The sequence below is a fragment of the Melanotaenia boesemani genome, chromosome 20 (assembly GCF_017639745.1).
Source record: "Melanotaenia boesemani isolate fMelBoe1 chromosome 20, fMelBoe1.pri, whole genome shotgun sequence".
In the NCBI taxonomy this organism is placed as follows: domain Eukaryota; kingdom Metazoa; phylum Chordata; class Actinopteri; order Atheriniformes; family Melanotaeniidae; genus Melanotaenia; species Melanotaenia boesemani.
In genome coordinates, this window is record NC_055701.1 from 25,655,697 (window position 1) to 25,777,592 (window position 121,896).

The 121,896-nt window shown below is 41.5% G+C and overlaps 6 protein-coding genes and 1 non-coding gene across 8 annotated transcripts; 1 reads left to right on the top strand and 6 right to left on the bottom strand.

Annotated features, from left to right (window-relative positions):
- Positions 1-3,261: 3,261 nt before the first annotated feature.
- On the bottom strand, positions 3,262-8,395 carry psma3 (proteasome 20S subunit alpha 3). The gene is made up of 11 exons (XM_041972873.1): positions 8,295-8,395; positions 7,091-7,173; positions 6,851-6,974; positions 6,124-6,225; positions 5,971-6,044; positions 5,720-5,792; positions 5,582-5,647; positions 3,845-3,891; positions 3,707-3,774; positions 3,522-3,586; positions 3,262-3,405 (listed from the first exon to the last, which is right to left on the bottom strand). Exons 1-11 carry the CDS (start codon positions 8,313-8,315, stop codon positions 3,361-3,363), a joined length of 768 nt encoding a protein of 255 aa, XP_041828807.1. The 5' UTR covers positions 8,316-8,395; the 3' UTR covers positions 3,262-3,360.
- Positions 8,396-27,949: 19,554 nt separating this feature from the next.
- On the bottom strand, positions 27,950-38,413 carry snx6 (sorting nexin 6). Of its 2 annotated transcripts, none has more exons than XM_041971218.1 (14): positions 38,349-38,413; positions 38,144-38,194; positions 36,999-37,103; positions 36,807-36,917; positions 36,390-36,511; positions 36,186-36,309; positions 34,426-34,521; positions 34,240-34,345; positions 32,404-32,479; positions 31,856-31,895; positions 31,670-31,756; positions 31,426-31,585; positions 30,019-30,104; positions 27,950-29,298 (listed from the first exon to the last, which is right to left on the bottom strand). In XM_041971218.1, exons 1-14 carry the CDS (start codon positions 38,352-38,354, stop codon positions 29,245-29,247), a joined length of 1,224 nt encoding a protein of 407 aa, XP_041827152.1. In that variant the 5' UTR covers positions 38,355-38,413; the 3' UTR covers positions 27,950-29,244. The 2 variants fall into 2 exon arrangements, with proteins under 2 accessions (XP_041827152.1, XP_041827153.1); XM_041971219.1 differs by having other exon boundaries at positions 38,144-38,191; positions 38,349-38,382.
- Positions 38,414-47,896: 9,483 nt separating this feature from the next.
- cfl2 (cofilin 2 (muscle)) lies at positions 47,897-65,189 on the bottom strand. Its single transcript, XM_041971220.1, has 4 exons — positions 65,053-65,189; positions 57,355-57,662; positions 55,725-55,801; positions 47,897-48,934 (listed from the first exon to the last, which is right to left on the bottom strand). The coding sequence occupies exons 1-4, from the start codon at positions 65,053-65,055 to the stop codon at positions 48,822-48,824; spliced, it is 501 nt and encodes a 166-aa protein (XP_041827154.1). The 5' UTR covers positions 65,056-65,189; the 3' UTR covers positions 47,897-48,821.
- LOC121631897 lies at positions 53,381-53,466 on the bottom strand. The gene has a single exon (XR_006008829.1). It is a non-coding gene; the product is annotated as a small nucleolar RNA SNORD53/SNORD92 (small nucleolar RNA).
- Positions 65,190-75,139: 9,950 nt separating the features above from the next.
- Positions 75,140-102,700, bottom strand: baz1a (bromodomain adjacent to zinc finger domain, 1A). The gene is made up of 30 exons (XM_041971889.1): positions 102,550-102,700; positions 102,120-102,252; positions 100,535-100,813; positions 100,211-100,372; positions 99,015-99,113; positions 93,175-93,262; positions 92,979-93,101; positions 92,664-92,897; positions 92,488-92,583; positions 88,389-88,527; positions 87,408-87,539; positions 86,943-87,263; positions 86,594-86,759; positions 86,186-86,293; positions 85,936-86,006; positions 85,626-85,732; positions 85,235-85,473; positions 84,935-85,155; positions 84,658-84,788; positions 84,436-84,578; positions 84,199-84,341; positions 83,584-83,655; positions 83,353-83,438; positions 83,092-83,256; positions 80,076-80,260; positions 79,903-80,001; positions 79,656-79,828; positions 77,268-77,446; positions 77,049-77,136; positions 75,140-76,906 (listed from the first exon to the last, which is right to left on the bottom strand). Exons 2-30 carry the CDS (start codon positions 102,230-102,232, stop codon positions 76,731-76,733), a joined length of 4,338 nt encoding a protein of 1,445 aa, XP_041827823.1. The 5' UTR covers positions 102,233-102,252; positions 102,550-102,700; the 3' UTR covers positions 75,140-76,730.
- Positions 102,701-103,717: 1,017 nt separating this feature from the next.
- Positions 103,718-110,638, bottom strand: zgc:109986 (uncharacterized protein LOC553566 homolog). Its single transcript, XM_041972746.1, has 8 exons — positions 110,464-110,638; positions 109,660-109,781; positions 109,386-109,524; positions 106,473-106,594; positions 106,158-106,268; positions 105,960-106,066; positions 105,796-105,886; positions 103,718-105,446 (listed from the first exon to the last, which is right to left on the bottom strand). Exons 1-8 carry the CDS (start codon positions 110,558-110,560, stop codon positions 105,333-105,335), a joined length of 903 nt encoding a protein of 300 aa, XP_041828680.1. The 5' UTR covers positions 110,561-110,638; the 3' UTR covers positions 103,718-105,332.
- A 7,362-nt stretch (positions 110,639-118,000) lies between these two features.
- Positions 118,001-119,639, top strand: LOC121631662 (ADP-ribosylation factor-like protein 1). Its single transcript, XM_041972661.1, has one exon. The coding sequence runs from the start codon at positions 118,067-118,069 to the stop codon at positions 118,610-118,612; it is 546 nt and encodes a 181-aa protein (XP_041828595.1). The 5' UTR covers positions 118,001-118,066; the 3' UTR covers positions 118,613-119,639.
- Positions 119,640-121,896: the final 2,257 nt, after the last annotated feature.

Sequence of the window (121,896 nt, forward strand, 5' to 3'; positions counted from 1 at the left end):
ATTAATATAAATTTTCTATAAAAACACCTGGATCATTTTCTTGTTCTGTTTATCACTGAGGCAAACTTGGTAATTACAATGTGTGTATATATACTATATCAAATGTATTTATTCTTTATATGTGGCAGAGTATTGGTGACTCACTAATGTGATTGCTAATGTATGATCCATACCCACGCATACATTTAAAAACAACCTTTAAATATGTGTCCTCTGTAGTGGACACCATTCTTTAAAGGGTTAATAACATTTTTATATAGAAAAAGGACAGAGTCTGAACAGTCTGCACTGGAGCTGGCCAGTTTGCCAGATGTTTCCTTATAGATGTACAGTCATACTCAAGTTTATTGGCACCCTCTCATTAAAGAAAAGGCAAAGTTTACAACAGTCACTCAAATAATTAGAAACAGAAAAAAGTAAGAATAAATTCAGATTTGTTGAATCATAATTTAGTGAAAAGAGACACTGCTTTTGAACTGTGGTTGAAAAGAATAATTTAAAAAAATAAAACTGTCCCAGACAATGTGGAGCTCTTTGCTGATGAGCAGTGGGCCAGAATACCTGCCTAGAAGTGCAGAAGTCTGATGGAGTTACAGAAAACACCTGATTGCTTTGTTTTACTCAAAGGTTTGTTCAATAAAATATTGCATGTGCATCATTGTGCTAAGTGATCATACAAATGTCCATTTTGTTTGGGGATTTAACATAAATTAACAACTAAAGATAAGTTTAAGTATTTGTTTGTTTTGCTTTTGTTCATGTTTTATTTCTCACTAAAATGCCATGTTCAAAGTTGTCCATAATATTCTTCAGTAATGAATAACAATCCCTTCTGCTTTTTGCACGTCTTTACCTGAATTTTAAACCTCTTTGGCAACTGTATCCTTGTCTTTGAGGTTGGAAAGTGTTCATGTGATGTGAATAAAGAAAATATAGAATCCTGGAAATGTCTCTTTTTGTATAATGGGGAGGGGGAAATGGGACATTTTTGGTCAGATACATAAATGAAAGCAGATGTTTAATTTTGACCATGTTAGTCTGACTACACATGTAAACCTGAGTTTCTTTTGCAAGCTGTGATCTGAGGAGCTAAATTTATAAGCAGATGAATGTTTTGTTTTGTCATGTGGATTCATGTGATCACAGCTGTTAAAATCTACAGTTGAATGAAAGCCTCATTCTAGCTGATGGAAGATGAATAAGAAGTCCCAGACCGAATTTCTGCTAAATACTGACGCTTCATGTTTCACACCATCTAATGGAGAAAGTTCACATAGTGACACCTGCTGGCCATTTTCTGTAACTACACCTGCTGCCTGAAGACATTTGATTTCTGTTTACACACAGTACATACTAAAGTAAAACAAGATGTTTTCCTTGTATGAAATATGTGTCTGCTTACTTTTATGCACATAGACAGACGATACAGTCAATGCACATTTACAATCTGTACACTGTACAATTTGTACACTGCCTTATTAAGTATTTTTTTCTTCCACAATCTGGCATTTCTGTGTGTATGTGTGTAGTATGTGTGTGATAAAGAAAGAGAAAAAAGAAAAGTTGGGTCTGAATTCATTTGCATTAACAAGAGACAGAGATCAATTGAACAAAACGCCACCCAAAAACAGAGGGACCTGCTGTAAAAGTCAAGCATTTCTGTTCTCAGTAAATCATTTGTCCTTACAGGTAAACTTTAGGTTTTCATTTATCATTTTCCAATAAAAAGTATGACGTTATAACTTGATAAATTTCATGTTTTTGCAATAAAAATATTACATTTTAATGTGATGTGGTCCATTTTCTTTTCCTTGGGTGGCAGCTCTACGCTTCTGTAGTTAAGGTTTGTATTTGAATCAGATGTAGAGATTTAGACACACACGTTGTAGCCTCACAACCATCTTTACAACTTTATTAATAAACTGGCCCACCAGGTATTGATGGAAAGACGACCACGCCTATGAATGAAAAACATCTTTCTTATGAGACTGCTTCTGCACTGCCTTGTTGATTTATATGTACTTGTCTCATAAACTTAAACCAACACCATCCCATTATTCTATACAATACGTAGCAGAAACCTGGAGATATGTAGATGATTAAAATTTTCATTTTAGGAGCACTGCTTAAAGTGAAACTAATAATAATAATAATAATAATAATGATAATAATAATAATGTAGAAAATTTGCCAAACCTGCGTGCACAGGCTTTTATAAATCTGAAAGTGGAAGTGCGCCGCAGACGCCACCTGAAGTTTGCTTTGCTCTGCAGTTTGATGAATGAGGCTCCAGGTCTGTGGACCAGCCTGCCATCTTAGAGCCCGTTAATGTTTTTAAAAACAGGCACAAAACCTTTTTAACTTAGTATTAAACTGAATTATTTGATCTTCTTTAGTCTACTTCATTTTATTCATTATTTTAATCATATACTTATTTTAAAACCGCATGTTTATAACTCAATTCTATTTTTATGGATTTCTTTTACTGAAGCATTGTTTTTACGAGTTCCTTTCCCTAAACTTTCATACTTCTCGCTCTTATTTGTTCTTGGTTTGTTTGATTTTCCACTTTTAACTCCAGCGTTTTCCTCGTGGCGATCCTCCACACCGGGACCTTTGCCTACTTGGTCTGCAGAATTGCCGCCATGTCTTGTCAGGGTGGATGAGGGCCCTGCACTGCAGCCCTAATGGCTGTTGGGTCCCCGGCCTGCCTGAATCTGGGCTGGGCAATGGCTCTTTCCTATAGTAGCTATTTATCAAAAATTATAAGTTGTTTTTTTTTTTTTAACAGGACTTGGAACATCTGCAGCTCTAAAGGAGTTTTATTTAGCTGGCTGAGGGAAAAATGGCTCTTTGGATTGGAAAGGTTGCAGATTCCTGCACTAAACACATAAACAGGTTTAGCAGCAGGTTTCTCTTTAAACAGCCATTTAAAATATTTTTAATATATATATAAAATCACATATTATAACAAAGAAGGGTGACATTTTCAGGATTTACTAACTAAAAGGTAAAAAGTCAGCAGGATGGATTTAAAGCTGTGAAGCTGCTTCCTTCCAAACACAGAAGGAACAATATGTGATGAATATCAGCATCAGGTCACTCCCACAGCAGAACCTGTTAATTATTTCTGATTACAGAAAACCAACTAATACAACATTACAACTTCCCTCTGGGAATAAATACAGCATTTTTTATTTCATTTGCTTCACGGGAGGAATTACAACTGCCTGATCAGCACATGAAGAGTGAAGAAGTCAGAACTTTTCTCAGATTTTATTTTCAAAGCCAGAAATCAAACATGAACAATATAAAAAGAACCAGGGGAATTTTGGAGATGTGAAGGGGTCAGCACTGAGTTTACATGTTGTCTTCATCAGAGTCATCCTCCTCCTCCAGAGAATCCTGAAACAAAAACCAGGATCATGTGATCACATTCAGAGATTTAATTTTTTTTTTTGTTGTTTTCAAGTTCATGAAAAGATTCTGTCTTTTCTACAACGGTCTGGTGTCCAGCTCACCTTGGCGTACTTCTCTGCTTCCTCTCTGATGTCTTTGGGAACTAACTCGTGTCGTCCATTTGTGACTGAAGGAGAGGAAACAAGATAATCACCATGGCAACCACAATAGTAGTTCTGCTGTTATCATATGATGAGATCAGGTGTACTCTCAGAGCAGGCAAGTGATGAAGAGGAATGGTTCTTACTTTCTCCGACCCAACTGAGCTCCAGCTCGAAGGCTTTGTCCTTCACCTCATCATGAACGATGTAGATTCTGATGAAGAATACGGTCAGTTATCTGGGGTTGTACACACAGCTGCTTAGTTTTAATGTTCAATACTCACATTTTGGCCACTTCTTTGACCAACTCTCTGCAGGTCATCTCCTTCATCTGAGCAGAAAACAACAGAGATGATCCTGTGCATCTAATCTGATTAAAATTAGCTCATTTCCTCACACGTGTGGAAGAAATTTTACTTATTATGCTCTATTTATATTATAGTCACAACTATAATTACTTCCTTTACTATATTAATTTATAAATTGTATTTACACTGATTGTTACTATATTACACTTTTTACATTGTACATTTTTACTCGTCATGCTTTTATTCACTTTTAAGGTTTCTTCTCGTCATATACATGCTCTGTTAAAAGTTCCCTACGAGGGTAAGATGACCTTTATCTGGTCCCTCCCCAGACCCTTAGTCAGACTGGTTCTGGTGGAGACAACTATGTGAAGTTGTTTTGATGCCAGCTCTTGGAGTTGTGTGTCCACCCAAGGTCTTCAGGAAGGAGGATTCTTTCCACAGAAATGTATATCTATTGTTTTTCCTCTCGCCTCCCCAGAGTCTCTCTCGACTTAACGCAAGTCGGGACGACCACTCTCATTACTTGCAAGTAATTCTGTATTCAATACTTCTCCTGTAATAAACTTTTTTTATACTTTTACTCATTCCAGACTTGGTAATTTTCCTACAACACATATAGAAACACATCTTCACTCTTTCAACCAGCAGTTCTCTGCTTTCTGCTCAGAACAAAAATGGAAAACACCTTCACTTCGTTTTACATCTGAAAGGTCACATGACCCAGATATCTGCTCTGTGTTGAGTACACGTCTGAGTCAGACCATCGTGATAAATCATCCAGAATGAAATATTCCACGTCTACATTAAGGGAAAAAACTGATGTGATGTGTTAAAGCCGTTGTTCTGCTTCCTCTACCGGTACGATTAAGAATTTTCTAAAATCTACCAATTTACAGATTAAGCTCAGAGTAATCTGTAATTTACAAAAACGTTTCTATTTTATTAAAAAAAAAAAAAAAACATTAGAACAGAGACATTGTCCTTCAGGGGTCTGTGATCTCATGATATAAAATGTCCATGTGACATTTAACGGAAAAACCTGGACCTGAAGCTGCTGTTGGCTTACTGAGAAGTTCAGATGTGAAACTCTAACAGTTTCTATTTGACATTGATGGAAAACCAGAGAAACGATGGTTTTCATTTGATATTATAAAAATATTTGTCTGTGATGGACATTTTTGTTACATCTCATTTCACTAAATAGACTCAGGATTTTACTATTTTCATGTATTTTTGGTCCTAGTATGTTAATAAAGCAGGTTAAAGTGAAAAACATAGATGAAGTTGTGCTGAAGAAAAAAGTATTCAAACAGCTAAAATATTGTCAGAGCCTGAGGATTATCAGGGCTTTACTGAGTTTAAATGTCAGTTCTTGTGATTAACTTATTTCACAATAAATAATATTTTATCTGGAAGAGATCTGCTGAAATCTCATGGAAAAGTTTGGGTCTCTGCAACTGGACTGTAATTTCATCCTGAAGGTGGGACTTGGACGTGATCTACAGAGCTGCTCCGTGATGGGAAATGCTGTGTTAGAGGACGTTTTTAGTTTCCACCTGTATCCATGGTCTGACAGTTCCCTTCATCTATGGACGCTCACCACTCTTTAACATGAGATGAGCTAACGGTTTAACTCCTACATGTTGTGTGTGTGTGTGTGTGTGTGTGTGTGTGTGTGTGAGTTCAACAGTGGATTTTAAGCCGACTCACCTGCAGTTTTTCTATCTCTGTCTTGGCGGCTTGTTTTGCTTTTCCGATGGCACATCCCCAGTAACCCTGAACACACACACAGTTTATTTACTTCTGACCTCAACCTGAGGTCACAGATCTGAGTTCAGACACACTCACGTAAGAGATGCCAGACGGGTCGACCATGTAGAGCTGAGGACCGTCGTCTTTGTCGTACGAGCCCAGGATGAAGCTGAGTCAGATAAACAACACAGATGCAGACATTTGTTACTTGATCTCCTTACTTCCTGTGGTGTTCTTGAACACATCACTGATGTCCACATTAACCTCTCAAAGCAAAGGAGAACAGAAGTAGCTTCACGAGGACCCTGAATGTTCCACAACACCCCATGTTATGGGGTGAGACCCACCTGCAGCCAAACGGCCTCACAGCGCTGTACAGTGTGTAGGCGTGGACATACATGGCCACTCTCTCCGACAGGTGCTGCAACAGGAAATACTGGATATGAGCATCAATCCATGCTAATTAATCACAAACCAGAGTTGTGATGGGGGTCAGTTACCTTCAGAGGAATGTCATGTCCGTAGTTCGATCTGAAGTTTGAGGCCTCTTCCCTGGCAACTTCAGAGAGGGATCGAGCATCAGCTAGTAGACCCGCTACTGCCTGGGGGGGGAGACTCACTAACATTAACTCTTAAAACTTCAGCTGGTGTTTGCCATTTCCAATTATTTATGCTACTATTCACCTACTATCCTCACAAAACCAACTCAGCTACTTTGTGGTGCCACCGTGCATCAGAAAAATCTTATTTCAGCCACAAAGAAGCATAATCCCCCCCCCACACAGATTCCTTCTTTTTTCCTTTTAAACAAACTCTTACATTTAAAAGGAAAGAGCTACACAGTACCGTTCCTGAGAAACTGCTGAAAAAAGTGATGGCACACAGGGTGCGTTTCAACAGTTAATCCATCAATGGAGCCATTAAACTACCAAATCTAAACTTTTTCTGTTTGTCAGGGACATGAACCAGAACCGAGGAGAGCCACTGATCCGGGTTTAGCTATCAGCCGCAGATGGAATTAAACTAAATTTCACAGTTTAAATGATTTTACACAGATAACACAATCACACATGATCTAACCATCTAATCAGGTTTTAAAACTTAACCCATTGCTGTAACCCATTTCCCCAGCAGTTTGCTCCAAATGTCAACATCAGTTTTTGTTTACTGACTCATGTGAACCACAAGTCAAATCAACATAATGCCATAATACCATAACATAATTACCATGCCAACATGTCTGTCGATATTGAAGATGCGTTTGTTGGAGCCCTCCTCATACAGTTTGGACAGCACCAGCTTCTCCACCCCGAACACAACCCCATCCCTACAGCGGATCCCGATGGCTGTGCTGAACACAAACACACACATAAACTAAAGAAACTCTGACAATTACATCACACTGTGTTTGTTTAGTAAACAGTTGGTATTACATAAATATGAGTGGAAACAAACTGAGGGACTGACCTGCTGTTCTCTACAGCCTTCATGGCATACTCCACCTGGAACACCCGTCCATCAGGAGAGAAGGTGGAGGCTGAAAGGTCGTACTGCAAAACACACATGCACACACACACAAACACAATGGTTTAAATCAGCAGCTTCACACTGAAAAAATTACACATATTTTAAGAGGATCTCAACTCACATTTATTACAATTTTATTATTTCACAAACTTTATTTGTGAGCAGATGTTTGGTAAATACAGATTCAAAACAAAGTAAAAAAAAGACATAATAAATGAGTGAATGTAAAAAGAGAGAGGAGAAACATGAAAAGAAGGAAATATCTAAGACTTTTTGTTTGTCTGAGTTTTGCTGCTCATCTTGAAGATATTTCTTTATTCTTGAAACGTTCATGATGGTCGGGTATTTCTTAGAAAACCACATGTATGGACGAGATTCACTGTAACCAACTCCAGATGAGACCTCACTGGCCTTAGCTTTAGACAAACAAATGTCGTTTTCTACTGTAAAATGTGAAGTTTTATTTCTATAGTGACAAGAAAATGCAAATATTAAACTAATTGTTTTAAGTTTTAAGTAATGATTTGCCACATGGGTACAGACATTAACTTAGCTGAAGGTTTTTTCTGGACATCATGACAGCAGTACTTCATCTTAAGGCTCGAAAAGATGGGATTTCTTACTGTAACGTCTATGATTAATATGTAAAGCCCTGATTACATAAAAATAGCATATACAGGTATAAGTATAAAAAGTGCTATTTACTGTGCAATATTTGTTAGGCACACACGGCAAATTAAATTACACATCTGCTTAATGAGCGTTTGGCAGAAGCCAGAGCTAACTGTGAGCAACCTGGGTAAGACAAATCGACTAATTTAAACTGAATGAATCAATTTAAATTAAAGTGTACCACGGTGACTTTTTTATTATTATATTGCTTTTCGTATTGTTGCCTCAACAAACTGCAATACATAAATATGCATGAAACACAGAATCGTTCTACTTTCACTTTAGCTTTTGCTAGCAAGCCTATCTGTGACTCAGCAGGCTAACACGGTGGGAGCTAAACTGCACGCAAATCTTGGTAAGCCTCTCAGTTAAAACTAGATTATTTTATTCTAAACTAGATTGAACTCCATAAGAAAAAAATAAGCTTAATTCACCAAGTTTCAGGTAAAAAAAGAAACACTTTGATACTCACTCCGGTCCCAATGGAACTCATTTTCACATAAACTGACCCTGAACAGAATAACGTTTTACTTCCGGAGACAATAATTAACTTCCGGTTGGTGACGTAACAACAAACCGATTTTTTATTTTCATTCCTTTCCTTTCTGTTTTGAAAAAGAGTTTGCTACTCAGTATATATATATATATATATATATATATATATATATATATATATATATATTCACGCTTTAGTTTTTTCTTCAGTTATTTTTTCAGTCTTCAGTTTTTTTATTAACCTTTATTGAAAATCAAAAAGACAATACACATGTGGAGAAACACTTCTAGGAACTGAGTAGCAAATTCTTTTTCAAAACAGAAAGGATAGGAATGAAAACGAAAACCCAAAAAAGGGAAAAGGATTAGGAGCACACACAAATAAATGTAAACCTACTCAATACATTATCAGTAATAAGAAGTCATCTTGAGAAATAGTAAATAAAGAGTAGAAGCAGCGTTGACTGCCAGGAACTTATGGGCAGATAGGTGGGCGAAGGACTGGTAAACGAAACAGGATTTTGGTTTGGCAGTTAACTATGGTAAAAGGAAAGTAAGCAGTATCACTCATAGATATATGCCATAGATATATACACGTAGGTGTCGCGTCCGGGCTTGTCAGGCACGTCAACACGGCTGCCATCTTGGGCCGGGCTTTCTGACACGGTCAGATCAGTCAGACTGTGACAGACGTGTGTGAAACCAAAATGCCAGATTTTTCCGATTGTAGCAGTTGGCCTCTAGAAGGCTGCAGCGGCCGGAAGGGGTTCATGGACCTGGGTAGCAATCAGGAGGGACTGATTGATGGCAGGTGTGACTGAAGGGTGCAACTACTTAAACCCACACTCTCAGAACAGATGTGTTAAAAATAACACATTGTGTTAATTTTTAACACATCAATATGTCTAGTTAAGGACAACACATTTTGTGTTGCATTTAACACAATCAGTGTGTAAGCACATTTAACACACACTGTGTGTTAAATATGTTAACACAAAGATGTGTTAAAAATAACACAAAGATGCGTTGTTTATACAAAATTCTATATTATTTTCTTATAAAGAACTTATGCTTAAAACCCACTAGAACACTCACATTTGCATTAAATTCAAGTGACCTTTATTCAAAATAATTCAGTCACGTCGTGGAATAACAATTCATGGCAAACATTCAAATTAAAAACTGTCCAACTGTCACAATCAAACATCTGCACACACTGCAATGAAAACACACCTGACAACTATCTCCATGCCTTGTGGTCCTGCACACCTGTCCTCAGGTTCTGGCTGCAGGTATGTGTGGACATGTCAACATGGTTTAAATGTAATATTCCTACAATCCCCGCACTATGTCTCCTAGGTGACTTGGGTGACATTATGCATTGCAAAGAAAACTATCCTTGTGAACTGGAAAAACAAAAATAATCTGTGTATTCAGCAGTTTAGGAATCTCTTAGTTGACCACATCTGTAGTGAGACAATGTCTGCCTCCTCAAAGAACTATTTAGCTGAATCTCATTCCCTCTGGTCCCCTGTGCTTAGTTCCATCACTTAGTGTAGGTGGAGGATTGTGACCTCGTTGTTATGGGGGTTTGGGAAATGGCCGGGAGTGACTTGTGGTTGCGGGTTCTTTGTGGTTGCCCGTGGTGCGGGACCGGGCTGCTCTGCGGTGGGGGTGGCTCTGGGTCTGGCCTCGTCAGGGGCTGTGGGGGCCAGCGGTTGGAGTCACCTCGTGGCGGGGGGTGAGGCCACTGGTAGCGCCTTGGTTGGTGGGCATCAGTCTTGGGCCGGGCAACCAGGCTATTCAGGGGCGGACTCGGTGGGGGTTCTGGGCTCTGGTGCCCGGGGGTGGTCCTCCTCCCTCCGGGGTGGTGGGGTCCGTGTGTGCCGGGGGTCTGGGCCTGCCCGGATGTGCTGCCGTGGTGTGGGTTGGTGCATGCCCTGGTGTCTGGTTGATGCCCTGGGACCCAGGGTATGGCCCGGGGGCAGGGGGGGGTGCAGGGGTTTGAAGGAGGGCTGAGTGGGATTTGGGGGATTATAGGGGGAGGTGCTGGGGTGTGAGACAGGGATGCCTGTATGTTGTGTGTGTGTGTGTGTACTTTGGATAATGTTTGTGTGGATGTGGGGGTATGTTTGTGTGCGTGTGTATGCATGTGTTAGGATGAGTTGGGGTGTGTCTGGGGAGTGGGAGTGGGAGGGTTTGATGCTGTGTGAGTGTTTATATTGTGTGGGTGGGGCTGAGAGGGCATATATGAGTTAGGATGAGCGGGAATGTGCAAGGAAACAGGTGTGTGCATGTGTTTCTGTGTGTGGTTGGGGCGGGGTTAAGTGCACTTGTGGGGGGGGGCTGGGGGGGGGGGGGGCTGGGTCTGCCGCTGTCCCCATCCTCTCATTCCGAGTTAGGGGCGTGGGAGGGTGGGAACTTTCTAGGGTTGGTGACGGCTCACTGGCTGTGGTCCCTGAGTGGCCCGGTCGTGAGGGGCGGCCTCTCCTGGCCTGTCTTGCCCTGGTGGGCCTCCTGGGGAGCGGGGGTGCCTAATGCCACTAGAGGCTCATCATCCAGAGGGAAGTTTTGCTTCCCGTACATCCCCGGACCCCTCTTACTTCCCGCTCTCTCTGTCTCACACACACACACGTAGGGAGTTGGGAGGCATGGAGCCATGCGGGGTGGAATGGAGGAGACCATTCAGTGGTCTCCTTGGATGCACCCCATGGCGACTCGCCTCTCAGTTTTAATTGCACCAAGACACCAAAACACAAGAAACACAACCCACAAACAACACCTGGGGGGCATGGCATGCGGTGCATGTTGGGCGGTGGCCCGGCTCCCGGCTCATTGCGGTCACTGCCCCTCAATTTTAAATGCACACAACACACACTACCTAAACAGTCAGGAGCGGGGAGGGAGAGGGTATTGGGGACCTCTCACACCCCTGTTCCCCCTGTGTGTGGCCGGGGACGGGCGGGGGGAGGTGGTTGCCCCGGGGCCGGGTCCCGGGGTGGCTGCGCTGGTGGGCTGCTGGCTCTGTGGGTCAAGGGGGGATGCTTGGGGCTCGCTGTCCTCTGGTCCGCCTGGGGTGTCCCCCACAGGGCATGGTGGGTGGGTTGTGTGTGGCGTGACTGTGTGGTGGTGAGTGATTCTGGGTGCGGCATGGGGGAGGGTGTGAGTGTGGGGTTATATAGGGTGCAGGTGGGGAGTGGGGGGAGGGGGCCGATAGCACCCTGGTTCCTGCGGTGTGCGGCTGGAACATCGGGGTGTGTGCTGGCCTGCACCGGGTGGCTGTCTGGGGGGGCCTGGTCCTCCTAGGTATGTTGCGGGCCCTCTGCCTTTGGGGGGTGGGGCGGCTGCCTCTGGGCTCCTGGGGCCCTGGGCCCTTCGCTTGGGCTGCCCTGGGTAGCCGGTCCCTGGCGGGGCCGGCGGCTGCTGATCTTGGCCCACTGTGACCTGTGTCCTCGGGACCGTGGGGGGCTCTTGCTGGGGCTCTCTTCTGCCGCCCTTCGGGTGGGGCAGGAGTCATCTTCGTGGTGGGGTGGCTTGGGTTGGTGCTCCGGGTCTGCTGCTGGGGGCCCAGGCCTCTGGCCCTGGTCTGCCTCTGGCCTCCGTGGAGGCGTGGTCGCATTTGCATGATCTCACTCATCACTCTTCATCACTGATCACTCCTTGTTTCTCATGCTCTGCATGCTGACACAGTCACAGAGTTGTCCAGCGGGTTTTAATACTAAGTGATAATTTTTTTTTTTTTTCCTGTGAGTTAGTATCTGGTCTCTGTTATGTCTTTTTGATTTGGTTATTATTTAAAAACTCTTAATGACTATTTTTTTTCTGTGTGTATGTTTCTGCTTTTGTAAAAGTTGTAGGAAATTTTCTGGTGTTCATGTACAGGTGTAACAGTTTGTTGTCTGGTGATGGTGTGGATTGAAGGTTCGTTGCCATCTGTCTGTGATCTTTTTGTCTCCTTTCTTCTTTCCCTTTTGCTCTTTTTGCTATTTTCCATCTTTTTCTGTCCCCTCCGGTCAGGTCCAGCAAGATTACATAGATTCCGTGATTCAAAGTAAATAAATAAATTAATTAATCACATTATCAAGAGGAGCCTTACCCATAGGCCTCCCCTTGGCAGAGCAAATTTGTTCAGCACGATACAGCAACCAGATTATCATTTTGCTGCTATGATGCTGGACAGGACAAGTTAAAAAAAAAAAAAAACTGTCCAACATTAAACAACAATGGGATAACCTGTAAATGATCAATGCAGGGGATATCAGGTCACACCGTCATGCACTGCAAGACCATAAAACAGGCAGAACCATTAACTATCCTTTCCCAAATTTACCGGTAGCTACTGGTAAAGCAGTTAAAAGTAATACAAATTTATACAATCACTTTGTATCTTGGATTTATATATAGTGCATTTCCACTGAAAGATGACAGCAAGTCTAGTGGTCTGATGTCCGCTACATCTTTTACATTTATCACTTCATACTCATCAGTCCTCTCCACCACATATGAAAATAGATGATCATCAAAATATTTCACAGTTAAAATTTTGAGAAAAATTAGCACCTCTTCCTTTTCACAATTGGGAACCATGTGTATAATCTCTCCAAACTGATGTTCCCCTCCTACATCACGGTTTAAAGCAAGAACACAACCAGTTTTATATGTCTGACCAAGCCAACAGACAGAGTGAGCCACATGAATTGTGTTGTAGGTGCCAATATCATACCCAAGTTCCTTCAGATTTTCAATTAACAGATTACTTTTTTCCAAAGATCCAACCATCACTGGAAAGGTGTTTGGTTCAGTCATTTTTTTCTTCAGTGGATCACTAAATTTCCAATTATACATACTTTGAACTTGATTCTTGTAAGCAAAAGTCTTAGAAATATTTATGAAATTACACACAACATGAGCATGTCTTTTCAGGGGACCATGCTTACTCTCAAATGTCTTACACCATAACTTCAAAAGTGGGCCAAACTTTATCATCATGTGCCAATAGTGAGTCATAAAATGATGTTTCGGGGTGAGTGGTCTGTCTGGATAAAGAATCTTGAACAAATTATGATGATCTATAACCAACTGCTTTAAAAAGACAGCGAGTCCAATGCTGACAACTGGAGCAAATACTATGCTACAGATTTCTCTGAGGAGAAGGAACAATTTCCAATGTTGATTATGTTCATTTACAAAATCTCCAATTAGGAAGAGTAAAAAGAGCAAAAGGCACCACATCTGGCTGGCTGTTTGTCTTATGGGATTATCTGATGTTCTCAAATTAAGAATTAAACTTTTTTTGTTTTTTCATTTGTAAAACCATAACCAAAGCTTACCAATCTGTCATTAAACTCTAATGTGAAAAACTTTTCATTCTAGATGAAATGTTTTAACATCAGTTTTACTTCAACCAAGGCAACACCTTCTAAAATGTCGTGCATAATGTCAACACAAGAATTTTCAGTCACGTGAAAGTAATTCAGTGAGTTTAAACAGGAATCCTCTTTTATGCCTGTTGAAGTTGGATTGTTATGCGCAACATGTTCTTTATAGTTTACTTTGTTTCGAAATTCCTGGTGATCATCATCAAATACACACTGGGACGCTTGTTTATCAGTAAGACAAAAATGGCATGTGACACCTGACTCTGTTAATCCCAATTGACCTTAAATGTGATTGAACTTATACTTCACCAGGGAAGCGATTGGTTAGAAGAGGAGCCGTTTTTTCCCCCCCTAGTTTTTCAGAGTGTTAGTTTCAGAGTTTCAAACCAAAGCAGCGAGAAAACACTGCCAAAAATCACCCCATCGCAACTTGCAGCGGTGTAGACGAAACTCAGAAAAGCGGATGTTGCAAAGTTACGTGTGCAAAAGTCCATCCACCCAGGTTTCAAAGTAAAATTTTATCCTTACAAAATGATGTTTGGATAAGATTTTAACATTTCAAAACTCGGGTTTCAAGGCTTCAAAAGTTTTTTGCAAACTAATGTGGTGGGAAAACGATGCCATATTTGAAACTCTGAAAATGTTTACTTGAAAACAGCAAGGTTGCAACAAGAGGTTTGAATCTCTGAAAATGTGAGGCTGAAACTCTGTAATGTGCATGTTGAACTTATGAAAAATAAAAATTCAACTACAAAATTATGCTTGCAGGGATTTAAACTTTTTTTTCAGACTTTCAAAATACTTTTCAAGGTTTCAAAACTTATTTTCAGACTTCAAAATTTTATGGCAGTGTTCTCATCCCATACAGTTGTTGCAGGAGAAAAACGATTCAGTCAGCACCAGTTTTAAATTCGGACAAGCTCAACCGCAGTCAGTCATTGCTACAGGTGTTAAATGAAAATGATTTTCAGGTTCTAAAGTAAAACTAAACTTGACGAAGTACATAGGAGACACTAGGTAACTGAAAAGCTACCAACTTTACATCTAGCCTATCAAATGTGTCAGAGTTTCATTTAAGGTGGATGGTTCTTCAGCAAAACTAAAAGAAAAGAGAAAAACAAAAGCAACTTGCCAGAAGAACGTAGCATGAAATGAAACGATGCAAATGCAGCCTCTGCCGTCTTTCTATTTTTCCCTCCTGCTGTAACAGGCTTGTCCTTGACTCCAAGTAGTCTCTGGGCAAAATAACCCTGTCCCCAACTTTTTAAGTACACTTATTGAATAAATGAGTCTCACTAACTTGTTTTTTTCCCTTGTTGGAAGGAGGTAAATTTGTTATATTCAAAATGTGTAAATTTTCAAGTTGGTACAATTTATCTTTATTTCTATTTCTATAACCCTACTAAATTAAGTTAACAACTTATTAGTGTGTGTACATGCAACAAACAGTCTTTCGTGTTTATAATATTTATTATTTTTAAGCTTTACATACTAACCCCATGAATCCCCCTTAGAGTGTATGGAGGGTTTCGTCTCAACAAATGGGTTAGAAGCCGGAGGAAAGTGCTTGACTCCATCCCTAAATCAGAACTGGCAAAGGAGATGAAAACCTTTGATCTTGACCAGGATGAGCTTCCAATGGAGAGAACCCTTGGCCTCAATTGGTGTGTGGAGTCTGACACATTTAAGTTTAAAATCATCATCAGAGACCAGCCATTCACAAGAAGGGGAATTCTCACTGTCGTTGGGTCAGTATATGCTCCATAAGGCATTTTGCCGCCTGTGGTTTTGCCAGCAAAGATTATGCTGCAAGATTTATGTAGACTGAAGCTCGGATGGGAGGATGATTTACCTGAGCACATCACAGACAGGTGATTTGACTGGTTGGCCAGCATTCCTGCTTTAGAGCATTTCTGTTTGCCCAGATGTCTGAAGCCTGAAGGATTTGGAGATTATGCATTTGCACAATTGCATCACTTTGCTGATGCTAGTGAGTATGCTTTTGGATCAGTCAGTTACCTTCTCATGCGGAGCACAAATAGCAACCTGCACTGTGCATGATGAACAAGTCGAGAGTGGCGTGCCTCAGTTCACTCACTATTCCTCGGATGGAGCTGACCGCTGCTAAATTAGCAGTGAAAATGGACAGTGTCCTGAGAAGAGAACTGCAAAAGGACCTCACACAGTCAATACATAGTACTGATAGTACAGTAGTACTAAAGTTGTACTACTAAAGTAGTACTAAAGTACTAGAAAAATGAGACAACACGTTGCCGAATGTTTGTGGCAAATAGAGTGTCATTCATTCTGAAATGATCTGATGAGGAACATGGGAGACATGTTGGTACTGACAAGAACCCAGCTGACTGTGCCTCTAGAGGGCAAAGAGTGAGTGACTTCATAAAGACTGTAAGTTGGGTGTCAGGACCAGAATTCTTATGCAGTCCAGTTGAGTGCTGGCCAAAGACCCCACTGAGCAATGCAGAAACAGCTTTGGACGATCCTGAGATCAAAAGAGTTACAGTGAGCTCCATAGACGTGAAAGAAAGTGTAACTCCATTACAAAAACTCAGCTACTTCTTGTTTCGGATGAAGTTAAAACGGACAGTGGCATGGTTCCTGAAGCTTAAAGCTTTGCTTTGGAGTCTCTGCCAAAAACGAAAGGAGCTGTGTGCAGCCAGACAGGAATCCAGCCTTGACAATAGTCAACAACCTACCCAAAGTCAGATGGACAAGTTTAAAGGAAACTACAAGAGCACACAAGTTTCAGTGGATGACCTTGAGGCGGCAGCTTTGAACCTTATCAGATTCTGTCAGAAGGAAAAGTTCTGTGAAGAAATTGCAGCTCTGAGCAAAGGACATAATGTGAAGCGCAGCAGTCCCTTATACAAGCTGAATCCCACGCATCAGGATGGAGTGCTGCGAGTGGATGGAAGGCTCAGTCAGGCAGTTATGCCAGAGAACCACAAGCAGCCTATCATCTTGTCCAGAGACCTTCACATTGCAGATTTGGTTCTGCAGGAGATTCACAAAAAACTGGACATGGAGGACGTAAACATATGCTCTCCGAATTACATCAGAAGTTTTGGATTACAAACAGCAACACAGCTATCAGAAAAATCTGTGGAAAGTGTGTTACACATTAGCGCTGATATGGGAAAGTTGGAAAACAATTAGCTGATCTGCCACAAGAACGGGTGGTACCAGATGATCCACCATTCACGAGAGTTGGTGTAGACTATTTCAGACCATCTGAAGTGCGCCGTGGGAGGAGCCTGGTAAAAAGGTATAGAGTCATATTCACCTGTCTGGCTGTGCAAACAGTGCATATTGAACTTGCATCATCATTGGACACGGATTCGGGTATAAATGCCCTCCGCCATTTCTTAGCAAGACAGGGACAAGTGAAAGAGATTCATTCAGATAATGGAACAAATTTCATTGGAGCCAGTCAAGAGCTAAGCAGCCATTGCCGATTGGAACAGTTTCAGCACCTGTTTCAACAACACAAAATCAGGTGGATATTTAACCCCCCTGCCGTTTCGCATCACGGTGGAGCTTGGGAGCGGCTGATCAGGTCGATAAGGAAGGTGCTGAACTCCACTGTGAAAGAACAAGTCATGGATGAAGAGAGCCTTCGCACAGCTTTGTGTGAGGCAGAGTCGATTATTAACAGCCGCTCACAAAGGCGCTCAGTGACCCGAACAACTTGGAGGCACTGATGCCTAATCATCTGCTTCTTTTAAAAAAGAAACCAAGCTTACCACCAGGTTTGTTCAACAAGGATGACCTCTATACCTGGTGTAGATGGAAGCAGGTGCAGTATATATCTGACTTATTCTGGAAAAGATGGATCCAGGAATATCTGCCTCAGCTCCAGGAGCACCAGTGGTGCGCTACAGCCTCCAGGAATTTTGCAGATGGAGATGTGGTTCTTCTTGTGGATGACTGCGCGCCAATGAATTCATGGATTATGGGCAAGATCATAAAGACAAAAAACTAACATACTGGACAGACCGATAACAAAGATCTGCCTGCTTGTGGAGTCTGAGTAGGCCAGTGGTAAAAACTGAGCCTCAACGAGGAGCTAAGTGCTAGTAACCTCTGGCTCTTTCTTTCTATCACTTTACTCATTTTCTATCTTTCTATCTTTTTTTACCTCCACCTTTATGAAGATGAGCCATCAGTGGACAATGTAACCTTGTTTGAGGTTAATCGATAATTTTTATACTAGTTAAAGATACTTGTTTTATGCCACTTAATGCCATGCGTCACTGATAGTTAAGAGAAATGTGGTAATTGTTTTAAGGTATTGTCCTATTTGAACAATTAGGGGCCAGTTATGTAGGTGCCACTTGCATCACCTATGTGCTTTGCTGTAATTTCAGTTAACATATGTGTTTGAATTAATCCTAGTTTCAATATGTGGTTACATTTAAGAATAACTCAGTAATAGTTGTTGCTGAGATTTTATTTGCACTATCGTTTAACTTTGGTTCAGATATTTGGTTGAGTCAGATAAGTGTTGGAAGAAGAGGAAGATAATGGGAGCCTGTACCTTTAAGGTTTACAGTCGCTTACGACAAGTCAGCGTAAAGTGTTATTAGTTTGGGCTGGAAAACATGATGGGTAGGAGAGCTCACGGTTTTTCTGACCGTGTTAATATGTGTTAAGTTGTGGTAAAATACTGAAGTTCTGTGCATGTTAATGCTTTGCTTAATAAACAACAAAAAAGACCGTTTTTGTGGAAGACACATTTTTTATGGAACACTCAACAACCATATATACACACACACACACGCGGGGTACTGTTATCTACTGTTATCTTCATCTGCCTCCATGAACTGGTCTTGGATGCCTGGTTATCAAGTTCCCCTGGAATGTTATGCAATCTGATGCTCCGCCCCCCACCCCCCCTTCAGACGCAGTGTAGAGATGCCTGTGACAAAGTGTGTGAGTTCACACCATTTGCCACTGTTTCACGTAATTTCAACCATACCTGTTTGATTTTATCAATGTTAGTTTTATCATTGCTCAGTGGTCAGCAGACACCAACTATTTCGGGTTTGGTTGTGTTTTGTTTTCTATTTAAGTTCAGTTAACATACATAAACATCTGTTAAAGCAAGACTCAGACCAGTGGTAATATCTTCAGTTCTGTTTATTTGGTTACAACTGTTTTGTTTGTTAAATATTTAATTTGAATGTGTTACTCACCATACTTACCATGTGTTCCAGAAGCAAAAGGAGGAAAAAAGCACATCACCTCTTGTATTTATAGGGTTTGCCCTGATTTAATGATGTCACTGGAAGGGTTCAAGTATGGGGGGAGATTGATTATGTTTGTGTTACAGGAAATGTTTGATTTTCTAATGCCTAGTTCTGTGGGTGGTATCAGGATTCATTTGTTACCAATTGTGTTGGTGTTTATTTAAGCTGACTAGGAATGAGTAACTTAAATTGTATGTTGAATTTATGCTGAAAGGATAGCTTTACCTGTTAAGTGGAAGGAGCCTAGGGAAGCCATTTTGTTGATGGAACTCAAGCATATATACGGCTGGCCTTTTGTCTGTGTTGGGGGCCATGATGATGTAGCAGGGTGCATGTGTAAGTTAAGTTTGGAAATCAGTAGGAATCAACTGAAAGAGGAGAAGAAAGAGTTGGAGAAAAATGAACTCCTAGAGGAGAAAAAACATCTGGAGCAGGAAAAAAAACAACTGGAAGAAGAGAGAAAAGCGATGCAGCTGGAAAAACAGGTTGAAGAAGAGAGAGAAGTGATTGAGCAGGAAAAACTGGAAGCAGAGAAAAATCATGTGAAAGAAAAGGAAAAAGAAACACAGGATTTTATTCATGCTCAACCCTGGAGTCTCCCTGAGAACCAGGGTGAAATTTCAGTTTTCTATTCATATCCATCTCATGAGGAAACTCAACCTTGCTCCACCTTCAGTGCTCAAACACTCTCTTATGCTGTCAACATTTCTGAGTTATATCCAGAGATAAGGTCCTATTTTATGCAAAATTCACTCTCTAAAGTTTTTCTAACAGTCATATGCGTCCTCATAGCCTGTGTATGAGGCCCAGAAAAGACAAATGTCTGTCTCCTCTTTCATATAGTCAAGACCTGAATTTGCCTAATAGAATGTGTCTTACATAATGCTATGTTTAGATTCTACCAGAAGCCTATCAGCCTGTTCATATATGGAGTCTAAAATTCACTAACCTTAGCAAATAGCAGTCTGCTTACAGCTGCAATGAAGTATAGTCCTAATCTGTGTCATTTTAAATAATTCTAATTATGAAATGTTGAGAATAAGACATTTCACTGAATAAATGCACAGTCTTATGGGGTATTTTATGATATTTACGTAACAATGATTTTCAATTTTCTGGGGGACGCACAATCACTACATCAACTATCCTGTGCATGGCTCCTGGTGTGGAGGAACTGCATGAGTACAACACTAGAGTTAAAAAAGAGCTTAAAACAAAAAATCAAGCATACCTAAAAACAACAATAAAAAAATAAGAGAAACAAGTATAAAAGTCTATATAAATGAGCTTATAAAATCAATGTGCTTGTGTAAAAACAGAATCATAAAGTTCAAGTTCAAGTTCAAGTTCAAGTTCAAGTTTATTTATATAGCACATTTTCTGCAACAGCAGTTGCCAAAAGTGCTGAACAACAAAACAAAAACACTCCACAGTTAAAATAAACACAGGATACATAAACATAAAGGATACATAAACAGCTAGCATTTAAAATAAACAAGTACATAATTAAATAACTAAGAAGAAAAAGACTAAAATAAAAATAATAATTCAGTTATATGCTAAGCTAAAAAGCTAGTCCTTGAGCAAGAATGGGCAACTCTGGTCTTTATGGGCTGCAGTCCTGCAGGTGTTTCAACTTTTCCAACACACCTGATTCAAATTAAACGGTCCTCCTCAACATCTTGTTGTCAAGTTCTGCCCAATCATGTTGACCCATCAATCTAATTCAGGTGCTTTTGATATTTTTTAATATATCAATCGTCTCTCCAGCAGGCTGTTCCTCTGACGAGGGCTGTAGGAATAGAACAAGGCCTCGTCATAGGTTTTAGTTCTGACTATGAGAACAAATAAAAGGCCAGTACCAGAAGTCCTCAGGGTCTGTCATAACTCGTAATTTAACAGCAGGTCAGATAAATAGAGAAGTATGAAAACCACCCTGGTGGCTGCTCTGGACATTTTTGTCCATTTTTTTCAACTTTTATTTTATTTTTTTCCTAGATGATCATTTCTGATGTGTTAGTGTTTGTGGCACGAATTTTTGCAATAACTTTTCTTTTTAGAGACATTTTTTTAAACCAGTTTTCTGTTTCTATCATGTCTTTTATACTCTGTTGATAAATTTAGTTTAGTAGTAGTGAATTTAGTACCCTCTGGTGACCTTTATGGCCAAAAGTGTCCATGCACAAAAATAGCTGTAAATTCATACATCAATTTTTATTTAAGCTTTTTTAATAAATTATTTAAACAGTTTTTGTGTTGAAAAAAAGGAATTTTAACCCTATTACATTAAATTATTTGATTAAGATTAAGATAAAGATTATTGTCATTTGTAATGAAATTATAAAATCCCAGACTCTCCAACAATGCTAAAAAAATATAAACAACGATTAAAAAAATAGTCAACAAGAGAAAGATAATGAAATTAACAAAGTTAGTAAATTATACAATAATATAGAATAATAACAATATGCAACAAAAAGATGCTGTTATTTTAAAAATGATGTTGCTGCTGAATGAGTTTAAGAGTCTTATGGGCTGCGGTATGAAGCTGTCCCTAAGCCTGGTGGTACGGGCTTGAATGCTGCAAAACTGTCAGCCAGGCAGCAGCAGGCAAAACAGTTTGTAACAAGGGTGACTGGGGTCCTTAATGATTTTGGTGGCCTTCTTCCTACACCGCTGGGTGTAGAGGTCCTCCATGGGTGGCAGGACCGTCCTGGTGCTGAGTAGCTTTCACCACCCTCTGTAGAGCCTTACAGTTGAGGGCTGTGCAACTTCTGCACTAGTAATGCAGCCAGTCAGGATACTCTCTAAGGTGAACCTGTAAAGCTGCAGAGTATCCTTGAATCCATGATGAGCCTCCGCAGCCTGCTTAGGAAGAAGAGCCACTGGCTTAGTGATAAAGTCAGTGTGAAGAGTCCAGGTGAGGTCCTTACAGATGTGGACCCCCAAGAACCTGAAACTGTTGACTCTCTTCACTGTAGTCCCATTGATAGAAAGGGGGGCATGTTCCCCTCTCTGCCTCCTCCTAAAGTCCATGATCAGCTCCTTAGATTTACTGACGTCTCTGACCCCCTCTCTGTAGGTCGTCTTGTCATCACCAGTAATCAGGCCAATGACAGTTGTATCGCCAGCAAATTTAATGATGGTATTGGAGTTGTAGGTGGCCACGCCGTCGTGCATGAACAGGGAGTACAGCAGAGGGCTGAACACACAACCCAAGGGTGGCCGGTGATCAGAGTCAGGGTGGAGGATGTGGTACTGCCCACCCGCACCACCCGTCAAGAAGTTCAGGATCCAGCCACAAAGGGCGCTGTTGAATTACTGCCTCAATTATTTAAAAAATAAAAATAAAAAAAAAAGAAGGATGAGAGCGCCAAACATCTTTGTGATGCTTGGTGCTCTCACCATCGTACACTAAGAGAATACACCTTTTTCTCTTCAGTTCACTGTTCCTATTCTAGATTAGATTATTTCTTAACTAGCAGCTATCTGATGAGTGATATGTCAGAGATCAAAATCCATCCCATTACCATCAGCGATCACACACCAGTATCATTCACTCTGAGAAATAAGAACAATAAACCAGCAACTAGAAACTGGAGATTTAATTCGTCATTACTTAAAGATCCTGAGTTTATCGGCTACTTTAAAAGAAAAACAATGACTTGCCAGAAACTTCACCATGTGTTCTTTGGGAAGCAGGAAAAGTGGTAATGAGAGGGAACGTAATTTCCTTCTCTTCCCATAAGAAAAAAAAGGATGCTTCGAAAATTTCAGACCCAACTTTAATCACCATTTCTTTTTTAACAAGCTGCACTATATCTCCAAATGGCTTAAACCTAGTGGACTAAATGAATCATGGTTAGATGTAGAGAAAGCATTGTGTGAGGATCTAGTTATCTCTGACCTGCCATCAAACCACATAAGTATTTTAAAAGCATTAAATCAGTTCCTATTTAATGGCTTGGTGGGAATTTCTAAAAATGACCAAGTATTTAATTATTCAACCTATGCTGACAACTGTCTGGAAGAACCCTGACATCCTGCAAAACAAAAAGATGATTAACTTCACTCATTGTAAAATAAAGAAATAAAACAGAACATATAATAGAAAAAGGAAACTTCTTCTCATTTGACATACTTACTTCACAATATGGAATGAGAAGCACTAAATTTTTAGAATACCACCATCTTAAATCTACTGTGTGTAATATATATATATATATATATATATGTATACCATTAGCTAGTTAAACCTGCAGCTAACTATCAGGGTGGCAGAATTCTTGAATTGCGTTTGCTTTTCTGTTTTATTTTGTTTTAAACTCATTCCTTTATTTTTCATATTTTATATTCACATTATAAATATAACTCCATATATGAGCATCACCATTATTTCTCAGAGTATTGTAGAAAATCAGTATGCATGTATGTATGATATAAAATAAAAATAATCATTAAAAAATCTATTATAAATATGTGTGACATTTCTATTAAACCAAACTGATTAAAAATCGTCTCAAAATTCAGCAAGTTATGATTTTAATCGTTGATAGACCTGAATAATGTAGAGGCGGCTTACCCCGGCCCAAGATGGCGGCCGCGTTGACGCATCGTTCCAATGGACAGCAGCATCAGAGGCGACATCTACGAGTATATATCTATGGTATCATTAAGTTTGAAATGAGCGTTGGCAGAAACGGTAGGACTGGTGAAACTGAGGCCTCATCGAACCAAATTTGATTTAACTGCCTGAAATCTACTCACTATGTCGAAACATTTTACATCTGCTGGCTGTGGGTGTGTGATGCACCAGAGAGGAGATGTTGAGGTTTCCTCACTGCAGGCCTGTCATCCCCCAGAGCTAGTTTCCATAAGGCTGAAGTCCCCTATGGTTCATCAACACCTCAACTGAGCACCACATCCCCCTTCAGATCTAACTTCCAGTTCAGGTCTCCGGTGAAGGTTTTTCATTGAATGCAAATATTATGAAATATAATCCTCCATCTGCGTTTTCAGATCAGCGGTTGAATATGCACATTTTAAAACAGTCAAACTGACCGTTTTGGCTGTTCTTGTGTTAAATGCATGTAATGTATACGAAATAAAGATTAGTACAAAGATATTCATCACTACGGGTTTCAACTCATTTCTGTGAGGAGCAGAGTCAAAAGCCTGAGCTGACTTCTTTCTGCTCTTTGGATCCACAGTGATGAAAATAAGTATTTGAGCACCCTGCTATTTTGCAAGTACTCCTACTTAGAAATCATTGAGGGGTCTGAAATTTTCATCGTAGGTGTATGTCCACTGTGAGAGACAATCTAAAAAAAAAATCCTGAAATCACAGTGTATGATTTTTTTAACAATTTATTTGTATGATACAGCTGCAAATAAGTATTTGAACACCTGTCTATCAGCTAGAATTCTGACCCTCAAAGACCTGTTAGTCCACCTTTAAAAAGTCCACCTCCACTCCACTTATTCTAAATTAGAAGCACCTATTTGAGGTTGATAGCTGCATAAAGACACCTGTCCACCCCATACAATCAGTAGGACTCCAACAACTAACATGGCCAAGACCAAAGAGCTGTCCAAAGACACCAGAGACAAAATTGTAGACCTCCACAAGGCTGGAAAGGGCTACGTGGCAATTGCCAAGCAGCTTGGTGAAAAAAGATCCACTGCTGTAGCAATCATTAGAAAATGGAAGCTAAACATGACTGTCAGTCTCCCTCGGACTGGGGCTCCATGCAAAATCTCACCTCGTGGGGTCTCAATGATCCTAAGAAAGGTGAGGTATCAGCCCAGAACTACACGGGAGGAGCTGGTCAATGACCTGAAAAGAGCTGGGACCACCGTTTCCAAGGTTACTGTTGGTAAAACACTAAGACGTCATGGTTTCAAATAATGCATGGCACAGAAGTTTCCCTTGCTTAAACCAGCACATGTCAAGGCCCGTCTTAAGTTTGCCAATGACCATTTGGATGATCCAGAGGAGTCATGGGAGAAGGTCATGTGGTCAGATGAGACCAAAATAGAACTTTTTGGTCTTAATTCCACTCACCGTGTTTGGAGGAAGAATGATGATGAGTACCATCTCAAGAACACCATCCCTACAGTGAAGCATGGGGGTGGTAGAAACATGCTTTGGAGATGTTTTCTGCACATGGAACAGGCGACTGCACTGTATTAAGGAGAGGATGACCGGGGCCATGTATTGTGAGATTTTGGGGAACAACCTCCTTCCCTAAGTTAGAGCACTGAAGATGGATTGTGGCTGGGTCTTCCAACATGACAATGACCCGAAGCACAGCCAAGATAAGGAGTGGCTCCGTCAGAAGCATATCAAGGTTCTGGAGTGGCCTAGCCAGTCTCCAGACTCACTGTATGTTTGGTGGGAGGGGGGACTGCAGGAGAAACTGAAAATCCTGATGATTCCAGTCTCAAAGGATATGTTGTCTACCTTGTGTTAATACATTGAACATGCAGCCTTGAATGTAGCTCCCTCCTTCACTAACAGATACCTCCCTTCATCAGTTTTCTGTGAGATAAACATGAAGTTAATGTAATATGACGGCGTAGTGCCACTCAAACAGCCACACAGTCCAGGAACTACACCACATGGGTTAGGTTTCTTTAAAGGTACCACAGGCCGGAGTCTATCATATAAAACAGAATGACTTTAATAAACAACCAAATAAAAAAAATAAATAAATAAAACAAATCCAAAATAATGGTAGCACTGTGGCAAAAAGGAAAATCACTGTCAGGGGCCGACCCAGCACGCGGCAGCTCCAATCATTAATAGGAAGAAGGGGTCTCCATTCTAAACACCTGTGTAGTCACACACACTCACACTGCACACCAATAAAGGGGGATCGTGGACCACCACCAGATGTAGGGCGGCCGCCCTGGGCCCGCAGCACCTGAGGACGGGAGGGAGGACGCAACCTCCGGCAGCATCAAATGCTTTACTTTTCTTTATCAGGTTCTGTAATCCATTCACATTGAGAGTGATCACTCTGTACTCTTTGTAAAGCATATCAGCCATTCAGCCTCTGAACTAGGCCTGAGAACATCCGGCCAAAAACCAAAAGGAAACTTAAACTAAGATTACTTCCATTTCTAAAGTGAAACCTCAACTTTCAAAATCAGGAGGGAGACCTCTGGAAACCAAAGGACCCTTTGTAGTGCACGGTGACATCTCTGCTTTATCAAAGCCAGAGTAATGCACATCAACACAAACAACTTCCCAGATGTTGTGTCAGCTTAAACTGCAAGTTCGTTCAACAGTAGGAGTCCAGCCTCATTCGAGACTGTGCCATAGCTAAGAGTAAAAACTTAACACACCCTCACCACTTTCTAACGTAGACACTTTTGGGGGCTATGAAAGTGTTCATGTCACAACTTCCTTCAGCTTGTCCTGAATGCCTCTCCGCGGCCTCGGGCCGTTGCTCCAGCCTTTTCCCAAGGTTGTCTGGTCTTCTACATGGGTCTACCATTTGCGGGGGGGTTCTTTGTTTGGGATGAGGTCTCTTTACGTCATCAGCAGCCTCCGATGCGGTGCTGTAATCGGGTGGATGTCAAAGACAAGCCTAAGTTCCTCCGGGTGAAGTGTCTGGTAGCGGAGCACCTTTCAACAGCAGAGTTGCTCTTCTCTTCGTTAGAATGTCTGTTCTTGTAAGTAGAGTCTTTTACCTTTAAAATAGATTTCTTTCTTTCTCCAGGCGTAGCAGAGCACCTGTTCCTTGGTTTTACTCCAGGAAAAGACAATCAAGGCGCCCGGCTTGGCACCTTGCGGTGGTTGGTTAATCTATCAGGGGATAACTCTGATTTTATGTCCTTCCAGAAACTCTAACATGGCTCCCTCATCTCTTCATGAAAAACATTTATGATAGATTAGATGGATTAAATAAGATTAAAGTTGTAGATAGAATATATGTATAAATTTTATTACATTTTGTTACAATTTACAAAGTATGTTTTTTTATTTTGATATTTTAGTGACAAAATGTGTTTATATATGTGTGAATATATTGGTAAAGACTTAAATATTTCAAATATCTGTGTATTTTTATAGAATCTGATATTTCTTTTTCAGTGAAGTAAAACTGCATGTGTGCTTTTTGTGATCGCGAACATCATTTTACAGAAAAATAATTAGAAAAAAATCAGTTTTGTTTTTCTGAATTGAGGTTATTCCAGTTTTTGTATAATCATCTTGTTAACTCAGACAACTTAAGTGAAAGCAACACACACGTAAGAAACAGCACCTTTTGTGTTTGATTTTTTCAGTTGTTTCACATCGTTAGATATTAGAAATAAAAACCAAACAGAGATCTTTACAGTGACCCCAGTACAACTCAGTAGACTGATGGATTAATAAACAAAGAAAAGAAAGAAGACAGAAAGAATCCAACATAATTTCTAAAAGTTGGCCATCTCAGAATATTCCAGTCTTCTGTCCCCCTCTGTCCTTAAATCTGGTATGAAACCCTGCTGCACTGTGAAGAATTGTAACCTGATGAGGAAAAGTGGGTCTCAAAGGTGTGATAAAGTCAGACTGCACTAACCTGGTTATTATAACTAGGTAAAATAAAATAGTTTGAGACTCCAAACAGGAAGAAGGTAGGAGGAAGGTTTACAATACTGATTAAAGGGGTGAGGATCCTGGTCCTTGAAGGCCACAGTCCTGCAGGTTTTAGATGTTTCCTGCTCTAAAATACTTGATTCAAATCAAATGGATCCAACAGCATCTCAAGTTCAAGTGAGGTGGAGCAGGGTCACATCTAAAACTCGCAGGACTGTGATACTCAAGGACCAGGGTTCCCCACCACTGCAATAACACCACTTGCCCCTCCCCTCCCCAGTGATGTAACAACATCCTGATTTAAAGCCAGAAACGGCTAAATGTCGATTAAAACGCTCAGATTTGATTCTCATGTTTAATTTTGTAATGACACCAGGAAGCCTTTCACACAGTATTTATAAGAAAAGTGTCCATAAAGTTTTATTGAGTCTCAGTATGACGGGGTGGTTTACAGACCTGCTGAAGTTTCAACAACAAAAATCTGGTGAGTTTCATGATCATCCATGTTTTCTTCTTTTCTGTGTCATCACATCTCCATCTTCAATCAGTAATGGAAGCTTTGGTCACATCAGAGTGAAAAACATTCATATACAGTGAGTAAAAACAGAAGAGTGGAGAGTTGTGACGTTTTTCTTTACACTGAATCAAAACGGAGCGACAGACTGACGTTAAGGCAAAAAGACTGAAGCTCCACCGACTGGAATGACCGAAAAAAAAGAGAGAAGACGAAGCAACAGCGATGATTAGCGTTCGTTAGTTCATACAAACATGTACAAGGCTTTTTTTTTCTTTTCTAAATGACATTTTAATGAGCAGGAATCCAGCAGACGCTTTGCCGGCTCAGCAGCGACATTAAAACCAAGATGAGCATCACCAACATGGGTGGGCGGGGCAGAAGCAGATTTTTATTTTTAAAAATCTTCTGATAACCTTGATTTTTATTTTTAATGAGTCTCAAAATCTTATTTAACAACTTAAATTTCTAGATTTTCGTCAATGAATCGAAGGTTTCCTCCTTCATTTGGGGGCGATGTTGATAAAAATGTGACTGGTGGACAAACTTCCAACCTGTGGCACCAGGAATTGGTAAATGTATGTGCTGATGAGGTCCAGTTCTCATCTCTGGATCTTTTCTCTAAACACAGAAAACTTAGTGTTGCCTGTTGGTGGGGTGCAGATGCGACATGCTGCCATCAGAATCAGCTCTTCTGAGCGACGTTCATATTTCTACTGTTTCTGCTGATAAATGCATGAAGAGGATCAGAGAGTTTCCCTCTCTGAGAAGTACTGAAACTAATCAACAGAACTGGATTCTGTCCTGGACCAGATCCAGACTGAGAAACCAGATAACCGCCAAGTAATTTCTGCTGATAATGCTGTGGACTTTTATATGAAAGTCACTCAAGGGGAGGAGAAAAGGAAAAGGAAGCTCCAGGCTGATCCGGGTGGTTCTGCAGGTCTGATGCTGAACCAGGAGGACCAGGATGGGTGCTTTTAGAGAGAGAGGGAGAAAGTGAGGAGGATGGAGATGATTTTTATCTGGTTAGTGATGAAGAAAAACTTTTAACCACTCCCTGTCTCTCTCTCTCTCTCTCTCTCTCTGCCTCAGAGCTCTGGGTGTCCTTCGTCCATCCCTAACGGCTCCGTCCTCCACAGGCGTGTCCATCTGGCTGAAGGCAGGTCGGACTGTTAAGTGTTTCCTTTCAGGACGCCCATACAGCTCTGAAGAAGCTGGAGGTTTCCCTGCAGGTGTGAGAAGGCTGAATCAGAGACGGCAGGTATGTTTCTGATGCAGCAGATTTAACCTCTGAAGCTTCAAAAGTTTCATCGTGGTTTCTGATAGAAAATGACAAACTCAGAAAGAACTGATTATTTCTCTAAATCCAAACTCTGTAAATGATCTTAGTATGAAAATAAAGCTGGTGAGATTTCATCAGAAGTGGAAGATTTGCTGCAGACTGTGTTAGAGTAACTAATACAAATAAATATGAAGATTTTCTTTTTTTTTAGCATATTATTGTATTTAAAAAAAAACAAACAAAATAAAAACACTCCAGAAAAGCAAGAATCAACATGTGAACATTATCTGGTCAAAGATTCATGGAGCTGAAGGGAAACCGAGCAAAGTTCCAGAGGTTTTAGTAAAGAGTTTTTTAGTGAGGTTCCTGTCCTCGGAGGAGAAATCTGGGACAACTCTGTCCCACTGTGTTTGAAATCATCTCCAGCTCTTCTTCTGTAGGGGATCGTTTTGATTTGGGATGTAATTTTATCCAGAAGTGGATAAAAAGTGTCAGAACACTGCAAACAGGAGGACCCGTGCAGAAACATGGAACTACTTTCTGTAAATCTGAAGGAGTTAAAATGTTGCTGGTTGGCTAGCGGATGTTTAGTTGGGTGATAAATGGATGAAAACACACCTGCTGGTGTACAGGTGAGCTACCTGCAGGGGGGTGGGGTTAGTACCTTGGCATGTTTAAGCTCCAGCTCTGCCAGCTCCACCAGGTTCTTCCTGAACGCCGCCACTCTCCGTGTCTTGAAGTCTATGAGTTCTGTTCAGAATAAAGTCAGAGGTGTGTTGATGTCAGTTCGGATCCAAAATCTGATCCAGAATCTGGAAGTGTACATCACCATGAAACACAAACTGCAGCCAAAGTGGACCCAGTCCATGATGATGGAGTCAGTAACTTGTCCTGATATCTCATGTGGAGAAGGATGGGGTGTTTTACAGAAGAATGTCTGTGTGAAAGTTCATCTTTACATGAACCCATTAATGTTCTTGATGTTTTCAGAAAGAAGTTTTCTGATCTGGAATCAGTCTGATATACAAAGTGAGTTCTGGTGATCCCTCCTTTAAACGCCACGTTACAGCTGCACCACGGTTTAGTTCCGACCCCTGTGGTGCGGCAATCTATACCGGGAGCATGTCAGGTGTGGATCGCCCGCGAGTGCACTCCACCTAGCAGGATCTGCGAGATCATGAAATCACAGGAGTGGAGAATCTTGTGATTCTCCACTTCCAGGATAAACCTCTCGTTGTCTATGATAACAAGACAAAAAAAAAAAAAAAAAAAAAAAAACACTGAGACCCTCTGACCGGTTAAACACGTAATGTTTTCATGGTTCAGCAGCACAAATCTGCACGCGGGCTTTTATTTTGAAAAATACTTTTCTCTTCACACTGCTCCTGTGTCCGATTTCCTGTCTGAACCGTCAAAATTGACGCATTCTGGGTGTGTGGAGCATCAAAAATAGACTCTGCGAGTAAATGTAGCGGAGCACCACTACAATGCGCTTCTGATACGTGCAGCGCACCCGGTGGAAACCAAACCATTGATTAAAAACGGCTGCGAATAGCAGCGGAGGCCGCGGCGCAGCTGTAACGTGCCTTGCACACACCCGGTGTAAAGGAGGGGTGAGACGAGTTCAGTCTGTCTCAGGGACATTTCTGAAGCTTGTCAACTGCATATATATTTGCACACCACCTTTTTAATTTATTTATTGTCTAATTTACTGTATTTTAGCATCTCTTACCAATGTGTGTTTTAAATATAATTTAATATTTGACTTTAAGATGAGTTACTGAAAGAAATTTCGTTATGTGAATGCATACTGACAATTAAAACATCTTGACTCATGAATTTCAGGACAGCCTCAGCTGTCAGATTCTGAGGCTAAAATGATGTAAAATGAATGTATGAATAGATATAGCAGCATAAAGGCCGACCAGAAGAAGAAAGCAGAATTTATTACTAACAGAACTTTGTAGAAATAACACACAGATCAACAGTGATGGAGGGAAGGCGGACAAAGAGGAATGTAGATGGAGGGAAAGACTTGATGAAATGAGACGTGCTGCATTGCGTGACTGACCTTGCTTGGCAGACTCTGAGATCTTCTCGAACTTGTGGCAGCAGAGCTGCTGGCTGGTCTCAGCCTGCAGAACATCTCTGTTTTTAGCTCGTGCTTTATCCAGAGCCTTGTTAGCATTTTCATAATCCACCAGAGCCCGGCTCCTCCGGTACAGCAGATCCTAAGAGGAGCCACATACACAAATCAATCATTTCCTTCTACCAGCTCATAAAAGGACTGACTAACAGTCAGGAAGCAGTAAAACCTTTGCAGCCTGGGACTCTCTCAGGTAATATTTAAGCAGATCAGCCAGTTTCAGGTCTTCATCCGCTGCAACCCGGGCTTCAATTTTCTAGAAAACAACAAATGAAAGACGAAAGCTTCAAAGACCAAACAAAAAACCAACCAACAAGGCTGTCAGCGGTTCATCAGGTCTGAAGACAGAACTCACCCTGGTTTTCTCAAACAGCTCCGACACCTTCAGGAAGAATCTTAAAAGGAAAAAAAGCAGGAAACAGATTAATAAAGAAGGATGCCAGCATATTTACTGACAACTGACACAAGTACCAGGATAAATAATGTAAATAAGACAAACTCCCACTTCTGCTCACACCTTAAAAATAAAAAGACCCTGCAGGACTCTAAACACCAGCTGGGTTCATCTACTGCACATGGCAACATCCTATCCTGCTTTCAAAAACCTGGAGAAGCTCTGATCCTGGTTTTGTGCTACAACTAACAGGAATGAAAGCTGGATGAGCTTCTCATGTCTAGAGGCTGAGACGATGAGACAGAACCGCATCAGAAACCTGGAACTGAGCTTCATCATCCAGAATATGATCTAAAGCCAGAGAAGATTCAGAGCCAGCAAAGATGTCTGAAGCAGGAAGATGAAAACCAGACAGTTGTGTAGGTGAGGCCTGTCCCAGGTAAGTGAGACCAGCCGGGCCGTGGGAGCTATCTGGAAGGGTTTTCTCTATGAGCTGAACTTGTTCATACTTGCAGAGGTCTGTGGAGTCCTGTGTTCCTAGTGAGTAAAGTGACGAGGCGATTCTGTTCATGTCATCAGCAGCATCTAGACAGAAAAGAAAAAAAGCTGTATTATTCTTTTCATTTAACCTTTATTTTACCAGACAAGACATTAAGAACAGATTCTTATTTACCATGTTGGCCTGGCGAGTGCCAGAAAACTCATTTGAACAATAATAACTTTCAGTAAATCTCTAGAAATATAAAATCTGTGTTAGACTGTGATTTAACATTTACATGTGTTAATAAAAACAAAGAGATATAAAACATCTAGTTTCAGTTCCTGTCATTTGGTCTAGATTTACTGTTGTCTTAATAACATTTTGTTGGAAAATCAAAATTGCACAGCATCGATACAAAAGTGCAAAACGGAGCAATTCAGTGTAAAAAAAAAAAAAAAACAGACAACAGTCATACATGTCAAAAAGCTGCACAGACACATGTAGTCATATGGACCAGTTCAACAATACAAAGACCACTTCACAGTTATTGATTTGGGATGCGGTTAGTGTCCATGGTTGGGTCAGGGAGAGGAAGGGGGCTCTGTTCAGCAGCCTCACCACCTAACCACCAAACTGTGGGACGCAGATGAAGAGGACAACCGTCCAACATGAGACTTGGTTTTGGAGACGTGTAGCGTGATGAGACGGTGCGTTACACTTGGGTGCTGATGCTGGATGCAGAAGATGTCTGAGATGTAGAGATGGATGACCTCAGTGTTTTATAGACGACAGCAAACCAATGAAAAGTAGGACGAGCATGTGAGGAAGACCATTTAACCAAACAATCAACAGCTGAAGACCAAACACGTTCATGTTGGTAGATCGTGTCACTGTAACCAGATAAGGGGAGGATGGGCTTTCAGACCATCACACGTTTGGCAGAAGATGGAAATGAGGAACGATTTCTACAGAAACACCAAGTCTAGCTTTGACCTTTAATTGTACGTGGTGTGAGAATTATATCAATAAGAGTAGATGAACCTGCAGACACTAGTTCCTGAAAAAAGGACTGTTGCGTTCACGTTTCTGGTCCGCATCCAGGAGTTATTGCTTTATTCTGGACAGCTGTGAGGGAATCGGGAGGCGTCTCAGAGGAAGCAACTACACTAAAAACTATTTTTACAAGCGACTTCACAGAAAAACAAGCGACATTGCAGCGCTGCCCATGTCGTGCTGCATCGCTGCTGTTAACAGGAAGCAGTTCACAGCTGCTGGCCGAAATGTACTCATTTAGCTAGTAACGAGTAACGCGCTATAGGGTAACAGTAACTCAGTTACTTTATTTAAAGAGTAATGCATTAGAGTATTATTAACATCGTTCAGTCAGCTGGTTTCAAAGTGTCGGATGAAAGAATTTGCACTTAATAAAAATATGACTGATGTCTTGACTCCTGCAGTTCCTGAATTTCAACTCCTCTACTGAACTGATTTGGATTTTTTTTCATGAATAAACCTGATCCAGTCTTAGCATTACGTGGGTTTTTTGCTCCATTTCCTCATTCAGTATGAACATGATGGGAGCTTTTCCTCAAACTCTGGTCTGACTCTAAACTGATGGCTCATGTTGGCAGCATCATAGACCCACTGTGAAACAGCTGAGGAGGTGGCAGCTGCCCCAGACAGTCGTATAGATTCCTGATAATAAACCTGAGCTGCTCAACACCTTGTTTTCTGGCTGAAACTGAGGGGAAAACGACGCGTCTGATTTCTGGTTGAAACAACTCAGAACTTTCTGGGACTAACAGCTTGCTGTAGAGAGACAACTTCTCTCAAAACTGAGCAGCTTTGTTTGTCAGCATCTTACTTTTGTGTGAGCGGATCATTCGGTCACATTTAGCCGAAGAATCTTTCACTCGGTTGTGATATTCTAACAGAAACGTCTTCTCGTGCTCAAAGAAGTCGTCCACATCCTGGAACACAGAAAACACTGATGAAGACAGCAGATATGAGAGGACAGAAGTCAGCTGGCGGCTCTGAACTCTGTCCTCACCTTGACTCCGGCCACCAGCACGCCATCTGCCGACTTCACCACGTTTTTGAAGAAATCCTCCAGTTTCTCCTTCTTGTTTTTCCCACGTACGCTCAACTGTGAGACACAAACATCCAACATCACAAACCAGCACAGAGACCGTCCGAGCAGCCGTTCTTGGTTCCGCTTTTGTCTCATCGCTGACATCCAGACTCTCCTCCGCGGATACTCGTGTGGTGTATGTATGCATACAGCGGGGAGGGGTTGATGTGTTCAGATGTCTGACCGGCCGTCTGTCCCTTCTCTGGATCGATTTAAATAGGCAGAAATTTCCATCTAACTTTGAGTTAGTTTCCTCCTGCAAGCCTGAGCAGAGACATGTTGAACCTCAGAGGTGACAACAGCTTGAGCCAGAGTCGTGTCTTTTTACATAGGTCCTCAGGCATCTGCTCCATTTACTAGCCAACAACAATGTCCATCCATACGGATTTTACCCCTTTAAATGTCATTCTGATGACTTGATGTCAGCTTTGTTTTTCTGCGTTATTTTCCATAAAACTAATTTTGGGGGGGGCATGTCAATGATTTCCCAAAATACTGGCTTACTGCATTTTTTTTTTTTATGTCGAGTCAAATTTAAACTGTATTAACCTGACATTTAGGCCAAAAATGTCAAGAACTTCTACAAAAGTTTAACATCTTATAATCTGCTGATCATCTTCAGTCCTGATCTAAACAATCAAATACTGAAGAATTATTGGTGTTTTAACCCTTTAAATGCTGGTTTGATTATATGTTACTAATATATTTATGACACACACACACACATATATCTATTTATGAATATATTTTTTTCATCAGTCTTAGAAATGTCAAGGATTACACATTATTAGTTTCTGCATAGCATCACATTTTAAATTTGCTATCCTCTTCAGTCATTTGATTTATTTATGGAATTAAATTAAAAAATAAAATTCAATTTAGAACTAAATCAACAAAACAAGAAGGCTGGTTCTGTGCTGGGGACTGATCTGGTTCTGGGGACTAATCTGGGTCTGTGCTAGGGACTGATCTGGGTCTGTGCTGGGGACTGATCTGGTTCTTGCGATTGATCTCGATCTGGGGACTGATCTGGGTCTGTGCTAGGGACTGATCTGGTACTGGGGACTGATCTGCTTCTGGGCCAGAGACTGATCTGGTTCTGGGGACTGATCTGGTTCTGGGCTAGGGATAAACATTATTTTTGTTGTTTTGTTTAAAAAAACACTGTGCAATGCAGTTTCCCTTAAGGATATTAATTATTTTTAATTTAATTCACTTCAAATGTCCCACTGAGTCACATTAAAACCACATTTTTTATCTCATAATATTTTGAAATAGTTATATTGGTCACCATTAAAAACCAGGGATTTCCCGTTATAGGTCTATACCTAAAATGCTGGTCTTTTAATTAGTTTTTGTGTTACTGAGCTTAGTGAGTTGTGCTGTCATATACAAAAAAAGAAGCTATTCACTAAGGTCACTGTGGAGAAATCAGAAACAGCCAGGTGCATAAACTCAGTAATACACCTGGCTAAAGGCCTGTTCATTTCAGTCCCAACCCATCATGACCCATTATACGGGCACTGGTCCAGACATCTGATTCCAATCAGACTCAACAAAACGCTCTTCTTGTGTTTTTGGTTTTTGTTCCTGACTGTTTTAGATGACGGAGTGTTTGAAGCTGAGGCTTCCATGTCTGGTAGCAGCACAGCTGATCTTCAGGTTTATCTGATACTCACATCCTGGTTGTACTCCAGGAATACGTGGAAGTTGAGGTCTTTCCTGAGGACAGGGTGAGCAGCCACGCGACACAGGAACACCTCATGCATGGCGACTGTCTTCTTAAAGATGGCCAGGTACTCTCTGAAGAACAACACACCAGAGTCAGAAAGAGGATTCAGCTGCTGGCTGGCAAACAGGTCAGATGACACTCGGTCACTCACGCCTCCAGCTCTTGTTTCATCTTAGTGAACTCCTCCTTGGTCATGGACCCTTCTCCCTCCCCCAGCTTCTGTAACTTCTCTCTGGATGCATCAAAGTCAGGTCTCGGAGGCGCTGGAGGGATCTAGAAAATATGGCAGCACACACACCAACTCTGCTTAATTTCAGGTTTTCTATATTTGACAAAAATCCAACTGAAATGCATCCAAATGACCAGAACCTTGGAGATTCTGGACATACAGAATTTCCTAAAACTTGCTCAGTAACATGAGGGAAAATTTTAAATAACGCCTATATGACTACTTATTACCTTCCCCCAGAGAATAATTAATGAGATGAGGTGGAGAGGCCCAGGGGGCCAAACACAAAGATAAAAAAACTAAATGAAAACAGCCCCATCCTGACTGTGTGGTTCTTACGATGTATCCTGCATAGTCCTCGTTTTCCACGAAGGAGTCGTGCAGCCAAATGAACTCTTCATGCTGTCGAACCACAGAGAACTCGTTCTGTTTGAAGTTGGGGAGCGTGCTCTGTGGAAACATGTTGTACATCACCACAGCATTCCAAACAGGAAAGACGGGACACAGCTGGGAAGTTTAAAGGTGTCTCACCTTGGTGTGGACGGTAAATTTCACCTTGTCTCTCTCACTCAGAGCATCAGAGATGTCAACCTGCAGCGTCGCATCCATCTCCAGATCCACGTTCACTGCCCGCGGCTACAGGAGGACAAAACACCACATATCCCATAATCCACCACTTTTAGTGCTCACAAGACAGACTGAGGACTCAGACATGAACAGGGTTCGAATTACGGGGGAGCCAAAGGGAGCTTGGCTCCCCTAAAAGGCAGAGGAGCTCCTCCAAAGACATTCAGCTGATACTTTAAGGGGAGCCCTAAAAATCTTCCAAATGACTCGGATGATCCATCGTTTCCTTCAGCAGCATTGTTTGTGTGTTGTGTGTTGTGTGCTGTGAGCGTCCACACAACCACCTGATGTGCTTCTTCTGGTGGTTAACGAACTCTCCGTCGCTTCTGATTAAACAAGCTGCATTCAGTAGTTTTTTTTTTTTTATTGTAACCATATTTTTGACCGCGCTACGCGCACTAATATAAATGCGCGTGCACGTGACGTATGAAGTCGTGGTGCATGTGAGAAAATAAGACTCCCCCGAAAGCCCCAGTGTCATTTAGCCCTGGACATGAACAAAGTGAAGGTCAGTACCAATAAAGTCCACACACTGCAGGATTACAATTCTGAAAGAAAAAAACAAACTGAATTTCCATCTTAAAAATGTTCTTGACAACACATACGGGCCGCGTTTAACCAGTCAGCCAGAGAAGAAGAAAATCGGAATGTCTGTAAATCATGTGACAGTCTGATGGAGGACCATGACGGCTCCAACACACACATTGTGTGATGCGAGTCCAAACGTCACGGCGGCTAGTCAGCCACACCTGTTAGCTCCGTTAGCAGGTGAAGCTAACGGCCTGCGATGAACACACCTGGGTCATCATATGGACCCTGGCCCGGGGGTCCAAGCTGTCAGGCTAAATACCCGTTTAGCATGAAGCTAATTTTAGCTAAGACGACTAACCTGTATGAAAACAATAAATAAATAAATAAATAGATAAAAACCAAATTCGTGCTAGCTAACTATTTTGGTTTAGCTCAGCAGAACAGATTACTGAATCGTACACAGGTATACAGGTGACCAGATGCACAAATACAAAGACAGACAGACGGAAAACACTCACTCCCCGGTCCTCGTCGGAAAGGAAGTCGGGTCCGTCGTCCAGCCCTTCCTGCTGCGGAGACAGAGACAGGGACGGCCATTAGCCCACAGTCAGCTCGACATTAAGGTAGTACAGCTACAACAAGAGATTAGCTCGCCGCGCCCCATCACCCAGACAGAGAAAACACAGAAATCAGCGAGAGAACGGAGGACAGAGAGAAACCCACCATCATGGCTGCGAACGGCTGGTGACAGGAAGTGGACGGCGTTGCCAGATCTCGTGAGAGAATCAAGTAAACACACTTCTGGACACGAGCCACACACACACACACACACAAACACACACATATAGTTTAAGGTTAAAAAATGGGTAATTGGGCAATTAAAAGTATGTGTTATTAGTGACAGTTTTTGTGTAACTGGGTCATAATCTGGAGGGTATTCTACTAAAATGCTAATATTAACATTAGATAAAAAATGTGCAGCCTATTAAAATGTAATAAAAAAAAAGAGGTGTATCTCGGCTATCTAGTTTAGTACTATAATCCTGCACTGATTTGGGGGTCAATAGTTCATATGACCTGGAATAGACAAACATTTATTAAAAAATATTAGATTTAGATTCCTGACACATATGTTAAACAATGGATCCATCTGCAACTATATCCATTTTTATAGTTACTCATTTTAACATTCCACTTATAACATCTGGCTGATGTTAACAGTCAACATCAACCTTTAAAAAAAGCAATGTATAAAAAGACAAACAAATGATATTTATCTATCTGTCTACTCTATTAATCACACTGTAAAATGAAAGAGGCCCAGACAAAATCTTTCTCCTTTTATGTGCTGGTAAATTTAAACAAGTAAAAGTGAATCATTTCTGGTTGTACGTGTGCCATAATAATTTCTATTCCAATTTGTCCAAATACTTTATGTCCACGAATTATACTCACCAAAAAAAGTAGGCCCTGTTCATAAGATTGAATTCAACATGAAGTCATCCCGATACTGAATTTGCTGAATTGTTCTGGACAGCTCTATTGTATTTCTTGGACAGGGTCTCATAAACTGGACCTCTCCCACGTCATCCAAGGTCTTCTGTAGTATTAGGACATGACTTGAATAATTGTAAAAAGTATTAATTAATTATATATATAGGCAAGGCAAGGCAGTTTATTCGTACAGCACATTCCATGTACAGGACAATTCAAAGTGCTTTACATAAAACAAAGGCATTACAGATATTAAGAAATAGTAAAAGGCATCAACACATAATCACAATAAAATCATAAATTACATTAAAATGATTAAAAGCAAGATCAGTTAAAAAGTTACCGTGCAGATTTCATGCATAGGCGCATGAGAAAAAAATGTTTTTAACCTGGATTTAAAAATGTCTACATTTGGTGAAAGTTTAATCTCCACTGGCAGTTTGTTCCATTTGTTTGCAGCATAACAGCTAAATGCTGCTTCTCCATGTTTAGTCTGGACTCTGGTTTGGACTAGTTGACCAGAGTCTTTGGATCTAAGAGCTCTGCTAGGTTTATATTCTCTGAACATATCACAGATGTATTCTGGACCTAAACCATTCTGGGATTTGTAAACAATCAGAAGGGTTTTAAAATCTATTCTGTGACTGACTGGAAACCAGTGTAAAGATTTCAAAACTGGTGTGATGTGTTCAGATCTCTTATTTCTGGTTAAAACTGGTTAAGTTCTGGTTAAAAGCGTTTTGGATGAGCTGCAGATGTTTAATGCTCTTTTTAGGAAGTCCTGTTAGAAGACCAGACTCATGCATTAAAACTGCTGAGCCATCACAGGTTTTTGCCTCATTTTCTGTCCATGTAGTTTCATACAGTCTGTGTTGTACGATCCTAAAAAGTATGACCATTATGGCATCGACCTGGACACAACCGTCCTTTAAAAGGCAGTGTCCAGTGCAGGTGAATACAGTACACTTTACACTTTTTCTTTCAACAAGAAGAATCAAAATCCACTTTATTGTCATTGCACAAGGTACAACAAAATTGAGGTAGTAGCTCTCATGTTACAATAAAAAAATAACAAATGTACAAATAAACAATAAAAACATCCTGATAAAATAAATAAAATACATTCAACATTTTACGGACAACAAGAATTATTGCACAGGCTCCGTTTCACAGAAATGACTCAGTGCTTTATGGATGCAGAGTTCAGGGATGTGAAGTTCTGGGATAACAGCTGTTTTTCAGTCTGCGCGTGTTTGCTTTATGACCCTAAAATGCCTCCCGGTGGGAAACACTTCAAAAAGATGGTGACCAGGGTGGGAGGAGTCCCAGTATTGTCCAGTTCATCAAGTGGTGAGCAAACTGAAAATAAACCACTGCAGAGACATTTCCAGGTAAACATGTTTTATTAGTATTTATTTAAAATGGGAGACCAAATGCAGTAGGATGTGTGGACATGACATTCATTTCAGCTTCCTTTCTAACCCTGTATGTAGATCACTCATTAGACTCAGGGGGTTCAATGCATCTAGATGGGCATGTGACACAATCAGTCACCCAATCCAACTAGATGCTACTTCATGTGGTATCTATGCATCAAAGGTATATATTCCTGATTTGTAATTCACAAAACCACAAAACCGTACCATTATGCTGGACAATATATGCAGCACTGATGCTGGGAGCAAGGCATAAGGAGGCAGTACGAGGCTGGCTGGCAGATTGGATGAGCCCAGCACGAAGAGAAGCAGCATTTGTACCACAGAGTGCCTGAATTTTTTATTTATTTATTTTTTAAGAGTGTATGAAATAAGAACAAAAGCTTCACTTATGAAGCTTTGATATAATTCCTTACAAAGCATTACATTAAAATTACGAACCACCATTTTAATTATATTCAGTTTAATTAAAAATACTTTGGTAATCCCAAAGAGAAATTAAATGTAACATCATATAGGTTTCTGCTAAGAGCTGCTGTAGATGCTGATGGCAGTCGGCATCCCATTTATATTTACATGCATAAATTCATTGTTGCACTTTTGCTTTAACAGTTTGCTGGGAGCGTCCTCCGTGGCTCTCGAGGCATTTTACAACTCAGTAAGAACTATAAATACAATCTGCCTCCTGGAAAACACACACTGTCTTTACACAGATCATCCTGAAACTGGACATATTTTACAAAAGCCAAATCAGATCATCTAAAAATGTATAGACATCAATATTTATACCATTCTTTTTTCTCTTTCATTTCTTTTTTGATTTTATGTGGACAGCTTGACTGGCCTTTGCTCCTTTTGTGGCTGATGGATGGTGAGACTCACTGGTTTACATGTTTGTCAAGTTTAGTAAAAACTTAACAATTTTCAAGATTACATCAACATGAGATGTTAACATAAACTTTAGGATAACAAACTGCTGTGATATTTATTTTCACAAATCATTATTTTGAAAATGTTGCAATGAGTTTTTTTCTTTTTGTCTAACAGATCGGATGTGATGTGTGCCCAAGATGGTATCACCAAAACTGCCTGAAAAAGCCGTTCAAGGGGAAAAGGGGAAAGTTTTTCTGTGAAGCATGTCAGTAAAAAAAGCTATTTGGGTTTTTTTTTATTTGCTGGTTAGGATAGTAATTTTACTTTTACCTGTTTTGTTAACGGCCACAGGGCGTCAGCTAGAATGCATAAAGATGAGAAGTTCCTTTTGATTTGGGTTGTTTGACATTACACATATATACAGTGTGTGTGGTTTCTGAAACAGAGATTTAGTACAACAATAAATAATGTATTAATATTTCAGGAGTTTGTTGCACACTTAACAACAAACACCAAAAGAACTATATATAAACATACTCAGCATGCAAATAACTGAGGTTATACAGTAGCACAATAAGGAAATATGACTATATTGTAAAGAAAAGTTGTTGGCAGGCTGGTTGAGATACATCTTTTTTCTTTATTATTTTTTATTACATTTCACGACTTCACATACTTATAATTATGTTATTATTGTAAATATTATCATTTTAGCCTATTAGCAGGCCATGTTACCTATTGACCCCAAATCAGTGCAGGATCATAGTACTGAATTAGTTGGCTAAGATACACCTCTTTTTATTACATTTTAATAGTCTGCATATTTTTTATCCTTTTTTTAATATTAGCATTTTAGTAGAATAACCTCCAGGTCAATTGACCCAGTTACACAAAAACTATCAGTGATAATAAATACTTTTAATTAGCCCCCAATTATACATATTTTTTTCTTCAATAAAAAGCCTTACACTAGTCCACACACATCGTGTCTTCAGGTTAGAGATTCCTGTCAGAGGGAAGCTGTCAGACGTGACAGAACAACGAATGATCAGAGGTGCCTGGAACATCCTTGGGCCGCTGAGTGCCGGCCAACTCGGACTCGCTACAGAGCAGTGACCATGTGGAGAGTTTGCAATGACGGCGGTGGACTGGAGCAGAATCTCATACATGGTCCCTCCTCCACCCCTCAGTCTTGCACCAAGTAGCGGGATGACTCATGTGAACAGTGATGAAAGAGCAAGTTTATCTGAATGAAGAGACGTTTTCTGTGATCAGTAGTGGAGGTAAAACAGAAGCTAATGTAGGTCAGAGCAGCTCAGTCTGTCCTCAGGTTGAGTTCCTGGCTGTTCAGAGGCTGATAATAAAAATCTTGGACAATAATATTTCTTTAGTTATCAAATTAAAGCTGTGCAGTTAAACTGTCAAGATAAAAAAGTTAAGTTAGAATTTGTTGGTAGGAGATTTAGATGCACTTCTAACGTTTATAAAGGAAAGTTGTGTGTTGTCTGCAGGTGGTTTTATTATATTTTCCATGTGTTCAGTTGGCTTTATGTTTCTGAAAACTGCATTTAATTATTTATGTCCGGTATAATCCAGGTCTCAGCACATAGTTTAATATTCTGTATTTGAACCATGTTAAATGGTATCACTCCTGTTTAATTAATGAAAATTGAAAATAATAAAGTAAAAAAAAAATTGAAGCTGCCAAAGAAAACCCAAAAGTTGGGTTTGATGAATTTCATTTGTTAGCAACAAAGCCTATAAAGATGTTATTAAAATGTTATTAATATATCATAATAAAAGGGTGATGAACGCTGGATGGAGGAGCCCTTGTGAAATGTTGCCTAGGGCCCCAGAAATCTCCAGAACTCTACAGATAATTACAGGTAAGCTATAATATCAGAGTGCAGATGGTGTGTATTATATGTGTTTGTATGTATAGATGGATCAGACTATGATCAGAAAACATAAATGATGTTTCGGTGTGTTCCTGATGACAGCGAATGAGCTCATAATGCTGGTGATCTCCATAAACTAAGCTGAGCATCTCCTCTAAGCTCAGCATTAAAACTCTGCAGTTGTCTGGAAAATGTGCTGCTGCTGTTTAAGCTTCTTTTTACTTTATCTGCACTAATAAGAAAAAAATCTAGTTGCACCAAATAATATTTAATCTTCCACCTCGATCTGCTTTCCAAATATTGTAGAGGTGCAGGGTCGATCTTGGTGGAACTTGGATACTTGGGGGTGTGGTAGCCTTGTGGTTACAGTGGGGGTCTTGGTTCTGGAGAACTTGGGTTCAAACAGAACCACTGCAAGGCCCCCAAGCCCTCCCCGCTGCTGCCCAGGTGCTGAAACATGCTCTCTAGTATATCCACAGATGGATTACAACCTGAATTTCTTAATTGTGAGGAATAAAGGCAAAACTTTTTACCATGCTGCTGTTAAAATGGCTCTATATAACCCTCTGGCGTACAACTCAGCGTTCCTGACCTGTTTGATGGTGCACTGACATTTATGATGCACATTTCTGGAGCTGCTGCAGCCCAGCAGCAGCATGATGCTGAGAAACTGCACTTCACTACTTCCAGGATGCCACGTGACGTTGCAGCCGAGTGAGCTTCACACACGGACTCATTGTGTGGTGGGACTCAAACCCATCCTGCCCACCCTAGTGAAAATTTTCTGGCTCCGCCACTGGGTGTACCCTGTCTCTCGGTTGCCAATGTCTGGGATGGGCTCCAGTTTCCCTGCAACCCTTACTTGGACTAGGTGGTACAGAAAATAAACAAATGAATAAAATGATCTATTTGAAATAATAGTAATTATGTTTAATATGACACAGACAGCTGTGGCAGACAGATTTAAAATCACTGGTCTTTGTTTTTTCTTTGTAGACAGTGACTCAGTGGCTTCTGATTGACTCACACAAGTTTTCTAAGCTAGCCAGGGTTTTCTTTCTGTTCAGTGTTACTCACTCTCGATCTTTGTACAACTAATCACCTCTTAGTAAATCACACAACTGAACCCCTCCCCACACACTGTCCCTTTCCTGCTAGAAGGGTGGCTGTATCCTCTATAAACGTCTAGCTCATTTTAATTGGGTGCAAACAAATGAAGACTTGGCTTAACTCTGTATCTATGGAATATTCTAGAAGTAATCGTACTAATTGATCCTTTTCTGTCCAACTTCACAAGGCACTAAAAACATGTGCCAGCCTCTCTGTGGAATTAGTAGCAGTCATAGATGTCCCGCCTTGAATGGTTACCACGGTTACCTCTCTCCACGTCCTCACCTTGTCCTTCAGATTTTATCTCCTCTTTCTTGGTCAGTTAGTTGTGATGCTTTGTTTTCTAATAATGTGCTAAACCTCAATCCCAAAGTTCACACTGATTTTAGAAAAAATGTCAGTAATTTTCCTTCAGAGCCTTCTGAACACAGAGGGTGTCCAACATGTTTGGACGGTTTTCAGTCTGGTGATCATCGTGTTACTGAATCAACCTCTAAAAGCTTTTTACAGATTTGATAGAATTTACTGACTTTAGTGCTTTGAATTTTTAGATTAGATGTTAGATCCTTATTAGACTTTTTAAGAGGTCCATAAAACATGCAGGGCTTAAAGTAAAAAAAAAATCCTGAGCCTGAACTTTTTTTTCCAAGGAGCGGAGGTGCAGTTGATCTGATGCATACACACTATAGGCAAACAACTTTTGGCATTGTGCTTGGCAGGGCATAAGATGACCTACAGTTTAAAAGTGAATTTTAGAAAGTAAAGGTAATAATAATATAAGGACATGTGAAACTCAGTCAGTTAAATTATTCATTTAACAATCACTTAATTTAGTAAAGGGCAATTTAAAAAAAACTGTTACAGAGCAACAGTGAACTTTAGGTAACATTTTAATTTTAAATTGCAACATTTCCATCGCTTTTGTTCAAAACAATCTCAAATTAGGTTATAGAAAATACAAAACAAACAAATGCAATTTAATACACTAAACTACAAGTCAGTTCAATTAACAACAACAGCGACAAAAAGGTTTAAGTGCTCCAAGTTATCCAAAACTGAATAAGAAATTAATAGAAAATAAATACAGTTTACTTCAGAAACTGAAAACTTCTAAACTGAAGCCTCCAGTGCAATCACCACAGCTCATTAACACGTTTTTTTCCTGTTCTGTTTCTTCTTTTTTGGTTGGGCTTTGACTCCTCTCCTCTCCTTTTTAACATGGATCAGTCACTGGGGCCGCTACGTCAGCTGTGGCTGTTGCTCCAGGTGTTGTGCCCTAAAGTGAATGTCTGCCAAAAATTGATTATACGGCCGCGGGAGCGCGCGCTGCCTGTTAGCGTCGTTTCGCTCAGCTTCTCTCAGTTGTCTGCGGCTCTTCCTCTCGGTGTAAAACCGACATAGTACGCGAATGCAAGTGACAGTATGTCTAAATTAACAAAGAAAGGTCTATCAGTTTTTGGCAGGCAAAAACCACTATTCTGAAGCCGAATTCCACCTTAAAGGGTTTTGGAGTGGATGCAAGGAAGTAGATGCCATTCATCTGTAAAATATGTCTCACCTGAACAAACTGTAGCCATTTCAAGCAACATTTTTGTTTTTTATCGACAATTACAGGGTCCATGATCAGCTATTGATATGTTAAAACGATTATTCTGAGACCAAATTCCACTTTAAAAGAATAAGAGGTGGGTGTAAGGTACTACTTGGCCAGTAATGTGCACAGTATAACTCTTGATTGATATCAGACCACTTTAATGTAGATTCTGCGTTTTATTAACAAGATTGGACTCTAATAAATAAACTTTGTAAATCGACACACACTTTCAATAAACAAGCACGAGACAAACGCGCGAAACCTAATCAGTAAAGCAGCATGGCTGGATATCTTTCTGATTACAGCACGTCTTCATCTGCAGTGTTAATAAATCCGCTTAAGCACTAACAAAATCATACTTTCTTTGTTAATTTAGACATACTGTCACTTGCATGGGCGTACTATGTCGGTTTTACACCGAAAGGAAGAGCTGCAGACACAGAGAAGCTGAGAGAAACGACGCTAACAGGCAGCGCGCGCTCCCGCGGCCGTATAATCGATTTTTGGCAGACATTCACTTTAGGGCACAACACCTGGCAAACGACTTGTATGTTGGAGAGCATGAACTGCTGCCGGGGTCTCCTTCGTGGCGTCATAGAACTTTTTTGCCACTAGTTGCATACACCAGCTTCTTCGAGCACAACACAGAAAAAAGTAGACCTACCTGATTCTCTTAGTTTCTGGCACCAGCTCCCAAAAAGCTTGTCGTCTCCACCCTTCTATCTATCTATGGCCAGCGCCATTTGGTTCTAAGGCCGCTGTCAATTAGGACGCCTTTCCCTGGCTTCCTGAATTTACTCTCCTTTTTTTTAATCTGATTTCGGTGAAACAACCATCGGCTTGGATGCTGCGTTCAAGACCACTCGGAGATAACGTTCACGCTACAGGTTAACTCGGCGGGAAAAACGAAGTGTGGCATATTGTCACTATTTGCTGAACACTGAAAACATATGCAGCAGCAAGTTCTGCTTATTTTCCAAGATGAATACGTGTAATTTCTAACATTGTTCATTGTTCAATTCATTTTCTACAATTCAGAGTCAATTCAGAATCTCAACCACTATACCCATAGTTAAGTTTTTTTTCCTGAATCATAGTGAAAAGGCGGAGATCCGGTACGGTACCGGAATACTTTAAGCCCTCAACATGTTTAAGGGATTTTCAGAAGTTATTGTCGAGTTTGACGGACTACACTGAGGTCACAGTGGAAACCACGAGGTTCTGATGACACCAGACATCACATTTCAATAGTTTTATCTTCTTTTCATCAGCTTCCTGTTAAATCCAGAATAGATTTTAAAATTCTTCTCCTCAGATATAAACCTCTTAGTGATCAAGTTCCATTAGCTCTTAAAGATCTCAGTTCCAGTTTCCCCCCCACAGAGAACTTCCATCTCAAACTGCAGATTTACTGGTGGTTCCTAGAGGTTCTAAAAGTAGAACGGGAGGCAGACCCTTCAGTTATCAGACCACTCTCTGCTGGAGAATGTAGAGACATCTAAAGTTGTCTTTCATTTGTGCTCGTCTTCTTCCTCAGCAGGAATCTCTGGATTAAAGTTCTGCTGCTGGTTGACCCCTTTCCTGTCCTCTCCAACTGGTCCAGATTGCACTATAATGAACAGGACTGTCTGTCTTGAGATGATTTTATGAGCTGGTGCTGTATAAATGAAGCTAAATTGAATTGATACATGTTCCTTTACTTCTATCAAAACTGAGGTGTTTCGTGATCTGTGTGCAGAACCTTTTCACCAGCAGGTGTTGAACCTGCCGGACATTTAAGATCACAAACAGGAAGTACCTGTAAAGCAGTGTGTGTGAATCTGCTCTGTGATTGGTGGAAGCAGAGACAAAGCGGGAGGCTTCAGATCTGCCACAGGCTTTTTATTGCAAAGTGGCTTCCTGTGATCTCAGAAACAACGTTCCACTTTAAGGCTCCAGATATTGTTGTGGGGGTCATCTCTCACTGCTGGGGTCAAATCTGCTTCCTGTAGTGCTTCTTTACAAAACAAAAGTGCACTCTAACTCTGCTGTGACGGTTACATTCAAACTGAAATAAGGCGACGACCAAACAGCTAAACGATGGGAAGTGTGACAAGTATGAAAACTGAGGTAAACAAACCTTAGTGTGGGAACATAAATACAGAGAATTTAACATCAGGATCTTTTATGTCTCAACCTGTAGTGTCTCAACAAAAAGTGCTGGATATTCATCATCTCCTGAATGCATAGTCTAACACAATGTGTCTGCCTGGTTGAATATACTGGAAAGGATACAACAGTTTACAATAATAAATAAAGTCATATGTAAAAAGCGTCATGAGTGCGACCCGTGTGCGGCAGGAGGCAGTGCTTTGTGGCGCTCTCTCCCCACACGTGGCTGCTTCCTTCATGTAGACTTTTTGGCAAAACTCTGGCTGTGAGAGAGAGAGAGAGGGGAGAGAGAGAGAGGAGGGAGAGGGGGAGAGAGAGAGCGAGAGCGAGAGACAACCTTTCTGGGGTTTGGTAGTGTTTTTTGTCGTTTTGTTTCTGCCAGGTGAACAGAAGTCACATAGCAACAAACTGGGAGATGTTTGCATATAATTATGTTAATGAGATCTCCATGTTGGGGGGAAAAAAAAGCAAAAAGAACCAAAAACAAAAACAAGGAGGTCTAAAGACGCTAACTCCTTCATGACATGGATATAGACAGAGCAAGCTGCTGGGTGAAGTGGCGGTGTTCAGGTGGGGTTGGTTGCTTCGGTCCTGATGGCACAGCGGTTGGCTTGACTCCGCTCAGCTTGCCACTGTGACATCACAGCGGCTTGCCCTCCAAAGACACCACCACGTTACCGCCGAGCTTCTCAGCCAGCGTAGTGCGGTCCTGGATGTCGTCCAGCCCATTCACCTGCCACTCGTGTTTGATACCTGAGGAGACACACCTGAGAGTCACTGAGGGCTCAGGACACCACACCTCAATCAACGAATCACAAAACAGTTTAAGGCAATAACATAGCTGAGGTCACCACAACCAGGATAAACCGGAATAACAGTAATGTACAGACAAGTGATGGTTTTATCTGACACACCCTGGTTTACTAAAGACCTGAACCTGTACTGATGCTGCTACCTCATGTCAACCTTTAAAAGTGCAACCTCCGATTAACTCCACATATTACAGTCATCATTTTAGAACAATCACAACCCAAATCCAGAAAAGTTGAGACTCTATGGAGAAAAAATCCATATCGTACATTTAAAATAACTTATAGATCTGGAAAAATCACTGTGATCATATTTTAGAGTTGAGCTGATACGGATGTTGGCATCAGAAACACACCGATCCTGGCAAAAGTAAGAGGACCAGGATCAGCAAGTATTTCTGTCTAAAGACAATCCAACACCACAGGATCATAAATCTTTGTTCATACGCCCCCAGACACACACACACACACACACACGAAGTTACGCAGTCTTGCCTGATGATTGGAGTTAGGAGGTGGAGAAACGTTTGTCTTTTTTGTTTTTTTATTGATTAACATTATTTACAATATAATCAAGAAAAATGTTTATGCCGGAGGATTTAATATATAATTACACACCTTAAGATAAAAGAAAATAAATAAAAAGATATAAACAGGGCTGGGCACGTTAACGCGTTAATGCAACGATTAATTAATGCCTTAAAGTTTCTTTTGTCACGCGTTAAGGTTTTTTTTTTTTTTATGGGAAACTGCTCCTAAAAGACAATGAGAAACTTTTTATTTATTTATTATTTTAATAAATGTGGTTTTAATTTAAGCAAGACAGCAAAGTGTAAGTGTAAGACATGTTTTCTGACTTTTACAAACGTGAAGCATAAATCGGGTCTTCTTCTGCCTCTGGTTCGGTGAATCTTGGTCGTAGCGAGATGAAACTTCCAGCTGTGGAATCTGTGAGATGTGAGCTTTCAGTAGAGGAGCCGTTTGTTCGTGTTCATGGGGAAACATCATCTCTGTTTACATGTTTTTCAGGCTTTGTGAACCTGGTCTTGTAAATGTTTGTTGATTTAACTGTTTGGTGGACCCAGAAATGGTTTTACTGGTAGCTGAGATTCTGGACTTTCTGTGGATACCACACATGTTTATAGTTACATCTACAGACCTGACGCTACACCCGGAAACGAGATGTTAACCCTTTAACTCCCGGTAGCGGTGGCTGCAGGTGCAGTCAAGCTAAGAATGAAAGGTTAGAGAAATTATATCCAGAAATCTGGATAATGAAGCAGTGAAGGTGCATGGATGGAAGTTATTGTGCATATTGTGAATATTTCTCTCTCCTCACCATCTAGAAGCTGTGAGATTCTCATCCTGCTTTCTGTCTGTTCACCTGATGCTGATATTCATCACATATTGTTCCTTCTGTGTTTAGAAGGAAGCAGCTTCACAGCTTTAAATTCATCCTGCTGACTTTTTACCTTTTAGTTAGTAAATCCTGAACATTTCATCCTTCTTTCTCATAAATATTTGATTTTATAAATATACATGAAGAAATATTTTAACTGTTGCTGTTTAAAGAGAAAACTGCTGATAAACCTGTTTATGTGTTCAGTTCAGGGGTCTGCAGCCTTTCCAATCCAAAGAGCCATTTTTGTACAGCATTGGATGGTCGGATTGGCCGGTGATTATGGAATTATCGGTTTACATGTCATACCGATGCTGGCCTTCTGTAGGCAGTTCTACCTGTGTCTAATTTTGAACGGATTCTCACTTGGGACCCTTTGGCTTGCTTAAGCGATGTGGATTCTCCAGACAATACACTGGCTCCTTGTGGCCCTTGTCCACTTACATTTACCGTGGATCGCATGGTAAGCTCCAATAAAATGACTCTTACTCCATAAAATCGACTTGGTCCACTACACTGCGCCATTCCCGTAATGCTGGCCGGGGTGTTAATCAGTGTCCTGTCCAGCCTGCCTAGCTCGGCTGACTTTGGTCAAGAGCAATTCCACCACTGTCAGCTTCCGCCTCCTTAACATCCACTGTCTCAGCAGCAAAGGGCATCTGATCCAAGATCAGATGCGGATCAAAGCTAGACTTTTTGTACCAGACTTTGGTTCACTCAAAGAGTCAGCTCTGCCAGGGTTTGTTTACTCTACCTCACTGTTGCCTGGATCCTCTCCTACAATTATTGCTACCATCTAATAACATCAGCACTTGACAAGGACTTTTTAAATGACTTCTTTAACCTCCTTACACTATTCTCATCTCTGTCTTCATATGCAATTATTCTCGGTGACTTTAATATTCATATGGACAATAACAGTAATGCTCTCTCCAAAGACTTTTCATCCTGTCTAGAAAGTTTTGCTCTGCAACAATACATTAATTTCTTAACTCACTATAAAGGTCAAGTTCAGTGTGTTGCTCAGGGACACCTCGACATGAGCTCAACAGGCTGAGGATTGAACCCTCTACAAGACGACCACTCTATCCACTGAGCCACACCGCCCCACTGTCAACCTCCATCTGTCCAGAATCATTCTCCCCCGAACCTTCTCATTCCGCAATGTTAAGAACATAAACATTGAGACTTTAGTCCACATGCCAACTGCTCACCTGATGACCAGGTTTCTCACTATAACAATAATCTCCATACTCTTCTGAATGCTCAAGCTCCACTTAAAACCAGATCTCTTTCACCCGCTCTGCACCCTGGTTCACTCCTGCCCTCCGTCAACTCAAATCCCAAGGATGGCGACTGGAATGACTTTACAACAAAACTGGACTCACTATACACAAAGAAATGTAGAATAATCATGTAATGCTATAAATTCCGCTTACTACTCTGGTGTAATTCAGTCCAATCAGCACAACTCCAAAACTCTCTTCTCACCAATATTACAAAGCTGCCTGACTCTCTTCTCCACCACATGCAATCCACTGGTTTCTTTGTCTCCATCTCTGAATTTATCCTCAAATCCAAACCCTCTACCCGTCAGCTCGAACCAATCCCTACAGCTCGTTAAAACCTGCCTCCCCTCACTTGCTCCCCTCATCACCAACATCCTTCACTCCTCCCTAATCTCTGGAACCGTCCCTCTTGCACTCAAAACTGCTACCGTCACACCTATTTAAAAACAAAAAAAAAAAAAAAAACTGGCTTGGACCCCACTAATTTTAATAACCTAAGTCCAATTTCCAATTCACCCTTCATTTCCAAAATACTACTACTCACCACATCACCCCATCTTACAACAACTTCACCGGCTCCTCATAAAACAAAGAGTTCACTTAAAAATTCTCCTCGTTACATTCAAAGCAATCCACAATCTGGCCGCGCTACATATATCTGACCTCCTGCACATTGCTACTCCAGTCCTCCTCCTCTCTCAAGCTTCTTGTCCCCCCGCCCGCCTCATCACTGTGGGGAGCCGAGCATTCAGCCGCTCTGCTCCCCACCTCTGGAGCTTTCTTCCCCCTGATATCCGTGTACCATAGGCTCTCTTCCACTCTTCAAATCACAACTCAAAACACACTTGTTCAGACACACACATCATCTAGTCACACACACACCATCTTAATGTTGTCCTCTGTTCTGTTTTGTTCTTGTTTTTAAATGTTTTAATGTTCTTCTGTGCAGTGTCCTTGGTTTGAAAGGCGTTTTTAAATAAAATGTATTATTATTTTTATAATAGATGTCATCACTGGGCTCACTGAGGTGCCAGTTGATCCTCTGAGAAGGAAAATGACCACCTAATGCAGAAAACTTATGGACGAGTGAGCATACGGCTGCTGGCGAGAGTGCTATAGGATCAATAAAACCTGCCACGTGTTCATCATAGTTGCATCCAGCTGGTTCCAGAGGGTCTGTTTGAATTTTACAGTGAATGTAGAGAACAGAGTTCATCTTTCATTGTTTGTTTTCTCTGTTTTCTCTTTTCTCTCACAGCTGATTCAAAGCTCTGCATTCATATTAAAGTCAAATAAAGTGATCCACCCCAGCTATTAACGTCTTGGTTTAAAAAAATTAAAATAAAGAAAAATCAGGTGACAGACTGGGAAAAGCAGAAGACTATCACGGCAAGACGAAGATGAACACCAACCATCGTTTACTGCTAATGGAGTGTAAGTGAAGCAGCAGTCTGTAGCCCATTTTCTGCCTTGTTAGCCAACAAATTTACAAAGCTAACGGCAACACTGTAGGCGTATCCATGACCAACAAAACAAGGTTGTTTTGGAAACATCGTTTGTCACTGCGCATGGCTATGACGACGATTGAGATGATCACATTTCTGCATGTGAACACGTCAGATCTGATCATTTTACTTTCCGATTACTTAGCATTATCAGATTTTATGGTCATGTAAACAGGCTCCTTTTAACTGACAGCGGATTGGTCAGACAGCCAAGAGAAAATGTGACATCATATGATGCCATCAGCTCAAAAAGCGAAACCATTTCTCAGCATCATCACTCCGAACCACAGCCAGTCATAGAGCCCGTTTGCACGCACATAGATACAGTTATCAGATTACTTCAGTCATATAGACAGCATGATCTGATTACGAGAAATCAGATTAACACAACCAGATTTTTCCCCAACTTTGTCTTCTTGTATGTAGACCCGTATATAAGATTTTCTTTTTTGTTTTGTTTTTAAATATAAGAGTGTGTGCAAAAAAAAAAAAAAAAAACTGCATTGCTTCTGTCACTTTAACTTTCTCCATTAAAAAGAACCCGAAGTCGGAGTATAAACAAACTAAAGATTTCCTGTTTAGCATCTTATTAGCTCCCACATTAGCACAGCTGATTGTGGGCACCCCCATGTTTAACAAGGACTGAATGTTTTCAAAATAACAGGCACTCAAATTAATTAGTCATTGTGCAGAACTTGATTGGCTGTTATATCCATTTATGTTGATGCAGGTGTTTTGAAACAGGGATACATGGAAAACCTGCTGGATTGCGGTGCTCATAGGACCGAACTGAATAACCCTGATCTAGAACATGGCAGAGATGATGCAGAACAACATATAAAAGTACATTAAATGCTGTATTTACTGACCCTTGGACATTAACGTTTACTCAAGGAAAGGTCAGTTAACACTAAATATTTGTTTGCATTGGCGTGCTGTAAAAACTGGCAAATTTTGCGAATGGTTATTAATCATGATTAATTTCTAAGTTGTGATTAATCTGGTTAAAAATTTTAGTCATTTGACAGTGATAGTTAACTTATTCTGATCTGGGTTTCTATACTGCGCAAAGCTACTGGAAATAACTTTAATCCGTCTTTTATTAAAAACTGAACCGTCTGATGTTATTGATGTGATTTACATGACGGCAGGTCATAGCTGCTCTCTGCGAGTCCCACCTGATGCCTCACACAAGCATGCGCACAGAGTTGACTTGCACACGTCGGAAAACACGCCAACGAGCTGAAAATCAGACAAAAATATAAGTTTTTTCAAAACTCACACAGGGAGGTGAAGATGGAAACACTCACGGTCTAGCGAGGAGCAGCCGGAGTAATTCTCCTGCTTCAGTTTTACACCGAGAACGTCACGTCCATCAGTGGAACGCGCACAGCTGAACAAGCAGAATCTATCGTCACTGTAGGAATTTCTGAGTCCTATAACCGCTTAAAATTGATACCATATTCTTTATATGTTTTATTAACATCTACACCTAATCTGTATTCTATATTTTAAAGCTGCACAGCATTGGAATTCTTTCTTTTTTACGTCATAACCTGAACTTCTGTCTGGGTCAGCACAGGTGACGCCGCACAGACAGGAAGCTGCAGCGGTTCAACTCTCATCCAGCTTTTCTGCTTCATGTTGCTCAGGTACGGTGAAAAACTCTTAAATTATTGAGGATAACAGATAACAACCACATGAGCAAATTCTACCTTATCCTAGTTCTACGGCCAATTTCCACCGGGTCCGTGTGTGCCACGTTATGGCTACGCTGCAGCCTCCAGAGCTAACGCAGCTGTTTTAGTCAATGGTTTGTTCAGAAAATGAGACGGGAGCAGTGTAAAAGTGTAAATTCCCCCCCCACCAAAAAAAAACTCCCGTGCAGATTTTTGATCACTGAACTATGTAAACATTACGTCATTAATCGGTCAGGATGTCTCAGGGTTTTTTTTCCCCCATCATGGACGACGAGATGTTTATCCTGGAAGTGGAGAATCACAAGGTTCTCCACTTCTCCTGTGATTTCCTGATCTCGCTAATTCAGCTACACTGACCACAACCTTGGGCACATCTGACAAGCTCCTGGTTCGAACCGACCCGCCGCGGAGGTAAGAATGAACCCGTGGCGCAGCCGGAACGCGGTGCACACGGAACGCGGAAATTTACAGTAACATGCGCCGCTGTTAATTTCAAACTAACACACTACTCTGTCTACAGCTGTGGATCAGAGCCAATCAGAGCTGAAGACTAACACCTTCTCTTAGCTTTTTGTTGTTTTTTTCTTAATAACCGTGTTATTCTTCTCCGAGCTCGGGTGCAGAGGAAATTAACACAGAATACACTTCAGAGATGATTTTCACCTGGATCTGAGAAATGAGGAAAAAAAAAGTCATAACATTTTTGGTAGCATGTGTGACCAATCTCTAACCCAAGTAACCTGGTTCATTTTTCACATCTTCATTTTCCCCAGCTCATAATTCAGCATTATGTTTTGACTATTTGAGGACCTCGGGCGACTACAGGTGTCCCAATGCTCACCTGTAAACTTCTTTTTGATGGCATCTTTAGAGCTGGCGTAGATCATCTTGCTCTTCAGCGGAGCGCTCTCTGGAGCCCTGTGAAGCAGGAGGACATCCATTTGAGATGGGACATTTAAAAGAAGAATTTTAAATTAAATACCAAAACACATAAAATCTGCCAATCTTAAAACATTTTAATACCAGCAATTTATTACTCAACTGTAATACTGAGATCATCTTTCATAAAGTCCTACAGCGACATCAACAGCAAACAGCAGCATAAGAAAAGGACTTTAGAAAAACAAGATAATAAAGAATTAAACTACATAAAAGAGTAAACAACAGGGGTATCACTTATTTTCAAGTAAACATGCAGTGTGTTTGTTGAGTAAGGTTAAAACTAAAGGCTTTAGTAAGGCACTCTGTGTAGTCGGCTTCACCACAACTTCTACCTGCAAATAGAAAAGCTGCTCTGATCAGCAGGAAACTGATGGTTATGGACCAAAATTCAACATCGTTTGGTCGGTGGTGTCTGACAAACCCAATCAGGTTATCATACAGCACTATTTAAATAAACATTTGAACAGGAGTGGAGTTTACATCTGGAATTCAAGGTGAGTTTTTATAAAAACAAATAACCTAATTATATGTACAGACGATCAAAAAACTACTGGCAGGTTCATAAATCCACTGCAGCTACATCAACCTAACCTGTAAACTGCAGCTGGTCACCTAAACTCTGGGGATTTTAAAGGTTGATCACAGCAAACCAGCAGCTGGCACTTTACCCCTAAAATTCTGAGCCATTTATTTTTTTTTTTAATATAGGAAACTGGATTTAGAAGCTGAGCACTTTTAATCCAAGTCAACATGCATCTCTTGTTTTAGATCAGCCTCAGCCGTCAGATTATAAGGCTAAAATGATGTAAAATGAATGTATGAACAGATATAGCAGCATAAAGGCCGACCAGAAGAAACAGATCAACAGTGACCAAGCCTTTTCTCGTCTGCATCGTTCTCTCAAGTCTTGGCTTTCAGGAGAAAAATATTGGCATTGAAACAACAGAAACTTTTTCCATATTTCCAATTTTTTCTCATTTTTAGTTATTTATGCTACTATTTACCTGCTATCCTCACTAAACCAACTCCAACTCAGAAACGTCTTCTTGGCTTTATTCCAGCCATAGAGGAGCATTATTTTTCTTCTTTTCAGACACACATAGATCACTGAAGTCTGAATAAAACTACGTGTAGTGGCTGGATTGTAAACCTCCTGGACGGGATAGAAATGCCTGGAAAAGCTTCTGTAGATCACCTACGGGGGTGCCAGGGATCTGGCTGAGTGTTATGGGTTAAAAAATTTGCTAATAAGAGAACATATCTGAGCATGAAGCTGCTGCAGACAAGAGTTACCATGGTAACCTGGGGAGCATTTACAAAACGCTCTCTCCGTCTAGAGCGCTTCAGTGTCAGGTGGAAACAAACTGAAGCAGAGATAAAACCCAATAGATCTAAAAAAAGATGTTTTCTAAAAAAATACTCGTTCACAAGAGCAGGTTAAATTATATATAAACAAACCATCTTGAACTGATTGACGGTGACTGATCTGGTAGAACCCCTCAACACCCCCACCCCAAACAGTACTGTACCAGAAAATGAAAACCAGGTCCTCCTTCTTGGACTCCTTTGTTTCATAGGTGGCATCGTACAGGCCGTATCTACAGTCATCGGGGGGGAGGAGCTTGACAAAGCAGGCATAGGGGTCGTCCACAGTCTCTCCAATGTCTCCCACCAGGATCTCCTTTCCCTCTTCCACAATGATCTTTTTCCTGTCTTCACTGAGACAAAACAGCACTGCCTTCTTCCTCTTCTTCACTTCATCCTGAGTCGAAGACTTCCTCACCTTCATGTCGTTGAACACCTTGATGACCTCATCGTTCACTGTCACACCTGATGCCTGCAGAAAAGCAGCAGCACACGTGCACTCGTCAGATCCAACTGGAATAACAAGTCTGCTCCAGTTCACACTGAAAAAAGGTTTCTGGTGATAACAGTCAAACTGGGACTGACGCATCTCCGCGACTGTTACGATACGAGGGTTTTCGGGTTAAACCAGCTCTGGGCTGTATGGTGTTCAGCAAACCACATGACAGCAGTAACGTACTGAGCTGCTTATCAGACAACACGAAGACGACATTAACCAGTAAGAGAAACACATTTCTGTGTGGAAGTGAAATAAAAGGACTATAACATTGTTAGATAAACTATCTTAATTTTCTAATTTCATTGTTGCTGTTCATTTTTATGCCAGTTACAGAAAATTATAACCTAAAACTTTATCTACTCCATGAAATGATAAAATATCTCAGTTTCAACATCTGGTATGTTGTTTATGTTCTATTGGGAATAAAATATGGGTTGATGACATTTCTAAATCATTGTTTTCTGTTTTTATTTACATAGCAGCATCCCAGTATATCCCAGCCTCCCATTCCACAGTTCACTACAACAATCAGCTCAGCTTCAGTCACGTTTTTCTTTAGGGAAAGAATTTGAACTAAAACAAACTTCAACACTTAACTGATCCTGTCTACCATCATTCACACACACACTGTGTTTTAGCTTGATGTGAACTTTTTTGTGTCAGTGCTGATGACAAAACTAACTCAGGGGGGACGTCGGTGTCTTCTCCGTCTGTTATTTAGTTTTTAAGGTGAATCTTCGTTGGTGGCAGGACGGGGTTGTGTACGCGGTGGTGTCGGTGTCTCTAAATGCCAAATGTGATGTCAACACTGTCACACTTTCTCAGCACCTCAATCAGCTGTTTATTAAGTGTAATAAGGAGGCTAGTTCTCCCTCAGCTTTAAAAAATCCTGGAGGAAACGATGGTGTTACGTTAACCTACAAGAAACCTGTTATTCTGTGTGCTGATGTGTAGTTAAATAACTTGCCTTTCTTCATAACGGATTTTATAACTGAGGCGACTTATAGTCCAGAAGATATGGTATTTTATTTATTTTATGTTAAATTTGCATTGTGAATTTTTCTTTCTATGGAGCATGCATTAAGTACCAGTTGTACTGATGAATTTATCTTTACATTTAGACTATAGTTGTTTGCTATAATGACTATTTTGCCAAAAGGATTCACTCACCCATCCAAACAATTGAAACCAGGTGTTCCAATCACTTCCTGGCCACGGGTGTATAAAAATCAAGCACCGAGGCGTGCAGATTGTTTCTACAAACATAAGTGAAGGAATGGCTCGTTCTCAAGAGCTCAGTGAATTCCAGCGTGGTACCGTGACAGAATGCCACCCGAGCACCAAGGATAGTCCAAAATAATCCACAGTCGACTGTCAGCGGTATCATGACTCAGCAGGGTCGGCAGATGCTGAGGCTCATACTGCACAAAGGTCTGCAACTTTCTGCGGAGCCGATTGCTACAGACCACCAGACTTTATGTGGCCTCCAGATCAGCTCTGGACTGCTCCCAGCTTTTCCTGTTCCAACATCCCTGTGCACCAGTGCCCAAAGCAGGTCCATAAAGACCTGGATGAGGATCTTGGTGTGGATGAACTTGATTGACCTGCACTGAGTCCTGACATCAACCCGATAGAACACCGTGGGGATGAATTAGAGTGGAGGCTGAGCTTCTTGTCCAGCATCAGTGTCTGACCTAACAAAAGTGCTTCTGAAGGAATGGCCAAAAATATTCCTAAATCTTGTGGAAAGCCTTCCCAGAAGTGTTGAAGCTGTTATAGCTGCAAAGGGTGGGCCAGCGTCATGCTGAACTCATCTGATTAAGAATGTGATATCTATTAAGTTAACAGGGAAGGCAGTCAAGGCACGTGAACCAATACTTTTGGCAATATAGTTTATAAACAATACAATGAGTGATGTTTACTGGCAAAATATTATTTATGAAGCCCTCTCAGCGCTCCATTACTGCGACTAAAATGTGAGACAGTGAGAGTGAATTTTTCATCTACTCGCGCAATGGCGACCAATACATTTGCCGGTTTTTTTCTTGTAGAAGTTATAATTTAATTTATTTTGTCTCTAACAAACTTCTGCTCCCCTCTTCAGCCCAGTAGTTCACAGGAATGCACAAATTAGCTGTTGGTGTCAAACTAACTTTAATAGGAGAAAAGAAGACGAACACAGTTTACTCTTCCCAATGAGGAGCGGGTGCTGTGCAGACCCCTACCCCGTCCAAAAGCACTCATACGAGGCTTGGTCTTCTCGGAGCAGCACACAGCTCCCAGCTGCATTCAGACGACGTTCGCCTCTGTTTCATGACCAGGCTGAAAATGAAACGTACAAAGCTGCTGCTGGAGGATCCTGCGCTGGCTTACCGTCAGATAGTAACGTCTATTAATGAAGAGTGCGGACAAAAATATTTAAAAAGTTGTGTAACATGTTGTAGATTCTTGATCAGAGAACAGCTGGAGCTGCTAGTTCAAGTTTTTATAACTAATGCAGTGAAAATGAGAGGAAATGTGAATGTTTGCTTTGCAAGACGATTTCAGTGAGCGCCCCTAAATTTTCTGCTTGCGCTCCTAAAAGTTAAAGTTAGGGGCCACTGAGCCCTGCCTCTGATGCACTTTAACGTTAAATATCTTTTTCTCTACTCCATTATTTTCTTGGCCATGACTCATGACTTATATGAAGCTAAATGAAAACCTTTCTCAGATGTCAAAACATGTCAACAGAGTTGCATTTTAAACATATAATGGTCACAAATAGTCTGGAACTCATGTTCCTCCACAACAACACAGTGAGCTGTTTTTTTCTGACAATGTAAAACTAAAGGCACCTACTTTCCATACTTCATACCCACTCTACCATTAACAAAAACCAGTCACGTCATAACCAGATCAACAACAACAAAAAAAACAGACTTAACTTTTACTTCAGTGTTTTTACACTTCCAGGGTTTCTGCTACGTGTAAATGATCGTGGTGCACCGTCACGGCAAAATAAAAGCCGCCATGCGTTCAGAGTTACGATTTTTGATGTTACAAATGTAAATCATATTGTATGAATGAATCCATATGAACGTAAAGTTGTGTTTATATGTACAATAAACAAGTGACCGGGTTATTTCATATTAACATGAAACTTCCGTCTGTGGCAGGGCGGTGGTGCTGGTGTCTTTAAAGTGGAACTACACCCCCCTACTTTTGGCGTAACTCCACCAACTGCTGAATTAGAAAAGTGGCTGAAACAGCAAGGATTAGAGTGGGAGGTGACGGGTGATCAGGGGGCGGAGAGTGGGAGGGGCGGGATAGCCGGGCAGAAATGATTGACAGACAGCAGCTTAGCAGCCACTAGAACGACGCAAAGCAAGATTCACAAAGCAGCTACACCACAGAGTGTTTTTGAGGTGGAAGACTTTCCCTCCTGAATCTCCTCAGCTACACATGAACCAGGTGGTCCTGAACATATCAGCCTGAGCCGTTAGCGCTGTTAGCTGCCTGTCAGCAGCTCCAGCAGCTCTGGAAAGCTGTGGAGACTCGCGGCAGTTTGTGGCAGCTGCAGGAAGTTGCTGCTGCTACGATTTGAGCTGCTGTCTGTCGCAAGATGAGGATCAGCAGGTAAAGAATAAAGTCCTGTGTTACTTTTACACCCTCAAAAGCACAAATCCGTCCCATTGCAGGAACATTTCATCAGAAACTCTGTGAAAGAAGAGAAGTCTGAAACTAACGAATCTAAGCCAGATAAGTGTTGGTGGGCGTGGTTTTCTATGCCTGCAAGGTGAGGACCCGCCCACCTGCATCTGGAGGGAGGGGCTGCGAGGTTTTTAAAATACTCGTGGCGTAGATAACCTCTCTATGTAACGAAATAAAAACCCTGTGGAGAGCATTATGAGCGATTTTTAACCCATAAAATCCTGTTTTTAAAATAAATTTAAAAATACAAATTTTATCAACAGTATAGGTGGTTTTCATCACAATTACGTAATACTGTGATGTTTACAGCTCAAAAAACACATTTTTGGGTGCACTACCCTTTAAGGCCTCAGTACTGCCAACAGATTTGCAGATTGAGAGTTAATATTTTAATTTATCAGGAGGTATCAGAAGTCACAACTAATATTTTTGGATGTTTTTCTCTTCTTTTTTTTCGTTTTAGTTTTTCTATGTTCTTCTTTTTTAAGAATAATAATAAGAATAATAGTAATAATAAGAATAATAGTAATAGTAATAGAGCATTGGTGCAGTTGTAGAGGACACACAGTCCTTACAGCTGGGCGGATAAAAACACCGTCTCACACACCCATATGTACATACTGTGTTGAAGTTCACATGCACCTGAGCAGACTGTCACACGCTGGTGGATGTGGAAAATAAAACATTAAAGAATCCTGTTTCTTATATATTTTATATTTATAGGCATTTTATCAGTATATACAACCGGGACGCAGTAAAAGCAGCAAACAGCATGTTCCAGAAACGTTGCTTTTAATGTGAACAAACATATTTTAAACACAATCGCTCTCATCCGTCTTTCTTTACAGGTGCTGCTGATTTTTCAGGAAACATCATGTAAAAAGTTATCTGCTTTATGCTGTTGGTTAATTGACCACTTGATTACTGAAACATATATGTCACCATCTTTTGGGACCAACGTGAAACTAACCCAGTTTTCTGTTCAGTTTGTGGAGATGTTTAATAGACGGAAACATTTTACAACATCAGTATGATGATTGGGGAGTTTTGTAGATGTTTTCTTATATCTACAAGTCCTAACTAAAGTTCTTACTAGAGGGGGAAAAACTCTGAATGTGTTTGTTGATGCTGTACTTATTTACAACCATTTTAGTGTTTCTGCTTCTCTGAAAGACTCAGCTGGAGCTTGTTTTGTTAATAAAATGTTTAGATACAGAGTTTTATCTATTACATTTAGTAAGAACTGGGTTTTTTGTTTGTTTAGTCTGTTTAGATTTTAATTTTAAATAAAATTACAGTATGAACATCTGTTTAGTATTGATGGAGCTTTGAGTTTTAATTTGAATAATCACTAATATCATGAAAAATGTCTTATGCAACCTCTGAATAGAAACAGATTTGGATTTTGGTTCTATTTGAACCTCGTAGATAATTTTTGAAACAAATATTTAGAAATCACTTAACTTTTTTACAGTATTTATTACATATTTTATCCTTAATATTTGAGCATAACTGTTTTAAGCTCCTTATAAAGTTTAGAAGCTAAAATAATCCATGTTTAAATTAGTTAATCTGTTCTGGTGCTTGCAATTATATTTTATATAGTAATTAATAATTATTAATTACCAGCACCAGAAAGAACTATAATTGCTCGGTGACCCAAAATTTGATAACTCAAGTTTAAATAATTAATAGATTTGTAGTTATTTGTACAGAGTAATGTAATATTGAAGTAGTCTGGACTAACAGTCCGGATCAGGGTTGGATGATGGCGGGAAAGAGGCGCTGCATTCGCTCGGTTGCCATCACGACGGAACCTGACAGTGAGGGATGTGTTAGTTAAAATGACAACCACATGGCTGAAAACATTGACTTTCCAGTATATTTCTAAAAGCACGAGGAAAACTTGTATCACGACAGGATTAAGATTGGCTTGGAAATGCGATAATGCCTGAGATGAGTGAGTTTTTCCGAGTGCAGGAGCTGTGGTGGTCCGTGGAGCAAAGGATGACAGGTAAGGGAAAAGAGGGTTCGGGGAAGGTAGAACTTTTAGCGCTGGAGGAAAGTCCCCTGACGGTGGGCTGCAACCTCCAGCGAACATTTGCGGAATGCTTAGAAAAACTTTCCATGTCGACATCCAGGAAGCATCAGCTTAAGGTAACGTTCCTGCAACCTTCAGCAGACATTTGGGAGACACTCTCCAGTCAGTGAGGCTTGATTCTGTTACCTGTAGGCTGCATATTTGTACACATTCTAGTCATTCCACAACATACACAAGACATTTTATCAAGTAACACTTTTCTCTCCTCACAAGGAACTACCAAGCTTAGTGGTACTGTGCTGCTTAAGAGTGTATTTGATGCGTACACCCAACCACCCTCTCAACCTGATGTGTGCTAACCTGGTCTCCTCTAGCACCTCATCAAACTGACAGCGTTTTCCAGTGGAAGGAGCTGTTTTTACTTCAGCGCTCACTAATCCAACGCTGTCAAACCCTGTGATCTGCCAACACCCACAATAATTTAAATAATGCATATTTTAAATGTATTATGTGCTACACAAACGTCTAAAGACGACACAGATCACACCATGGAACTGCTGGAGAACGTAGCTAACAGTGAAGCTGCAGGAAAAATAAGGAATGCAAACTAAAGTCATCATTCCACCTTCACATACAATCCACTCTGACTTTATACAGGTAAATGCCTCGAACAAATAAGCAGACGTGTTGAAATGCTGAATCCGTGCTGCCGGTAACAGGAGAAATGTGGGCTCTGAGTTTTAGTTTCCAGGTTGGGAGATAAAAAAAATGTCGCAATGATTTGTCATTACGATCATGACAACGGTTGTGGTTGTTGAAAACAACGCACTTCTTTCCCGTGTGGACGGACGAGGCTTCAGCGGAGCTGGACGGGAAACGGATCTCGATCAGGAAACTGGTCTCAACACCAGCCCAACGTCATTTTCACAACGCCCACATGCCGTAGCTGCTATGTGAAACAAAATTTTACATTTCATTCAGAAGATCAAATGAGTTAAACAAGAAACAGATTAATTATTGGTTAAAGTAATCACCTCGCCAGTTTCCGCCTCGTACATGTTATAAATAACAAAGCAAACGTTTGAGAGCAACCGGTTGAGCGGTGAATCACTAATAGCTCAGGAGCCCGCAGGCCGCCCCCACACAGGCCGCACCGTCATGGTCTGACTCGGTAACGTGGGAGAAACCGAGCCCCCCGGTCCCGCTACCACGGTCCATTGAGTTCCATTGGCCTGGTTCGGTCCGGGCCGGTGTGAGGGTTGATAGGCCAGGCAGTAGCATAGCCTTATTAAGATGGCCGCCTCAAGCCACACGGCCGGAGGGCAGGGGCGGCCCAGCTCGGTGTGGGTCGGACCGTCTCAAAACCACACCATTTAATATCTGTTAAACCGATTAAGTTCATTTAATGACAGGTGGTAAAGTCGTGGTACCAGAGCTGTTTGAAGCACCGGGAACATCGAATAATCATTGGAATCTGCGTGCTAGTAGGAGCGGCAGCCATGCTAGCTAACAACACGCTACGCGCCGTCCAGCCTAACGGTGTGCCGGTGACCTGCAGGATCCGAACCGCATATTAGTCCATTTTTCCTAAACAAAATTCAATACGAAGGGCCGCATCCTATCAGTTCTTACCATTTTTCTGGGGTTTCTTTGCGCTGCGTCGCTTTCTGATCAGCGTTTCTCGGGCTGTACAGTAGCAGGGAATGTAGCCGGCCGACCGGAGGAGCAGGAAGGAGAAGGGAGCCGCGGGGCGGGGCTACACACCCAGACTTACCAGAACAGAATTTTTTTAAATCACAGAAACTTTATTTATAGTAACATGTGGAAACCAATGAATGGTGATCAAGTAAAAACTAACTTTGTGCGCTTTCTACAGTACCAGGAATGTAAGATGTGTAGTCCAGATTACATGACAGGACCATGTGAAACACGAGGTTTATTAACTCCAACCTGTCCGACATGTGCGTTGAATACGGCGGAAATAACCGAGTCACGACTTCCTTTCTAGCCCTTCACAACAAACAAGAACAATCTCTGTTCAACAATTTCTGAATTACAAAAAGCCCATGGGCCGGTTGTTAAAAAAATAATCCGGATAAAAGCAATCCTGATTTCGTAATCCATTTTTCTGGACAGCGGATCCCGTAATCCGTCTTACATTTTTTCCCCGGTTGTTCAAAGAAAAATAGGATTGGATCAGTGGTGTAGTCTACGTGATATGCAGGTATACGCCGTATACCCACTAGAAAAGGTCACAAATTTCCGTATAACCACAAAAAAAATGCTCAAAGATGCGTATCAACATGTTTCGTGACATAACTTTCACTTTCCCGGTCATAAATTAGCCACGAAGCCGGCCCGTTTAGACCATGAGGAATTCCGTCAAAAGTGACGTTGAGCCGCCGCAGAGAGAAAGCAGCTTGGCCGTCTGTCCTGCTCCTGACCTGCGGTCCTATCAGCTGGTGGCTGGTTGCTAGACAACCGCGAATTAAAGAGTGGCGGATGAGAGGAAGAAGAAGATGCAGCAGAAAAAAGAAGAGGAAGAAGATTTTTTTTGGGGGCGGTACGAGTAGTTAGTGGAGAGGGAATGTAGAGAAAAAACATGAAAAGACAACAAAGTCAAATCACACTGTTTCATTGTGTCAGTGTGTGTGTTGCTACTGGTGCTGTTTCCACTGTCGATTCTGGAGACACTACAGCTACACACTACAGCTACACGCTACAGTTACACACTACAGTTACACACTTACGGGCGGGGAGGAGAGTCTGACGCTGTGGTCCAACCTAGGCCCTGTTTTCAGAAAGCGGGTTTAGTGAAACCTCAGAATTGGTGAACCCAGAGTTGCGCTTTAAACTTAGTTTGTTTTACCCGCTTTCTGAAACGGGGCCCCGGTGAGTCTGTGTGTGTGTGCGCGCGCGCCTCCTCGTAGAAGAGACTTCTACCTGGCCGGTCTTGTGGACTGAGAGTCAGGTAGGGGAATTTAAAAACAGGCATCATTGGTTAGAGTGGAGAAACGGAAAGTTAGGTAAATGTTGGACATTTAAAGCTGGTAGAAACTATTTAAATGTACAAAGTTAACGCTATATTAGCATGTTATTATGGTTAAATAAAAATTAAGATAAGTCATCTTAAATGTCCATTAATAAGGACACCTTGTACACCATCAAATAAATAACTTATGTGTGTTACATGTAGTTGTCTCATTATTCAAGCTATTCCAAGAGTGGAACGTTTGCCTCTATATTTTTTCATGAATTTTTATTTACTGAAAATGGATTTGTCTTGTTCTGTCAGTGGCTGTTCAGTGGTTAATTAAAGTGCAGCTGTTAATCAATTCACATCAAACTTTATTTATAAAGCATTTTTCTTGCCAAAGGCAAAACAAAGTGCTTTACACGATGTTAAAAATGTATGCATATTAAAGTAAAACAAGCCTTCACACACTATATCCATCCATCCATCAATTTTCTTCCGCTTATACGGAGTAGGGTTGCGGGAGCAGCTGCCTAAGCAGGGAAACCCAGACTTCCCTCTCTCCGGCCACATTCACCAGCTCATCCGGAGGGATCCCGAGGCGTTCCCAGGCCAGCCGAGAGATGTAGTCCATCCAGCGTGTCCTAGGTCTTCCCCGGGGCCTCTTTCCGGTGGGACGTGCCCCGAACACCTCACCAGGGAGGCGTCCAGGAGGCATCCTAGCCTCATCTGGCTCCTCTTGATGTGGAGGAGCAGCGGCTCTACTCTGAGCCCCTCCCGGATCACCGAGCTTCTCACCTTATCTCTAATGGAGAGCCCGGCCACCCTGCGGAGAAAACTCATTTCGGCCTCTTGTATTCCGGATCTCGTTCTTACGGTCACTACCCATAGCTCATGACCATAGGTGAGGGTGGGAATGTAGATCGACTGGTAAATCGAAAGCTTTGCCTTTTGGCTCAGCTCCCTCTTCGCCACGACAGACCGATGCAAAGTCTGCATCACTGCGGACGCCGCACCGATCCGCCTGCCGACCTCCCGCTCCATCCTTTCCTCACTCATGAACAAGACCCCGAGATACGTGAACTCCTCCACTTGGGGCAGGACCTCATTGCTGACCCGGAGAAGGCACTCCACCCTCTTCTGGCTGAAGACCATGGTCATGGATTTGGAGGTGCTGATTCTCATCCCAGCCGCTTCACACTCGGCTGCGAATTGCTCCAGTGAGAGCTGAAGATCACGGCCCGATGAAGCCAACAGAACCACATCATCAGCAAAGATCAGAGATCACCCAATCCTGAGGCCACCAATCCGGATCCCCTCAACACCTCGGCTGCACCTAGAAATTCTGTCCATAAAAGTTATGAACAGAATGGGTGACAAAGGGCAGCCTTGGCGGAGTCCAACCCTCACTGGAAACGACTCTGATTTACTGCCGGCAATGCGGACCAAGCTCTGACACCGGTCGTACGGGGACCGGACAGCTCGTACAAGGGGGGCCAGCACTCCATACTCCCGGAGTACCCCCCACAGGAGACCCTGGGGGACATGGTCGAAAGTCTTCTCCAAGTCAACAAAGCACATGTAGACTGGTTCAGCAAACTCCCATGCCCCCTCCAAGACCCTGAAGAGAGTGTAGAGCTGGTCCACTTTTCCACGACCAGGACAAAAACCACACTGCTCCTCCTCAGTCCGAGGTTCGACTATCCGATGGCCCCTCCTCTCCAGCACCCCTGAATAGACCTTACCAGGGAGGCTGAGGAGTGTGATCCCCCTGTAGTTGGAGCACACCCTCCGGTCCCCCTTTTTGAAGAGGGGGACCACCACCCCAGTCTGCCAGTCCAGGGGAACTGTTCCCGATGTCCCTTAAGGCTCTGGATGTTGTAGGGCTGTCTTGGCTGACACGCCTCTGCAGCATTGCATGAACTCTGGGTGGACCTCATCCACCTCCGGGGCCCTGCCATCTAAGAGCTTTTTAACCACCTTAGCAACCTCAGCCCCAGAGATGGGACAACACCAGGGTCCCCAGACTCTGCTTCCTCATCGGAAGATGTGTTAGTGGGATTGACAAGGTCTTCGAAGTATTCTCTTCACCGCCTCACAACATCCCGAGTCGAGGTCAGCAGCCCCCCATCCCCACTGTACACAGTGTTGATGGAGCACTGCTTTCCCCTCCTGAGCTGCTGGATGGAGGACCAGAATCTCCTTGAAGCCATCCGGAAGTCATTCTCCATGGCCTCTACAAACTCCTCCCATGCTCAACTTTTTGCCTTAGCGACCACCGAAACTGCGTTCTGCTTAGCCTGTCGATACCCATCAGCAGCCTCTGGAGCCCCACAGGCCAAAAAGGCCCTATAGCAGAGGTCCCCAACCCTGGTCCTCAAGGCCCACTATCCTGCAGGTCTTAGATGTCTCCCTGCTGCAACACACCTGATTCAAATTAAACGGCTCTCTGACAGGCTCTGCACAAGTCTGCAACTGAGCCATTCATTTGAATCAGGTGTGTTGCAGCAGGGAGACATCTAAGACCTGCAGGATAGTGGGCCTTGAGGACCAGGGTTGGGGACCTCTGCCCTATAGGACTCCTCCTCAAGCTTAACGGCATCCCTTACTGCTGGTGTCCACCAACAAGTCTGGGGGTTACTGTCACGACAGGCACCGACTACCTTGCGGCCACAGCTGCGGCTGGCTGCCTCCACCATAGAGGCAAGAACACAGCCCACTTGGACTTATGTCTCCCGCCTCACCCGGGACATGGTTGAAGCTCTGCCAGAGATGGGAGTTGAAACTCTTTCTGACAGGGGACTCTGCCAGACATTCCCAGCAGACCCTCACAACACGCTTGGGTCTGCCAGGCCTGACCGGCATCCTCCCCAACCATCTGAGCCAACTCACCACCAGGTGGTGATCAATTGATAGCTCCACCCCTCTCTTCACCCGAGTGTGCGGCCGCAAGTCTGACGATAAAACTACAAAGTCAATCATCGAACTGTGGCCTAGAGTATTCTGGTGCTAAGTGCACATGTGTAAACTCTTATGCTTGAACAAGGTGTTCGTTATGGACAATTCATGACGAGCACAGAAGTCCAACAACAAAAGACCACTCGGATTCAAATCAGGGGGGCATTCCTCCCAATCACGCCCCTCCAGGTCTAGCTGTCATTGCCCACTTGGGCATTGAAGTGCCCCAGCAGAACAAGGGAGTCCCTGAAAGGAGTGCTCTTCAACACCCCCTCCAAGGACTCCAAAAAGGTTGGGTACTCTGAAATTCTGTTTGGTACATAAGCACAAACAACAATCAGGACCTGTCCCCCCACCTGAAGGCGGAGGGAAGCTACCCTTTCGTCCACCGGGGTAAACACCAACGCACAGGCACCAAGTCGGGGGGCAATGAGTATGCCCACACCTGCTCGGTGCCTCTCACTGGGAGCAACTCCAGAATGGAAGAGGGTCCAGCCCCTCTCAAGGACAGTGGTTCCAGAGCCCAAGCCATGTGTCGAGATGAGTCCAACTATATCTAGCTGGAACCACTCAACCTCGTGCACCAGCTCAGGCTCCTTCCCCACCAGAGAGGTGACATTCCACGTCCCTAGAGCTAGCTTCTGCACCCGAGGATCAGACCGCCAGGGTCCCCGCCTCTGGCAGCTGCCCAGCTCATAGAGCCTTATATGGTAAAAAAACCTGTGTGTGTCTTATAGAATACTTATACTCGGATACTATATATTTCCCCTCTTCGAGACTATAATTTAGAGTCTTGAAAAAAAAACTAACTACATAAGACTGAAATTAAATAAACACATATGAGAGCCCCAAAAGGAATCATAAATGCCCAAAAGAGCCATCGACCCATCGGACCCCTTTGGGCCTAAGTCGTGCCTAGCAATTCTCACCTCCAGAAACAAAAAATAAGCACTCGAGGTCACCTGTATGTATCTACATAATAAGAGACATAAAATATTATCTATCCACCTAAGACTAAATCCTTTATGTATGGGGGTATTTTTCTATCTTTAATCAAGAGCATAATTGTTTGCTTTGAGAGCAAGATGTCGGGTTTTCATGCTCAAATATCATCTTGCTCTCTCTCAAAACTCTGATCGCACACTCAGAAAGTCCCCTCTTGCTTTAAAATATATTGTTCTTCCTTTCAAAACTCTGTGCTCAGACTTGGTCACTTTCCCTCACACTCAGACACATTCTCTGCTCTCTCAAAACTTCTGCTCTTGGATATTTTTCCTCTCTCTTGGGTTGCTGAAAGAGCTGTCTGTCAAACCTCCTCTAGCCAATAGAATACAAGATAAATCGAGAAACCAGTCCTCACCTTCTTCAGGGTGCACTTGTTCTCCAAAATATAATCTAGAGCCATGCCATGTTTCAGCAATGTCAGTCTGAGACTCTTCTGTGAATTAGATTAATATTCAAATCCTCTGATAGTTTCATTGGCAAAACCCTGCAGGGTGTAAGTAATATTATTAATGTGATCTGCTAAAAATATCACTCTATACCAATGAAAAATACCAGTTCCCCACTTTTCTGCCAAACTTATTCTCCAATGATAAAATTCCAAGTTATGAAACTGCGCTAACGCCCTATTCTTCCTTGTCTCAGGAATAGCAGTATACTGAAACTACACTGACCCCTGAGCCTTCTGAACTGTCAGAACTGCACATGGAAGCTTCATTGTTGCCATGTAACAACATCCTGTCCATCCATAGGGCAAACATATCTAGGTTTTATCTCTACAAATCCACCAAATATTCTTAAAATTTTCAATTGTCACATTCACCAATAAACTTTGATTCTTAACAATCAACGTTCTACTTTGTGCACAAATTGGTGCATGAAAAGAAACTGTATGTTGATCATCAGTAGCCCTATGTTTAACTACATCAAACTGCATCATATAAAAGTCACAGTCTGGTATTCCCATAAACATCCCATACCTGTTATGGGTGTCATTTTTCATCATCAAAATTTTAGAGGTCACATATGTCACTACAGGTGTCTGTGTTACATTTACAGAATGTGTTGTCACTAAAGGCACTTGTAGTTGTGTTAGTGGAAAATCCTTCTCTTAAAACTTCACCAGCACGAGTCTCAGAAATAACAGAAATTAAATTTGTTTCTACTCTTGTGGAGCTATTTGTTCTAGCTAGATGTGTAATTACTGTAGGCACTGGCGTTGATATATTAACACCCTTGACCATTCCTGAAGTCAAAATTGTAGTTGTCATCTGTCTGTCATCAGTCACCCTTAGGGTAGACATCACCGTCAGTTGTTTCTGCACTTTTGCTGTGGGTACAGTCACTTGGATATAATCTAAACTTTGTGTCACAAGAATCATCTTGCAGATAGTATATCCTGATCTCTAATAATTCTGAAAAGGTACAAATTTAAATTCTACATTAAAATAAGTACATGTGTATTTTCCTTGATCTTCCCAGGTTGCATTATTCAGAACTAGTGTACAATATCCATGCACTGCAAACAATTTCATGTTATTGAACAAAGCAAACTTTTTATTTAAAGGAACTTTACTAACATCAGATCCTGACCACACTATATCACCCCTACTATTTCTCCTCTCAGGAGGATATTGGGTCCCAGTATTCCATTTCCCACAATTATATGGAAGATAAACTGTGTAATCTAAGTGTAATTGTAAGCAAACATGATGCACTAATAGCCTCCAAAACTGCGGGGGAGAATTTAGTTTCATTATTGCCTTTTTTGGTTGGAGTGGTGATGTCAATGGCATGCCATGGTTGTCAAGTTCCCTGTTTTATTAGCCATGTAGGACTCTCCAGTCCTATTAGTATTCATCACTACTAGAGTTACAACATTAACGCTATATGGTAAATCTAATTTCACACCATGTCTTCCTTCACTCTTTAACAGTGAAACATAACAAGAACACTTACAGTCACCTTGATCTTTTTGCTGAATTTTTCGTACTAAAAGACTATAGTTTCCTTCAATCTTCACTCTCCTATGATTGTTGAGTAGCACAAACTTTCCTAGTGGTGATACCACTGATAGATCAAGCCCTTCACCATAATTATCTTCCCACAGTACTTTAACACTTCCTTCTCCACCAGCGTCTTTTGGACACTGTCATGGAATTTGACAGTCGTTAACGTGACGTTAAGTTACTTTATTGTTGCCATTTTCATCAAGACACCCTACACCAACCAACCAGAATGACTAAAACTGACTGCTTATATAGTAGACAAGCTTAATTGGATTATACCATTTACATGGGTTTCCAAAGAGAACTATATACAAAGAAATAATGGAAAAAAATTTACGTTAAAAGTTTCCTAGAGACTATACATATATATACAAACCCAAACTACTACTAAAAAAATCATACTAAATAATCTAACCAATCAGTAAAAAACTATTGAAAATTGTTCCCCACAAGTCCCCCTTAACCTCTTTTTAACCTTGAGTTCCCTCACCCCAGAACCAATAAAAGGTGCATGAACACCTGGGGGCATCTTTTGTCCACACACCACTCCTGGGAGACAGAAAAAAGCCAAAAGTCAGTACAAATAGTAGGGATGGTGAAGCCAAGGCCTCATGAAACACCGAGTCAACGTTTGATACAAATGCATGAAATTGGGTGAATGAAATTTGACACAGTCAAAGAGCTCCATCTGCTGGCTGTGGGCATCTGATGCATCAGAAGGACAGTATTGACATGGCTTCCTCACTGCACGTCTGTCATCCCTGTCTAATTTTTAATGAAGTGTTTAATAAAGGATATGTCTTCCACCCTGACTGAATATCCTTTACTGTTGTTGATACAAATAAAAAAAGGGGGCTGTTAGATAAAATTGGCTTACGCAACAGAATTATGGTGTAATTTAAAGTATACCAGTCTGTAATGACAGTAACAGGCTACTAACAGCTACATCTGTAGCGGGAATGGGAGCGTATTAGGGAGGGTGTGCTTGTGCAACGGATAGTGATTGTGTTAGTGATTTTATACAGTTGTATTAAAATGTATTATGAGAAAAATGCTTTGGCAACTTTGTGATGTGTCATAGATTTTTACTTAAAAAAAGTATTTTCTCAATAATGTCAGGTTTCAGTCTGCTCCTCTTCTGGCACACTACCTCTCCAGCTTTGGAGAGATTGCACCTGAAAGAAAATTAGAAATAAATTGTAATTAACCAAGGTGAAAATCATTAAAATTCCCTGCTGATTGTGATCAGAAACCAGCTCGGCAGTCTACGGTCCTGCAGGTGGGGATGCTCCTCTGCAGCTGCAGGCCGAGATGTTTCCTCTAACGCTTTTAGATGAAGTTTTTGATTAACTTTAAAGTCTGCTTTTTGCAAGGCGATTTAAAAAAAAGAAGAAAGAAATAAAGCCTACCTGTGATGTTGAAGGTACCGCCCGCTCCATTCTCACACTCACATTATATGTGTATATATATATATATATATTTAATACATCATTACTTAAAGATCCCGAGATTATCAGCTACTTTAAAAGTTAATGGTCCTTATATCTAGAAAAAAACGACGTGCCAGAAACTTCAGTGTGTGTTCTTTGGGAAGCAGGAAAAGCAGTAATGAGAGGGAAAATAACTTCCTTCGCTTACCATAAGAAAAGGGAGACTTTTCTTTTCAGTTAGAACTCAGAATTAAGTCCCCAGAGGGCACTTACCATGTTTCCACAGAAGAACACACACTGATCGATATAAAGAAAGCTAAACTTAAACTTTTTTAAAGGTAGACATTCTTCTACTAACATGTGCAGATTCATGAACATAATTTATTTGATCTAGTCATCTCTGACCTGCCATTCATCAGCTCAGCCTTTAAACCACATAAGTGTTTTAAAAGCATTAAAACCAGTTCCTCTTTAATGGCTTGGTGGGAATTTCTTAAGTATCCAAGTCTTCATTTATTCCATGTAAGCTTACACCCATCTGGAACAACCCTGACATCCTGCAAAACAAAAAGATGATTAACTTCACGCAATAGAAAAATAAAGGAATAAAACATTTAGAGCATAAAATAGAAAAAGAAAAGTTCTAAATATTCTCACTTCACAATATGGAATCAGCAGCACTAAACTTTTAGAATACCACCAGCTTGAATCTATTATATGTAAAAAATATACTATTTACCAATTAAACGTGCAGCTACCTATCAGGGTAACAGAATTCTTGAATCTTGGTGCTCTAAAGCTATTATCAAAAATATATCGATTATTATCTAAACTGGAAGACTCCAGCCATCTTCCAACTTCAAAATGGGAGGCTGACTTATCCAATAACTTTAATAACTCAACCAGCAATCCTATGGTCTGAGGCTCACACTCAACTACTTTCCCCATTCCTATGATTATTTCCAAAGACTTCTTTGCTTATTCCTAGGACTACTCTACTAATTCCTAGTAACACGACTCATTCCTAGGACTGATTAACAAATACCAAGGACTACTCTACTAATTCATAGGACTGATTTATTAATTCCTAATACTATTAATTTCTATGATTATTTTATTAATTCCTAGGACCGCTCTACTAATTCCAAGGACTACTTGGATTGGGCCGCTCTGGTATTCACTGCAAATAATGCCATTTTCTTTTAGTAAGCGTTAACCATTTACATTTTTTACTGAAGATATACTTAATTTATTTTGGATATTTAATTTCAGTCAGGAGGCAGAAAAATGTACTTTGGGAAGAAGTGGATAAAAGTAATCATAAATCAATGAAAACTTGCAGAAGATGATTATAAAACTTGAATTTATTTTAACAGAACAACAAACAGATGAGAGGACATTGGGACGCTGAGGGCAGCTAGTGGTCATAAATAAAGACAACGCAGAGACTTGAACTAAATAAATACAGAGCAGAGGGGGAAGGGTGGGCTGTAACAGCTCCAGTGTAGTGTCTCCAGCTGACATCCATCCACTAACACACACACTCACACAGCGTAAGAGTTAAATGACTGAAGACTGTCCAAAAACAAATTAAAGACAAAAAATTGCAGTAGTCAAAAAATACAAAAACTACAGATCAGAGGCTACAGCAGCTCCAGCTCGACATGGACGTCCTCTGGAGATGAAGCATTGCCTCCTGGTGGGTGTGACAAGTTCCAGCAGAGGAATGCATTTTCTTTGTCATTTCACACATTTTTATTTCTGTCTTAGACATTTCAGCTGAAGTTGTCTAGAAAAGTCAAACATTTGATGAAATGTTTCAACACAAATCTGAACCGAACACATCCAACATTTCCACTTCCAACACCTTTTTCTGGGGCGGGGAGCAGACTAACTTTACATCTGAACATTTAATATTGTTCATTCTGAGGAAGACACCAGATGGTCAGATTTAAGGAACTCAGACTGTCCACTGAGGAAGAGAATATTTAAACGGCTCTTTTTCAACCTGAGAACAAACAGCAAGTGATTGGTCAACCACAACATCTAATAAATGACTTCACCTGGAGGGGGAAGAAAACAAAACAGAAAACACAAAAACAAAACCAACAGCAGAATAAAATTGCTGACCAGGAAGTGATTTAGCGTTTACTTGATCTGGTCATATCATCACCTGAGGAGGAGACCTGGTTATGTGACGAGGCAGCCATGTTTGTTTTGTATTACAAAAGAGAACTTGTTGACAGATTCTGGTTGAATTCACTCAAGTGTAAGATTTTTGTTCAGACAGCAACCGAACAGAAAAAAAAGCTTCATACACACACAACCTCTTCTGGCTCTTTGTCGTCCAGATGACAAACCCGGAGATCCTGCAGCCTCGTGGGGGTTCTAACTTCTGTAAAAAACCAGCTGAACTGATTAAAAAAAAAAATTTAAATAAAAATTTGTCCCTGAGGAAACATCAACGGCTTCATCTGAGTCGTCTTTTCACCATCAGTGCAAAGATTCTTCAGTGGTTTTTGCTTGGATGAAAGACAACATGAGGTGAAATTAGCCGGGACTCTTACTGGTTCTACAGCACCAAAGGTCCATGTGTCCAACAGGTCTGCTACGTGTCCCCGTCTGTGTGGACAGACCGGGGAGAAATGCCCTGAACAGCAGCAAGAAAAACCTATTTCTCTACATGACTGAACTCCAAGTAGCTGCAACTCTGATTTCCTTTACAGTGAAGCTCTGCTCAGGTGAACAGGTGAGGGGGTGGAGCTTATGGTTCAAAACTTTCTAAGTTTAGACTCTGAAACATTTCTGACACCAGCAGCTCCCTTACGGAGGCCAGAGGTCACAAAGAGTCGGTCCTAGGGTAAAATAACTTCTTCACCTCTGGAGCAACCAGGCTGCAGCGAAGTGGACGGAATGAGATGATAGGGTGTGTTTGGTTCACTGTCTGGAGCGTTTGGCAGGTGGGGTGGTGCTTCGGTCTGATAGGCCGAGTCTGCTGAGTTCAGAGTGGAAGAACTGTTGCAGGCGACGTCCTGCCTTGGCCTCGTTGGTGTGACGAGGGTTATATTGGAGGCAGTTGGAGAACATCAGCTCCACATCTGAGATGTACTCTCCTGCAGACACAATCATTTAGTACAAGTTAAGCTGGAGCCGATTTTGGGCCGACTGCTCTGAGCCAATGTCGGGGCCGACGTCTCACAGATAACATATCAGTGCTGACAGCTGCAAGACGATGACCGCGTGATGGAGTCTTACCTGCCGTCTGATATTCATAGTTGTTCACCTTCTCTCTGATGGTGCTCAGAGCGATCGGCTTCTTGATGATGTCATAGTAATCAGGAACCTGCACACAGATGAAGATCATGAGCTACAGACGACACTGTCACAAGTGTTCAGAGGTTTCCTCTGACCTGGATCCAGACTTATGGGGGCAAGTAAATATAAACAACAAAAAGAAAACAAACTCATCACCACCTGAGTTCTGGACACCAGCTTCATGAAGGGCCAGCTGTCCTCATGTCTGACCAGTTCAACGGTCAGCTGCTCACAGGCCGACAGCTCATGGACGCCTTGGTTCCTCCCAGAGGAACGCCGACTGGAGGAGGACGAGGAGACTGGGAGGACGGTTCTGGATGGTTTTGGTGATCCAGCATCTGAGACACCAGCAGAGGACAAACACTGATTCTGTGTGGTTTTATAGATCTTGATCCAACAGCAGGGTTTGGTTCAGAGGACCAGACCTCAGACCTGAGCCGAGCAAGTCCACCTACAAACAACCTGACCCGAGACCTGATGCGAGCAGGTCCACATACCAACTACCTGACATGAGATCTGAACCGAGCAAGTCCATCTATCAATGACCCGACCAGAGACCTGGGGCCTCATTTATAAAGCTGGCATACGCACAAAAAAAGGCATATGCCAATTCCAGTCAACTTTTGGGATTTATAAAAACCAAACTTGTCCCTACATCCACAGCTACTCTGACTGGCATATCCACAAAACAGGGAGAAACGGTAAACTGCAACACTAATGGTACAGATTAAAACAAAGGAAGTGATGAGAAATGTGAGACATTTGTGCAAAATCAAATTTTACCTTTCACAGAAATAAATTCATGAGTAAAGAGATATTTAATATAAATATTCCTAAGAGTGCACACTCACAAAACAAAAACACACACACAAAAAAAATCAGGATTTACTAGAGAAAGGGAGATGTTAAAACAACAAAACTTGCATGTTAAAATACATTCAGGCTAAATACAATCTGCTGCCAACAGACAGATCAATAATAATCACTATTAAAATGACATTGTCCTCGTGGAAACATGCTTGTCAGTCAGGCTACAATTCCCCCACCTGTAGCTATTCAGGAAATTGATGGATGGATATAGAAAGGCATCCCAGTGCATAAAGATGTTTATTTAGCTCTGCTGGATGATATGGCATGAGACTTCGGAGTGAGCAGATTTTTTGGGGGGACCAGCAATACTTACTGCATGGTTCATGACCCGATTTCGACTACCGTGTGCTGTACTCTCAGACCTCTGTGATGCTTTGGGCCCGGCGTTACAGTGCTGCAAGTGCTCACAACACTGGGTTTCTGGCAACCGGTTCCTTCCAGACGGAACCGGCTAAAATGCCTTTCTAATGAAGTCATCCCAACATGTAGCAGTCAGTAAAAGAACATGTGGAAAGTAGCTTCAGCCATTCAGAGTAGCAGAGTGGGATGCAGACTGGAGGCTGGAGGTCTGGAAGTGATGCCCCGCTTAGGAAACACGTAGAGGTAGGGGAGGTAGGAGTCCCTTTTATTTTATTTATCTTTTTAAGTGTTGTCCCAGTTTCCACACGGTCTTTATCTCCTGCAACTCCTGGTTAATAACAGTGATGGTGTCCCTCTGCATCTGCAGGACATCCTCTGAGGACATGGCTGGTGCAGTGCTGGGTGGAGTCTCTGGCCTCACACTCTCCAACCACAGCTGCAGCCCCACCCACCCAGCTAGAACACACAGGAACTAGAAAGAAATATTATTAAACACTAAATAAACTGCTAGCAATCTCAGTTGTATCTGAGATCTTTTTATAAATTAAAACAAAGGACTAAATTACCGGCATCCGATGCCTTTGGCATGTCTTCCCTCTGACGCTGCGTTGACAGCATCTGCACCTGCAGCCTTCCTCTGCTTTTATGACCCTGGGGATTTTTATTTATTTATTTAACCTTTATTTAACCAGGAAAGTTCCATTGAGATTAAAAACCTCTTTTGCAGGGGAGTCCTGGCCAAAAGGGCAGCAAAAAGTATCAAATAAAACCTTTTCTAGTTTTCCAACGTGGTGCATCAGGATCTCAGTCTCACATTCCGACAAAATCCGCTTGTTCCCTCTTTTCCCCTCAAAAGCCATCATGGAAATGATATGAGTATTTATTATAGGCGTTCACCTGACCTTTTATAGCCACCATGTGGGCGGGGCAGGGCGCTCCCTCACGTGCACAAACTTGATTATTTTGATTTATGAACAGAAACAGGTGTGGGATGTGTGTGTGCGCTGTTATAAATCTGGAGGTTTTTTCGCGCTGCATTTCCTTTTTCCCTACGTACACCACCTGTAGCTTGCTTTGCTACACAGTTTTAAGAATGAGGCCCCTGATCCGAGCAAGTCCACCTACCAACAACCTGACCCGAGACCTGATGCGAGCAGGTCCACCTACCAACAACCTGCTGAGGAGTAAATAGTAACCAAAGACGGAAGGCAACTTTAAGTTTAGACAGACTTGCTTATTGGTTGTTGGTCTGACGTTTCTATGCCAACAGGTCTGGTTTCTGAACATTTTCCATCTGGTGGAGGTTTAATTTTGTACCTGTTGCCGTCCTCTTGAGACTCTCACTTTGACCTGGGGAGGTTCTGGTGTTTGGTGCCAGGATCTCGTGGCTCAGGCGAGCGCTGCTCCGGCTCCCTGAGCGGGCCAGACCTTTACCCTGGGTTGTCACGTTTGCCTTCGATGGAGGTGGAGCGGACTTTGTCCCCGAGGATCTGTGTTTGTAAAGTTAGTGAAGCATGGTCTGGACTGTAATAAACTCTGATCAGGATCAGGTTAGAAGACTCACCTGGAGGATGAAGAGGTTTTCCCTGATGAAGGAGTGCTGTTCCTGGAAGTGGGCTGCTGGTTCTTCCCTCTGGGCGGCTGAGTCTGGATCTTTTTGGTGCTGCAGCAGTGAAACGAGTCAAGCTGCTGTTTGATTGGGGAACTGATGAAAAAAAAAAGAAGATTCAGACTTACCTAATTACCACCTCCTCCACCTCTTCTTCATCCTCTTCCTCCTCCTCTTCAGACTCTTCATCGTCCTCTTCCTCCTCTTCCTCTTCTTCATCCTCATTGATAGAAGATCGCTGTCGGGACGGAATACGGCTGGATCTTTGTTTGGGTCGACAGTCCGGACAGAACCAGTCTCCCTCTGGAACCGACTGAAACACAGTGAGGTTGTCAACAAAGATCATGCTCATCTTTAAAGGTGAAGCGGCTTCTTTCAGTTTAGACAGTGGAAAATATATTAATCACATCAACACAATATATTTTTGTTCAAAACATATATTTACAAATCTTGTTTTTACAATCTCCTTTTAGGGTTCAACCCCAACCTAAGAAAAAAAACCTTTCCATGTTTATTAAAGAGAGGAAAACATACTGAAGTATGTAGACGCACATGTAACAAACCTTTGTTTTGACTCAGCCCTCTGTTCTTATTTAATAGTTTTCTGTTTTTTCTTTGTTCCCTGTTTAACAAGCCTCCCAACCAGTGCTTATTTTTTTTTATAATGGTGGCAAAAAATGTGAAATCGAACAGGAAGGAAGATGCTAGGTTAACGCTGGAGGCCATCACCAAGCTTCTTGAAAAACAGAGGAGTTAGTTACAGAATTCAAAGTCTCATTTAACCAACTGGAATCTAAGCTTGATGAAACACACCTTCAGTTGAAGACCACGACCAACGCCTCTCCTCACTTGAACTCACCACAGAAGACCTCAGCCAGCGGGTCCTAGACCTGGATAACACTTGCGCTGTTCTACGCAAAAACACTAAACTCAAGATGGTGATTCTTTGTCTGCATTGATACCAGGTGAAGGAACTTATCAGAGGGGCGCAGCAAAGAGGAAAGTTTAAGTTCCGAGGCAAGCAGATTTTAATTTTGGAAGATTACAGCCCCGAAGTCGTAAACCAGCAGGTGGAATATAAAGTCGTGATGACAGAGCTTTAAAACAGGGGTCTGAAACTGGCCTTTCTCTACCCCGCCTGGCTTTGCCTCACCTTACCTGGTGGCAGCAGACAATGAATCAGCTCAGTGAAGGAGGCACGCAGGTACATCCACAATCTTCCTAAACCTACGGACTAGTCTCCATAGCGGGACTAATCTCGTCAAAATCTGTCTAAACGGAAAAACTATCTGAAGAACTACATGCAGTTCTTAAAATCAGCTGGTGTTAATAACTATTTCTGCCATGACTTGTCACTACATGGTAGGAGTCCCAGACGCTGGTTTATTGACACCATGCTGCCATGTGTTTAAAACGATTATAGTACATGGTTAGCCTGCATTTGTGTGTGGAAGACGCGCAGGTAATTGTTTTATATACCCAGCTTCTTTTTCCCTTTAAGAATCCTGATCCATTCTGCCAGAGGTGCTAAGTTATTCTTGAATAATTATTTGGAGCAGTAAATGGTTGTTTGAAACAGGAACAGTAGAGTGAGATGTAAGTTCTGAAGAGCTTGCTGCTTTCTTCTTTAGCAGCTATTCCTTTTTTGGGTGGGGGGTTGTGTAGCTGCCAGCAGTGCCACCTCATCTATTTTATTATTGCCCAGAGGCCTTCAAATATCTCATAGTTAGGCCTGTCGCGATAAGCAATAAGTCAATTAATTGCACGGTAAGAAAAAATGAGTGTGAAAAGTTTGCCAGCTGCAATCTTTTTTTTTTCCTTTCTGTCTTACTTTACCATAGACTGTGTATGACAACAGGTTTCACTATGGAGTATCTGGACTGAACGTTCTGGTTTCTTGCGGAGTGATCTCTCTCGTGTCATACTTGATAGCAGCATGTTGCAGCACAGGACCGTGGTGAAGCAGTTAACCTGTGCAGGCCGGTAGGCCGAATTTGTTTTACATGGCTGCCAACTCTCACGCATCGGCTGTGAGACGCGCTAAACCTTCGACTTCTCATGCTGAAATACCCATCAATCAGCTAATCGAGAGGTTCGGGAGGATTCCCAGTGGGCCGCATTACTTTTGGGCCGGTGTGGGAAAAACGCAGCAGCGGTTCGATCACTGCTCATAGATCAGTCTGACACGCAGTGATGAGGGAGATATTTCAGCTTCATAAACAGCAATGACGCACAGTTTTTTTTTTTTTTTTTTTCCTAGTGTTTTTTAAACACAATGGTACAAACTACCGGTTTTCCCTGTCTGAGCCCCATGTTTAATTTTATTTTTTTTTTAATATATTTGAAGAGCAAATTTTTTTTTACAGAACAGAGACTTTATTTTCTATCATACTTATAGTTTTTAGTTGTGTTTGGTTTTCATTCATTGTTAATGAAACAGAGTCCATTCTATTCATTGTTTTAATTAAAATTTCTTCCAGTTCCAATGTAAATGTTTATTAGAAATTAAAGTTTATTGATCTTTGAAAGGGTGTGCTTGTATTATTATGGCATTGCCATAATTCTAATGTATACGGCAGCTTGTTACCTATCTCTTCTATCCCTGACGACACTTATGATCTGATCAATTGTTGGAGGCTATAGATATACCGACTCAGGAGAATTACCACGTGTAAATGTTAGCAAGTTTTTTAGCCAGGTCATGGACATAGATAGGTCATACGTGTTACAACTGATGAATGTTATAGGTTCTATATGTTCAATCATTGTTGTTGAACCTCCAGATTCAGTACTGCAGTGTCTGAAAACTGATTCGGAAACAGTAGTTGTTAGACAACCGGTCTGTTTCGATGGTACAGCTGACTAAGCAGAAGGTGCCATGGTTTAAAAGATAAGACACTTAGAAAAACTATTTTTCTATTCAGCAGAAAGGCCACACATGTCCTAGTCCTTGTGAGGCCTAGGTCAATCTGAGAGTTTCTTTGTCATGATTAATAATTCAGTCATTAACAATATGTGCTATCCTCATTAAATTTAATCTGCTTCTTTACCATATTAGGGGGCTATATTTAAATGTGCCTCACCCTCATTGTCTGTGTCATTTTAAATCTAACTTTTTAAATAAGCCAACCTGGCCAAGTTTACCTTCAAACGAGGCCTCAGGCAGTGGGTGTGGTGTCCTCGACTACAGCCATCACACAGCAGCATGTTGTCAGCGTCTCCTTTGCGTCTGCAGATGCGACAGCGAGCGTTGAGGATTGAACGGGACCACAGGATGCTCCGCTCCAGACTGGACAGGTGGACAAACACCTGGAGACACAAAACAACAGTAGATACCCGATCTGGAGCCCCGTTCTGAGGCAGATAAAAGATTCTAGGAACTTTGTGGATCAGGGAGATTCTAACCTGAGAGAGGCTGGAGCAGGACTGCAGAGACTCCCTCCATCGCTCCAACACCGTCTTAATGACCCGACCGCTGTCGCTGCCGCCGTCTGACAGAAACACGAGTCTGAACTTCACTCACTGTTTACTTCACCAACACCAGGATATCAATTTATAACTCAACGGATAGAAACAGACAAAAACTGGAATTCAGCTGAATTTTAATTCCTGTAACTGGAAGACATGAAGTTGTACCATCACTAGCCTGGTCCTCCTCTTTCTTCTTGTTCTTCTTCATCTTCTGGTCTTTTTTTGAGTCTTCCTCACCTGCAGATGAATGGTTATAAGTGAATAAAGTCATGTTTCCTTCCACCAGTAAATTTATGCTGAGATGTTCAGGATAAGATCAGGAAAGGTCAAGAAGTGATCAGGGTCAGATCAGAAATGCATCAGAAACAGACCAGGAACAGATGGGGATCAGACTGGGAACAGATGATCAGATTGAGAACAGATGAGGATCAGACCGGAAACAAATCAGATCAGGAACAGATGAGGATTAGATTGGGAACAGATGAGGATCAGACCGGAAACAAATCAGATCAGGAACAGATGAGGATCAGACCGGGAACAAATCAGATCAGGAACAGATGAGGATCAGACCGGAAACAAATCAGATCAGGAACAGATGAGGATCAGACCGGAAACAAATCAGATCAGGAACAGATGAGGATTAGATTGAGAACAGATGAGGATCAGACCAGAAACAAATCAGATCAGGAACAGATGAGGATCAGACCGGAAACAAATCAGATCAGGAACAGATGAGGATCAGATTGAGAACTAATCTAGGAGAACTAAGAAAGGACCCACCTAGTGGAGCTTTGAGGAACCGTCTCTCAATGCCTTGCTCAATGTGACCGAGGGCCTGAGCCAGGATCCGTATGGAGCTGCTAACCACCTGAGGAGTCCCACTACCGCTGGTCCCAAATCCATCAGACTTCACCTCCTGCAGCCTGTCACATAAACACACGAGGAAGGCGTGTTTCACACCTGTACAGATCACCCTATGTTATTGGCTTAGGTTACAATCTCGACATGTCAGTGCACCTGTCTTTGCCTCTCAGGTGGGCAGAGTCCACCTCCATGGCTTCCACCTGCCTGTTCATCCTGGAATTCTCTCTGCCATCAGAGCCTAGCAGCTCGTAGTTTCCTGCTTCCAGTGCCGACCGCCATACCTGTCTGTCCATCACCTTAACAGAAAGAAAGCAGAGTGAGTGCTGCTTCACCTGAGTCTACCTGTCAGGTGTCACTGTCAGCAGCTTCAAATACCTTCAAAGTTCCCAGAGTTCCCTGGTGGATACGGTCCTCTATGTCCAACAGCAGGTCTCTCAGCCTGACCTCCATCACAGTCTCAGCTGCAGCGCTGGATTCGGGACTTGTCTGAGAAAACCTGGGATCACCTGGACAAACAGGACAGGTGTCAGAGGGAACACTGCTGGTTTTTACAGGCAGCTTTTTTTTATATCAGTGAGTTTGGAGATTTTTGCCTTTTTGTGTCATAACTGTGTGTAGTTGTCCACTCAATTTTATTCACCTGTATGTTTACCTGTGTGTGTGTATTTGTTGTGGTCACAGTTGTGCAGCAGCTGCTGGAGTCTATCTCTCTCCTGCAGCAGCGCCTCCCTCAGGCTGCTCTCTCTGTGACCTCGCGGGTTCAAAGCCTCGATCAGCTGATCGATCTCTTCCAGTGAGCTGTAGAAGGACCACTGGTTGGGTCGGCTGACCGGTGGACTGAAGGTGTGGTGGGGAGCTGGGCTTGAGCCAGTACTGTCCGGTTATCAAAGAGAGAAAGGTTTATTCATCGTTAAAAGTTTTCTAAATGCAGAGTTTTTACTGAAGCACCCACCTTTCTCCACCTGGATCATTCTTGACCATTTCCTCATCTTCCATCTTGCTTGCAGAGTTGTCAGCAGGCTTCGGGCGCGGCTGCAGCATGTCTTCAGTCAGACCGAAGCAGTCATCTTCCACAAACAGCACAGAGGCAGAGGGGAGGATCCAGTATCTGCGGTACATCCGGTCTCGGCCTAGAGGCAGCAGGCAGGTACAGGCGGCTGCCTTTTGGATCCGCTCCTGCAGTTCTCGAACCTGCCAGGATCAGACAGATGGATCAGATCTCAAACTGAACAGGGGCTCAAAGTGTCTGATCCATTGTCTTCATGTTCAAAGATCTACTGGAAGTCTGATAAGTCAGCATTTGTACAGAGACGATCAGATGAGTCAGTGTCTACTGGTCTCACCCTCTCCTGTTCTTTCTCTTGCTCCTCTGGACTCAGGCTGGGAGGAGGGCCTGACAGAAGTTTGGAGTCGGAGTTTGTCTGATCTTTTTCCTTCTGCTCGTCTTTCGCTGCAGAGAACAGGAGAAACACAGTGATCACATTTCACTCTGGAACCAAAAACAGTCTGATTTCTCTCAGTTTTCTGCAGAGGGTTGATGTGAACATATTTATCTAGAAACCAGGAAGAAGACTACAGTAATCCGGCATTAAAGAAAACCTCACAAACTGAAGCAAACATCTGATCATTTTGGCTTCAGGCCTAAAGTTTTACCTTTCGTCATCATCTTGTTGGATGAATCATTGTCCTCCTCATCCTCAATCTGATGTTCTGCAGGAGTTTCACTGAGGAAAGAGCAGATATCAGGCTCTAAAGTATAATTTATTACACTGCATCACTGCTGTATTGGTATTAGAAACTCTGAGTGAGGTAAAAAAAAAAAAAAAAAAAAAAGTGTACTGACCTAAAAACACCTCAGTGCTATTTAATAATTATTTTTTCTTAAGTTTTTTCCCCCTCCTACCCATTAGTTTGGAGTCTGTCCTTTGCCTCCTGTTCCTTCAGTTTGTCTTCCTTCTCTTTTAGTCTCTGTTCTTGGTCCCTCAGCTTCTCCTCTCTCCGAAGACGAACCCTGACAGATATCAGAAAAACATCAAGTTTCAATGTTAGACCAACTCTATGGGGCATCATATGAACTTTAGTCCTAGAAAACCTGACGTTACATTTGTTTCCAAATCAAGTCAGTAAAGTGACACGTGTAGTTATGGGCTGAAGGAAGATCTAGCACAGATAGGAGCACATCCTCATCTTTCATGCTTACACTGAAGCAGTGTGTCCACACTGGAGATACTACCTGTGTGTAGTGTGTGGAACATAATGAAAACACCACATAGCTTCACATGGTGTGTGTTTGCGTTTTGCATACACAGACCTGTGTGCAGCCTCCTCCCTCTCTCTGCGGTGTTGCTCAGCTCGGACCTCTCTCAGTTCCTGTCTTGCTGTCCTCTGCTCCTCCACACAGTCTTCAATCAGATCCCTGCTAGATGCTAAAGTCAGCAGTTTCCCCAGCAGGGCCTGTAGGATCTTCAGCTTCTCCCCTGCAGACAAAAACAAACCTCCATTCCGACACGTTTCAAATTCATTCCTTCACAGCTTACTTCTACGTCTACCTCCACAAAGCTAACTGCTGCAAGATGAAGTGATGGCCAGTTACCATCAAACTGGAACCATGACCAAACCCATTTTAAACTACAAACACTCAGACCGGAAGTTGTTCTGACCTGCTGTGAGGTCGTACACGGGCGTACACGTCAGCTTCTTCAGCAGCGCTGGTTCAGCCAGCCGCAGCTCCACACACGGATCATCCGTCACCATAAACCCTCCCTGCTTCTGGTAACGAAACTTGGCGTTGCCATGGTTACAGTCAGCGCCAGACCCTAGGATGTGCAGGCGCAGGATTTCTGACAGTGTGCAGCTGTCAAGGTCCAACTGTTTGAGACTACACCCCTGATGGAGCTGAGGCCAGGCTGCAGCCAATGAGGCGACGGCGCTCAGAGCTGAGCGCGTTGCATCCGAGTCATCATCCAGTGACTCCCACAGGTCTGCAAGAACGGACATATTTAACACATCAGTCAGCTTAACCAATAAAAAGTGGAGTCCATCCAGTATTATACATTCAGACGTGATGTGGATTATTGTACCCCACAAAAATGCCCATTCTGTGTGTGCGTGAGAGAGGGACTGACCTCCAGCTTGATCTTTGGCCACCTCTTCTTGTTCTTCATCCAGGGCCTGAAAGATGGCCGTCAAAAAGAAGAAGAGCAGCTCACAGAGAGGACCTTCAGGATCAGAACCTACCAGAGCCTCCTCCAGAACCTCTGTGGAGACAGAATCTGTCAGAATCAGCCACCCTGTCTTTAGAGGAGCCTGTTGGGACCACTCATTAAGCATTGACAGCATTCACACAATTACACTTTTTCCTCCTTTCTTATTTATGCTACTGCTGGGTTTCCTCCAGGATTTTTATTTTTTTTAAATATATGTTTTTTAAGGCAAACATGTAATGTAGTTTTACCAAATGGCAGTTTTTTCTTCATGTACCACCCTACTTTTTATAATTAAATGACATTTTTTTCTTTTACTTCTCTTATCTTTTCTATTTTTGACCTGGATATCTAATAAGCATGTCCTGTATATAGTATTTTTTTTTATCTAACAGTAATTTCATTCTTTCTTTTCTCTCAGTCATTTTATGATGCTGCTGTGACACTGAAATTTCCCCGTCTGGGATTTATAAAGTACGTCTGATTTTGAAGAGCTCTGCTGTACGGAAAGTCGGGCAGAGCTTCTCCTGCTTTGCCTGCTCACTTTTCTCTACCCTACTTGTCTTTTTATGAGACTTATTTAATGAACAGCTGATTGAGGTGCAAGGAAAGTACAAAAATGTTGACATCACATTTGGCATTTAAAGACACTGACATCACTGCGTGCACAACATCTGATGAAGTTTCATCTTAAATATGAAATTAGCGGGTCAATTGTTCATTGCACATAAATACACAGAACAAAAGGAATATTACTCCTAATGATTCTCAAACTGATGAACCATACTTTTTGGACCTTGTTGTATAGTAGTGACCTGTCCAAGCTTTTAGGATCATCCTATAGAACCAGAACAAATGTAAAGACCCACTTTGTCCAGCAGGGCCATTAAGAAATGTTCTCACCCAGAGTGACACCTTCAGGGAACTCATCCTTGAGGTCGAAGGCCTCACCAAATGCCTGTAGGAACTCAAGGACCATGAGCGCTTCTCCAAAGAGCTCTGGTGGAAGACGAGTTCTCACTGGAACTGGACTGGGTAGATCCTGATGGAACAAACATACAAAGAAGAACATCAAGAATGAATCGTTCCAAACTGGAATATTTCTGATTCAAGTCAAACCAGGGGTGGACAAGTTCAGTCCTAAAGGGCTGCTGTCCTGCCAGATTTAGATGTTTCCCTGTTTGAAAACACCTGATTCTAATGAATGTGCCAGTGAGCAGAACTTGATAAGTTGTTGGATCAATTTCAGTGTTTTCCACAGACCAGGTTGTGGTGCACCCCTGGCACCAGTGAGGGGATAGTGTCGCGGGGTTGTAGTGGTCGGTGGAGTCAGACATCGGGGTGTATGAAAAGTGTGCAGCAGGCAGCATTCAAACACACATTTTCTGATCTGCCAAATTAAATACACACCTGTGTGTTGATCTATTGTTCTTCAGTCCCCCACTAAGACAGCTTTAAAGCAAACATTTGAAATTATTCAGCTCAATCTCGTTTATTTAAACTAAGTTATTTAAGAGAAGAGAGAACTAGGACTAATCTGTTTCCACCTCACCTTCTCTTTTGCTACATGTCTGTGCATGCGTGCGAGCAAGAATGAGCGCTATGAACAACTGGTTTAAGGGCTGTCAGGTTATTGAAATTTTTAATTGGATTAATCATAACTTACAGATTTTAGGCAAGGTAAGTTTATCTGAAAAGTACAAGGGTGTCAAATTCCAATACAATGCACATAATGAATTTGGAACCAACAGAGCCTGTTAGTTATTGTATAGAAAACAACATCATAAAATTATAATAAATAATAATAAAAGAGAAAATAAAATCTATTGCATGTATTTCTTATTGCTGGGAGTAATTTCAAGTGAAAGCATTTTTCTATGGGCCAACTATAATTTCCTCATTTGAAGAATCAAATGCCCTGTTATAGCAAGCGAAAAATTGGAAAGAATTAGACTGAAGGTCAGTTTGCTGCTCTGTCAGGGTTAGTCTGTGACCCTCCCGACACTCATCATACAAGGCAGGGAGAGACACTCAACTAAAGACCCACTTTGTCCAGCAGGGTCATTAAGAAATGTTCTCACCCATTAATCGCTTGTGTGCAAGACACCTTTAGTTGCATTTCTTGATTATGTTTTTGTGCTGTAAAGTAGTATCGAATCTGAGTTCTTTCTTTTTTGGTGATACTTCTTTTCTTTTGTGTATACTGAAGGCCTTATTTCCTGTTTTGTTTATGTTGTATATATTTTAATTTAGTATTGTAAATAAACTCGTTTTATTATAAGTATCCTAATTCCGCAGTGTGTTACTACCCTTTTCACCCCTAGACCTGCGGGGTCGTAACATAATGGGGGCTCGTCCAGGAGCTCTTAATTGAAACAGGTGTGTTTTTGCTGATTGTGCGTGTATAGTTGGGGTAAGTAGGGTGTATCTCCTTTGTGGCAGCATTGGTTGAGAACTGAGGCAATTGATAATGGTGCATTTTGATCTGGAGCGGTTCATTGAGGATCCTACTCCAGAACAGATTGAATGGTGTCGTAAGGACGATTTGGCCCTAATAGCTGACCACTTCGACGTTAAGGGGCCGAAACAAATCAATAAAATGGATTTGAAGTCTCCTGTGAAACCTGTTACCAGAGACGTTGCTGGGGCTGTGAAAACATGAAAACCAGAGGAGAGAGCATGTTTTTACTACCACAAACCTAGCCATTTAATTGCAAATTGCCAGAGATTGAGGCAGAAAGACCCAAACTCTCCTCCAAAACCAAAAGGAGTAAGGAGCAGAGTAATCCCTGCTCTGGAAATTTTAAACAGTCCCGTAAAAGATGGTAGTGAACCTGATATTATACCAACATGTGTGATAACCCCTACTCAAGCAAAGAGAAGCTGCAAATACAGAAACTGATTTATCTGACCATTTCTTTGTGTCATCCTTTGCCACCTCCTCTTCATCTTCCCATGGTATTCCATCTGCAAACACCCCTGACGTAAAAGCTCAGGAGGTTTTAACCACCCCCTGCTGACTTTCAGCTCCCGATCACTCGTGCACGGCTTGGTGCCGCGCAGGAACAGGATTCAACCCCACAAATGTTGTTTTTTAAAGAAGTGCCAATGAGTGCCAATCAAACAACTACAGCTAGTAGTTTCTATATCCAGCATGGTGTGCTGATGCAACGTTGGTGCCCAGTTTTCATTCCTGAAGCAGACTGGAATGAGGAACATCAGATTGTTGTGCCGGTGTCGTTCCGCCAACAGGTGAAGCACTTGGCACACGATGACAGTTGGTTGGGGCATATAGGAATCAATAAAACCTACCAGAGCGTCCTGAAACACTTGTTCTGGCTCGGTATGAAAGCTGATGTCATTAGGTACATCAACAGCTGTCATACTTATCAAATGATGGGGAAACCTAACCAGCCAGTCACTCGTGCTCCGCTACATCCAATTCCTGTCCTATGAGAACCTTTTAAAAAACTTATTTTGGACTGTGTCGGTCCGTTACCCTGTACTAAATCGGGTAATGTATTCTTGCTGAACCTAATGTGTTCTGCAACCCGCTACCCAGAAGCTATTCCATTTAGCCGGATTACGGCTCGCACGGTGATCAAAGCGTTAATAAAATTCTTCTCAACTTTCGAACTTCCTCGTGTGATCCAAACCGACCAAGGAACAAACTTCATGACAATGGTATTGAAACAAACCCTTAATGAATAAAAACATTCAGCACGTCATGTCGAGCGCCTACCATCCTGAAAGCCAAGGCACTTTAGAAAGATGGCATCAGACGCTAAAGGCGATGCTAAGGAAATATCACTTTAGTAAAGGTAAGGATTAGGATGAAGGAGTTCAATTGGCTTTATTTGTCACACGTGGGCTCCGCAGGACTCCTTGGGGTTTAGTCCCACCGAACTTATTTTTGGGCACAAACCCCGAGGACCCCTCAAAGTATTAAAAGAAAAGCTATTAGAGACACATGCTTCTCCAAAGAAAAACGTGTTAGATTTCGTGTCTTCCTTTCGTGAACGTTTACATCATTCTCGTGAGTTCGCTTCCGCTACCATAAAAGTCATCCAGAACTCTATCAAAACAGCCTTACAATAAGGTGCTAGCTTTACTCCCCTTTCCTGGCACGGCATTAGATGCCCGTTTCTCAGGACCTTATGTGACCCGTAATTTATACTCAATGGAAAAATAAGTGAATAAAGCATTTAGAACAAATTATATAAAACTTCACATCATTTGAGACACTCACTTCACAATAAGAAATCAGTAGTGCCAAAATCTATCAACAAATTAATTTTGACAGTTTTTCTTCTCCCAGGGGCCCCTATAGATGGTCTGTTGTGTTTTCTTAGAAGCCTACTTACTTCTTTCCAGGTGTAGCAGCTGTTTAGTTTCTCTCTTTAGCTTTGATTGCAGCTGTTGTGGTTTGTTTTCTACCTTTTGTTTTGTTCTCACTCTCTTTTTTCTCCATATTTCTCCTCTACGCACGTTTTCCTTCTGTTTCCCCAGTCCAGCAGTTATAAGCAAAAACATATTTTAAAATAATAATAAATAATAACATTTAAGATTCAAAAGGAGCCCCATATCCATAAGGCTCCTCTTGACAGAGTAAATGTGTTCAGCACAACACGGCAGCCAGACCATCATTCTGCTGTCATGATGCTGGACAAGAAAAAAAAAAAAAAAGACTTATCTTGACTCTTGTTCTGTACCTTTCTCTCTTTCGTTTTCTCTCTTCCTCCGATAATATCTTCTTGCGTTTCTTTGCTGAATCAGTTATGATGCACGTTCGAAACGGCCATTGTGTTTATATCTGTTTGCTAGCGTGTGGAGCGAAACTCGGCTCCAGAAATATGCATGATAGATGTCACTGTGCCATCAAATGAGGCCAGAACACAAAGCTTTAAGGTTGGAGGTTTTACCACATTTTACCACATTAACAGCTGTGTTTGACTAAATTTACTAATCCCATGTCAAAGATGAGAGATGGTGTGTCACTGACCTTCAGGTCTTCACACTCCATGTCTTCTCTGGGTTTGTTCCACAGCTTCAGTCGTTCAGCATACTTCTTTTTCTCCTCTTTTAGCTTCTCTCGTTCCTGTGGATCAGGTTCAGATGTCTTGACACAGGCTGGTTTCATCTGACAAATTTTTTTTACATTTATGCTCATGGCCTCACCCTGTCTTTCTCCAGCTTCCGGCGCTCCTTCTCTTCTCTCTTCTTCTGCTTCTCTTCCTCAAAGCGTCGCCTCTGCTCCTCCTTCATCTTGTCCTTGTCCTCCCTCTCCCTCCTCTTGGCCTCCTGGGCCTCCTCCTTTTCCCTCTTCAGTCGAGCTTTGTCCTGAGCTGCAGCTACCATTTCTTCTCTCTTTTGCAGCAGCTTCAGCTTCTCCATCGCAGCCAGTGGACCCGACTTAAAACAACATTTTTCAGGAATACTGATTTTTGGACAGCTGGTTTAAACTAGAACACAATATCAGTTGAGTGGACGTACCTGTCCAGGTGAGCAGCGTCCTTCTCCATTAGAAGGGGGGCTGAAGGGGAATAGGGGCGGCTCATCAGGGAAGAACTGAGAGAAAGTCTGCTCAGTCAGCCGGTACTTCTTCACGGTGGCGGGCTGGAAGATTGATGGAGGTGAGCAGGGTTTAGGTGGAGGGGTTTACCTGTGAAGGTGTGAGTGATGTTCTCACCTTGAGTATAACAATCCCTTTCTGAGGCTCACAGTGCTGTTTGAAGAGTAGCTTCAGTCTCTCTCTTGACAGAGTGGATTTCCTACGACTGAAAAGATCAAACCATCACATCAGCTGCTAATTTTAGACTTAAACTAATGATGATCTCACACAGAGCCAGATGAGGTATGACAGATACCGTGTCTGTTCTGGGCTCCCAGCAGGGCCGAGTTTACGCTGATGAACGTATATGCAGTAAAAAAAAAAATCTGCATTAAATCTAACTCTGGAAATCTAAATCTAAAGCTGGACTCCCTGGTGCCAGTGGCAGAGAGGAGAACACTAAAAAAGACTACTGGCTATTGTGAATGATGCCAGTACCCCCTGCACACTGTCATCAGTGCACAGTTCCACCTCTACTGTGTGCAATGCTTGTTTATATTGTTTTATTAACTTATCTTATTGTTATTGTTATATTTATTGCATTCTATTTGCCTCTATTTTGCTTTGTACCTGTATATATTGTGTCTTGTGCTTGTCCTGCTTTACTGTTGGTGTTGTATTGCTGCTGGTACCCAAATTTCCCTGAGGGCTCTCTGAAGGGATTAATAAAGTATTTCTATTCTATTCTATAACTCATCCCACAGTTAACAATCCAATTCTAACAGAATAAAGAAATATAGTTGTTAAAAATGTCACTGTGCATAATCTCTCTGTCGGAATTTATTTACATTTTTGCCAGTTTTCCTTCATGCTTCAGCTGCAGGAGTTCAGTCTGGTTTCCCCACAGAGCTACATTACTCATGAATATTTAGGATTATAATTTGCTCTGGAAATATGAAGGTATGGGATAAAACACCTGTTAGGGACTTCTGTCAGCACCATGTCTGTGTAAGATGCAAAAGTTTGAGCTCTGCTAATTAACCAACTTGCCAAACAACATTTTCAACAAAACTCTGCAAAAACATGCCCAACATCACCACAAAGACAAAAGCTGTCGATAGACTCTCCAGATATCAGTTCAGAAACAAACAAGGGGACGAAAAATCATCGGGAACAACTTGAGCTAGCAAGCCTGCTAAGCCTGTCGCAGCTAGCGCAAACACAGTTAGCAAAGCTGCGGCTAAAAATATGGAGATGCTGCAAGCTATTGTTGAGTTGAACCAAGAAATATGAGGAGACATCCAACAGATGAGAATGGATGTAAAGGAATTTAAAGGCCAAACCAAGGAATCATATAAAGACTTGAAACATCAGTTGAAGGTTTGAGTGCCCAACTGACAAAGCTAGAAAAGAGCGTTGTTGACACAGAAGAGCATATAGCAGCCACAGAGGAGACCACCACGGCCCACGGAAAAACCCTCTGCTTCCTACTGCAGTGTGAGGCAGAACTAGTGGAACAATGTGAAGACCTTCAGAATCAGGAGAGAGGGCAGAACTTAAGGCTGTATCAGGTTCCTGAAGGAAGCAAGGGAAAAGACATGGCGGCCTTTATTAATAAGCTAATGCAGACGGAGCTGACGGATCTGCCATAATTCGAAGATAACATCAGGATTGACCGGGCGCACAGAGTGCTTATGCCGAAACTGAAAGAAAGTGACCCCCCTTCACTCTATTGTGATTAAATTCACAGAATACAGAGTAAAGGAACAGATCCCGCAGCAAGCCTGGAAACAGCGCACAGTGAAGATGGGTAAGAGGCAGATCTACCTTGATAATAACTTTTCACGTGAGCTGCAGAGGAAATGAGCTCAGATCAGATACGTTGTTAAACGGCTAAAACAGAAAAATATTAAAGCAAAGCACATATACCCTGCCTGCTGAGGATGACAATGGGCTCAGAGGAAAAAAACTTCCAGATAGTGATGGACGCAGTGCTGGTATTTTAGGATTTGAACATCTAGTTCAGAAGTAATGAACAGGATAAAGTGGAGCGAGAGCTGGCCAGACACAGGTGGGAGAGACAGGATGCCAACCGAGGTGGCAAAACTCTTGTTTGCAGAAGACGACTGCAGGTTTTTCCTTCCTTGAAATAACTTGGCATATTATGCAAAAAGTAATGTCTCTATTTTACTTATAATAATTTCCTGTTAAATGGGGCAAAGTTAAACTGCCCTCCTATTACAGTGGTGTTGTTGGGCTGCTACATTTGTTGTTTTTTTTTTTTTTTATTTATTTATATTTTGCTGAACCCAGAGTGTAACAATAGTAAAGCAACAACAAAGTAGACATGCTAAAATCAAAGATAGGACAGATATTGTGGGTTGCAAGGCAGAGCAGACCAGACATGTGTGACATTTCTATCTTAGCATCTAGCACTAAACATTCTACTGTTCAAACTCTACATTGTGCAAACAAGCTCATTAGAAAACTGAAATCAAGGAGTGTCAGGTTGAGGTTTCAGTACCTAGGAAAGAAAAGCTCCCTCAAACTTGTAGTGTTCAGTAGGGCTGCAATGATTAGTCGACAATAAAAATAGTAGACAACGAATTTAGCCGTCGACTATTGTCGGGGAAAAAAAAACTACCTAGTGAGACATCGTCTTCTAATCCTATCTCTGCTGAGAGTTGCACAATGCACATGCACAAAGAGGGGAAAAAAATACAGAGTGAGACATCGTCTTCTTTTTTAATCTCTGCTGAGAGTTGCACATGCGCAGTGAAGTCCGCCAGGGGAAAAATATGGTGGCGGACTAGGGAAGAAAACGGTGGCGGAGAACGTTAAAAGTCTGGGATAATTTCACGTTAAACTTACAAAATAAATTAAATACATGTGAGATTTTTAAAGCAGACCTTGTGTACTACAGAAGTACGTCTGCAAAGCTCGAACATTTAAAGAGGAGGCACGTCAGACTTAACAACCTTATGCAAAATTTCAAAGCTGAAAGTGAAATTAGATCCATTTATAATAATCGTGAGATACATAACCCAACTGGTCGACTAGTCGTTTTAATAGCCGGTGACTAATCGACCATCAGAATAGTCATTAGTTGCAGCCCTAGTGTTCAGTGATGCCTCCATGGGAAACCTCTGATGGTGGTACACAGGGTGGACATTTCATCATGCTCATGGGTGAAAACGGAAAATTCTCACCCATATCCTGGCAGTCAAAACCTATTAGGAGTTGTGCGACATTAGCAGGAGAGACTCTAGCGCTTGCAGATGGGGTTAACAGTGCAGTTTTTCTTGCAACACTATTCAGAAATCACAGCTGGTAACTGCTCATGCTAAAATGTACCCATTGTGTGAGTAACAGACAATCATTCTGTTCTGGATGCAGTAAAGTCTGTAACTAAGAAAAGACTGTCTTGAGATCAGCAACATGAAGGCGCTAATACACTCTGGGACAATTCAGCAGATCGTCTGGTAAGCCACCAAAGAACAACTCGTCAACTGCTCAACCAAAAAGTGGGCATCTGCCCTTGGTCTCCTGAGAGCCCTTAGCAAAGGTGTATGCATACTTAAACTTTAAATGTTACTCCAATGCCTCATTCAGTCTGTACTGTATTTTTGTTTTGCTGTATGTTCTATAAGACACACTGCAATATTTCATGTTAATAGCAGCACTTTTTTTTTTTTAGTAAAGAAAAAAGGGGAGATTGTTATGTTTCTGCCACAGCGCACGCACAAGGTTTTGAGGAAGTTCTGTGTTACTATTCCTGTGAGCGACTGAAATGGAAGTGAAAGTTTTTCTCTAAACCCCCGTCTGGTTATTGTATTTAACATGGGATACCTATAAGTATCCCATAGGGATCAACCTATAAGTTTGCTTTGTCAGGATTTAAAAATCTTGACCTCTATCTTGGCAAATAGAATACAGAGATATACATATTTGGAAATTAGTTAACCCAGATGCAACGGGGTTCAGCACTGGACAGCAGGGCACCAATAATGTTAGACAAGCTCTTAATCTACAATCTGTTGCTTCCCATTGAAGGACTCCATAATGTTTCTCAGACTAGATGCTGAGAAAGCATTTGACAGATAGGACTGGACATTTTTGGAGCAAACACTGGCTCATATGGACTTTATTAAACTTTGAGTTGGATTGGAGTGTTTTATATGAACACTGGGTAGAAAGTCAGAGTTAATGTCCAATACTTCAATTTGGGAATTGGGACAAGGAAGGGGGATGCACTTCCACCAGTCCTGTTTGCTTTTAGCATTGAGCCCCTCGGAGAATTGATTAGAAGCAACCCCCATATACAAGAAATAAGAGACAAGAGGGGGAACCAACATAAAATGGCCTTATACGCGGACAACATATTTATTGAAAATCCCGTCCACTCAATCGTGGCTCTCCTACAGAATCTTAATGAATATGGTGTAGTACCCAGTTATAAAGTTCATTCATTTTCTGCACCACTTTGTCCAGTTAAGGTCTTGGGGAAGCTGGAGTCTATCCCAGCAATTAACAGGCAAGATAAAGTTAATCATAGTAAATCAAAGCTGATGATGGTGTCTGGGATGCGGCCTAGCCAGATCTAAACAGGTTTTCTGATATTTAGGGATCACACTCACTCCCCAAGTAACACAACTATACCAGGCGAACTATAAAAGAAAATATTTTAAATATTTAGAAATGAACTGGCAAGATGGGATCTGCTACCATCATCCCTTTTGGGTAGAGGCTGTTAAAATGAATCTACTACCCAGTTGCTTGTCCCTGTTTCACTACCTCCTAGTAGGGATCCCAACATCAGCCTTTAAAATCCTGGACAAACTTACTTTATTAAAATAATTAAACATCAGCTACCCAGCAGAAAGCATGTTTTCCATATATACAGATATCTGTTAATGGACACTTCAGACACTACTTTTTTTTTAAATAAAAAAATAAATGGGAGTTAAACATGATTGGGGATGGAGAGTGGGAAACTGACTGGGTGTAATAATGGTATTAACAATAACGTCGAAGGAGTTCGACTGGGTCAAGACAAGGTTCTTCAAGATGCCCTCAGTGGTTTCCAGATTTGTTAATAATCCAACTGCAATATGCTGCTGGAGAAAATGTGGAGGGGGTAGCAACCACTCGCGCCTATTATGGGATCGCCCTATGATGCTTGCTTTTTGGAAGGGAGTAAAGAGCAAGACATAAAGTTCTGGAAATTAATTTACTTTTCCCCCAAGACAGTTTGTTTTCGATCTAAATCTTTAACACATGTACAACAGAGACCAGAAGCACATGCTACACATACTCTTAATGAATGCTAGGAAAAGTATGACAAAGTGGAGGAATCCACAGCCGCCTACAGTAGCACAGCACAGCTGAGGGAGGTGTACAGAGTGGAGGCTTTAACTGCTCGATTACATTTAAATGTCTTTGAGAGGAGGTGGCTACCTATAGCAAGATGCCTCACTGAGGGGAAACCCACACTATGCTGTAATGTATGAACTGTCCACTTATCTATTCTTCTTTCATTATTATTAGTCTGCTGTCTGGAATCCAATAGGTTTTTTTTTTTAATCTTGTTTTTTCCCCTCGCACTGTGTTACATACTGTGATGTTACCAAGGAGTGTTCACCATTGTGCTTTTCTATTTACAGATAAAAAAGAATAAACACCTGTTAACATGATGGTTAGGGTTAGTTAAATCAGGTAAACAAATTTAAAAAAGGTAATTATAATATTTAATTATTCATCATTATTTATTTAGAATATATCACATTGCTTATAAAATTAATTAAATGAAAAAAAATTATATACTACTACTAATAACAATAATAATTTTATTGTTTTAAAAAGCTATCAGAAAAGTTTATATAACTTTATCAATAATTAATATTTAATATTTTTTAATACAAAAAAAAAAAAATCTTAGAACCTCGTTGATAGAACAGATCCCAGATATCTCTTCTCACCTGATCTGATTGGCTTTGACAGTGAACGGCTCGCTTTGTTCGCCCTTCATCATCCTCACTTTGTATTTAAACACTGATGGACTCAGAGGTTTCTTTCTCCTGCAGAGACAAACACAGATGTGCTTCCATCACTTTATGCACCAAGCTGTCGGTCGTCTATCTGGAACACCTGGAGAGTCGGTGGACGTCTCGATTTTCAGTGAGTAATGGATTTGCGTTTCAGTGTAGCCAACATGTCCAACAGGTTCTTCATTCTCCTCATCTCTCAAAGCCAATTTCAAACACTTTTCTAGCATTTACACAGTTAACTTTTGATGATTCTGGTGATGAATTGCAGGCTTAAAGCACCACTACGTACGTTTCCAAACTTAAAATAAAGATATTATCAGGGGAAGAAAGGAAAAGAAACAGGGACAGAGCAAGAGACAAGAGTCAACATCAAACTGACTGACTGGCTGGAGAGTTTGCAGATTAGAGACAAGAAGGAGATAATGCTGGATTAGCCGTTCAGTGCAACTCTGAACAATCACAGAGCTCCTCTGCTTCTTCCTGGTTCGGACTTTTAAAGTGCAGATGTGTGAGAGAGAAATGTGACCTGGATAATACTGAACGGTACATAACAGCAATACGGCGGATGAGTCTATCCTGCTCAATGAAAAGAAGAAGAGAAAGCTGTGAAGCTATAATTTAAACTCTCTAAGAGTCCTACATTAAAGTGGAGGTAAACTGTTTTGTAGGGCAGCAATGTTAAAAGTGGAAGACAAACAAAATTCCTCATCAGACAAACATTTTTCTACAGAAAAACATCTCCAGAGAAGGTCTTAGATGACATGAATCATCATAACGGAGGTTAAAACATACAGAACTGATGTGCATTCTTGAAGAAGCAGAATTTTATTTATTTATTAATTATCTATGCAAACATGCATGCTTACGGTTTGAACAATAAGTTTCAGCTTTACTCTGCTTTGTAAGAGGGAAAAAAACCTAACCAAAAACCCCTACAACTTATCTCTTTTTTTAAAGTTGCTGTAAAAATCAGGAATCTTAAGTCCCAACAATCAGAAAAAAATTGCCATGAAAACCTGAAGAGAAGGTTTATGGAAACACCACCACAACAGTCTTCAATAATCACCAAGATCCCAGGATGCAGCTGTGACCCAGAGTTAATGGCTGTGACAGGATAATGTACTGACCCTTTGGCCTGAGATGTGGGACTTTCAAAGGTGTCACTTTCATCGTCGCTGTCACTGATGACGATGGCGTCCACGGCAGCAGGACCGGTGTGGCCATTAGCAAACTGCGCGCCATTAGCACTGGAGAGAGGCGAGATCACCTGCAGGATCTCACACACGTACCTGCAACAAATACACCAAGTATGTAGTAAGTACTGGAGATACACAGAAAAAATAAACACCAGTACCTGTAACCAAGGTTAACTAGACCAGCGAATGTGAGAAGTGGAGCTTGAAACAACATAGAAAATTTGAAAATGGAAAAAGGAAGACTTTGCCGAGTACCTGGCTCCATTGCGTCTACTGACGTCCACCACCTCCCCGGGGAAGAAGCGGTCTTTGACGAAGGTGTAGACGTCCTCGCAGAGCTCCGTCAACCTTGTGCGGTGGCTCAGAGAAGCCAGGTGGAGCAGGGGGACCACCAGGGACTGTGGGAAGGTCTGGAGACTCTGCTTCGCTCGCTGCTCACTCTCTACAGCCTCCAGGTAAGTGAGGCCCGCTCGCCCCGTCAAGGCACAGCTCCACACCAAACTGTTACAGAGGATGGTCCTCTCAAAGAACTCACTGAGGGGAGAAGTAGTGATGTTACGTCTGACACAAAAGCCCCGAAGCCTGGGTCAAGAAATGGGGCGTGTCCAACTAAAGCCTTATCTACAATAAAACCACATGATGCAGGTCAAATCCCCACAGAATTTAGTTTAAAATGTCAATAAAATTTGCAGCCACTTCAGAAGTAATATATTGTTTCCTCACAGTTCTCACCAGAGCATCCTGTGGGATAAAACTGGTCATGTAAAAAAATACACAGTAGTGTTCTGACACAGCCAAATCAACGACAGAGGACACACCGGTGGATGATAGCAGCACTGAGGACGGTGGGGATTCACTCTAAAGGTCCATCATTATGGATTAGGGTTATTTAATTCGGTCCCAGGAGAGCTACAGTCCTGCATGTTTTCATTTTTTCTCTGCTCTAACACACCTAACTCAAATTGTGCGGAACTTCTATTTAATCTGAGTCAGGTGTGTTGGAGCAGAGAAACAATGAAAACCTACAGGACTGCAGACCTCACAGTACCTGAGTAGCCCGATATAGATGATGTACACGTGCACTAGTCTGATATGGATCATGATGCTTCGGATCTGCTCTAATCAATTCAGAGAACAGTAACAGAAACCGTTCATTTGTTGAGATTTACTGACTACATTTATATCTCATCTTTGAGAAAATGACAAGCATCAACAATCCTTATCTGAAACCAAATAAAACAGAAGCCACGTAAACACACAACTCATCTTTCCGGAGCAGTTTAATGTAAACAAGGATGAAAAGTAAGAGGGAAGCGAGTGTCCAATGCAGTTAAATAAAGTTTATAGTTCGTTGCGGGACATTTTCTTCAGTTTGAGGTAAAAGTGCAACACCTGTTAAAAAAAACATGGAGCTCATACTCATCGTTTCTGTTATAAAAACCGGTTCAACTTCCCTCTAACAGGCCGTGAAGAGCAGTTTAACGATCTTAAACGCAGACAGCCGATCTGCTAACGGCTAAAAGTTGCTGAGCTAGCCTCCACTGACAGCTTCACTGCTAGCTCCCCGAGCTAACCGCCGCTTTAGCTCACTTTAGCTAGCCAACGCTACACCTGCCCCGGCTCGTGTGGTCCTCTACCAGCGCTAGATACCTGCTTTAACCCACTTCAAACTGGTGGGGGACATTTAAACCCCATTAAAAGCCAACGGAACATTTTACTTTCAACTAGAAAAAACTTAGTTTTTGTTGTATCTCGAAGTTTCACAAACTGTCAAACACAACATTGCCAAACTACTTTTAGCAGAGCAAACAGGTGAGCCAGGTGAGAGGGGGCTACTTACTCGTAGGTCCTGAAGATTTCGTGTGTGATTTTACAAAGAAACACTTCTTCATCCGGCCGCAGGTCCGCCGGTGGTTTCTGTCGGATGAAGGCTTTTCTGTGGAGTAGCGGCATATTTTAGCTCCGCTTCCACTCTGAAAGAAAGAAAAGGGAAACTGGATGAACTCACTGAAACCAAATATCACACCATAATTCCGGCTGAACACACACATCAAACTATAGCTCCATAGTGGAAACGGAGTCCTGGTGTGAGCGCACGCGAGGCCAGGCCGAGCGGCAGGAGTGAGGAGGAGGAGGAGAGCGGGTCTTTTGTTAGACGCGCCGATAATCTATCCCCGCATGGAAGTGTCCTTCTCCACTCTCTCAGCCAAGGAACTCAGCTCTGACCCAGTTAAACATAAAACACACCGTCCACATCAGCCGACACTTACTGTAGTACAGCACAATTTTGTTCCTGGAGATCTTTACCAAGTTGTAATGGTACAGCGTAAACCGGCAATTCTAAACGAGGAACAAGTCCGGGCCAAATCGGCTCACTGGCGGCTTGTTGACGAAGTTTTCATCCACTTCACGGACTCACGCTCAGCTCGGAAATTTCCAACTTGTCCATTTCTTTCAAGTGTCTGATACTGTATATGTGACAGACGGACAGACATGGGTGCACTGATAACTAACATACCCACCGCAACAAGAGGCGATCAGGAACAAAGGAGACATCATTTAGTGTAGGCATTACTAATAAACTGTGGTTTAACAACAGAAAACATTTCAGACAGACTAAGAATATTAATAAAAATAAATATGAACTATTGACTCAGCTACACGATTTTTCAAAGTGGTTTATTTTCTTTTTAAACTAAACTTTTTCTAATCTCTCCATATACACCTTCATCCCTACACAGAATATATTCCCATACAGACTTCTGTTTTATTAGTACTTTTTTTATATCTCAGATCAATAAAACTGAAATTTATCCAGAGTTATAGCAAATCATGGACCTGCCAGCTTCCTCCTAAAACATCACATACTGTCCAAAACTGCTCAGGTAGCAATTACCTCTCCGGGGGGTGGACATGCTTTAGTGAAGTCTCCTACAATCTCACTATTAACATGATGGAAGATGATGAAAAAGCAGTAGTTCTTTCATATTTTCCCATTAAAAAGGGAACAAACAAAGGCAGGGATTTTCTTTCTCAGCAGGTATGCTTGGATTAGTTAATAGTCCTTGTTGACCCTTCTTTCCTGTCCTCTCCACCCCCAAATGTCCAGGCAGATGGCCATTGTTCCTTGTCCTGATGGAGGTTTTTCCTCCTGGTTCGGGTTCTGATGCAGGATTTCCTTCCTGGTTCTGACCAAGGTTTCCCTTAAAGTACACCCATCCATTGTTAAAAAATGACCAGAATTCTGTGTAAAACAGCAGCACATCCAACGAGGTCTAGAAAAATTTAACTTGAGAAATAAACTAACGGTATCAGATTTATAACAAAGAAGCATCATTGCAACACAGATATAATCCACCAAACACTCATTTACTGACTTTTTCCTGATATGTTTACTAAAGATTTAAGATGTTTTAATGAAGTTAGAGAAAGACTTAATTGAAGGAAATTGTTTTATTGATCCCAGAAACATAAAAAAAGCTGTGAAAAAGCTAATCCAAAATATCACAAAGCCTTTTTTTTTTAATTCCCTCTAAAATGATTAAATTCTAGGTTTGCAAGTCCTGAATCATTTCACTTCATTTAGAAAAGAGAAAAATAGATATGAGAAATATGTTCTTGACAACAGCGTGACCTTGTGAAACACATATCAGATTAAACCACACCAGACCAGTTTGTGCCAGTCCAAAGAAATCTGGTCAGTTCAAGCTTGATCAAGAAGCTGAATGGCTGTAAACTAAACAAGACCAAGTAAATATATCCACTAAAGCTTCACACCCGCGGTAAAAAAACCGTAGTTTTCACTTTCCTGACACTGGTCTTTGAACCGGGTCCTGCTGCTTATGGACTTCTGATCATTTCCCTCAGGTGAACTAAATCTAAAGAATCGTTGACTTATTTATGAAGCTTTGCAGTTCGCTGTTGATTGTTAACTACAGAAAAGTTCTTTATTTTTGGCGGACAACACCGTCAGGAAGACATCGTGTGAAGAAAGAGATTCTCCATTTGTAGAAATTTATTTGGATTGTTGGAATTTTTGATCAGAATTACTCGTATCTGACTTGTACCCAAACCTTTTGGAGTTCTTCAGGCTTTGCTCTTTCCTTTATGATCACCCCATAAATTCTGTAGAAATGTCATCATTCAAATTTTCACCAGTGTTGTTCCTGAGAGCAGAAAAATCCAGCTTAACATAACCAAACAGCGGAAATTCTGTTAACAGATTTCCGTAAATAACCTCAGTGTGAAACATAACCCAGCCACAGCCTTCACCAGTTTGTCCAGATTTAACAACAGCTGCACAAAACATTTAATTCTAAAGCTTTTTCTAAAACATGTTGCTCCTCACCGTCCACTGAACAAGACTCATCAGTGTTACACCAGCTGCACGAGTCCACAAGGTCCTGAAGTTTACATCTAAATTACTGTCCGTTTTGCCATATTTTAAACCACCTACAACACAGTTTATGCTTCTCACACACACACGTGATTTTTCCTGCTGGAAATTTTAAGCTTCACAAGCTGAGAACAAAAGAAAGTCTGATTTCCAACAGTATGTTGACTGTGCAACCACTTCTACAGAACTGTGGGTTTAACAACGTTCCGTAAAAAATCAACAAACTCACTGGTGGAATCTTCCTCCTCACTTCCTGTCTGATCCCAAATGGAAATAAACTAAGAGTCGAGTCCTTAACGTTGACTTGATAAACAGTTGTTTTTTTGTTGTTGTTTTTTTCTTTATCTCAGCCAAAGGGTTCATACAGAATATTTTATCTGAACAGCTGATCAGGTTGACGCCTGCATGTCCTGTTGTGTAAACAGAAACTTTAGGCTCTGGAGGATCAACAGCTGTGCTTTGACTAGTACTGAAACGAGCTGGTTGTGCCTCTGTTGATTCCTCAACACAGATTTAAGATGTCACCCCTTCAACCATATGTTCTCATCAGAGCCAGTTCCGATTCACAACCACACATTAATTTACCCGGGTAATAAAAACAAAGTTCTTTTCAGGTGGCTCAGTCACGTGACCCTGTACAAGTCAATCAGTCCATGGTCACATCACCCTGTACAGGTGGATCTGCCTGAGCGCTTCGGGGTCTGCATCTGTGCCCAGGTAAATGTTATAGTCCACAGGAAGCTCCTCTACCCAGCCATGCTGCAGAGGCACCTGATTGAGGCAGAAAAAAACACCTTAAGGACAGTAAACTGCTTCATCGTTACTGTATTAAAGCCATGACATCATCTGGACGTCAAATCCAGTACATGAGAGCTACAATCTTCCAAGTTTTAGATGCATCTCTTCTCCAACACACTTGGATCAAATGAATGGCCTCTGCAGAGCTGAATGACATGAAGATGAGTGAATTTAGCCAGGTGTATGAGAGGGGACGCAGGATAGTAACTCTCGAGGACTGGACTTGGACACCCATGGCTCACATGTTAGCACCATGTTAGCTTGATATTAGCTTTGTGTTAGCTCACTGTTAGGTCAACACGCTGGTCCTGACTGACTTTACCTGCAGAGTGTTCAGGCTGTCCTGCAGACTGGGAACAGTGACCAGCAGAGATCCTCTTCTCCTGAAGGTCTGCATGATGAATTTCCATGCTCTGAACACACAAACATTTCTCTAAAGAATGTGCTGCTGGGTGTGTATTTTCTGTGTATTTTCTGGGTCAGTACCTGACTTGCTCGCTGGGCTCCATAAAGTATTCAAAGACGTTGTTCATGACCAGAACATCAGCGCTATGTAGCAAAGCATCCTGCGTGCATACGTCAGCATGGAGCACCTGCAGCGAGCAGAGATGTTTCCACTAAGTGTGTGTGTAGATTAAGAAACAGCACTTCTCTGGTTGTTGGGGAACATTCAGAGAGACGAACCTGAACTCTGTCGGTCATACTGTATTTGTGCAGCATCTCGTTCTGCAGCCTGACGAACTCCTCGTTGAGCTCCAGGCCAAGGAGCTGAGAGGCTGAGCTGTACACATAACCCTAAACAATCACCATAACACACAGTATATTCAATATATCGTCCAGACCTACACAGTGAAAATGTAAGGTTTCAACATTTCTCAGTACAAGTATTTACTCATTTACTAATCCAACATCCCATCAGCCACCTTTAACCTCATGATGGTTTCCAAAAAAGTCAAGGCTAGGTTTGTGTGTGTGTGTGTGTGTGTAGTGACCTCTAACCCCATACAACACAGCTCCCAGTCTAGAGCCAACATCCACCAGTGTCCGGCCACTCAGATCAGGAAGAACGTTCTGGAAGAGGAACTGAAGCTCTGGCACTGAGAAGGAGTGAGAAATGAAGTCTGCCAGAGGAAGAGAAGAATACATAATCATCATCATCAGTGACCACATGGTCTGAAGCAGATCCATCAATCATGAGGGTGTGTCCTTAGTCTCTGATGGACGAGTTGTAACTATGGTGTTCCTGTTGGGAATGCCGTCTGGTTTTCCCTGATCTGACCTGTGGTTCCAGGAGCACCTTTATCTTTCTGCTTTCACCTACTTTGTATCTGATGTACTCTGCCTTATATATTCATCAGTAATCATTGATGATATTAAGGTTGTTCAAGTCTGAATGTTGTTCCTGATTGTCATCTCCATGGACACAGTCTCGGAGGCAACCATCATGGGGAAAAGCACATAGGAGGCAAACGACTGGAAGTGACATTAGGTTTCTTTATTGTTTTTTTTTACCAATGATACCCGACACCAACCAACCAGAATGACCACAACTGACTGCTTATATAGTAGACAAGCCTAATTGGCTCATACCATCTTCATGTGTTTCTAAAGACAGCTATTTACAAAGAAATAATGGAAAATATTTACATTAAAATTTCCCAAACACTATACATTTATTTACATAAACCCAAACTACTCAAAAATCATGCTAAATAATAAAACCAATGATTAATTTAACTATAGGAAATTATTCCCCACAAACTCCCCCTTAACCTATTTTCCACCTTGAGTTTCCTCCCCCGGAAACAAAAAAGACGCATGAACACCTGAGGACATCTTTTGTCCACGCACCACTCCTGGGCAACAGAAAACAGCAAGAGGAAATCACACATATTAAATGACTCTTTAGTATATTTACTTAAAGGTCCCATATTATGCAAAATTCACTTTTTAATGGTTTTGGAACAGTCATACTGGTCCCCCCGCATGTGTAGGAGACCCGTAAGTGTGAAACTCTTTCAGGCGCTCTCTCTCCCCCCTGCTCCACCTCTAGGGAAGTAAGCGCTGAAATGAGCTTGTTTGAAAGCGTGTACGTTATGACGTCATAAGGGACAATAACCACTCCCCACAGAGCGATGGACCCGTCTACCGGCTCTCAAAGCCCGCCCTCTAAAAATCACCTAGCGCCCAGTGTTTTTCCCTCTTCGGCAACCCTCGTTAGCGGACATGGCTAAGCGACAGAAGCACTGTTCTGTTTGTGGCTGCATAAATGAACACGAAAACGGTTTTTTACTTCCATCCACTGAACCCACGAGGACTGAGTGGATTAATTTTATTTTTGGAGGAAATGTACCCGGAAAACTTCCAAAGGTTTTGCATGTCTGTGGCCAGCATTTCAAAGAGGACTGTTTCCACAACATGGGGGCATGGAAAGCAGGCTTCGCCGACCGTTTGAAGCTGAAGCCAGGTTCAATACCAACTGTCCGTGACACAGCTGGAGAGGTAAGAGCTGGCAGTTATTTTATCGTTTCGGCCTTATTAGTCTGATAGCTTGAAAATATATTAGCACTTCTTCTTCAGGAATGGGTTCCGGTGTTCCGGCGTTTGTTTATCCTTCACTACGCTGTAATCAGCGTCTAGTAACCGCTAAGGCCTAACCTGTCAATCACCTCATGAAGGGCGATGCGATGGGCGGAGCCAACAGCTGAGCTGCTCCACCAGGGTTCCGCCCACCATAAACGGCACATTTCTGAAGCTGCTAAAAAGAGGGAGGTGAAGAGAAGCCGCTGCACTCAAACTGAGGGTCGATTTGTCCATACCATGGCGGAAATATTTCATTTAGATATTAATGAATGGTCTCAGATTGGGAATAAAGTGTATAATATGGGACCTTTAATACTTAAAACCATCCGTGCACTGTTTAGTAAATGTTTAGCCAACCAACTAAATCTACCTTCTCTTTGCAGGTGAAGATTATCTGGAAGATTTCTGGTTTCTGCGACTAAACACAAACACACACACACACACACACACACATGCTCACGCCATAAACCAATAAACTAATTAACTGAAACTGTGTAATTATTCAACATTCATCTGAAGAGATGAAAACATATTTACCAATCCACCTGTCTTTGCAGCCATCAGTAAAACACACTATGAGGTAACAATGGTTCATTGTGACACTGATTTAAAAACCACTTTGGATAAAAGTATTAAAAGACTTGATGGAAAAGCAGCGTCCTCTAACCAGCTGTTTCAGGAGCACCAATGACTTCTTTCACTTCTCTCTCAGACCATCTGTATCCAAAATGTGTTTGTTCCTCCCCTCAAATATGTCCAGTTGTTCTCATGAGTCAGAAATCAGATCATCATCCAGACTGAGAACCGCAGACTGACTCCTTCTCCTGTCGGTAATATAACTTGTGTTTGCTCACAGTTGGACCCTTCTGCTACATAATTCATCATGTTCATAAATATGGACGCCTGTGACAGCTATGAGAAATTAATGTGGTTATGCTAACGCTAAGAAAGTCATACTGAAGCTTGGGTTATGAGTCTAGACTCATGGAAAAAGCAGGAGGGGTTCAGAGGAGCTACAGTTAATGTAGTTAGACAAATTCATATAAACCTAAATCCTGATGAGAGCTCTTGTAGGAAATTCAGTTTATTCATACAAACAGCATCTGAAGTAGGGAATAGATTACCATTCCTAAATAATTTGCCTGTTAAAGTCCTTGTTAGGCCTGTCCAGCAACTGTCTTTATTTTGGACTGAAACAACTGAAACATGTCCCCATGTCTGAGAATTTCTTCACATTCACTGTGAATAAATTGAAGTGCTCTTTGTTATTTGGTTCTATTTCTGGCCCTCATGTAAACAAACGTGTGAGTTTGTGTGATGTGCTCCCACCCAATGGTGCTGTCTTGAAGGATCCACAGCTCAGACAGTAGGTCCTGCTCATGGTCCCCTCTGAACACAGAGCGTCCACCTGCTCGTCGCTGTACAAGAAGCTGTCCACGTGAACTGTTGGCCGCACCCGCTGCTGCATCTGAAACAGACAAGTTCATTATCATCCTGCACAAAAAACATTCTCCTGTTTTCCTGACAACTTGAAGCATCAAGTATGCAGAACAAATATGTTTTTCATTAAAGCTGATGTCCATGAACAGGTAGACTACTGCACCTTGTGGTGGACGGTGGCCTCAGAGGGCAGCATGGCGTCCAGAGGGAGCCTGGCTCTCAGGTCGTCTGCAATGCTCTGCAGGATCACCCTGTTGTTGTCCACCAGCAGGTCATCCAGCTCATCTGAAGGAGGAGAAGGATACACACAGTCATCTGAGGGAACGCATGGAAGAACAAAACACACATGGATCCTTGGTCTGTCTGTCAGGGATCAGGTTGATTGCTAACTCGTATACATGGATCCCTGATCCATGTACACGAGTTAGCAATCAATGAGCAAATTTATATACTTCAGGAATGTTTCAGAAGTGGAATATATTTTCAGTTTTATGATGAAGAGGATGCAGGGATGCAGGTTTCTGTTCATTTTCTGAGATAACAGAGGGGAACACCAGGATGTGATCCAAGTCCAAAAGGTTTCCAAAAGTCCTCACTCCTGTCATCTGACCTCCAATCATAAACAAAAACAACGACTGATGTAAATGTAGTTTAGCTGAAAGAGGAAGTCTTCTGCTGAAGTTAATTCTTAACTATCTCAACTAATACATCCTTTTGTGGCTACAAGTTAAGAGCTGTACTGCTGGGAGATTCCAAGTTCCTGGTTGTGAATATTACAACTAAACTTCATCAGCAGCTCCATCTCAGAGGATTTAACTCCATCACTGGTCACTGTTTAGCATCCCGTGGGATGACAGTATGCATAATATTAAAGGTTTTCTCACCAGTGTTAAAATTCCAGGTTTTTATTATGTTAAATCCTTCCAAAGCTTTTCTACCTGTAATGTGACGTATAGGGAGACTATACCCGAGTTTTTCATCCAGTCCAGCAGCTTCGGCAGCTCAGGCAGACTCACTCTGCTCAGCAGCTGCTGCAGCTCCATCTTCCCTTCATTAAAGTTCATCTTCCACCAGTATAACCAGCAGAAAGCTGGCTGCAGGTCAGTCACGTGCTGCTCGGTTCTGCAGCACTGAAGACATGTGGCTACAGACCCGTGTCTTCTTCAGTGTTATTTTTTTTTTTAACTGTTATCATTCTTTCGGTGTCATTGCTGCCCCCTCCTGGCTGTACCCGGTCACTGCAGTCAGTCCGCCACAGAAAGTCCAGTCTTCTGTCCTCTGTGTCCAGGTGGTCTAACAGGTGTTTATATTCTACTCTTCTTCTTCTTCTTCTTCACATTTCTTCCCATCACTGCGACCAATTCTTCAGTTTCTTATATTCCCATTAACCTCTTTTCCATTGGGCCTATTTTTTCTGCCTCGTGTCAGAATCTAATCCAAATCCAAGAATATCAGTTCTTCAATTCACCAGCAGAAACCTATATGCCAACTTCAGCAGAATCAAAGAATATCTCTGACTGGATATCCAGCTTTTGTCTCTGCAGTCTCCTGGCGGTGGGCCAACAATTAATCTGATGAACAAATTCATTTAAAAAACAGCAATAATCCCCCTCATTCATGATTTCTCTGATAGTATTATGACCTCACACATTAAATCCCAACCATAATGTGCCTGCAAACATTGTGACATCTGCATATCTGAATTTTGACATAGCACAAAAACGCAATAGAAGAGCAGAACACGGCTGTGTCGCAGCTTTGAGGAGAACCAAATCACGAGTACATTCTCACTCTCATGTAAGATATTTTCCAAGCCATACAGTTACCTTTAAGTTATCACATGCAGAACAAAAGTTATAGCTCCTACTTTTCCAAGCCCTGTAGTTACACCTTTATAGATAGCAAAAAGAGGGATAATCAACTAAATTTGAGGTCAAATAAAATCCCTTTCTATACTGGTGTACTAAGTAAATCCTATACTACTTACACAAATGATATGAAACAATTTGACTGTGTATTTTTCCAGTAATTCATTGTCATACTTCTACTACATAAGCTAAAAGTAGTATTAACGTCTAAATTTGAAGTGGAATAAAATCACTTTGCTCGATAAGTAGTTCATGAAACCTGTACTATTGCACTAAGTACTTCCTATACTACTTACATATTACATACTTTTACTGTGTACCTTTCTAGTAATTCAATGTCAAAGCCCCTTATACGTAGCCAAAAGAAGCGTTTTCATCTAAATTGGAAGTGGAATAAAATCACTTTCTTCCATAAAAACAAAATCACTTTATGCCACAAAACAAACACTGTTGCATAAAGTTCTTCCTATAATACTTACGGAATTAATATGAAATACTTTTACTGTGTACTTTTCTAGTAATTCATGCATGAATTATAACAATTTCAAACAGGATTTTTTTTTTCATCATTAGGCATGACAGACAATCTTCAAATTAAGTTTTGTGAACATGTATTTTTCATACTGTTTTTTTATATGTCAACTTTACTGGACTACATGCATTTTGAACACAAAAATCGTATTTGACAAATTATTTTTACTATATTTTGTGTGGAACCTACAAATTAACATAAAAAGTCTTAAACTGATGTGTTTAAGACTTTTTCAGATGTGTGTAAGACATTAGAACATTTAATAATATTCCTGAGTCAGCCTCTGCACTCTATGTTCATGTCATGACCACGACATTAGCATCTTTATTCAGAGAAATTTATTATTACGTCTATTGTCAGTGCCAGATTTTCTTTCCCTTTTTGCAGTGCATACAGGTTGGTATTGTATATATCCTGAGCATCCTGATGAGGGTGCACAAGAAAGACCATATCACCCCCATCCTGAAAACTCTTCAATGGCTCCCCATCCCACTCAGGATAGTATGCAATTCCTCTCTCCTCACCTACCAGTGCCTTCATGGACATCTTTACCTAAATCAAATCAAACTTTATTTATATAGCACTTTTCATGCAGGATTGCAGCACAAAGTGCTTCACATAATAAAAATGCAACAGTTTTTGCATCTTATAAATCTAAGTCACAACAAAGTTTCAATCAAAGCACACACACGAAGAAGAAAAAAAAAAAGCACAATTCAATTCATGCATATTAAAACCAAAATATGCCTTTACACATTAAAAACACCCCGACTCCCTAACTACTGTCTCCAAGCTAAAAGCAGATATAAAATATTAAAAGTAATAAATAAATAAATACCTGGCTTGATGCTGCTGTGAGGAAGCGATGTTATTATGGGGATCCATCCACACCAGGAGCCAGCCTCCCCAAACAGGGCAGACCAGGGCCCACACCACTGCCATAAGGCTGCAGGTCGGGGCCCCAGCCAACCAGACAAGGGCAATCAATACAGCAACAACCCCCAGACCAATCAGGTAAAACCCCCAGTGTGGAGGAAAACACTGGAGTTAAAACGAAAATTAAATTACTTTAAGAAACAGTAAGAAAAGCTAAGATTGAATAAATAAATTCATGAATATGAATTTACATATGCATGACAGGAACTCCTCACACCTCCTCACGAACCATCCGTTCTACAGCCACTAACACCCTCCAAGCTTCCAGAACCAAGCTTTGTAGCATGGGTGATCGGGCCTACCAGACCACCTGAGAAGTCCAGTCTTTAGAAGTTTTTAAGCAAAACTTGAAAACCTGTTTTTCCCCAGGTGGCGTTGTCTTTTGTTTTATTTTAAAATTATTTTATTTTATTTATTTATTTTTTATTTTATTTTTATTTAAAAAAATATATATAGGCCTATATTATTTTATTTTCAGACCCAAACAGGCCACTTGGCACATTTAGTTCTATTCATGTTTGTATGTTTAAATATTTACACGAGGCTATTTTGGGACCTAAGCAAAAGAACAGCATGGGGGAAAATGTTTTTAAGCCTGGCACAATAAACTTGTATTGTTTTACTTTTTATTATATTTGGCATTAAAGGAATGGTTTTTGGACATCAAAAGAGATGTCACTGGCATATTTTGTAGTTGGGCTTATTTTTGCTCTGCTAGGGATGATTTAGTAACAGTGACCTGGCACCCCTGATGCAGTTTTACCCAACAGCCACACACTGACAAGTTAGAGCGGAGTTTGATGAACGCAAGACAATTGCATCCATTATCTTTCAATATATATTTCATATTTGTAGCATTTGGAGTTCATGATGGCTCGTCGCCAAAGGTATGTAGGTTTTTCACTACCACTTATCGTACTTTCAAACAGACAACTTTACAAAAAGCTAATGATGTAGCAAAGCTCATATTGCCAGCATATATATATATATATATATATATATATATAAATAAATAAATATATATACATATATATATATGTATATATATATATATACTGGGGTGCCAAAAAGGGGGGGTAAATGAGAAGGATTCTAGGGGCCCACTAGTAAGCTGCTCTGCTAAAATAAATCATGCATGTTCCAAACAGACACAAGAGCAGCAGATGCTTTGCCACAAACGCCCCTTTCCACACCCACCACTGTGATCTCTATAAATTGGTGGGCTGGCCCTCCCTTCACACCCTGCGACTCCATCATTTGTTTCTTTTTATTTACAAGTCAATCTTGCACAAGACACCTTTCTATCTGTCATCTCTTCTCCACTCCGCTCACAGCACTCATCACACCAGGTCATCCGAATTTATTAAGCTCATTACTCCCAAAACTTCCACTGTTTTTGGCCGTAACGCCTTCCACTTTTCCGCTGCAAATGACTGGAACACACTGCAGAACACTCTTAAACTTCCATCTCTGATATCTGTTTCCTTGTTTAGACAGAGACTTCAACAGACTATTGTCGACACTTGTTCCTGCTGACGATGCTGACTCTCACTTATGCTTATCTTTTCACATAGATCTGTCCCATATACTGAAACCTACTCCTTTCCCCCTTTCATTTTTATATATTTGTATTTGCTCTGCGTTGTTAGGTGTATTTTTTGTATTGTTGTCTTGTGGTTCTTGTGTATGCACAGTTGTATGTTTGTATGTATATACGTTATTTATTCCTGCTGGGGCCTCTTGGCCAGGTCACGTTTGCACATTAGAACTGGTTCTCAAACATTTTTACCTGGTTAAACAAAGGTTAAAAAAATAAAAAAAAAAATAAAAAAAAATGCCTGCCAGACCCCCCTCCCCACCCCACCTGAACATGTCCAGGTGGCTTGAGGAAGGAGGTGAGCAGCTGACTGTTGAATTGGGGAGAAAAAACATGATATAATAGAAACAAATCGTTCTGAATTAATAATAATAAATAGAAAATAGTCTGTATCTATTTTAGAACAATTTGAATGGTTCAGAAAATCCTCAGTTATTACTGTAATGTTAGGTTAGAGTCAATGGTTTGGGACTCATCTTCCTGCTTTGCAGTAGTAACAGAGCACATTTCTAGTGCAGCAGACTGGGTGACTGCTTTCAATCAAGTCAGAGAAATATTTACACTTTCTAAATTTCAGAAGATTAAGTAGCAAAAACCATATAGCATCATGTTTTCCCCACTAATCTAATGCTTCACCTGTGAGTCTAAAGATTTGGAGATAAATTAGACTTGTATGTGTTGCTACATGTGGGAGACAATGGTGTGGAGTATTGGTAGTCAAATCAGTTTCCCTTGACATTGTTGGTGAAATCACTGGAAGCACCTTTAAGTAAAACAAAATAGTGGGAGGTCACCAGAAATAATGATTGTGATGCTATTACAAATGACATTACATCATTGGAGATACTATATAATAGAATGGATGGATAGAATAGAAAGCTGCACTTCAAGGACTTGATAAGTGATCTTGCAGGGAGAAAGCTCCATGTGGGGTTCTTGGTGAAAAAGGTTGACCAAGGGCCAGTGACTGTGGATGGGATTGCAAGAGCTTGACTCAGCAATAGTGGGGCCGCATGGTTCAGTGGGTAGAGTAGTCGTCCTGTAGCCCAAGGTTCGCCGGTTTGATCCTGGCCTGTCGAGCTCATGTCAAGGTGTCCCTGAGCAAGACACTGAACCCCAAATTGCTCCTTATGGGTCATAGTTGAGCGCCTTGCATGGCAGCTTTTGCCATCAGTGCATGAATGTGTGTGTGAATGGGGTAATGTGTTATATTGTAAAGCGCTGTGGGTAAAAGGGCTATATAAGTACAGACCCCTCCTTGAAATATTATTACACAAAGTTCTACCTTTTAAAATGTGATTATTTAATTTTAAAGACGGCTCCCAGCCATTGTTTGGTTGTAAATCTCTACAGTGGTTTGCTTGTGACCGTATTATGTTCAGTTAATATAATACAATATACCATGTGAGGTATTTTTGGTTTCTGAGCCTACCTAATTTATTTTACCATTTGAGTCTTATTTTATTTATTTTTATTTTTTTAATGTTTTGTTGCCTCTTGTTTAGTAATAATGTTCAATGATAATGTCACAATACAATAAATCATAAAAAACGAGCAGCCATTTTGTTTTTGATAGTGTTTTAGCTGAGATTTGATTTGTTTCTCCACAGATAATAAATGCATTTCATTTTCATAGAAGAGGTTATTTTGTATTTTAGTTTTGTATTATATGTAATTGATCTTGAGATGATTAATTGTTTAAGTATTTTTTAAAAAGATGGGTTTTGGAGTATTTTTAGTGCTTCCCCTACAAAGTAGCCTAACTGTCATGTTTTTCTTTTCATAGGTGTAGTCAAATATCATTAAAATTGCTAATTTTATGTATTACAGTATCAAAATTTTCAGGGATCAGTTTGCATGTTTTTGAAAATCGGTCCACCACCACCACAACACGTTTTACCTTGTGATGTAGGTAGATCGGTCAGGAAGTCCACTCCAAGATGGGACCAGGGTCTTTGAGGGATCGGAAGAGGTCGCAGTCTGCATTCTGGGAGGTGTTGGGGACTTGTAGCCTGAGAGCATGCAGTACATCCTATGACATATTGGCGCACCTGGGTAGACATTCCTGGCCACCAGAATCGAGGCCGTAACAGAGCAATCATGGCTTGGACCCCTGGATGACCAGTATCAGGACTTGCATGGGCTGACTCCATGAGGGAGATACGGAGCTCCGGGGGAATGAAGATGCGACCTGGTGGCGTTTCTGGAGGTGTGGGAAGCCTCTTGAATTTGTTCCTCCAGTGCCCACTGAAGGGCTCCGACCACCACCTGTGAGGGTAAGAAGAAAAAATCCACCACTGAAGGCGCTCGCGCTGTCATCACAGTGGATAAATGATTTATTAATGGACAGCTGTACGACGACCCGGACATCACTCTGTGGCTCGACTTACTTGGTATGTGCTTTATTTTTCCTGTATTCTCACTAGATCATGTTATATCCATAAACCGCCATAAAAGATCATTTAGCTAACAGTAAATCCACTGCCCGTCTCCACTACACTGCTCTCAGCACAGATGCGTTTTTTAAACTACTTTTTTCCTTTGGCACTGTCACTCTTTTCACTCTTTACACTTCTTCTTTCCGACCCTTTAACGGTTAACGGTAATCCCACTTGTCATTATATTATATACACATCAGCACTTTTCATGATTCACAGGAACGCACACAGAACAGCACATGCGCACATACATCCCTGTCACAACCAGCTGGCAGATACACACGCATGCGGAGAAGCAGTGGGGTGCAGGCCCACACGCTTCAGTAATATGCATAAAGCCTCATCTCTGTGGTTGGTTCATGAACAAACTCACATTTGTCACTTGGAATGTGCGTGGAGCTGGCACAAGGGAAAAGAGGTTAAATTTTTTTAATTGTTTGCAAGAAATGAAAGCAGATATAATATTACTCCAAGAAACTCATTTATCAAACTCAACAGTAGATCTTCTTTCAACAACCCAGTTTCCACACGTGTATTCAGCTTGTTATAATTCTAGGCAGAGAGGAGTAGCAACTCTTATTAATAGAAGGTTAAATTTTGACATAGATAATACAATCATGGATCCAGAAGGCAGATATATAATAGTAACATTATCTATTAAAAATGTTAAGTTATGTATAGCAAATATATATGGTCCAAATGTTGATGACCCCTCCCTCTTTCCCTCCCTCTTCACCTCACTCTATGGTCACTCAGATAACACACTAATTATGGGAGGTGATTTTAACATTATACTAGATAAACATAGTACCACAGGAGCTCATCGAGTCTGGAAATCCTCAGAAACTGTAAAACAGTACATGAAGGATTTTGGTCTCTGTAATGTTTGGAGCTCTCACCATCCCACACTAAGAGAATACACCTTCTTTTCTTCAGTTCACCATTCCTATTCTAGATTAGATTATTTCTTAACTAGCAGCTCGCTGATGAATGACATGTCAGAAATCAGAATCCATCCTATTAACATTAATGATCACGCACCAGTATCATTCACTCTGAGAAACAAGAGCAATAAACCAGCAACTAGAAACTGGAGATTTAATACGTCATTACTTAAAGATCCTGAGATACGGAAGTCGAATTTTGTACAAACCAACCTGTCAGATATTTTGTGACTCGAGAAACGTGGTCTTTCCGAAATGGGTGGCTTCTTCTCTAGTCTCTTTTCTGGCCTATTTGGCACCAGGGAGATGAGAATTTTGATCCTGGGTTTGGACGGTGCAGGAAAAACAACCATTCTGTACAGGCTGCAGGTTGGAGAAGTGGTCACCACAATTCCCACCATTGGTTTTAACGTGGAGACAGTTACATATAAGAACCTGAAGTTCCAGGTGTGGGATCTGGGAGGTCAGACAAGCATCAGACCCTACTGGCGGTGTTATTACTCCAACACAGATGCAGTCATCTATGTTGTTGACAGCAGTGACCGGGACAGAATGGGCATATCAAAATCTGAACTGGTAGCCATGTTGGAGGAAGAAGAGTTGAAGAAGGCGATCCTCGTGGTGTTTGCCAACAAACAGGACATGGAACAGGCAATGACGCCAACTGAAGTTGCCAATGCTCTGGGTCTTCCTGCCCTTAAAGACAGAAAATGGCAGATCTTTAAGACCTCAGCGACAAAGGGAACAGGCCTGGATGAGGCTATGGAGTGGTTGGTGGATTCTCTGAAGACTCGGCAGTAAAGGCTGCCACCCATCTGTATATACTCCTGGCCCCTCTGTATGAAGCCTTGTGACTGACCCATTCCCATTGCCCACTTTCCTTTGGACCAGTTATTGCACTCCTCTTCTGTCCTCATCTTATACCCACCTGAAGCCTTGGCTAAGTCCTCCCTATGCCCATCGCCTTTTAAACCTGGGACTGAGAAACAAATACTGCAGTAACATCTGAACCAAAAACACATGAAGATTTTGGAGAACTAAGACTGCAGCGATGGACAAGCAGCAGTTCGTTTGTAAAATAATCCAAGTGCCAGTTGACACCTGTGAACAAAAGTTGCTGCATCCTGCTAATTCTGTGAATCCATCATTTAAAGAAATTCTGCTGTATTAAGACAAATCAATGAGTCTGCTGCATGATAGTCATCAGGCCAACTCTTGAGTACATGCACCAATTAGTCTCATGTCTCCAGACAAGATTTAGATATTTTCATGCAAAGAAAGTTTGTACTGTCTGTGAATAATTGCAGCCAAAATCCACCAGGAGGCAGCATTTAGCCATGCAGGCACAAACAAGTTGGCACGAGTTTGGGCTCTGCTCCTGAGCTGACATGTCTACATGTTTTAATTCTCTGATTTGTCATAAATCATTAGTTAGTTTATAGGCAGTGTTATGAAATTAGATCTTGAATTGATGATACTTATTTTATAAATGATGCTCTCATTTCCATCAACAAAATGCAAAGTAAAAAGATTTACTGGTAGGCTTTTTACCGTCTCTGCCTCTACTGTCCTCTAGCCAAGTGTTACTGCAGCCTGGGCTGTTTGTTCTGTATCTATTCTAACTTGACTTTTTTTTTTCTTCTTCTTCTTGATTTATTTTAATAATTTGGTGGTTAATTTTTTTTCTTTTCAATGAAATCCTTGAGTGCAGCTTTGGCATATTAGTGAATATGTTACTGAACACTACCTGTATGCTCAAAGTTTTATGGTTGCATATTTATATTTGCTTGTACAGTGAAATTGATTCTCAGTAAAGAATTCAATAGGTGATTGTAAAAAAAAAAAAAAAGATCCTGAGTTTATCGGCTACTTTAAAAGAGAATGATCCTTATATCTAGAAAATAACGACTTGCCAGAAACTTCAGCGTGTGTTCCTTGGGAAGCAGGAAAAGCAGTAATGAGAGGGAAAATTATTTCCTTTTCTTCTCATAAGAAAAAGAAGGAAACTTTGAGAATTTCAGAGTTAGAACTCAGAATTAAATCCTTAGAGGACACTTACCATGTCTCCCCAGAAGAACACACACTAATGCTGTAAGGAAAGCTAAACTTGAACTTAATGAAATAATAGATAAAAAGACGCAATTCTTGGTGCAAAGACTTTGCTTGGAGAACTTTGAACATGGCAACAAAGCTGGAAGATTCCTGGCTAATCAGTTAAAAACAAACAAGGAGAAAACAACCATCTCCTCTGTCAGAGATCCAGAAGGAAACATCAGCCACGACCCTGACAAGATAAATAACACTTTCAAAGAATTCTATAAAACATTATATAAACCACAACTAACTACAACAGATGACAATATTGATAAATTTCTTAGTAACATCAATTTTCCAAAATTAAAACATGAAAATAAAATGGTCTTGGATTCCCCCCTTTCAGTCGGCGAACTCCATGAAGCTCTCCAGCATATGCCCAAAAATAAAGCTCCAGGTCCAGATTGTTACCCAGCAGAATTCTACAAAGAATTCTGGACAATGCTGGCACCCACCTTCTACAATATGATATTAGAAATAAGGGAAAAACAAAAAATACCTTCAAATATGAACCTAGCTAATATTACTCTACTATTAAAACCAGGAAAAGACCCGACACTTCCATCCAGTTACCGTCCAATTTCATAAATAAATGTAGATCTCAAAATAATTAGCAAAGCTTTGGCCAGAAGGATAGAAGAAATAACCCCTCTAATAATACATCCTGACCAAACAGGCCTTATTAAAGGTAGGCATTCCTCTACTAATGTCAAAGTGGGACCTTTTCTTTAGCTAATTATTGATCAGTTATGGGTTTTTGTTTTTGCATGAGTTTGGTTATTGAAATGTGTGGGTTTTTTATGCTGTGTTTTGTATTTTACTTGCTGTTAATAATTGCATGAGAGACACCTGGACATGATTGAGAACAGCTGATTTCAGTTAGGTCCCCACGCCCCCTGGCTCTGGATTGGACAATGGGTAATGAGGAGCCTCTCTTAAGGACTGAAGGAGGATGAGCAAAGGGAGCAGCAGATCAAGTGGTGCAGAAGTGAAGAAGGACTGAGCAGAGACAAGGCGGCAGTACAGGCGGAACTGAAGAAGTCAGAGCAGCTGCACGGATCGCGGGCGGAGGACCAGAGAGGCTGCAGGATTGGCTCCAGGCTTGGAGGAGACTACTGCAACGCCTGTTACCAGCTAAGTAAAGGGAAGTGGAAGACCTTGTGGATACCACAGGCGTGTAAACTTTCTTCCTCCCAGAAACCTGCACCAACTGAGTTACACTTTCTTCTCCCCTTCCTACAGCGGCGTGTCAAGGATATCCAGCCGACAGGGTGATGACCACAGGCCCAGGCCAGCCGGTTGAATTGGATTTCCTCCACTAAGGAACATTAGGAGCACGCTGGAACATTTTCTGGATACTTGCTAGTCTCAGATCAAGGACAGAGGATTTTAATATCTTAGTTCCCTGCCTCCACTTCTTGGTAGTTGGTTTTCTTTTTAAAAGAGAAGCAATTTTTATTAAAAATTGTAAACCCTGCTCTGTGTACTCCAACAGTGGAAATCCTTTTTGCTGGTTTTTAGAAGAACAATCACACTATTGTGTGACACTAACATGCGTAGACTAATTAACATCATAGATTATACTACTCTACACAATCTGGAATCCACAGTAATTTCTTTAGATGCAGAAAAAGCATTTGACCGAGTAAACTGGAAATTTTTTATTTGCAGCGTTAAACAAATTTGGGTTGGGTCATCTTTCATACACTACCGTTCAAAAGTTTGGGGTCACTTTGCCATGGGATTCAATAGGGAAGTGACCGCAAACTTTTTGAACAGTATGATCAAACGTCTCCAAGCTTCTGTTTGCAGAGAGGCACCAGGCAGGGCTGCCCGCTTTCTCCATCACTCTTTGCTATTTTTATTAAACCCCTAGCTGCTGCCATAAGACAAAATAAAGAGATTAAAGGAATCCATGCTAAAAATATAGAACACAAGATAAGTCTTTATGCTGATGACTTATTACTTTTCCTCCAGAACTCACCGACGTC

What these genes read in the sequence shown, in the direction of transcription:
- zgc:109986 (XM_041972746.1), bottom strand. Translation starts at nt 110,560, where the DNA reads ATGAACTTTAATGAAGGGAAGATGGAGCTGCAGCAGCTGCTGAGCAGA. An exon ending in GGACTGGATGAAAAACTCGG is followed by an intron (nt 109,782 to 110,463) that starts GTATAGTCTCCC and finishes CTCCTCCTTCAG; the next exon opens with ATGAGCTGGATGACCTGCTG. An exon ending in ACAGCCTGAACACTCTGCAG is followed by an intron (nt 105,447 to 105,795) that starts GTAAAGTCAGTC and finishes TGCCTCAATCAG; the next exon opens with GTGCCTCTGCAGCATGGCTG.
- cfl2 (XM_041971220.1), bottom strand. An exon ending in GACCTGGTTTTCATTTTCTG is followed by an intron (nt 55,802 to 57,354) that starts GTACAGTACTGT and finishes CCTGCTTCACAG; the next exon opens with GGCTCCAGAGAGCGCTCCGC. An exon ending in CATCAAAAAGAAGTTTACAG is followed by an intron (nt 48,935 to 55,724) that starts GTGAGCATTGGG and finishes GTGTCTCCTCAG; the next exon opens with GTATCAAACACGAGTGGCAG.
- psma3 (XM_041972873.1), bottom strand. Translation starts at nt 8,315, where the DNA reads ATGAGTTCCATTGGGACCGGA. An exon ending in GCTCAGTTGGGTCGGAGAAA is followed by an intron (nt 3,587 to 3,706) that starts GTAAGAACCATT and finishes CCTCTCCTTCAG; the next exon opens with TCACAAATGGACGACACGAG. An exon ending in AAGCAGAGAAGTACGCCAAG is followed by an intron (nt 3,406 to 3,521) that starts GTGAGCTGGACA and finishes TTTTTGTTTCAG; the next exon opens with GATTCTCTGGAGGAGGAGGA.
- baz1a (XM_041971889.1), bottom strand. Translation starts at nt 102,232, where the DNA reads ATGCCGCTACTCCACAGAAAAGCCTTCATCCGACAGAAACCACCGGCG. An exon ending in GAAATCTTCAGGACCTACGA is followed by an intron (nt 100,814 to 102,119) that starts GTAAGTAGCCCC and finishes TTCTCCCCTCAG; the next exon opens with TGAGTTCTTTGAGAGGACCA. An exon ending in CTATGAATATCAGACGGCAG is followed by an intron (nt 76,907 to 77,048) that starts GTAAGACTCCAT and finishes TTGTGTCTGCAG; the next exon opens with GAGAGTACATCTCAGATGTG.
- snx6 (XM_041971218.1), bottom strand. An exon ending in AATTTACCGTCCACACCAAG is followed by an intron (nt 36,918 to 36,998) that starts GTGAGACACCTT and finishes ATGTTTCCACAG; the next exon opens with AGCACGCTCCCCAACTTCAA. An exon ending in GAGAGTCCCAGGCTGCAAAG is followed by an intron (nt 31,586 to 31,669) that starts GTTTTACTGCTT and finishes GGCTCCTCTTAG; the next exon opens with GATCTGCTGTACCGGAGGAG.
- LOC121631662 (XM_041972661.1), top strand. Translation starts at nt 118,067, where the DNA reads ATGGGTGGCTTCTTCTCTAGTCTCTTTTCTGGCCTATTTGGCACCAGG.